The sequence below is a fragment of the Rattus norvegicus genome, chromosome 20 (genome assembly GCF_021556685.1).
Source record: "Rattus norvegicus strain SHRSP/BbbUtx chromosome 20, alternate assembly SHRSP_T2T, whole genome shotgun sequence".
In the NCBI taxonomy this organism is placed as follows: Eukaryota; Metazoa; Chordata; class Mammalia; order Rodentia; family Muridae; genus Rattus; species Rattus norvegicus.
Genome location: NC_141553.1, coordinates 57,138,475 through 57,282,653, shown reverse-complemented (window position 1 = coordinate 57,282,653; position 144,179 = coordinate 57,138,475). Strand labels below are relative to the sequence as shown.

General features: G+C 40.1%; 1 protein-coding gene and 1 pseudogene across 3 annotated transcripts; both read right to left on the bottom strand.

Moving 5' to 3' along the window:
* Positions 1 to 1,128: 1,128 nt before the first annotated feature.
* On the bottom strand, positions 1,129 to 1,726 carry LOC147998755 (acyl-protein thioesterase 1-like; annotated as a pseudogene).
* Positions 1,727 to 48,626: 46,900 nt separating this feature from the next.
* Positions 48,627 to 132,707, bottom strand: Sim1 (SIM bHLH transcription factor 1). 3 transcript variants are annotated; one of them, XM_087597573.1, is made up of 12 exons: positions 132,654 to 132,707; positions 131,269 to 131,873; positions 122,333 to 122,415; positions 119,168 to 119,257; positions 118,586 to 118,694; positions 118,366 to 118,451; positions 117,609 to 117,808; positions 117,300 to 117,406; positions 116,538 to 116,685; positions 89,911 to 90,079; positions 56,222 to 56,621; positions 48,627 to 54,304 (listed from the first exon to the last, which is right to left on the bottom strand). In XM_087597573.1, exons 2-12 carry the CDS (start codon positions 131,441 to 131,443, stop codon positions 53,574 to 53,576), a joined length of 2,298 nt encoding a protein of 765 aa, XP_087453699.1. In that variant the 5' UTR covers positions 131,444 to 131,873; positions 132,654 to 132,707; the 3' UTR covers positions 48,627 to 53,573.
* Positions 132,708 to 144,179: the final 11,472 nt, after the last annotated feature.

The window sequence follows — 144,179 nt, the reverse complement described above, 5'->3', positions numbered from 1 at the left end:
TGGACAGTATTTGGTTTTTAAGCGTAACATGTACAGAAAATATAAACTTAAACTCTGTTTGACAGTTGATGATATGCTGATGTGAAGGTGTAAAATGAAAGTTTATTTAAATTATAAAGTATCGCTGTGAAACTAAAAAAAAGATGTTTAAGAAATTATATTCTTATTATACAATATATAGTTTATATATAATATAGTATGTATATTATATATACTTTGTATATATTATATATTATATAGTTTTTACAGAAAAATAAAACCACAGAATTATTACCAGAACTGAAGATTCTGGCAACTCTTCAGCCTAACATTGGACGAAGGTGTAGTTATTTGAAATACGTAAGCTTAAGTAATGTTTGGTTTCTTTTCACATTGTCTATATTGGAAATACTGTATGTCTGTGTTTCAGAATGTCAAAATAATATATAGTGACAGATTTGCTTTTTATGACAGGGAGGCAATATTAGTTTTCTATGGAAAATCAAAAAAGAAAGAACCTACTTTTTTTTCTTGAGAGGAGAAAAATTACATCGAAGTGGGGGAAACCCTGGTCTCCCAATAGCAGGGCATTGAAGAGAGCATTATTACTTTTTGACACTTAAAAGCATTATCCCTATTATAGGGATAACGTAATACCATCTTAGGTATTACAGTCACGTATGTGTGAATACAAACATAAAAATATAGACACTGTATGGTGACTGAAAACTTGTGGAGTAAAGCTATAGTCTAACTCACAGAGTTAAGGAGTCACTTACATCCTAACAGCTTCTTTAAACCTGAACACATTTTCAGAGAACATACTAGTAATTTTTAAATGATGTAACAAAACTCTGCTTTTGTTATCTTATTTTGCTGAATTAATTTGAGACAAAGAAGCTAGTTGCTTCACTTACTTACTATAATGCTAGTTTATTCTGAACTGTATAATACAAATATATGCATAGAAACTTAAACGGATCATACATATCTCATGAGGAAGACATCATTTTGTCTGTCTCATTGGTATGTATTTGCAAAACATTTTAACGCTGCAAACATTAGAGGTTTTATGATCAGTCATGGGAAAAGGTTTATACTCTACTACTGTGATGCTGGTGAACTTCTACTCAAGGCCTCTTAGTGATATCAGTCAACCGGAGGTAGGAGCTTATCAATGACATGCTTGACACTCATCATTTCCTGCTGGCATGAGCTGTGCATCATGCCTTCATAGACCTTGAAGGTTACATTGGCTGGATTTTCCAATGCTTTTAGTCTTTCAACAGTAAGAGAACCAAACAGGAGAACTAAAGGGTCACAATCTCAACAGTACTGGAGAGCAGAAATATCTCGATTAGCACTATTGAGAGGCCCCTGTGAAAATAAAGCCCGAAGTGGAAACCAGCAACTGAGTGCCGTGACACCAGCCAGTTTCTGCTGTGTGGTGAGAGCAGTGTGTAAAGATAAGGCACCTCCCTGAGGAAATCCTCCCAGAATAATTCTGTTAGAGGAATGCCATTCTTCACTTCTTGATCTATCAAGACTTTTACAGTTGCTGCCTCCTGTTTAATTCCAAACTCATCCTCCTGGGAAGCTGGTGAAAGTCCAATAATATCAAACCAGGAAGGCATCGCCATATTCATATTTAATGTGACTGGCATAACAGGCACATGTGAACAGATGTATTTTATGTGGGAACTTTTGATACCTCCAAAGGCTTCTGCCCATCCGTGCCCAGTATCTCCCAATCTGAAAAGGAAAAAAACCTCGACCGTGGCCTTCCAGGCAGTGGGCACAATGGCAGGTATCAGGGCAGACCTGTTGACGCACATCCACCAGCTGGTGGACAATGCACCAGAAGCAAACGATATTGGTGTTTTCATCTGGCAAGGACACAAGAAAATAAAGAGAGCTATTAAAAGACTTTGTAACTTGATTGTGTGGCTGCTAAAAAAAATTGTTAAGATTTCTTGAATGGATCTCAGTGTATCTTGTTAGAGGTATACCTCGATAAAGCTAGCTTTTGAAAAGTAATATAGACCTACACGTACAAATAAACTTCTAAAACTGGCAAGATTATGTTGAAATTAAGAAATGTCTTAGTCAGGGTTTCTATTCCTGTACAAACATGACCAAGAAGCAAGTTGGGAAGGAAAGGGTTTATTCAGCTTACTTCCATGTTGCTATTCCATCACCAAAGGAAATCAGGACTGGAACTCAAGCGGGTCAGGAAGCAGGAGGATACAGAGGCCAGGGTTGCAGGGGATGTTTCTTGCTGACTTGCTTTCCCTGGCTTGCTCAGCTTGCTTTCTTATAGAATCCAAGACCACCAGCCCAGGGACACGTGGGTCCTCCCACCTTGACTACTAGTTGAGAAAATGCCTTACAGCTGGGTCTCATGAAGGCATTTCCACAACTGAGGCTCCTGTTCTGTAATATCTCCAGCTTGTGTCAAGTTGAAACACAAAACTAGCCAGTACAAGAAACATACTAGAGGGGGGGGTGAATACTGAAAAAAATGGGGGTCGGATTAGACCCATTTTATTAATAGTACCATTATCAGAAGCACATCCTGAAATCATTATGTAACTAGAAAAACATGAAATTCAATGTCAAGAATAAATGCTATTTACAGTAGCAGACAAAAATTCCTGAAATAAATCATCTCCATTATTTTCAAAAATAGAAAACTTTTATGGAAATCTTAATGTGTCAATTCACTAACAATATCATTTAATGATTGAAATATCAATAAATAATAACTAATATCATAGGAAGTTTTACTTCTGATGTGTACTATCATGCTTTTCTTAGAAAAAAATAACAAAGTCTTACATGGCCAGGAATGTCTTTGCTGTGGCAAAAATCATAAGCAACTATGCTGTCTGCTCATACTAGCAGGGGTGAAACAGATGGATGCATGGGTGGATTTAGGATACAGTTGGTGCATACTTATTAAGTGAAAATGTAAGCCAGGGTTTTCTCCTCATCAATCTAAAGTTCATGTAGAATGTCTGTTTCTTCCTCTCTCCCTTGTGTTATTTACTTAGCAATTACGTGAGTTTTCTTTGATGGAACACCAAATTTGAACCTGAGGTAAATCTCCCCATTCCCATGGGTCAGAAGTCTAAGCATGCTATTGCTGGGCTCCTGTGAGTGGTACAATGAAGAAGTGCACTATGCCATTTTCTGGAGCATGGACTCTCTTCAAAGTTTACACATTGACTTAGGGTTTTACTGTTGTGAAGAGATACCATGACCCAGGCAACTCTTATGACAACATTTAATTGGGGCTGGCTTACAGGTTCAGAAGTTCACAGAACATGGCAGTATCCAGGAATCATAGTGCAGAAGGAGCTGAGAGTTCTGCAGCTTCATCTGAAGGCTGCTAGTGGAATACTGGCTTCCAGGAAGCTAGGATGAGGGTGTTAAAGCCCACACCCACAGTGATGGCCACACCTACTCCAATAGGGCCACAGCTTCTAATAGTGCCCCTCCCTGGGCCAAGCACATACAAACCATAACACACATCTATAGGCAGAGTTTAATTCTAGGCCATGTCAGGCATCACCCAGCCTTCAGTGAGAATGTGAACCATGCTTTCCTCTTCTCAGGCCTAAAATCCACACCGAGGTCCCTGTTTTTCCAATGGCTGTCACCTGAGGTTGCTCTCAAATCCTAGAGGCTGCCTTTGGGGTGCACATCTCTTTCCCTTGCAAGTCCTCTCAAAACACAGTGCTGACTCCTTTGATTTCAGCAGTCTGCTTCTTCAGGAAAGATCCAGTTCTCTAGTTTCTCTGATGTGGACTTTCACTTTGTATTAGGTCATTTTATATCACTATGAACAAATTTATGACAGCAGCAACTTAAGGGAGAAAGGAATCATTTTTAGCTAACAGTTTGGTTTAAGCAGAACCAGTCCATCCTGCTGGGATGGTGTGGTGGCTGCATGGTTTCATTAATGGATGGGACTCTGGCAACACAGCTTGTTAGATTTTGCTAAATTGGGAAGCCGAGAGCAGGAACTAGAGGCAGAGTTGCTATTATTTTCAAGGTTCATCACTGTCAGCTCTTCCTTCTAGTGAAGCCACAGCCCCCACAGTTCTACAGTCTCCCAAAATAGTACCAACATGTGAGAACAACGGAACAACATGAACTGGGAGGGAGGGTACGGATCTCAAATCCAAACCATTAATACACTTAAATAAGATCTCCTGCCTTGTATTAACTCCACCAGTAGATTTTGACCCTTAACTGCATCGACAAAATCACTTTACTTTTGTCCACAACAGAATACCATCATAGGGATGACATCTGTATTCATTACATTTCTCTCATCACGGTGACAAAATACCTGAGCAGAGCCACTTAAGGAAAGGAAGACACATTTAGCTCATGGCTTTCAGACCATTCGGGTGGAAAAGGCATGATGGGGGAACGTGTACCAGAGGGCCACCACATTTTGGCAGATCAGAAGTCACAGAGATGTTACAAGGATGAACCAGAGATAATATCTCCACAAAGACCTTCCCTTAGTGATCTACTCCTACTGGCCAGGTCCTGCATCCTAAAGCTTGCATAAGATCCCAAAACAGCATTGCCAGCTGGGGACCAGATGTTCAGACACAAGTGTGTAAGGGATATTCCAAGTTTAAATCACATCACATACATTAGCAAATCCTTTCTGCATGCAGAGGAATGGAATTATATAAAATCTGAGTGCCAAAGGACAGGAATCTTAGGTTCTTACAAGTCTGCTTGGATGCTTATATTACTTTACTTACACATTATATTTAGAGTGAATTTTATATTTATATATTACATTTAGAGTGAATAGGGGACAATCCAAACAGAGGTTAAATCTAATCCCCCAATTTATCCACTACAAACAATTTGTTTGGAGAAAGAGTTCCCTTCACTCAGGTGACATGATCTTCAATTAAAATGAAACTCATTAGTGGATACCATCAGAAGTTTCTGCAGATCCTATAGATTTCCTCATTTTGTTCATACACTACTCCTCCTCAGCACGATTCCTTAGAAGTCCTTAACAATCAGATTTCCCACATAAAATGAAACTACTCAAAAAAAATGCCACTCAAACTCGAACAGCATATCGGATTGGCAAAATGACTTCAAGGGGCTTATGTTCTTGTTCTGCTAAAATAATATTTATAACCCACATGGGATTTTTTTTTCAACTTTTTATTGAACACTGGCAGGAAGCAAGGTCAGCTCTCTTGCTCTCTTGCTCTCAGGGCCAACTAACAGGCACCTCTGCCTCCAGAGCCAGCTCTACTGTGCTGCCCACTCCAGGGGCAGGGCTCACTCTCCCAAGTGCTGCAGCCTGCAAAGCAAGGGGCTGGGCAATTTTTCTGGGTCGGCTCACCTGAGTCCCCAGAACAACCAGGGACACCTCTCTTCTGATACTCAGACAAGATGCAGGGCCTCAAATGCTAGAGCCAGAGGGGGGCGGGGCCAGCTCTGCACATCTGTTTGGTCCCAGGCAGCTGCAGACCAAGGAGTCCTCACAGTTTCTAATGATATCAGCCATAGATTACCCACTGTTTCCTGCTGCTCTGTGGCCACAGACCTAGACAAGTGGAAACATAGGCTGGTACTTCACCATGGCCTCAGGTGGTGGTGCTGGCTTCTCACAAGTAGCTATTGCTCTCTAGCATCCCATTTCCAGTTTCATCTCCCTCCATAATGTTCAAATTATTCTGCTGCCCTTTCTCTCCCATCTGTCCACCACGTACTTCCACATTGCTGTGGCTCCAGCTGTAGAGGTTGGCCATGAGGCAGGCCTCTAGGTGACCTCCTCTGCCCGCCCTGTGTGAAGGAGCAGCAGGCAGGCCCCTGTGTGTCTACCATTTTTAATCCAAATGAACATGCATTTGTTATCTTGAAGAAATAGCAATATTTGATATTATTTAGAGCATTAATTGACTTTTAACAGACAGAATTAAATGAGAAAAATATATTTCCTCTTAGTTACTGAAACTGTTTGAAACACAGTACCAGGAAGATAAAGTCCTTATCTTCTAGCTTGTTGTCACCTCTGAATTTCCAAAGTATGGTAGGTATGAACTGAATCATCACAGTAAGGCTGCAATATAAGAATTCTTAAAGTCTTCACGTTGAGAGCGACTCAGTGTTAATCGATAGGTGGCATGTCACTTGTCCAAGATGAGTGTCCCCTGCTTAAAATGTGTTTCCCTTCCTTGTCATTAAATCCATATTTACTGTCCACCAAGGAATCAGTCGTGAGAAAACTGTTTTAACAAAATTATCCTGGCTGTAGACAGGTATCTTGTGTAACAAGCAGTTGTGTGTCGATTCTATGATGCAAGTTCTTTCTGTCCACCTGCTCTGTTGTTTTCAGTAATAATTTCCTTCTAAAATTAGTCTCTTTCATTGTCTAAGGGCCACTCTGATAGGCTGTACTTTCTTTTTCATGGGCCAGGAAACCTCTTTTCTATACATATAATATTTTTATTAGTCCTACTGAATTTCTAAGATCATCAGTAACAGTCACCAGGAAAAGTCACATGAATGGCTAATTAATCAGGCTTTACTTGCTTCTATCTGGGATAAGTTTCTTGCTGTGATTCAAATAAGAATGGTCCCATAGGTTCATATGTTTGAATGCTTAGTCCCCAGTCAGTGGAATTGCTTGGGAAGGATTGGGAGGTGTGGCCTTGTTGTGAAAATGTGTCACTGGAGGTGGGCTTTGAGGTTTCAAAATCCCATGCCAGGCCCAGTATCTCTCCAGCTTTCAGCCTGCTGCTTGCTGATCAGTAGGTAAAGTTCTCAGCTACTGTTCTAGCACCATACCTGTCTGCTTCCTGCCATGGTAATCTTAAACTAACCCTTTAAAGCCATTAGCAAGTCCCTAATTAAATGCTTTCTTTTATAAGAAAGCCTTGGTCATAGTGCCTCTCCACAGCAAGAGAACAGTAACTAAGATACTTCCCTAGCAGAACATCTCTGATCGGAAGAACTGAATAAATTAACTTCTGCATGGGTAAGAAACTGGAAAAACAGGAATCAGATTGTCAGCAAACATTAACACTTTAAATGAACACATCTAAGCCTCCAGCTACAAACCTCCTTACTTGACCTGGTCCTGTTAGCCCTCAGCTATTGTTGGGGTCTAGGGATCACCAGACAAACCACTCAGACACTGACCTTAGTCAAACAGGGATGGTTCAGTCAGACAGATTGATCAGGGCCAAAGACCAGATTCTAGATGTGGGTGGGACATTTAGTTAAGTTCCTATAGGCTTTTAATCCCAAAATGTACAAACATCTGTGCCTAGTTACTTCACCAATCAGGATTTAGGGATAGGGGATTTCCTTAGAACATGTCTTTGTAGTACACTTATTCTGTTCCCATTGGTTGGGGTATTCAACTGTGGCAGGGGACTTGCCTTGCCTAATATTCATGTCTTAACTTGCCAATCAGATGTCAGTTACCCAAGTACACGTCTCTTTCTGCAAATCAAGATGTCAGTTCCCAGGGAGGTCTTGGGAACTTAAACTTTACTCAACCCCTCTTGAGAACTTAAACTTTACTTGACCCCTATGCAAACTTGAAATCTTTCTCCAAATAGGTTCTTATATTGGTACAGGTGTCTCTCATATGCTGGGGTCCATTCCAGGGGCAGCTTACAATGAAAAGAAGCCATAAAAGTTCATACATAGGTGCGGGAAGTGCTGCTGGATGGGTTTCAGTCTAAGCTTAACTATACAAAGCAGTTCTATTGTGATTGGATTCTAAGAAGACCAAAGCATAGAACATACTAGTAACAGCAGTAACAGTATATGAGAAGGTACTATTGTGATTGGATTCTAAGAAGACCAAAGCATAGAACATACTAGTAACAGCACAAAATGGCTGACTAGACAGATAACAGTTGCTTAGGCCTTAACAGGCATAACCTCCTCTTTTCTAAGACATGGCTGAATCTGAACCCATTAACCTCAAGTACAGAGAACCAAACAACTTAAAACAATAGCACCAGGAGTTTCTGTGAAGGCTCTAACCACTCTGCTTAAAGAATCTGAGGATTCCAGTGCCACCAGGGCCCCCTCCTGAGGGAAACCCACCTCTTAATTTCCCATGGCCTCTGTAACAAATGATTGAAGATTTTTTTTTTTTGAGCTGGGGACCGAACCCAGGGACTTGCGATTCCTAGGCAAGCGCTCTACCACTGAGCTAAATCCTCAACCGATTGAAGATATTTTAACTCATAGTTTCAACAGTCATAGGTCTAAATGAGGGAGCAAGTCCATATCAGGGGAGAATCTACATCCTTCACTTTCCTAGAGACTCCCTGTAATCTTTAGTTCATAGTTTTTCATCCCTCTTGTCACCTTTGTCACTAAGTGTGCTGACTCACTTGTTTTATTATTAATATTTTAGATTAGTACACAGAGTAATGTTTTATCATGGCATTCTCATATATATCTTATTATACTTTGTTCTCCTTTAATCTCCCCCACCACTGCCCTTTCTCGTGCTTTCTCTTTTTCTCCTTCTTTCTTTTATTATTCCAAACCTTTCCTTTCTTGTTACATGTGTTTGACGATCATCAAATTTCTCATATCTCTTAAGATTTCTTCCTCTTCTTTTATGAATGCATTTCTAGCTTTATGATCCACACAAATATATGAATACATATTATATGTATAACTTTAATCTAAATTCTGCATATGAGAGAAAACACTAAATAACTATCTTTCTGATTCTACCCTAACTGCTTCTTGCCAAAACCATTGTGAGTATATTGGAGCCATTTAGATAACCCAAGATAATCTTCCAATAATTCCAAGATAATCTCACATTTAGGGAGAGGTTCTCTTTTAGCATTAAGCTTCAGGGGACTGAAACTTTGGAATAAGGGTAGTCTTATCCAACCTAATACAGAACTGCCCAGAACCATAGTGTGCCTGTGCTTAATACAAAGTATTCTGAAAAATCTCTTCTGTATTCAGGAGGCCTGTTTCCCCTTTCTTCTCCCAGTGTAAATCTCCATTTGAAAGTAAGCCACAGGCTGAATTATAAAATGTCTCCAGCAGCTGGGTGGTTCTTCTCCTTACATTATGAGCCCAGAACCCTTTTGTCATCCTCAGTGGACCAGAAGCCAAGGAAAAGGAAATAAGTATAGGAAAGTCTAAAGGAAAAGGTATAAAGCTATGACATCACCCACACCAGCAGACGAGTGATGGAGAAAAATAACAAAATGGAAATTCACTGCCAGTGCTCTGGCACCTTGCCTTCCAGAAGTGCACGATCTGTGAACATCAGCTCACTGCATCATGTCCTGTGGCGCGAAGCCTGGATTTAGCTTTCTCCAAAAATCTCAGAATGCCACATACTACTGTTTTACACGATAGAATAAAACTCATTTTATAAGTCATAGAAACTTGTTTTCTAGAAAACATTATACTTTTTCAAGAAAACGTCCATGTATTCAAAGAAGAGAACAGAATTTTACAAAAAGGAAAAATCAGCACCACAAGCAGAGAGTACCCATAAAAACAAACACATTTTATAGATCTTACCCTATTCTCAAGGCCGTCTTCTCCCTGGACTGTTTCCTCTGCTGTTTGCCTTTTACATTTCACTTGGCCCCGTTAGTCCATTGTTGTCATGACTTTCTGTGTAACTAGTATCTTACTGAGAAAGTCCTCACCCATGCCCTTGCCTTAAAGTGTTTTTTGTTCCCTTCTTTCTCTCCTAACAGTTTCACTTATTCATCCACTTTCAGTGATCTCAGACTCTGACATCAGACTCGCTGGAACTAAATCCCCTTTAGGTATAGTGTTTTAGCTTTATAACCTAAGGGAAGTTTGTTTATTAATGCTGTTAAGTTGTTTATATGACATGAATTTGATGGAGTGAATAAAGTCTAAGCATTGCACGGTCTCTCCCTACAGTGCTGCTCCATAGACAGAGTGGTTTAGTCAAATGTTATCCAAAACTGTTTGAACTGCTTCCAAAAGTGAGGAAATTTAAGCAGCAATGGTTTCAGGTAGGATTAAATAAAAAGGGATTGCATTCTAAGGAATTTCCCTTTTTCATTCTTTTCTCCCTGGAGGAGACGTTATAGAGAATAGGATAAGATAGCTAGCTATCTAAGAGGAAATTAATATCTATAATATAATGAAGAATTTTTAAAAATTTAAATAACAAGAAATCAAACTATTCAAAAGAGACTGAAAAGAATAATATCTTTCAGTCTATGAAAATCAAATAGCAAGTGAACGCATCAAAAAATATTCAGTCATAACCATCAGAAAAATGCAAGTAAAAACTACAGGGAAATTCTAACTAATTCTGATAGTTTGGCAGTCATTAAAAAATAAATGTTGGCTAAGGTACAGCAATAGAAAACCCTGACCTACTGCTGATAGGAATGTAAATTACTGCAGCCACAATGGAAATCAGTGTGAAGGTTCTTAGAAGACCAAAAATGGACAGACATACCTATTATCAGAACACCCAGGACAGTGAACATACCACAAGGAAACTTGTACATCCGTATTTACTGAAGCACTATCCGTAATAGCTGAGGTAAAGAACCAGCCCATGTGTCTATCACCAAAGAAATGGGTAAAGGAAATTATAAAGGAGCTAGAGGGTTGATTTAGCACTTAAATCCTCTTCCAGAAGATGAGGATTCAGTTGACAGCACCTACATGGAGGCTCACAATTGTCTATAACTCCAGTTCCATAGGCTCCAACACCTTCTGGCCTCCTCAGGCACCAAACATGTACATGGTACATAGACGTGCATGCAGACAAAACACACATGCACCTAATATTTTACACTTTAAGAATTGCCATTTAAAATTAAAAACAAGAAAATTGAATGGATGCATTTTTATTGCCAACTTGACATAATCTGAGGCCACCTGAGAAACAGAAGCTTCAAGTGAAGAACTGCCTTGATCATGTTGGATCATAGCTCTGTCTGTGAGGAATTATCTTAACTGATGATTGATATGAGTTGAGTCATTCACAGGAAGACATATACACATTTTTCTTATTTTTTAGTTCTTAGATCTTAAATAGACTAATAAAATTATATATATACATATATATATATGGCATGAAAGTAGAAACAAATCATGGGAATAAAAAGGATTGACAGAAAATGAGCAAAGTAAGTAGAGGAGAGTAAGAGATTTTGAAGAGGAATGTCTTCAAGTACTTTGTGTATGTGTATGAAATTGTCCTTATATAACCCATTATTGTATTCAATGAATATATATCAGTAAAATTTATTAATTTTTATCTTACTTTTGAGGTTATCATATTATTTCCCTTTCCTCCCTCCAAACCCTCCCATATACCCCTTCTTGCTCTCTCTCAATTCATGGCCTCTTTTTTTCATTAACTGTACAACCTGTTAAGTCTATATAATTATGTACACACACACACACACACACACACACACACATATATATATATATATTCAATATATATTCAGGGCTAACTATTTGACTATTTGATTCCAGATAAACAATTGTGTTGTTTCCTGGGGAAGATTTTCTTCTTCTCTCATCACTACTCAGTTGCCTGTAGTTCTTAGTTTAAAGCTGAGGCCTCCAGAGATTTCCCCTGTCAATGCTAATATGTCTTTTGTTCTTGTTTAGCTCATGCTTAAGAGGTAACACTGTTAAGATTTTATGAGTATAGTTTCTGATATTCCTAGGAGGCACAACCTTACAGCAAACTTGCTGTTCATCTAACTCTTACAGTCTTTCTATGCCCTCTTCTGCAATGATCCCTGAACCTTATGTTGTATCATGGATCATAGATGTAGCATTTGGGTCTGGGATCCACAACTCTGTGTTTTGAATGATTATAGTTTTCTGTAATAGTCTCCATCTGTTGCAAAAAAAAGGTTTTCTTGATATGGGGTAAGGACTGAATTATCTTTGGACGAGACAAACATTTAGAATGTAGTTAGGAATCAAATAAAAAGAATCCATTATGGGGGTAGAGGGAATAGCAGGCCACAAATAATCTGACTAGGGAGATGGAAAAAGAGGGAATTCTAGTTAGGGACACAGAAGGAGAGAAACACAAAAGAAAAGAAGAAGATAAATGATAGTAAGGATGTCTGGAAAATAAGTAAATCATACTATTAACTTCTACCTAGAAATACTTATAATATTAACAAGTTGATGTATAGATATACGTATGTAGTTTAAATAAAAAAATATCTGTCTGGTCTGACAATGGTCCCTCCAATATCCAAAGACTATCTAACAAAAATCCCAACATCAGGCATGAGAAACCCTCTCTTGAGTTGTTGGTAAGGGTTTTCCATGAGACTCACAAAATATTGCCAACTCTTGCAATCGTCTTTAATTGTTCCCCAAAGCTAAAGGGTAGGTCCCTGTTGCTGAAAGCACCCTGTATTTCAGACCCAGGGCCCAGAGTTCCCTGATCTGGAACTGACCTGGAAACTTCCTCCCTGAGTACTTGCTTTCATGGTACCAGAAGGAACCATGCAAGCTTCCAAAGGATAGAAGTAACTAACAGTGAACAACATGACCAGCATGACACGGTAATGCTAAGACTGTAGTAGTGGCACATATACCCTAGAAGTAACCAACAGCTTTCTGGTTGCTCTAAAGACCAACTCAACAAATCTAGACAACTACCCAAGACTCCTGAAATCATTGGAAACCAAGAACTACCATATTATTACACCAATGTAATCCTTAACTAAATGAGCCACACAAGAACACCAATGATTTTCTTTTAAATTAGCTGCTTTAGGCCTTTGAGATTGTGTGTGTGTCTGTGTGTGTGTGTATGTGAGACATATATATATGTGTGTGTGTGTGTGTATATGTATATGTGTGTGTGTATGTGAGACATATATATATGTGTGTGTGTGTATATATGTATATATGTGTGTGTGTGTGTGTGTGTGTGTGTGTGTGTGTGTGTGTGTTGAGGCTTTGAGGCTTCAGAAATGTTTAAATTCTACTCCATGGTTTGTGTGTCAGAAGGAAGGGAATACATTTTTGTGTGAGTGCACTTGTACTTGTATGTAGTGTGTGCATGCATATGTATGTAAAGGCCAGATGTCACTATCAGGTAACATTCCTCAGGAGCCATCTACCTTGTTTTTGAGACAAGGTTTCTCACTGGTCTGGAGCTTAGTGGTTAGTCTATGCCAGCTGGGCAAAGAGCCCCAGCCATAGGAAGACAAGTGTCTACCAGCACACCTGGGGTTGCCTGCTTATTTATAACTGTGAGTGTTGACCTTAACTTATCTGATCCTTGAAAACTTCAAGAACCCCTGGGATATGGGTAAAAATTCTTAACCACTTCTATTGACTCCAGTGTACCATCAAGGTTAAACGTTCCTCTTGCCACAGATTGCAGAGGCATTACAATCCAATGGAAAGAAAAATGGGTTCTGTAGCCAGGCAAACCAGTTCAAAATCTTGGCTTCTGTGCTTCAATAAAAGGAATGCCAAACCAGCAATTCTCAAAGCAAAATAGCTCAAGATCCTGAGAGAATGCTGTAAAATCTCAGGCTTCTCCTCAAACCTACTGAGTTAGAAACGTCCAGAATCTAGCCCAGCAATGTAAGCTTTGAGAAATGTTCCAGATCACTCTACAATCTGAAGTTTCTAAAGCTTACAGTGTTTCTTTCTGATCCTCACATGTATGCTGCCAGATACATTTTTCAAAGTAATATGTCAGAAGTATAATACTATAGATATTGAACTGCTGTCTTTTGGCTCAGAGAGCCATAGTTTCAAAGGTATCATAACTTGAATAATGTAGATAGTTTGGGAGCCCATCCTCCAGTGAATAAATTTTAAAAGCCCACCTTTCATTTGGTATATTCAGAAAATACATCTGGCACAGAGAGTTTGGGAAAATATTGTACAATAAAATGTCTTAAATACGTCCTGGATTAGAGATACAGATCAATTACAGAGTGCATGCCTAACATCCATGAGATCCTGGGTTAAACCCCTTCTACTAAAAGTAAAGTCCTCTTTTTCCATATCTATGGCACCCATACAGGAAGCAAAGCTGACTACCCAACCCCAGAGCCACCCGTTTCTGCCACCACGCTCCTTCCCTGAGTCCTTTCTTCTTTCTTTCCATCTTCCATCTTACCCTTACAGAATTCTGACTTCATCTTGTAGAAATATTTCTCAGTTCTTTTCTACTCCTCCTTGGACATATGACCTTAGATGGTGGAACTTACCATCCTATTCAGGTACTTACAAGAAGTAAGCTTTCCAAAATGTTTGCACGACTTTTGAAAAACAGACATTTCCTGGGCAGGGGTGGTGCACACCTTTAATCCCAGCACTTAAGAGGGAGCTAGTCGGGGGACAGCGGCTGGACAGAGGCAGGCTGTGTGAGTTAGAGACCAGCCTGGTCAACAGAGCTAGTTCCAGGACAGCCAGGGTTATGTAGAAAACTCCTGTCTAGAAAAACAAAACAAAAAGGAAAGAGGGAGAGAGGGAACAAACAAATATACAAAGAAATAAAAATATAGACATAATTACATTTAACACACCAGCTGATTAATAGCCACGAGCTATACTCTAAAAAGAGTAAAGTAGAAAGAGAAAGTAGAAAAGAACAGTGAACTGGGGGGGGGGATATAAAAGTACTACAGCTTCCCCATTGCCCTGGAGAGTGTCCAGTCCTCACTGAGGGCTGGTTCTTCAATCCTTCCCAAGCTACATATCTTTCTCTGGTGTTGTAGGAAAACTCCACCACTGAGGTTCCAGAGTATGCCCTTGCAACTTGAAAGATAAAATATATTAGTTTTTGTGAGGTGAAATTTTTTGTTGTTTCTCTAACTTCTTAGCATAATACAGTCATTTCTCCCTCTCACAGAAATGAGTGTTATAGAAATAAAATCTGCTAATATTGAGAAGAAAAGGTTTTAGATTCCAGAATAAAATTCTGATATCAACTACCAGAAAAGAAAAGAAATCTCAAACTAGAAAGAAAAAAAATGTACTTCCCATTTTTTCTTCTCTTTTTCACTCTGCTTAAATAATGTTTTCAGAACAGATTTACAGTGTTTGCCATAAAGGAACATTAACAACATCAAGTATATTAAGGTTGTTGTACTAATCTATATACTAACTATATATACATGTATGTACACAGTAAATTGCTCAGTTAAGTCACTTTAGACTTTACTTTAAACCATACCAACTACACAGCATTGAACTAGAAGACACATGTAACATGCTAGGACACAGGATCAGACGCCAGGGTCCAGAAGACCTGAAAAGTTAGGCTTGATATCTAATAGTTATGGATTGAGTATTTCTTTGCTAGAGATGCTCACCTTCTATAGTTGTTTCTGGAGGTGAGTCAGCGCCAATCTGTGAAACCATATTTAAGATCATTCTCATCAAGTCTCTGCTCCTAGATGGTGGCAAATCAATATAAGTTAAAAGATAAAGACAACAGCTTCTTGTAGCTACAACATATGTGACTCACACGTATGCTTTTCTCCTCTGTTTCAATGGATCTTACTTTATAAGAAAGAAAACACCATTTTGTACTGGAGCCAATTTCTAATATGTAATCTATACGTGCTGCCCAGTCCCAACAAAAACAACAAGCAAAAGTAATTCTCTTTCATCCTGTCTCTGTCTCCGTCTTTCTGCCTTGCTATCTCCCTGTCTGTGTCTCTGTCTGTCTCTATATCTCTGTCTCTCTCTGTCTGTCTGTCTGTCTCTCTGTCTCTGTCTCTGTCTGTCTGTCCTCTGTCTCTCTTTGTCTCACTCTCTCTCTTTCTCTCTCTCTCTCTCTCACACACACACACACACACGAACAGACAGACAGACACATGCGCGCGTGCGCGCACACACACACACACACACACACACACACACATACACACACACACTCACTCACATCTGCATGTTGTAAGCTCGTAAGTATATTAGCTGCCAACAGTTTCTATTGAAAAGATAACTGAGTTGTCCCAAGATAGGAAGCCTTCTGTTATCCTCAACACCTGCATAAATGTGTCAGGAGTCTTTATAAAGCAGTGGCCTTGTACTTGTTTCCTAACACCAACAGTATTAACTGCTGAAGCTAGATAAATAACACATGACACAAAGGGTAATCAACATTCTGCCAGGGTCTTAGATAAATCTGAGTTTACAAAGATTAAGGCAGATAACACCTCAGAACTCAGCAAGCACAGAAGCAGGGAAGGTAATACCTTCAGAAGAGTCGGAAGTGATGAAAAATAAATAAATAAAAAGACAAGTATTTACAAGTAAATACTTGTAAAACACAATGACACGATCAGAGTAAGTTGTAAATATCAAAAGAATGCATATCAGTGTTAAATTAGCCCTCTCTGAGCATGGGGTTTGTTTTAGAAAAAATGCAAATTTAAAACAAGTCCAGCCTTTAAAATGACGTAAAATTTGATAGTTGCAAGTACTGGAGAGGGAGGAATAAGATTTTAGGAGCACTAAAATCTAAACTTTGAAAATCTAAAAGCAATCTTTCCAACAAAAAATAGTTTAATACCCAAAAACACAATTGGGAATTCTCTCCTCACGGTGCAAGGGAACAACCACAGCCTAGACTTCTCTTCCTGCCCACAGCAAAGGTAGAACCGCAGATCCATGATCTCCACTTGTCAACGGGAATTCACACCGACTCACACCAACTAAGGATAGTTTTCCTTCTAGAATCCATGTGGCCTGAAAAAAATCTAAAATAGTACTTTAATTCAAAATCGTGTCATGTTTTGATGCATATCAGAGATCTACTTTTAACCTCCCAGCAAGTATTTGTCTGAGAACTTGCTGTATCCCAAAACCAGGCGTGGATAATGGAAACACAGACAAAGAGATGCCACTAGCTAAAACGTCTTTGTTAGCATGTTTTTAATATAGTCTTTCTAGTGTGAAATAATAACTCAAGTCACACAAAGAAAACAAAATTTTGGTCATTCAACCAAACTATTGACAAAATTAAGCAAATTTCAATAAATTGACATATTATTAAGGGAGTTGGTTTTGCCTGTAAATAAACATTGCTAAGATGGCTTTTGAAATCCTGCCTTTCAACTAGTTTCCATAATTTTTGTTCATGTCATCGCTGTTTGGTATCTGACAATTTAATAAGATCTAATTTTCCTCAATTCAGTTTCTCTCTAAATAATAAAAACTTTTACGTAAAGGTCAAGCTCGTGCATTTTTTTCCCATTCTGATGTTGAATGATAGTCATATCTCATCTAGAATGCTTTTCTATTTAGTCTTAATGATTAGCTTTGAAGAGGCCTGGGCACATGGAAATACTCAGTGCTCCAAATGGAAGATTTTCCTCATAGACCAGAATATAAATATTGACATTCTCAGAGAAATGGAAGAGCCCAAGAGAAGAATGCAAATGAACATAATTCCAAGGACTTTATTTCTTTAAAATGTTCAGTGCTCTGAATAGCTATATTGACAAAAAAAATCCTTAATCATACTTTTAGCAGCAATATATACCTGACTTTAATGATATTTTACTATTGAATTATTAGAAAACTTTTATTTGTTGGACCATTTTACATGAAAGCAATTGAGCCACATCAGGGCATTCATTATCTTAACAGAAATTTTTGCTGGAGGAAACTTCTGCAAGAATGTTACCCACATGCAAACTGCAATCACATGTGTAGTTACCAGAGAACGCAGAAGAGATATGATGCTAGGATTTAGCTTCCTTGAGAGCCCAAAGAAAGGGGTTTCTTTTGCCTTTATAGCTTGAAAGCAAGTGAAACAAGCTTTCACCCTCCAAAGAATTCTTGTTTAAAACACTCTGCAATTTAAATTCACTTCCCAGAATGTAAAATCAGATCATTTAAGAGGAGAAAAATGATCCAAGAAAAAAAGCCATGTGTCATTAATTCAGTTATAAATTATTAGCCAAAAGCAGCTTCTCAGCATTTGTATTTGATGAACAAAAATTGATTGCTTCAAGGGCATTTCAATCCTTTGATGTTCCCATCTTTTAGCTCACCACAAATCTGAATCCTTAACAGAATGATTATAGCATTATAGTAATCCTGAGAGCCAATACTAAAGGATTTGCAAGAGCAATGGAGATCAATAGTTTGAAAAAAGAATGTCCTTTTGAATTGACAGTGCTGTCTCGCCTGATCGTGAACCTGAACAAAATAAACGGAGTCTAAGTACACAAGCAATCGCACAAGCTGAGCTGAGCTGCTACGATGGGCCAGTTTTCTGAGCTCTTGAATAGACCTGAGCGCTGAATATTTCTAAAGGATTAAATCCAAACTAATGGCAACCCAAAGATATTTTGCAAACAATCAGTCTTCTGCTAAAATAGTTAAGATAATACATTAAGGGTCTTGATTTGGTATTCAAAACAGCGAGTTCAGCCACAGGTTCAAACATTTGCCTTTGCATAGTTTGAGATTATGGAAAATTGGATTAGAGGTAACATTGTATTAATGGTCATCTACTTTGGACCACTTTGAAACTGAGAATCTCTACAGTAGACCAGAATGGGCTGGAAAGGATGACATCCTTAACATATAACATATTAGAAGCCTAATAGTCCAGAATTGTGTAAAGACACAGTTGCCCACATCTATGGAATTTCCAAATTGTAACATTATTTGATGCCTCAAAAGACAGAAAAGGACAGTGAATTGTTAAAGACTCCTTGAACAATTGAAGGATTAGCATAAAATTATACAGGAGGGTTAGACCAGCCGTGCACTTGCTTACCACAGTGGGGGCATTGTTAGTGAACGCAAATGGACTCCAAGTGTGACGGCATCTTAACATCGCCTAAGGACCTGCATGCTTGAACATTGATGTATATATTCTCCAGTTCTTTGTTTCCTCAACAAGAGGTCAGCTCCGTCCACTGGAAAAAGAAGTCAGGAGTCTCAAATGGCACACATCTGGAGAACATCCCATGGAAAAATTGTGAATGGGTAAGTAATCTCTTTCAGAACCAAGACAAGGAGTGGTAATTTATGGTTTAACAGACTGCAAAACCTGCCATTAATTCTAACATACAGACTTTAAACCAAAGGATTGGAAAAACGGTAGAATAAGCAACAGCAACGAAGAGAAGCAAAACAATTCTGAATAATATGAGCACCACGTTGACTTTTCAAGGGAAAAAGACTTTTCTATGAAAGCTTGCGTTTCTGGCCACACTGTGGGATAGCTCTGGTGCGAGGGCACAGTACCCCACACTCCTGGCATCTGAAGGAGTGGCTCAAATTAAAAGTGTTTTAAAGTCAATCCCTGAGAGCTGAACTGGACGGACACAGGTACATGTGATCCCTAAAGTTAATCTTTTTCTCAGGCTGCTTAAAATGTTTTGTAGCTATTCTTGTCTAAATGAATCAAAAGAAGAATAAGCAGGAACTAGCACAAATAATGGCTGCCTTAAAAGGGAGCAGCAAAATTGATAGCTCTACAAATGGCAGCCACCTGTACCGGGAAAACTCAAAGAAAGAGGGTAAGGATTTAAGGATTCGAAGAGAAAGAATAATTGGAGATGTGACAGCAAAGAATAGAAATCACTCTCCAGAAGGTGTTTAAAAAGCTCTTCTCTCTCCTACTTAATCACTGTTCCCTTAAGCCCATAAATTAAAATGCAATGCATATGGTATATGCATTATGAGTACGAGTATCCACATAATCTAAAGCATCTTAACTCTGCCCAGATTGTTTTCATACCGACAGCCTCAATCCTATTAATGATGAAAGAATAACAAGCTCTTAAAATGACCTTTTCTGCTTCACATTCTATTATTATTGTCTTGAATTCTGGCAATAATGATATGGTACCATCTCATGAGCAAAAGGTAAGCGATATTTCACTAAAGGTAAGAGGAATCTGTAGCTGAATAGGGCAGTCTTCTGTGATTAATGATGAAAGAATAACAAGCTCTTAAAATGACCTTTTCTGCTTCACATTCTATTATTATTGTCTTGAATTCTGGCAATAATGATAATGGTACCATCTCATGAGCAAAAGGTAAGCGATATTTCACTAAAGGTAAGAGGAATCTGTAGCTGAATAGGGCAGTCTTCTGTGACTTCCACAGTTACTTGGAGACGATTCAGCTACGCCTTCATTACGTTCGGATAAATGTTTTAAAAGAGAATATTCTTGGCAGAAGAATAAGATATTCTAGCTAAAATTATTAAAAGAGTGAAAATATGTAACTTTTTGATCATTCAGTTTAGCCATTATAATTAATAACAAGTTGCCTCACAGCAAACACCAAAGGGAAGGAAATAAAGCACTCTGAGAAAGTTTAAAATGCAGTCAGGGCTGTCCAGGTGGCTCAATGTGGGTCTCTGCTGTGACACAAGAGCATGGCTAATTCCTCCTCAGATCTGGCATGGAGCTTCCAGAAGCCTTAATTTCCTTCATGATTCAGTGGTGTTTCTTATTCATTCTGAGCCCCTTCAGTCATGCCTAAGTTTATACTAATGAGATTTCACCTATAGACGCTAGATGGACTGAGATTGAGACTGGTTTGGTCAGCAAGAAGATCAAGCCTTTAGAGGATGGGAGCTTTCAACCCCACTCACCACGCTCCAGGCAGAAGAAAGGGAACTGAGATCAAACTAAAATTTCTTGGTTCCTGAGTAAGATTTGATGAGCAAACACACCGAGGCCCTGGGAAAGGCCAGAAAGCTTCCTACTATACCTCGACCCATCAGAAAGCGTCCTACTATACCTCGACCTATCAGAAAGCGTCCTACTGTATCTCGACCTATCAGGAAGCTTTCTACTATACCTCGACCTATCAGGAAGCTTTCTACGATACCTCGACCTATCAGAAAGCTTTCTACTATACCTCGACCTATCAGAAAGCATCCTACTGTATCTCGACCTATCAGGAAGCTTTCTACTATACCTCGACCTATCAGAAAGCGTCCTACTGTATCTCGACCTATCAGGAAGCTTTCTACTATACCTCAACCTATCAGGAAGCTTTCTATTATACCTCGACCTATCAGAAAGCGTCCTACTGTATCTCGACCTATCAGGAAGCTTTCTATTATACCTCGACCTATCAGAAAGCGTCCTACTGTATCTCGACCTATCAGGAAGCTTTCTACTATACCTCGACCTATCAGAAAGCTTTCTACCAAACCTCGACCTATGCACTTTGTCCATTTGACTGTCCGTGAGTTGTATTCTCTGTGATAAATTTTAAATATAAATAAAGTATCTATGAGTTCTGTGAGCCGCTCTAGCAAATAACAGAATTTGAAGTAGAAACTGTTAGTATAGGCAACTGGTCAGCAGCTTGAATGGCAGCCTAGGACTTATGGTTGGTGGCTGAAATAGAAGCAGTCTTTAAGATTGAGCCCTTTGAACTATGTGACCTGACACTGAGTCTAGGTAAACCATATCAGCATTGATTGTACTGTACAACACCCTGTCACAGAGAAAGGGAGAATGGCTCAGTCTGAGAAAACCATACAGATTTTTATCTCAGAAATGATGTTCACAGAAAAGTAATGCCTTTTCAACAACAGTACAGTTATTCCTCTGCCATAAACAACCACAAAAACATTTTAAAACCTGCTTATTCAGAGGGCTTTTGACACCATATGCACATGAAAGAGTCATATACAAACAACATGAGAATAAAGGAAACCTTAGACGCCAGAAAATGTCAGCCTTCCCCAGGTATCATTTAAGATAATACACTTACACCATGCTCTGTGGGACACTAGCCTAGAAAATGCTTGCTAAAGAAAAAGGATTCTCCAAACATTTCTGTTCAAAATCACTATAATCATACATCTCTACAAGACCACACTGTGTCTTTGTATAAAATCTATTCTAAAAAGTCTCGACAATAAAAGAAAGGTCTTAACTCTGCTTAAATTGAACATTTCACAGCATATCTGTGTATGGAGCCCCTACATTAACTGATTGATTTGTTACACCATTAATGTCTCTAAAAAGCAACGGTTCTAAGCAACACCCCAAGGAAACTTCTTTGTGGCTCAGTCAGCAGTGTCCAGGTGGCTCAATATGGGTCTCTGCTGTGACATAAGAACATGGTTTGTTCCTCCTCAGATCTGGCATGGAGCTTCTGGAAGCCTTTGGATTTCCTGCATGGTGGGGTGGGTTTTTCTTCTTCGGGGATGAAGTGCTAGGATTGACCAAAGTAGAGATTCTTTACCTCTGAGCTTCAATTTCAATTTCTGTCAGAAAATTATGCAAGTTCTTTCTCAAACATGTGTTGGTGCAAAGAACTTTAAATATTCTTCATGGAATGTGTAGCACTGAGACAGATAACAGTCAGATTCTGACAATAGACAGAGAGGGAAAAGGGATCTCTGCTTGGAATAGCATCATCCATTCACCCAATAGAATTGTATCCACAAAAATTGTGGCATGTAGACCAATTTAAACTGTACAACTACATCCATACGTTGTACTTCTCCATTCCTATGTATATTAGGTATTGCACACAGTGGTTTCTAAATGACTATGAGGTCACTCAGATCCTTATTCTATTGCAAAACTCCAAGACTTTTTACCTTGCTACTGTGTAGAACTAGCCCATTTCTCTACCTGTGTGTGTGTGTATGTGTTTGTGTGTTTGTGTGTGTGTGTGTGTGTGTGTGTGTATACATATATACATATATCCCTTAAAACTCCAATGTGAGATTGTAAAGTTCTCTTGGGACCTTTCTGTACCAGCTAGGATCTTCCTCTCTTTGGTCTTTCACTTATTATCTACTGCTTATTTATTCTTGTTCTTGTGACTCAGCCCTTGCCCACAAGACAAGAGCCCTAAGAACAGAGAAATCTATAACAGTACTCACATAACCTACATCAAAGATAAATGAATTTAATCGGCTATCAGTTCTTAACCTTCTAATACAATTATAAAATTAGACAAATTCTAGATTTGTACAACTAAAGTAGAAATACTCTGTATTTTTGGTGCTTATACAAATAACTTTTTTTAAAATGAAGACCAAGTTTGAGTGCATAGAAATCAAACAACACAAAGACAGATGATATTTGGGGGTGGATGAACTTGTTTCCTGATATTTTTATGATGACTAATGAGAACCAGAAATATAGAAATTTTTGTTACTTAGCATATTAAATACAAAGTGAATTAATTATACAGATGGAGAATACTTCATAAAACTGAAGGGCAAGAATGAGCTGGAAATGCCATAGCAAGAACCCTGAAGGTTACTCACTTCAAAACTCTCAAAATTATATCTTTATTTCTGTCTGCTGCCTGCTCCGTTCATTTCTTCTTTTATAGATAGAATGTCTCTACTTTTCCCCATCCAGGCTCCCAGCTTTACCTGGTTACAAATACTGTTCCAGTCTCATGCACTAGCTAGAAGTCTCAGACTCAATGCCAAATTGTTTGGGGGAAAGAATATTATTGGTTCAGCTTAAGTCAGTTGTTCAAAAAGCCAGGGGGTGGAAGGAGAGAGGGATGGAGAGAGGGAGAAGAAGCAGGAGATGGGGAGGGACAAAGACAGACAGACAGACAGACAGACAGACAGACAGAGACAGTGAGAGAGATACAGAGAAGGAGTCTCCACAAGTGTTCACTACAGGTGTTATAGCTGTAATCTAAAAAGTTTTCTTCTACAGAAAACAGGAAAGGCATAAATACCATGGATGTAGGAAGATTGACCCATGATATTGCTAACACTAATATTGAAAAGTTCCAAGTACGAAATTACTGATGGTAAAATTGCAATAGTCTCTGGGATGCTAAGGTGTCATCAAGACATGGATGAGAGTTCATCCCGCCTGACCATATAAATGAATTTCAAGTAGCAAGAAAGGGTATCTTTCAGATACTTTTTTCTTTTTATTACTTTTTCCCAACATATTAGTTTTATTAATAATTTGAGAATTTCCTATAATGAACCCTGATCACATTCACTTCCCAGCCTTCAGGTCCATGCTCCCACCCTTGAGACCCTTCCCTCAAAAAAGAAGAAAAATACTAAATCCAATTTGTGTTGTTCACACTCCCATTGATCAGCCCCTTAAAAAAACAAAACACTGAGTCCTTCTCCACCCCTGGCAGGAAACCATCAACTGTGAAGAGTTACACGTTCAGCATCCCTATCACAAATTTTAAGAGTTCTCTTCAATGACTTTCTGTCTACACTCTTTTGTTTTTGGGGGGGAGGATGAACTTGTCACAGAAGCCTACTGTCTCTCATTCTCTATTGTCAGTCTGCAATCACCAGCAGCATTGATTCTATGTTGTTACTGATGACAGCATGAACCATGGACATCTGGCCTCTGGCATGGGCCAGGGACCCCAGAATGGTCACTAGTGGCAGTACAGACCACAGATGTCAACATGGCCCATATCCACAGCACAGATTACAGACACCAGGCATTCAGCAGTAGCACAGGCCACAGACATCAACATGGCCTCCTGCAGAAGCACAGACCATGAACATCAATACTGTCTTCAATGAAAACATGAACTAACGACATCAACATGGCTTGAGATAACAGAACAGATCGTGGACATCTACATGGCCTTCAGTGGTAACACAGACCAAAGACAGCTGCATGGACCCCAAGCATAAGCACAGCCTGGGGCAGCAGCATAGACCCTGGACACCAGCAGGTCTCCTGTCTGTGGCATGGTTCATGGATACCAACATGGTCTCCATGGGCAGCATGGACCATAGAGGTCTTTCAAGGAGGCTTAGTCTGGAAAAATCTCCTTCTCTGACATCCTGCTCAGAACTGGGCAATAGCACATTCAGCAGCATGTTCTGGAATAGAGCCTGTGAGAGGCCCAGGTTGCCACACATCATCTTGCCAGCCCTATGCAACAATGACATGTCCGTCTGTCCACTGAAGCCTTCTCCCATACTGGTCACCACTGCTGGGATTACCATGGCACAACTGCCTCTCCATCCCATGGTTGTTTATCAAAGTGGCATTGGAAATCACAGTGTGTCAGAAAGACTATTTTTTCCCAACCATCTGTACACGCAAATACTCACTGCAAGGAGTCATTAGTCTGGTTCAAGTTTTTTGCTTTCTGAAGCACCATAAGTACTGTACCATCACCAAGAATCATCTCTGATATCCTGCTGTTAGGGTGATATTCCAGGGGTGGGCAGGATCTGTGCAAGCTTTAGGCTTCCACACACCTTGTGGCGGGCTCTCAGTGCCTGCTGCCCCAAAACTCACTGAGCACTGCCACTGTCCTTGCAGCTCCTCCTTCTCCTCCCAGCAGGGTGAGGCAGTAGCAGCTTCATACTGTAGACTGGCTTGAGCCAAGGGCCAAGAACTATCTCTATTCAGAAATGGCATGTTCTTTGCTGTGGCCTTCCACACCCTTTACAGCCACATCTCCAGTTTTGCCATTCTCTGCTGAGCGGGTTGTTCTGCTCCACCATCTTTGCTTCTGATTTCATGAATCCACTTTTTTTTAAAGGATCTACCCATAATGCCTGACTTTTTGTAGTTGTCCCAGAAATATTGTGTGTTCTGCAGATTCCCTCTCAAAGCAGAGCAGGGCAGCGCAACACTTCTCACACATGGCTGAGCAAGTCAAAAGAGTTGGGATATTTCTGACTTTCCTTGTGAGATAATGTAAATATATTAAACTTTAAAAGTGCGACTTGAGAGGTGGGAGAGTTGGCTCACTAAGAAAAACTGCTTACTTGCACTTTAACCAATGAAGACATAGCTTTGAATTCTCAACAGCAAGGTAAAAAGCCAGGACTGGCTACATGTACCTATAACTCCAGCCTCCACAGGGATGGAGACAGGCAGACTCCTACAACTGACTGGCCAGCTAAATCTACAGGAAATGGTGGCCTTCATTTCAGTGAGAGACACTGTCTCCAGGCAACATAGCAGAGAATGATTGAGGAAGATCCCTAACATCTTGCCCTGGCCTACACACACACACACACACACACACACACACACACACACACACACACACCGTAACTTAATGTGCCAACAAAAGTTACAAAACACAAAATTCACCAACAATTCGAGACAAAAAATTATGGCTCTTAAAGGCAGTCAGCCATATGTGCTTTACCAAGAGACACACTTAATACCCAGGTTCTAGGAGTTAAATTCTTCGTTCGTTTATGTAAGTTGAGAAAGGAGTAAAAGAGTTTTTTGTTAGAGGAAAAAGCTTTCCAACCAGGTTTTGCTCACTGAAGTTAGAGAACAGTTAATTTTAAAATATGTGCACTTAAGAGCAGCGTTTGATCTGCCAACAAGTGAACCAAGAATTCAGTAAAATGGAAAAAGTTTTAAAATCTGGAAGTGATATAAAATTGTCTTGAAAAATAAAATGCTTCAGTTGTGTGATAGTGGCACAGTTCCAGGTCTGATGTAAGTATAGAACCCAGAGATTTCCAGAACTAAGGTTATATAGTTAGAGAAGTGTTACGTATACTGATCAGCGCTGATAGGCACCAGCGTCTCAGCCCTGACCCATTACCAGCTTCTCTACACCTTAGGAGTTCCCTTAGTTCCACAGCAGTGTTAGTGAGCCACCCTGTGCCTTTCAAACTCACTGTTGTTATTCCAAGACACACTTCCCCAGGACTTGGTAAAGCCTCGAGATGCTCTCAAATACCACACACAATTTCCACAGAGGCGAGACTTCTCTTAGCTACAGAGCCCACTCTGAATGGAACTGCAAAGGTAACAACAATGTCAACAGATGTGAAACAAGTTCAGAGATTAGGGTAAACTAGAGCTGAAAACAAAGGCAAGAGGAGTCCTGTAGGAATGAACATAAGCATTTGGTGGAAGAGAAATCTGAATGTGGTTATCTCAGGGCTTTCTGTGGGAAGTGGCTGCCTGGAATTCGAAGGAGAAGAATGCACAGTGGGAAACCCTAAACTATGTTTTTTTCTCTCTCTGAAGTCAGCGAAGAAGTCTTGACATCCTCCCCAGACAGCCCAGATAACTTTGCCAAAAAGTTCTACTTAGAGATGAGGTAAGAAAGAACTCAAGTCAGAAACTCAAGAGTTCACTGAGTACAAATTCTCCATAGCCTTATTAGAAATAAAATTAACAAATTAGTCACAGCTAATAAAATACTGTTAATTATGTATGCTATATGTTACAAGTTTTAAAATGTGTGAATGCATATCTTTCTTAAACATGAGTTGGCACAAACTATTTCAAGCCTCTGCCACATGCATGTATTACGTTTATTAAAGTGACTACATTTTTCTTTTCCTTCCTGGTGTGGGAGGCCTCTGAGGATCTCACTCTGTGGCAGGCACAACATCATTTAGCACCATTTATCATTTAGTTGAAGATGTGTGAAATTGCCAGTTAACACAATTCCCTTTGACAGTCTGTCATATGAAAAAAAACAGTTTCCACTGTTTGCAATATGTGTTCTCTATATAAATTAACATATTATGACAGAAGTCTAAACCACAGCTAATATTGACATTACCATATCATTAAGCGAAGCCCATTAGGTGTTAGGAACTCCATGTTGCAGGACTACATAGATGACACCCCCATTCTGCTCCCTCTGTTCCAACAGGTTCTTAAGTTACCCTTTTAGCACACAGCCATCTTACTACTTTTTAACTTGGCTAGCACTTCTTATTATGCCTCTCTTATAATCCTATGATGATATACGGTGGCATATATTTGTTAAGTTAGCATGTGAAAATAACTCAAGAACAGAAACTGACAGAATCAGATAGAGTATTAAACATCATGGAAGAAGAGAGGATCTAATGGTTTGCAGGAGGGAAAAATGAACCTTCTGCCCCAGCAGATAACATAACCCATTAGCATTCTAAGCAGGCTGTGTGAAGCTTTCAAACAGTGAAGCTGAACTGGCCCCTCTCCCCATGCACACACATCCCAGGAGTGTCTCCATTCGGGGGGCGGGGTGCTCCACACAGGAAGCTGGTACAGCATCTGGGGTTTAATCACCACAGCAGAGAATAAATCTGGACAGACCTTCTTCTGGCTTCTCCAAATTTTTCTCATGACTGGATGGTTTGATATGCATTAACTCACATGGTTTTCTTTGTAGTTTATTTTTGCAGATATTTGGTCTTTTAACACATTTGTGTTACAAAGGAAAACATATGTCTGTGCCAACTATTTCTATAACTATAGGTTCCAGAGTTTTCACATCCTTTTGTTTCCAAGTTAGCTTTTCAAAGAAAAAAAATAACTCACCTTTTTCTATTTTAAAGATAAATTTCTATAAGGGTCCTATAAACAATCATATTACTGAAAATTCCTTAAGATCAATGGCATCGTGGCAAGTATATTTTTCCTAAGGAGATAAACAACGGTCTTCAGTAGGATTAACAAACATGACCTGTGAGGAAAACAATTCTATGGATTAAAAACATAGAGGGGTGTGTTTTGTCTATACGACGGCTATGCCTCTTCTGGCATTTCTGCTACTCACCCACGTTCACACAGCCCATTTCCTGTGACAACTGGAGCTCAGGAAGAAAGGTAAATGGTGTGAACCAGTATAATTTTTTTTTCAAAAGTAAGTCAGACAAATAAAAAATATAGAAACTCCTAAGATGCTGTCTCAGCTATGGTACCCTAGCCCTCACACTTTGATCTGATGTATATTTACCTCATCGTCAGTGATGCAATAATTACTCAATTATATAAACTATTTTCAGTTATGGAAGTTGTCGTCCCTTGTAGCCATGTATAGTGTTTTGTGGCTACTTATCTCAAGGTTCTTTAAATGACTGGGTCAAAAACTGAAGTTTGATTCATCATGTGATTTACTTCTGTAATCCACTACGAATATAACGGATTCCTTCTTGTTGTAAAATTAAAATTCCAGTTTATATTTCTGGCCATCAGTATAGATTCTGTCCATTCATTAAAAACTGTTCTCATTCTTTGGTATGCAGCTCTGACCATCCTCGAACTAGCCATGGCACACAAAACTCATTTGTGCTTTGAACATCTGCCTTCCTCTTCTGACACCAGCAAGAGAGAAACCATAACTTTAAAGGGGTGGTCTGAGTGTATCCAGACCACCAAACTCTCTATCATGTGAGCATCAATTGACTTGTAATTACACCTGCAAAATCCCTTTTACAGTAGAATGTAGATTTGTTCAAGTAACCAGCGGGTGGGAATTTTGTTGGATGTTAGGTCCACATCTTTAATTCTGCCTTGTAAAGAAAGTTTCAAAGCCACCATTTTGTAACACATTAAGTCAGCCCTTGAATCTCTGCTCAGAGGGTTTGAAAATTTGCTACCTTGTAACATTGAGTAACATTGAGGCATTCAGTGTTTTTATTAGAAATCTTAAAGTGACTGGCCACACAGTTGGTAAAAGGAAGGCTAGGCCCTCAAAGTATTAGATGAGATCAGTAGTAGACAGTTTTCTGTTGTTGCGAACTTAACCAAAAGACTGGTTCACATTCTGGGAAGAGGTCCAATTTCACAGGCCTAGCCCTTTCAAAGCAACGCAGTCTTCAGCACATCCCAACACAAACGGATCCATATAAGTCCTTCTCCCAGCCATTTTTCTTCATTTATTATGTTTCTACTACATGTCCTGAGTTCCTGAGGACATTATCAAACTTTTCCGTGGAAAGGAAAGAAGTATGAATTAATTCTCCCTCAGGGACAAATGCTTGATAACACTGTGTGTTTTGTTTGTTTGTTTGCTATAATAGCTCCTAAGAATGACCCACTAGCTGGAGTTTCAGGTCCTAGTAACAGGAACAGGTAGAATGTCTGTCTAGACCTTCCAATGCCCAATGCACAGGTCCCATGCTTTTACTCCTCAAAGACCTCTAGAATGAGCACATTGTGTGAACTGCTTTTCTCTCTCACACCCCCAGCTATGCACCACACATATAATAGTTTTAATTATGAATTTCCAAACAAATGTAGTTTTCTAGGACTAAGGTTAAAGCCGTGTGTGTGTTGGAGCGTGTGTGTGTGTGTGTGTGTGTGTGTGTGTGTGTGTGTGTGTGTGTCTTTTATTCTACACCCAGCCCTTAGACTTTGAGGACATGGTCTTACTGGCCTTATGGTATTTGCCTCTATCTCTTCTTTTGCCTCCCTAGTTCTGGATTATAGATGTACACCAGCTTGCAGAGCAAGACAAATTTTTAAAACAAGAAGCCAAGCAAGATAGAAAGCTCTGTCTTATTCATAATTCAAGCAAACAATATAATTTTTTCTTTGGTAGCATGTATCATTAACATTATTTCATGTCACTGACAAAATTTCTCGTCTCCCTCACAAAAGTACAGGAGGAAATTTAGAGTAGTAGTTTTATAGAGATTGGAATCTGAGTATAGGAAACTTGGGATTTGGTTTCTGCAAAACGGTGGTGCAGAGCATCAGTTCTGGAAATTCAACCACATTGATAACTATTGTGAGAATTCAAACAAGAATCTAGCCTCACCTCCTTGGTGTGTTTGGTCTATACAATTTCAATCTTCATAGGCCCATAGTGAGGAGCTGAGAACACTGCCTTAAAGTCTTCACCACAGAGTTTTCCACACAGTAAGCATCTGATAATTATCACTATTTATTAAAGGGTTAGATTAAAATATTGAAAGGTCTTCCTCTGCTAGTAATCTATAATGAAATTAGCACAACATGTCATTATTTCTGTCTCTTAAAATCTATTTCAAACATTTAAAATCTCTAATTTATTTCAAAATTTTTAGCCAGAGTCAGTAATGAGACTGTATATCTCCCGTTCTCCGAAGAACAGTCAAATACCTTGGAGATGGCAGACAAAACAAAGTGACAAACTCTGAATTGTAGAACAGGTTTATGGGACTACAGAGAAAGGAAGAGAAGTAACCTTAAGCTGACAGGATAGCAGTGAAACAATCACATCAGAGATTCACGCCCACATAATCGTGATTACAGCACCTCCAGTCCCAAATGCCTGGCCTTGCTCCACTTGATGGGGGCATAATGAGCATTCAGGCGCTGAGAGGACAGGATGGCTGCTCCAGGAAACACTCTGTCCCTTCCCCCAGCCCTAAGTGTCAGCAAAACTCCAGCTCACAGGCAAGCTGCAAGAAAGGATATGTTTCTCTTGCAGTATGGGATAAATGAATAACGGGTGGATGGCAAAAGAGGATATTCAAATGTTCTCCGTTCTTTTTACTTTTCTCAGTTGGTGTTTGCCATGCAAAGGGTGAGAAACTTGTCCTTTTTTTAGTCTGCTGAAGGGTATTAACGTTTTATGGAGAGAAGATGGATTGGTCTTTTTGAAGTGCTTGCTTTGCTATTATTGCTCAAAGAAAGAAATCAGTTCCGCATTAAGCTGAGGCTCTCGTGGTAGCCTGGGAGGCCAGAGGGATGTCATGTTTCCACTTTCTGAACTCCACACACACCCAGCTAAGGGAAAGTCTTGGGCTTCCTCCTGACTGCTTAGAGTCACTTGCAAATTAGTGTCTATAATTGGATCAACACTACCCAGCTGTGTTTGTTGCTAAATGGGTACAGAGAGAAGAGGCCCTTCTGCCCCCAGTGGAACTATCAGAGAGTGGTGGTAAAGCCTCAATCAGACTTCTGATTAGCAAATAGTGATGTGCTCTCTTTCAGAGACTCTGAAGCTTTTATGTAAGCTTTCTCTTGTGCTAGGTAATGAGGAAATTGTGGGCAGCGACTTTAAACATGCACACGTACATTCACATTGCTTCCACTGGGTTTCCAGGCCATCATGTCTGAAAACTGGGTGCCTTTTACTTCCTGTAGCTAAGCAGGCTACATAGCAAGAGAATATAATCTTTTCAAGTTTTCTCACCAACCCCATTCTCTCCCTGGAAACTCTCTGGCATCCCCCTAACAACTCCAGCGCTAATAGTGTCCTTGTAGTAGTACCATGCTTGACATATGCTCCTTGTACCACAATTGCTATGCTAGACTTGGTTTGCCCACTGTGTTCACACAGAAGCGTAGCACTTGATCTATGCCCAGAGCCTTACCCCAAATTATCTGACACTATTATTAGCCGATGAAAAGTCTGACTCATGACTCAGATAACTTGGGGTTTGTAGTTGAAAAACACTAAAGTTTAAGTGTCTCTATCAGGTCAAAGGGGGATAAGAAGACACAGGGAAGAGCAAATATTAAAAGTGTCCTAACCCCTGTCCCTTTGTCCGTTGCCAGGGTTGCTAATTCCATGTTCTGAACATTGGTGTTCATATATGCTGGGAAATGTATCCATCCAAAATGCCCAGCCCCATTAAAGACACTAACCAAATTCTGCCTACTTATTTGGACCTAAATGATCATTGATTTCTCTCATTTTTTATAAAATTAATTTATTTACATTCCAAACGCTGCCCCCTTCCTGGTCCCCCCTCCCCTTTGCCTTTGAGAGGGCGCTCCTCTACCCACCCACTCACTTCCCTCTCCCACCCACTGCTGCCTCATATACCCCTCCCCAGCATACCCATGCCCTGGGGCATCAAGACTCTACAGGATGAGGTGTATCTTCTCCCACTGAGGCCAGACAAGACAGTCCTCTGTTATGTATGTGCCATGGGCCATGGACTAGCCAGCCCATGTATGCTCTTTGCTTGGTAGCTTAGTCTCTGGGAGCTCTGAGGGGTCCAGGTTAGTTGATACTGTTGGTCTTCCTATGGGGTTGCCATCCCCTTCAGCTCCTTCAATCCTTCCCCTAACTCTTTCATGGGGCCCCCAACCCCAGTCCATGCCAGGCTCCTGTCTGCAAGCACAACATGGCATCAGTAATAGTGTCAGGGTTTGGTGCCTGCCCATGGGATGGATTGGGCCGGTCACTGGATGGCCTTTCCTTCAGTCTCTGCTCCATTTTTGTCCCTGTAATTCTTTCAGAGAGGAACAATTCTGGGTTCAAAAATTTTGCAGGTAGGTTGGTAACCATATCCCTCCACTGGGGGCCCCATCCATCTACTGGAGGTGGTCTCTCCCAGTTCCATCTCCCCACTGTTGGACATTTTGGCTAAGTTCATCCCAAGTCCTGAGAGGCTCCCACATCCCAAGTCTCTGGGACTTTCTAGCCGTTACCCCTACCCCACCTCCACAGCTGCATAGTTCCTTCCACACTCCTGGCCCTCTGGGCTTCTTTCCTGTTTCCCCACATACCTGATCGTGCCCCCTTCTCGTCCCCTCTTCCACCCAGGTCCTTCCCTCCATCTGCCTCCTGTGATTATTTTCTTCCCCCTACTAAGTGGGATCGAAGCATCCTCACTTGGGTCTTTGTTCTTGTTAAGCTTCATGCAGTCTGTGAGTTGTATCCTGGGCATTCTGTACTTTTCAGTTAGTGTCTACCTATGAGTGAGTACATACCATGCATGTCCTTTTGTGTCTGGATTACCTTGCTCAGGGTGATATTTTCTAGTTTCATCTATTTGCCTGCAAAATTCATGATGTCTTTGTCCTAAAGGTCACGATTTCAGCAAAAGAGATTAAATCACATGAAATTGGAAGACAGGCTAATGACATCATTCCTTCAAACTTTACTCCCTATAAAGGGTTTTATCCACTGATGACATCTTAACTAAAACAACAGTGTGTCCTTTAGAGGACTCTTGCACTGAAGCCTGGAAGGACCAATCTTGTACCCCACTGCTATTTCCCCGTTTCCCTTCAGAGAGTTTGGGTTTGCAGTTTCCTCTGGGATTCCAAGTCAAATGTATCAGTAGGAAATGGTATATTTCTGCTTTCTCTCTGGGCTCCAGAGCAGCATATTTTATAGTGAGCCACAGATGCTAAATTGTTTGAATCCTTCTTCAGATGTTGCTAATTTACATTGTCTGTGGCAAATAAAAAGATAAGTACAATCATATTGCAAATACATCATGCTATGATAAATCTGTAGGCTTCTTTCCCTGAGTCTTCTCCACCTCGTGGAATTTATATTGCAGTCATAATAATGTCAGACCTACACTATGAATATCTTCCTGCTAATTATGCCTAGTTTGTAAAACAGTCCCCATTTATGAAGACAGCATTATGGTATCCTTGATTATCCCCTAAATAATTCTGTAAGCATAAAACATGCCGAATAATGCTGGGATTCCACTAAAGAACTGCAATAAAAATAAAGCTATCACATACATTTCAATGCTGTTTTCCTTTCTACAAAGAATGCTTTCAATAAAACGCAGTGTCCTCTACACCATCCTTAACAAGCCTACAGATTTCAATTCTTTCGGGGCAGCACTAGAAACAGACATCACAGAATTCAGACCAAAAAAAAAAAAAAGTCAAAACGATAATTCTAATGATTAAAACAGTTATTGCAATGAATGTTGTTTACTGCGTGAGAACTTATAATCTCTCAGGTAATGTGCTCTTGAGATCTTATGCATTTATGGTATGCAAACTAATTTCGCAGATCCCAAAGGTCCCAAAAACAGAAACAGTAGACAGTTTCCATAGTTAGGCTCCCAGCCTACTACCCACCAACCCCGCTTAATTTTCATAAAAACAAGAACGACCTAGTAAGAAGAGTTCCACTAGAGGATTTTATAGGCAGAATCCTTATGTCAACTCCATAAAGTAAATGTCTATGCATTGTTCTCCAGTCCAGCTTAGCAGCTTTGCTCTAAACCACCTGCAAGACCCTCGCAATAGACCTAACACCCAGCTCTTCCTTACGTGCGCCTCAACCACAACTTCACTGCTTAAGGGTTTCTTAGAAAGGTAACCATAGCAACAAAGTTCACCCTCTAAACATGGTCTTTCATGACTAGAGCGACCCAAGAGCCACTTTGCCGTCCAAACATTTTAAAGCCTTAATTCAGCTTCCAAAGCTTAATTGACATGCAGTTGTGCAGAATGTACAGTTCTAAAGAACATGTGTGAACCTTTAGCCTATGGCAGCACCTGGAATGGAGAATAGTGTTGTCAGTTCTCTATAGGAACAGTCACGTGTAATGAGACCTGAATATGAGTCCGGAAAGTCCTGTGAGTTGGTGGGAATGTCAGTGCTGGGATCAGACACTCAGAGTAGGAGATTCGATTTTATTCAAGTGAACCTAAACACATTAATAAATATGACATACTGAAGATGCTAGAGTGCAATTGTTATTTATTATATACCAAAAATGACAGATCATATTTCCCTATAATTTAAAATTTAAAATCTGATGCTATAAAAAAAATGAAAAGCTAATAGCATCATTTAAACTACAGTTATCCCCACAAAAATTGTCTTAAATCTTACTTGATATAATTAAGTTATCTAGTATCTTCTGTATAAAGCAACCTGAAATTACATGAATAGCACTTATGTTATCCCACACCCCAGGACATCACCACAAACAAAATCTCACACTTAACAAAAAGAAAATTACTCCATGTGCCTTGAAGAAAATGGGAAACATTAGCACAGATCTGTACAAATGAATGATTTTCTGATCAATTATAATTTATTAAATGAAATTTGGTTTGAAATTAATATGTCAAGGTTTATGGTATTCTAATTCTTTAATACTTAAAAGATTTATATTTATCACACCCTTCTCAGTTTTTTTTGAGAGAAAAATGAAACAGAAAACCCAGTTCAATTCATTTCTTCCAATATAGCCTTCTTGGACTGACTGATTTAAACCACAGATAAAGTCCCCTCTAGTCTCTTCCTCCCTGGAGCCTGAATCCAGAGAGACTCTCTCAATGTATGCTCAGCCACCAGCTACCGAAAGTCACTTAAGTAAACACATGGGCACCTTGGTGAAAGCAATTGCATGGTCTGAATACCATCAACTGACACTTCTAGTCAGTGACCCTCTCAGGTCTCAGAAATGGTCTTTTCAAATTCCGGGTCTTGAGGTATTGATTTCAATCAGCAGCTTTTCCTAAGAGCATCATTTCAAAAATAGCCCTGTCACAATTCTACTATCTCATCTTCACTTCATCTGGGCTTTGTATTCCTGTTTGAAACCATTTCATGAGATGACACCAGAGGCTTTTACTGAGGCATTGATTGAGCGTGAATCATACATGAGTAATAGAATTTATTCTCCTATATATGAGAAAATGTCCATATTTAAGTTTAGTGGAAGGAGGTTTGAGATTTAACAAATGAATTTTTTTTCTCTTAGGAAAATATAATGTCAACATTAAACTACAGTCATAAAACTTGCAAGCTTGCTGCTGACCTGGTGGCAAGTCAGTATCAGTTTTACCTTTATGTGACATATATGACATTCAAGAAGAAATGCTGAAAAGGGGTGTGTGTGTGTGTGTGTGTGTCTGTCTGTCTGTCTGTCTGTCTGTCTGTGTTTCTGTCCCTGCCTGTATATGTGCAACTGACTTAAACAAGGAACATACTGATTTCAATATAATTTTTTCTCACTGGTCACTGCATCTATACTTTTTTTTGGAAGTTGTAATTATAAGCTACCCAACAAAGCTTTTTTTGATGGCAGTGATGAAAGGGATATTCACAGACTTTTATTATGGGATAGCAGAGGTTCTAAAAATTCTTGACTTGCTTTGCTAACAAATTTTCTGGTAAAAGAAAATTCAAACTGTTTTTTCTATTTAAAGCAAACGAGCCAACAGTAAATGCTCTCTATGTCCTATGAATGCCTTTGAAATTGTAACACAATTCACACATGAAGAAACAGGTATAGTAAATGACTTGTCAGTAAGAAACTGAAATCCAGTCTTTAGCATCTACTGTTTCCTAGCATTATTTGTGGTGTGACACATTGGTGACTGAATGCTAAATATAACAGCCTGTCTGTGTGAAAATAAAGTCAATAACAAGGAACTGAGTTACAACTAGCAATGTAGTGGGAAATATACAGTTAAGCTTTACACACTGAAATGTAGAAGTATACATTGTATATATGTATGTATTTATCTGAAGATCTTCGTATTCATATACATGTTTATGTCACAAAGCAAGAATGTTTCAGCCTAGGAAAAATATGTTCCAAGTTAAGAAAAAATAACTATTCTGTATGCCAAAAGGCATTTCAGAAAATTTAAGCATCTAGCAACAATCTAAAAGAATCTGTAATTTAAAAATATTAAAGAAGTACTTTTTAAAGTTGTGAAATGAGCACTGCTGTTTACAGAAGAAAAAAATCAACAAATGAAACTGTTAGGAATCATAATTTTTAACAGATATGATTAATGTAAGTTAGTCATGCAAAGAAAAGAACTTTCTGTGTTAAGCCCAAATTAAACAAACAAAAAACCCAAGATACAAAAAAATCTATGTGATCTTAGTAAATACCTTAGAAGAAAATTTAATAATACAGAAGCTAGGGAGATGACTCAGTATCCTCTGGCTTGATGACCCTTGCTGCTCTCGTGAAGGGCCTGGGTTCAGTTCTCAAGACCACATGGCAGCCCAAAACCTTCCATAACTTCAGTTCCAGGGGATCTAACACGATATTCTGGCTCTGCAAGCATGCAGCAAATATGTTGTGGTGCATACATGTACATGTAGGTGAACTCATACACACAACATAAAAATTTTAAAATACACACATATGTATGCATATAAGTATGAACCAAACAAGAAGCCAATCACTTATCACAAGAGTTTTCTGGAGACTTCCCTTTAAAATTCCAACTGTAAACCAGTGCAGCTTTCAATCTCCACCAGAGAAGTTTGTGCAATGGATGACAGCATAGAAACTAACAACTGGTCAAAGTGCAGAAAAATGAGTGCTCAGCCACAAACAAGACATCTATATCGTATCCCTTCCCCAAATCGTATCCCTTCCCCAAATCTGAAAAATATCTTAAAGTACTAAAATGTACTAAAACCTTCGGTAGAAATATTATAAAAAGCCAGAGCTTAGAGATGACCAGACCCAAATTGTGTCGTTTGGACATAACAGGACTCTGCACTCATGAACTCACAGCAGCTCTGATTGCTTTTCACAAAATCTGTACAAGATCAATCCGGTCAACATTCTACATGAACTGAGAAGGAGCTTGTGAGCATCACCCTAACTAAGGAGCTATAGACAGTTGATAGATTCCAGGGGAAGAAGAGTAATCTTTCTTTTAGGAAGGGTGTGGCTCCTGGTATGCTGATCACTATCCAGGGAATGGCCTCACTCCCAAGAGATAGAACACAATGACATACATAAAACAGTGAAAGGGACTAATGAAACAGTAAGAGTTAAATGGGTTGGGCTACGGAAATGCAGAGTAGAGGAGGGGTACAGGGAGGAATAGATACTATTGAAGGCAGTTTTTAAAAAGACTTATGGAAGCCTACTATTTTAAAGGCTTCCTATAATATATATTTATAAAAATACATGAAACGGTTAAACTGAGTTATCCTATAACAGGGGGTAGTTCCCCAACATGACAACACATGTTAGCAAACAAAACCAAACAGTACTACAAATTGGTTATGTCTTCTTGAGTTGCTGACCAGTGGAGACCCATAACCCCCAAACATTATAGGCTATTGCCACCCTGCTTTTGTTTGCCCTCTGAAACTTGACAATAAAACTCTATTACTGAAGATAAGTTATATTTGGATCACAGAGCATGGAGAAATCGAGCTGCTGCTGTCCTCAAAGCTTCATCTCCATTTGTTAGATCTCATGGTGCTGGAAGGTGTTATTGAGAAGAGAAAATGTACCGTCAGTCTTACCCAGTTGAGAGCTCCAAAACTGTGAGCTCCAAAAAACGATCAGTTTGGCAAAATACACCCGGTGGAACAATGATGGCATTAATGGCATTGGAAGACCAACCACTTTCTGATTGGATTTACCTCTTTCTCTATAAGATGGATCCCATGCTTAACATTGTTATCAAAGAACTTATTGTTACCTAGGTAGTAATAGACCCTACAGGGGAACCTACTGCAATTATCCTGCAAAATGAATATTGTATTGAACTAACTCCTAATGCACTTACCCTTAAACCCATGGGCATATCTTAATCCTCATCTGAGAAGCTTCTTTTTGCAGTATATAGCAATTAACACAGAGAGCAAAACTGGTCAACATGCAGAGTAAGAGCCTGCAGAGTGCTCAGCTGTAAAAAGAAACCCAGACACTATTGCTGAGACAAAGTGTGGAGCAGAGTCTGGAGGAAAGGCCACCCAGAGTCTGCCCCACCTGAGGATCCATCCCATTTACAGTCACCAAACCCAGACACTATTGCTGATACCAAGAAGTGGATACTGACCTGAGACTGATATAGCTGTCTCCTGAGAGGCTCTTCCAGAGCCTGACAAATACAGAGGTGAATGCTCACAGCCAACCATTAAACTGAGAATCAGGTCCAGAAAGGAGGAGTTAGAGAAAGGATTGAAGGAGCTGAAGAGGTTTGCAACCCCATAGGAAGAACAATACCAACCAACCAGACACCCCAGAACTCCCAGGGACTAAACCTCTAACCAAAGAGTACACATAGAGGGACCCATGGCTCCAGCTGCATATGTAGCAGAGGATGGCCTTATCTGGCATCAATGGGAGGGGAGGTCCTTGATCCTGTGGAGGCTCAATGCCCCAGTGTAGGGAAATGCTAGGTTGGTGAGGCAGGAGTGGGTGGGTGGGGAACACCCTCATAGAAGCAGGGAGGAAGGGGGATGGGATAGGGGTTCTGCAGAAGGGAAACCGGGAAGGGGGACAACATTTGAAATGTAAATAAATAAAATAGCCAATTTAAAAAGAAAGAACATCTATATAATTTCTCCTTCAAAGCCTTGGGAAATCCTCTGGGAATATCAAGCAGAGATAATATCAAGCAAGATTGTAAAATACAGAGGGTGGCAAGTAGTAGGGGTGGGGGAGTTGACACACAGAGGGGAGCTACCCCCTATCAATAGAGAAGGAGAAGGTAGAATTGGGGTAGGACTTATGTGAGGGGGTACTGGAGAGCGGAGGGGCTGATATTGGGTTATAAAGTGAATAAATCAATAATTTTTAAAAAAGAGAAAATTGAGTCCAATTATTCTGTTTTTCTATATTGGTCTTCCTATTATCAGCAAAGTTGATGACTTTTATACAAGGGGCTATCCAGATAAAATAATATTTTAGGAAAACTTGTAGCTTAGAAAATTGAATGTATAAAAACTGAAGTAGATGATAGAATGTGTCCTACAGAAACAAACTCTGTTGATAATAGAAAGAGAGATATCCTATTTGGGTGGCTATTTGGATATTTTTAAATACTGAGATACTAAATTATTTCAGGAAGATAAGAGCCATAAAGACTGGAGAATCCTAAGAACAGAATTCATGTTGCTCTTTGGACTTAAAACAGCTGTGTATGAGGTCAAATTGAAACATTTACCAACAGGTTTCAGTGGCTGGAGACGGGGCTCCACGTGTGTGCCTATGCATGCTGTCATGAGTGTAAATATGTATAAAAAGACACTGGCAGGCTTTAAATCTGGGGAGAAATTAAGATGGCCAAAGGAGGAAAAAAGCACCAAGAAGGACCTGGGAAATCACTCATATGAGGGAAGTTTTGTCATTTGAGCATACAGACCTGAACTGGTCCCACTAGACCCATTGTATACTTGCCTGCAATCCCAGCGGTGGGAAAGACCAATGGGTGGATCCCTGGGATTTCTGACCACGTCAGTCTAGGCAAACTGATAAATTCAGGCTCAGTGAAACATTGTCTCAAAAACCAAAGTGGGAGCTCCTAAGGAGGTGCAACACTCCTGGTTAACTTGTGTCTCACACATACACACACACTAGCACAGGCAAGCACTCGTGTGTGCGCCTCATGCGCGCGCGCGCGCGCACACACACACACACACACACACACACACACATACACACACACACACACACAGTCAGAAGCTGAGAAAGTACAATAAAGACATCAGGATTTCATGCCACAAAGTTTCATGCTTGACCTGAATCCTCTCTTTATAGTTGTTCATTAACATATAACATATAAATGGGTAAAGAATGAAATGTGATGTTGTGTGGCAGGTTTCTGCAAGGTTAAAACCCTGCATATTAGAGAGAACTCTTTAGGATATAAGATAGAAAAAGGAAAGTGAATCATATTTAACGCATAGTGTTTACCCAGAAGGTGAAACAATGGTGTGTTCTAAGGGGAGGTGAAACAAAATAGCTTCAAGAATTCACTGAAACTGACCAGATTCACTCCGCCCCCTTCCTCCCCAAGTGTATATATAAGTAATAAAGAGACCCTTTTTAAATAAATCAAGCTGCAACAAAGACTCTCAGTAAAGGCCAGGTGCCTGGAAGAGGCTCAGACCAACTGAACCACCAGGAAAAGATACTCCCCAAACTGCTGGGCTGCCTACAGGCTTACTCGGTCTGATCTTGGTTTCCAAGTTTTGTGAGTTGTCACCTGTGCTTCAGGTGGGCTTTGGTGATACATTTGTCTTTGAGGCATTTCTGCTCCTGTAAGTAACCCCTCTTGCATATTTCTATAACATTATTCTATATAACATTATATAATATTATTCTCTAATAATATTCTTAGGTTTACCAAGTTGGACTTTGGTGATGTCCATATTTTCTCTGTTGCCAATTAGGTGTCTGTAAACAGTTGTTTAGGTCTCACCAGGAATAGTGTCACACAACGGGTATTGACACACAATGAAGTTTTGTTCAACATAAAGAAGAATGAATTACTTACAGGAAAATAGATCAGTTGTTTTCTTCCATATGTAAAATTTAGGGGAAAAATAAATGACATGGAAGTAAATAAACCGTTTCAGATATAAAAGGGAACAAGGGTGACAGGGAATAAAATAACAAGGTAATAATGCAAGCAAATGTTATCAAAGTACACTGTACACATGCATGAAGATATCCCGATGAAATCCATTACTTTGCATAAGGAAAATATACTAAATGAAACAGGACATCAGAGGAGGCTGAATTCATATTGCTGGAGATACACTGACACATGGAATGAGTTGGATCACAAGTTATTTTTAATGTGGTCAGTGTGAGGATAGCATGATATATGTATGTGTGTATATACTTGGGCAAAGAATTTAAAAAATTGCAATAATGCAATAGGATACAAAATTTCTAAAGAAGGAGATCTAGCCAAAATTGATCCAAAAGCATAGGAAAGAGGTGGCAAGATTGCCCAATAGATAAAGGCGCTTACTGCCAACCCTGATGCCCTAATTTCAATTTCCAGAAACTACATGGTAAAAAGAGAACTAACTTATAAGTTGTCCTCTGACCTCCATATGTGTGCTATGGTGGGTATAAATGGGTATAAATACACACACACTCACACACACATTCACACACACACACACACACACACACACACACACACACACACGTTCTTATTACATTTTTCTTTTCTCTTTTTTTAATGCCACCCTATGTTTTGATAACATTTAGTAATATACTAACATTGTCTGTGAAAGAAAAACAAATTCTAAAAGTAAAGTCTATGCTTTATGCTAAAAGACATCTTCAGGGTTGATGTTATAACCAAATCAATAGAGGGGCTGCTGCAAAAGCAAAAAGACTGGACTTCCTATTCCCAGACTCCATTTTTAAAAGCAAGATGTGAAATGGGCTCCTTTGATTCCAGCAGTTAGCAGGGCAGGGCCTGGAGATCCCTGGGGTCACTGCCAGACAGTCTAGGCAATGGCTGAGCTCCAGGTTTAATGAGAGACCTAGACTCAAAAAATACAATAGATAACAATTCATGAAGACAATCAATGTCAATTTGTGACCTCCACACACATATACACTCATGCACCTACCCACACAACCAGTAGTATACACACACAAATAATGCAAAATAAAGTAAGAATTTTTAGCTTCAATTAGGAAAAACATCAAAGATAATTATACAGCAAATATAGGTATCTAATCAGGGAATAGGTATGGCCAGCCGATGTCTGCAATCAATATATATGTCTGCTCAAATAAACTTCTTTTCCTGCCCACCATGAAAAAAATCCTTAGCAGTGAACAACTTTTAATTATATGACAAAATTGCAAATGTGTGTAAAAAAATTGTGCCCCTGATTTTAAGTGTGTGTGTGTATACATTTTAGCATGGTATCATAAACAAGCTCTGACTAGCCTAACTAATGAAGCCTATGATTAACATAGGGCAAAGGGTGGAAATTAAGAGATATAAAAACACACAGAATACTGAACCTGATTACTGTCTGGATTATTTCTTCCCACATTAGATTCTGTACTAGTTAGGGTTTTACTGCTGTGAACAGACACCATGACCAAGGCAACTCTTGTAAGAACAACATTTAATTGGGGCCGCCTTACAGGTTCAGTCCATAATCATCAAAATGGGAGCATGGCAGTACCCAGGTAGGTATGGCACAGGAGGAGCTCAGAGTTCACCATCTTGTTCGGAATGTAAACAGGAGAAGACTGCTTCTCACGTGGTTAAGAGGAGGGTCTCATTGCCCATCCCCACAGTGACCCATTCCTCCAACAAGGCCTCACCTACTTCAACAAGGCCATATCTCCTAATAGTGCCACTTCCCAGGGCCAAGCATATTCAAACCACCATAGATTTTAATTACCCACTTGTACATGAACTCTGGAGACCTTACCCATAAGTCTCTTGAGGGTTTTTGTTGTTTGTTTGTTTGTTCTTAAGGATATATGCCGAACAAAACTATCAGGATAATCCTCTCCAAAAACTGTGAACAGTCCCTTAAGGCTCTGTAGTTACTACCAAGATTCCTTTTAAATTGCTTAGATGGAATATTACTCAGCTATCAAAAACAATGACTTTATGAAATTCGTAGGCAAATGAAGGGAACTGGAAAATATCCTGAGTGAGGTAACCCAATCACAGAAAAACACACATGGTATGCACTCATCGATAAGTGGCTATTAGCCCAAATGCTTGAATTACCCTAGATGCACAGAACACATGAAACTCAAGACAGATGATCAAAATGTGAATGCTTCACTCCTTTAAAAGGGGAACAAAAATACCCTTGGGAGGGAATAGGGAGGCAAAGTTTAGAACAGAGGCAGAAGGAACACCCATTCAGAGCCTGCCCCACATGTGGCCCATACATATACAGCTACCAAACTAGATAAGATGGATGAAGCAAAGAAGTGCAGGCTGACAGGAACCGGATGTAGGTCTCTCCTGAGAGACACAGCCAGAATACAGCAAATACATAGGCTAATGCCAGCAGCAAACCACTGAACTGAGAACGGGACCCCCAGTTGAAGGAATCAGAGAAAGGACTGGAAGAGCTTGAAGGGGCTCGAGACCCCATATGAACAACAATGCCAACCAACCAGAGCTTCCACGGACTAAGCCACTACCCAAAGACTATACATGGACTGACCCTGGGCTCCACCTCATAGGTAGCAATTAATAGCCTAGTAAGAGCACCAGTGGAAGGGGAAGCCCTTGGTCCTGCCAAGACTGAACCCCCAGTGAACGTAATTGTTGGGGGGAGGGTGGTAAGGGGAGGAGGATGGGGAGGGGAACAGCAATATAGAAGGGGAGAGGGAGAGGCTAGGGGGATGTTGGCCCGGAAACTGGGAAAGGGAATAACAATCGAAATGTAAATAAGAAATACTCAAGTTAATAAGGATAAAAATAAATAAATAAATAAATAAATAAATAAATAAATAAATAAATTGCTTAGATGGCACTCAAGTGAGAAACCCAGGAACTACTCCCTACACAGGAATCTGATCTGAAGGAAACTAAAAAAGAAAACAAAAAACAAACAAACAAACAAAAAAAGAGATCATTTACAAACTCCCAAATCAGAACTGTTTTACACACCTCCCACCCTGACTCACATTTCATTTATAAATACAGCGCATAGTGAATTATAAGGCACAATTATGAAAAAGGTCAAAAACACAGGAAGTTGACCATAGCACCATAGGCTTGGAAGAATGCCTGGGTTCTTAGTACCATTGGCTGCCATGATCACTACAGAGGCCACAGACTGATCTCAGCAGATGCTCATCACTGCTTTAAGACGCCTTATAGGAAGTGTCTGTGCTCATAGGTCAGCCTTCCTCCAGGGAACATGAAGGTCACTGCTGTTCGTACTGAGAGTGCATATAATGTGGTAGCTGCAGCAGCCTCTTAAGATCTGTCTACAGATATAGCCTCAAAACCAAGTATTGGTGCTGAGGGGTTGGTTCAGTTGGTAAAACGCTTGTCATATAAACATGAAGGCCTGAGTTTGATCCTTAACATCCCCGTAAGAGCACTAGGCATGCTAGTGTTCACTCGCACCCTCTTCATTTAAAGAGGTGGATACAGGAGGATTTCCAGAGCTCTCTAATTAGCCTAATGACCAAGCCAAAGGCCAAGACGCCCTGATAAAGATCAGGTGGGTGGCATCCAAGGATGCACTCTAGGCAAAGATGTGCTCACAAACACATGCAGGTGTACACACACACACACACACACACACACACACACACACACACACAGAGAGAGAGAGAGAGAGAGGAGAGAGACAGAGACAGAGACAGAGACAGAGAGAGACAGAGACGACAGAGAGGTATGATCTATACATTTGATGCTGATTTATCTAGTTCTTGAATGAATGAGCTTTGGTTTGATTTCTAGAGATTTTTTAAATCCCTTTCAATTATGCCTATGTGTGTATGTGTATCTTTGCAACTGTATTTGAGTGCAGGTGCCTGCAGAGGCCAGAACAGGACATTAGATGTCCTGAAAATGGAGTTACAAGCACTTGTGAGCTGTACTACATAGGCACTGGGACCTATGAACTTAAGTCCTCTGGAATAGAAGAAATTTAACCACACTGATCCATGTCACTTTGGTTGGATTCCTTCCTTCCTTCCTTCCTTCCTTCCTTCCTTCCTTCCTTCCTTCCTTCCTCTGTCCTTCCTTCCTTCCTTCCTACTTTTTCAATACATGGTTTCTCAGTGGAACTCATTCTGTACACCAGGCTGGCCTTGAACTCAGAGATTTGTCTGTCTCTGCCTCCCAAGTGCTGAGATAAAGTCACATGCCATCACCTCCCAGCTTTGACTGGATTTTTATCCCAAGCAAAATGAAAGTTTTCCATGAAAAAAAAATTTAAAAAAAAAACACCCTTTAGTGACACTCATAAAAGGTAATACTTACATTTGAGCTCATAACATGAAAATGTATCATTCAGAATTACTAGTTATGGTAACTATATGTTGTTAATTGAAAATGCACCCTCCAATACAAGCAAATATCAAAGGCTAGGAACATGGTTCAGAGGCATAGTGCTTGCTTAGCACACACAAAGCTCTACCTAGCATCACAGTTTTTTAAATCAAGTATCATAGGGAATCTGTGACTACAGGCATATAAAACTCCAGACATCGAAGAAGAAAGGCAGAATGTGTTCAAGGGGACCACAGAGTTGGCCAGGCTCTCTTTCTTTTCTCTGTTTTTTTTATTGGATGTTTTCTTTATTTACATTTCAGATGTTATCCCCTTTCCTAATTTCCCCTCCAGAAACCTCCTATCCCATCCCACTCCCCCTGCTTCTATGAGGGCACTCCTCCACCCACCCACCCACCCACTCCCTCTCACCTGCCATTCGCCTACACTGGGACATCAAGCCTTCACATGACCAAGGACCTTTCTTCCCACTGCCTTGTTGGGCAACAAGGCCATCCTCAGCTATATATGCAATGGAGCTATAGGTCCATCACTGTGTTCTCTTTGGTTGGTGGTTTAGTCCCTGGGAGCTCTGGGGCATCTGGTTGGTTGATATTGTTGTTCTTCCTATGGAGTAAAGCATCTGTCCCTACATTTGTCAGTCTCTAGCACAGCCTCTCAGGAGACAGCTTTATCATGTACTTCTTAGCATCCTCTATAGTGTCTGGGTTTGATGACTATATATGAGATGGATCCCCAGGTGGGGCAGTCTCTGGATGGCCTTTCCTTCAGTCTCTGCTCTACACTTGTCTCTATATTTCCTCCTGTGAGTTTTTTGTTCCCCCTTCTAAGAAGGATGGAAGCATCCACACTTTGGTCGTCCTTCTTGTGTTTCATGTGGTCTGTGAATTTTGAGTACTCCAAGCTTTTGGGCTAGTATCCACTTATCAATGAGTGCATACCATGTGCATTCTTTTGTGATTGAGTTACCTCATGCAGGATGGTATTTTCTAGTTCCATCCATTTGCCTAAGAATTTCATGAAGTCATTTTTTAAGACTTATTTATTTAATGTATATGGATACACTGTAGCTGTCTTCAGACACACCAGAAGATGGTATCAGACTTTATTTCAGATGGTTGTGAGCCACCATGTGGTTGCTGGGAATTGAACTCAGGACCTCTGGAAGAGCAGTCAGTGCTCTTAACCACTGAGCCATCTCTCCAGTCCGAAGTCATTGTTTTTAATAGCTGAGTAGTACTCCATTGTGTAGATGTACCACATTTTCTGTATCCATTCCTCCGTTGAAAGACATCTGGGTTTTTTGCAGCTTCTGGCTATTATAAATAAGACTGCTATGAACATAGTGGAGCATGTGTCCTTGTTATATGTTAGAGCATGTTTTGGGTATATGTCCAGGAGTGGTATAGCTGGACACTCAGATAGTGCTATGTCCAGTTTTCTGAGGAACCACCAGACTGATTTCCAGAGTGGTTGTTGTACCAGCTTGCAATCCCACCAACAATGGAGGAATGTTCTTCTTTCTCCACATCCTCACCAGCATCTACTGTCACCTGAGTTTTTGATCCTAGCCATTCTGACTGGTGTGAGGTGGAATCTTGGGATTATTTTGACTTAAATTTCCCTGAAGTAACCTATGCCTTTGAGTTTTCTACTTAAGTAAAACAGAGTAAGAAGCATTGCTGATGAAAAGGGTCTGCAACAGATGGGATCCTAGAGCTACAGGAGAAGTGGACACATGGCTCCATTCCTAACCCAGAAGCAGTCTACAATTGATTACCACTTGCAAATGAAAATGTAGTTTTCTCCAAGAAAGCTTCACTGGGAAGAGAAAAAAAAAATACTCTTAACCGCCCAGCAGTAGATTGACAACACAAAATGAACTCCACAGCATTGCTGCAGGTTTGTTTTATTTTTTTCATATTAAGTCACTGTGTTTTGTTGTTCCTGTCGTTTCGACTTTTGGTTTTTATTTTTGGGAGCTTTTCCCTCTATAGCATAGGTCCTATATTATGGCTACTGGCTTTATGAGATTCCTATCCTGAGTATGTGAATGTGTGTGTCTCTGTATCTATGTGCAATTCTTGTGCTTGTTTATCTTATTTTATTTTATTATTGTTCTGTAGATGTCAGTTTGTTTTCTAATGAGAGACAGAAAATGTGTGGATCTGGATGGAGGTAAGATGGAGAGGAATTGAGAGGAGTTGGGGAAGGCACAATCAGAATATATTGTATTTAAAAAAAACTATTTTCAAAACAGAAAAGTAAGTTCTGATGAAAATATGATACACTAAAAAACAAACTCTGGGGTCTAACAAAATAGACCCTTTGTGGAATAGTTACTATGTGTGTGTAAGCTTGTGTTCTTGCACCTCTGTACAGAGTGTGTTTACAAAGAGTTGCCCAACCCCACCAAACCAGAGCTAAAATAGCTGTCATTTCTGTTGAGCACCACCAGTCTGGCTGACAAATCTCTTTTGTCCTGTAATGAATCTTCTTTCAATGAGTAACTCAGACTCAAAATGCATATTGGTAACTATATTTTAAACCAAAAATTCCTCACATAATAAATACATTTTATGCACATTAACTTCAATTTTACTTCAGAAAGCTATTTACAATATAAATAATTATAAATGGTGACACTTTGCAAGATATCATTGACATAGCTATTATTTCCTACTTACATTCCAAAGTAAAAGTTCAGATTACAAGTTTATACTATAATATCCCTAAAAACTATACATTGCAAGAGGGTATTTCGAACCAGTATCTTCTCTCACAAATATAATCCTTTTTATATCATGTCAATCAAAAAACAAGCATAAAATATTTTATCTTTCTTGAAGTGCCTCTGGTTTCTTTCTTTCTGAAATCTGTTCCTTTGAAAAGAAGTTACAATTACTGTAAAAAAAATTTGTCCATGCCAATTTCATTTCTTTTGAAATGTAAACACATCACAATTATTGGGTAGAAATTGACTAGATATGTCTAAGATTAGCAGATTAGGACAAAGTCCTCTTACCTAGGTTATGAAGGCAAGTTCACACAGCAAATCTCAGTACATAAAACTACAATGCTTAGATTAAAATTATCAATTAGAGTTTCTTGTGTGAAACATCATACATTCACATTGCATACAGCACATTTTTAAATCCTCAAAGTAAGAAAGAAGTCATAGCGTGTGCGTGTGTGCGTGTGTGCCTGTGTGTGTGTGTGTGTGTGTGTGTGTGTGTGTGTGTGTGTGTGCACTTTCTGCACAGTTTTAGAGAAGGAGTTTGGAACAAATGTCTATATGGACTTGAGTGTCATCTTACCTTTTGAATTTAAGCACTACCCGTACAACCTTTGTGCACAAGATATAAGTACCACATAAAACTTTCCCCCAAGAATTATTTTCTATTTGTGATACACTTGCATGTACCCACAGCTGTCCTGACACCCACCTAAAATTTAGAATGTCTTACCCACCATGTATTTTCACAGTAAGAGCTAGCCAACAGATTTTTACCTACAGTGAAATCCTTATTCACATACACACACACACACACAAAAAAAACCAAAACAAAAACAAAAAAACCAACAACGACAAAAAAAAAAAAAAACAACCTGGCATTTATAGCATTTATATGAATTCTCAACTATGTCTTTGGAGGATTTCCTTTCTTTTTTAAATCATTCAGAAAATTGGGTGTCTGTCTATCATTTGAATGAACTAATAATCCAAAATCCAGACATTCAAAATTTTTAACAAGGGTTACTATATCACAGTAGTAAGGTGAGTGATTCCCAGTCAAGTGCTCAGTTCTCACTCTGTCTCTCCCAATACTGTGAGTACTAATAGGTCATGCAAGCAGCTTGGTCATTGGCAGGTTTGGAGAGAGAGAAACAGACAGAGAATCACAGAGCAAGAGATAGAGCTGTAACACAGCAAGTCTGTATTCAGAGTGTTGCTAGCTCTGCCACCACGTACATTATCTAGACGTTGGGTGGAGGGAAATTATCTCATTTTACCTTAAGATGCATATTCATATTTTCCAAATACTCTTGTACTAAAATTAAACTTCATTTAAAATAAGAGAAAGGGAAATGGAAATATTGTCCTTTTTAGGAGATCTCATTAAAGCTTACTTCAAGTTGGATTCTCTGCCCAAAGGCAGTAAGTGGCAGCAGGGTACAGACAGCATTAAGAACAGTTCTTGCTGGGAATACTCTAGCCCTATAAACTATAACCAGGAAATAATAAGTGGTTTACTGTATAAACACTGAAGGAATCGTCAAGTACATCCTGTCTGGTTTTGCATGTCTATCAGTTCTGTCATAGTGTCATGTACAGGCAAGTACAGTTTTTAAAAAGCTACCACATTAGATTTTGCATGTAATGTCAAAAGATTTGTGGGGCTGAAGCACACATAAATGTCTGGCCTATAGTATTTCTAACCTTAAAATTACATAAAAAAAGAATACATCATCTGTATGTTCTCAGAAATAACTTTAACAGAATTTTCCCAAGGAAAATTTGGGGAATACGTATTTCATTGGTCATCCACAGTTTTAAATTTTATCTTGGTAAAACAAGCAAATGGGCATCAGAGATATTCTTATTATTTCCAGATAGAATGGGCTTTGTAGAGAGTAAGGAACTGTGTGTGCATTATTCTTGTATAATTGGATGTCACGTATTTTTATGAATCCCCAAAGTGGTAGAAGGAAACATGCTTCTCAGACTTTCCACCTTTAAGTAAAGATAGGAAAATCAAGGATTAAAGAGGAAGCAAATTTAAGCTTAACATTAATTGATCGAGTTACTGGGAATGTATTTATTTTATACCCCATATTTTTTAAAACAGATGGCACATTCTTTATGAGCAAATACGTTCCTGTACAGAACAAAATAATGTCGGTTACAAATTCATTTTATACACCTACATGAACAGTAAGAAGTCACCTAGTTGTAAAGATCAATTAATTTTGGGTCATTTATAATAATCATGCCATTCTGTAAAACAATGTAAGCTATATATATAGTAAGCCTATGAGGCATTATATGCAACATTATAAAATTGCCACTGCAAAATTGGCATTTGTTTAATGGTTAATGTCTTTTAAATGGGCCAGTCTACTAAGATTATTAATCAAAATGTGATGTAAATGAATCCTGTCTTCCTTTAAAAGTATTAATTATGGCATTCTGGGAAGCATTGTTCCTCCTTGTTAGACTTTCTCTGTGGAGGTCACAATTTATTCTTGTATGAATTATTCTCTACATAAAAACTCTGCTAAAATTACTTTAGTGACAAGCATCTCTCAGAAGTTACCTCTGACGCACTAAGGCATACCTACCTGTCAATGGAACCTACTTGTAGAGATTTTCTGCCCAAAATACGTATTCATCAGATATTTGTCTGATCTATAGAATTCTGTAAAACCTTCACCATCCTGAAAACCTCCCTCATGTTGAAGTTTTATTCAAACCACCTGTCCTGTGAGTTTCTTTGACCCAATTTTCTCAAAATTACCGAATATTTTTCTTATGGAGTTAGAATTTAATTTTCATTTTCCTTTGAATATTTTTGAAAGAATATTTAAGTACATAAACTAATTACTTTTCACTAATTTGCATGTTTCCTGATTTTTATTGACAATATTGTTCTGTATTACCCAAGAAGTAGTGTTTAGTTTTATGTAGCCTCTTCTCCCATATACAAACAACCCATTATTCAACTCTCAACTTACTGTCATGAAGACTGTCACCAAATGATCATGTCGTGTGATGAAAATACAGGACTAATCCCTGAGTGTCCAATGCCATGTAATGTTTCAATAATTATCAAAGTCCATGCTCCTCCTTAAACATGGCAAGAATAACAGGCATGGCAATTCTAAAAAATATTGTCTATGAAACTTTCCTAACCACACATGACATTTTTCTTTGAATACTAGAGAATAGTGCATTAAATAAATTTTGCTATTTTTCTTCCCTCTCATAAATTTCTAGCACCTATATTTGGCTGCATCTAAGAGAAAGTTGCCTGTAACTCTTCCTGACTGAAAGAGCCCACACTTTGCTTAAATATCAAAGTATCTAGACTTCTGCTTGTGAATGGAAAATCCAGAACCATCAGTCTTGAAAATTTACAGCAGAGTTTTAACGGCTTACAAGTTTACTTTCAGCATACCAATGAATCGCAGAACCATGGACAAGAGCTGCCTTTCAGACCAGATAACCAAGAAGCACAGACTGTAAACGATGCATCTATGAGCCCCAAATTAAGTGAAAGCAAGGTCAGCATGGAGACCTAGGCATACAGTTCACTTCACTTTCTACTGTGCCACATGGACATACGGACAAGTGTGTTGCTTTCTTAGTTTACAAGCAGCAAAGAAAGTCAGCATTTTCCCTGTGGCTTCCCCAAGCACCCTTTGAACCACTTGTCCTTCTGCCTAAGCTTTTACCTCTCCTGACTCTAAGGCTTTCCACATACTGACGCATTGTGCTCTGAAATGTTCTTAAATGCTTATCCTGGTGCCACCTAGTGCTTTACAGATCTCTGGTTCCGTTTGTACTTGCCAACACTTTGTCTGGGTGAACTGATTTAAATTTCTTATTTAGTGCCTTTTGTACATTAGCCTCCAAAATGTTGTTTACCTCCCCCTTAAACATTGCTTGGAGATTCAGTATCTCTCTCTACTCTGCTCTGCCCTTTTCTTCACTGAGCCACTTAAAATTAAGTAGACCATATCTTTTTATGTATCTCCCAACAGATCAGTGGTGTGACTTAGAAAATTCCTTACTGTTGTGCCAATGCAATCCTGCTCTACGTCTAACTCAAAAGCAAGTGGAAAACAACCTCTTTCCTGACCGTTTGTAATGGATACCAGGTAAAAACACATTCATGTACCAGAGCCAGAACCATTTCTCTAATCTATGCCTGAACCAAATGAGTGGACTAGTTTGAAATGAAAAAGAAGAAATTGTGTTACAAGATACATCCAATTCTTCCTTAGTTATTTTGGGAACTGACATTTCTTTGTGGTAGATAAGGAAGAGTAGTCATTTATAATACTTATGCATGAGACGCATACATAGAAGATTGTGAATAGTGTATGATCTGTATGTATAAGTTCTACTAGATTGTCACAACAAAATGATTCTAGTCTTCAGCCCTTCCATGTGGTAGATATGCTCAATTTGCATTAGTATTTCTCAATTCAATCATGTCGGTTATAGCTCCTCTATAATATGTGGGCAATTTCTGTATTCATTTTTGGCTCATTTACCTGTGTATAACCTTGAATGTTGGTGCTATGTTTTCTTTGATTTTACAGGGACTCATATCAAGTAACCCTAAAATTTAACTTAGACTTTCTAACAATCTGTGGCATAGTAAATGTTGCTAATGGGGTATTAGACTATAAATATGTTTCAGAGACCCTTGAAGAACAAAATATTTTAGAAAAACATCAACTTCCATTGGTTATTATAACAGATGTTCCCTTGTGTCCTTGCGCTGGGTCCGGCTGCATCCTTAGATGGGAGGTTACATCAAAGTGTGAGCCATTGCAGCCCAAGGAATAGTTCCTAATAGTCTCACTGTCATATAAATGTTCCAGGGCATAACCAGTTAACGTATAGGCATGCTTATCAAAATACTGCCGGTGGGAGCCAAAACAGTTTGGAGAGATGGCAGGATGGTCTCCTGCTGTCTGATGAGGAGACATATCTGAATGTAGATAGTCTTTAGCCAGGATTAAACTGGACTTTGTTATGCGATCAGAACTGGGACTACTTATCCGAGACAGTGCAGTGGGACTGTTGTCATAGTCGTTTTCGTGAGGGCTAAGCATCTTTCCCTCTCTCTGCTGGATGTGGTCACATGGTGAAGTGCTGGTAAGAGCAGAGCTGTGGCAGACTTCACCTGCCGGTGGGGGCTGTTGATAGTTTGCAAAACAGAGGGAGTGTTTCTTCCCAGCCCCGTTAATGGAAGCCAGTTGGTCGGGAGGGGCTTTCCTTAGCTGTAATCTGTTCTCTTCCTCTTTAATCATCTGCTGGGTGGCTCTTATGAGAGTTTCAATTTTGCTAGGTTCATGTGGGCTATTTTGATACTGTTCGGAGCGGTATCGGTCACCGGATTCACTGGCTGACCCAGGGTCTGGAGAGCTGACCACACTATCTTCATCCCAGTGACCTCGACCTACATCACAAAAAGTAAAAAGTAGGTGGTGTCAAAATTCACACACACAAGCACATTTCTTTCCTAGGGAAAAAAACCCTTACATCTTTCATTTTAATGCAATATTGGAAACAGAAACAGGTCTATATGGCAGCACATTGGCATTTGCACTAGGATTCAGATGTATGTAGTAGGATTCACATGTTATCAGTGGTTTCTAATTGCAGATAACATTTATAAAATTTTCTTAGAAGATAAGCCTCACTTATGAGTCAAGAATATCAATTAGTGACAGTTAAATGCATTCATATTTCTCCTTATGCTATTAGACCTACATATCTACAAATAGTATAAGAAAGATGAATATAATTTGGTTTGTGCTATATTCTAAAGCACTCTTACATTACATGGATGCATAGAAACTTTCTTTTCAGTTTACTTTAAAGGAGACAAGTGTATTAGGTGAACTATTATATTTTAAATAAGCCATAATTCTTCAGTTTATTTTAAATAAAGCTCTGCTAGTCTTTAGAAAATTAGGAATTCACAAAAATGTTTGTATATGGATGTATGGATGGATAGATGATTTATCTATAGAGATATGTTGTCATAATCAAAAGTATAGATACTTTGTTATCAATAGTAGAGTAAGCACATTAGCTTCAGAGGTAACAAGGGAAACTCTGGTTATTTCTGAAACGGAAACATATCTCATTTCTGAAACAGGCTCTTGAATATTAGCATTTTCCTGTAACGACCTATTCTGAACCAAAGAGGCAACCCTGGCGAGCAGTGCATGCAAAACGCATCTCATGAACTGAATCACCCTCAGTCTGAAATAAAATTTTAAACAAAAATAAAAGCAGGTAGGGATGTCCGAGCAGTGTAAACTACTTATGGCGACAGAGGAGCCTTGTATCACATACACCGTTACTTCCTTTCTTCTTCCCTTGTTTTATTTCTAACATTTTCTTCCAAACCATATGCGTTAGGCCAGAGCTTTTCTTCTCGCTTTCATCTACCAAGCAATTGCCCTTTGCCCCGGAACTCCATTACCGAAATGTTCCTCGGTGCTTAATAGACTGTTTACTCTAAGGAAGAGCAGAAAAATAGAAGGCAACGGAGGCAAGAAGTTAAACTTGTCCACAGAAGTATCTGCAATGGGCACCTCTGCAAAGGGACATGATCTCGTACAGTTCTCTCGCTGAGAGCAGAGAAGAGCACGGAAAGGGGGCCTTCATAACGGACTGACTTTTAATAAATGGGGAGATTATCAAAGAGCCACCTAGATCCATATTTAGAATGACCAGGATAGACTCTTCTTAACACATTTTCTTTGAATAAAGTAATTATTGAAGTCGTTTACTTTGTAATTTACAGAATAATTTAGCTTGAAGAAAGCAGTGCCAATTATCAATGCTTTCCCCCTGATGTCCGTTTCTTTAGGCTTGTGGAGCTGGGCATCTATTCCAAGATGAGAATCAGGGTGCTTTCTCTACCTTTTTCAACTTGGTGTTTTGGTTGTCATAGTGATGGGAGGCGGCCTCTGGTAATTGATTCCTAGAAAAGCTAAACATCTATGGGCAAAGCCATACTCCACTAAGCAAAAACTGTCTTTTTTCAACATATCCACAGTGCCCAAAGAGCTGCTGTGTGAGGGTACTGAGGAAAATGCCACGGGGAAAAAAAACTAAATATGACTACAAATTCAATAGATTTATAAATCACCGAAGCTTAAACTGTATTCTTTATGGTTCTTAAAATGAGAAATGTGGGTTTTTAAAATGATAAATGTAGGTTTTTAAAATGAGAAATGCAATTTGATCTCGTCTGTCATAAATACGTTGAAACTACCAAAATAAGCACACTTAAGCTGAACGGACTTAGTGTACACTTTACAGCCTCCTGCTGGGAATCTGGCGACCTCTGAGCTCTTACCGTGGAGTCTGTGGACAGAGGTGATGTGCGGCATGCTGTTCTCATAGGTTTCTCTGCTCTCCGGGGAGGCCTTGGTGAGCGGCAGAGCTGCTCGAGAACCCCACCAGGGATCTCTCCCAGCAGGTGGTGCTCCGAGAAAGTACCTGCCAGCCTCACACCGCCCTCCCTCGCAGGCTTGGGTGTGGAAGTGCCTGTCCTCCACCAGCCTGGAATGGTCCAGCGCAAAGCCATAGCAGAGAGAACCGCGATCTGGAAACTGTCTGTATGCACAGGACAACTCATGCTGAGAGCCAGGCCTCTCTGGGTCCAGGAGCTGTGGGGAGGCAGTATCAGTCAGGGGACTTCCACCCCACTGGCTGTCATGGTCAGATTCTGATCTTTCAGTGTGGAATCCCGAATACTGAAACCAAAGGGACAAGGGACAACATCAATAATAAATGGTACTGGAAGGTACTCTACATGCTACAAAAGGAGAAAGATAATCATTTACACAGTCCCAAACCATGGGCCACATGACAGTGACCTGCCTACAAGATATTCTGGTATAACAGTGGCACAAGGAGTAACCAACCCTCTTTGATTGGATTTCAGGCCTTTTACATGAGGTGGAGCCCATGCCTGACACTGCTAGGGGGTTAAGAACCTGAGACTACATAGACCGTGGACCTAGTGGAAAGCCAAGTACTATGATTTGCAGCCATGGCAAGAGAACGATTCTTGATAGCATTCTGTTATACTAATAGATCTATGACTCACTCCACCATCATCAAAGAGGCTTCTTGCAGTAGAGAAGAACTAACATGAAGATACAGAACTGAACAATGGGAGGAGAATAAAAAGATTTTGGAGCACTCTGTCCTAAATGGGATGTCTTCATCAAGCTGCTCCCCTCAGGGGATCAGGTATCTATTCAGACGTGGAAAGATTCTCCGAGCCAGATGTTACAGATGACTCAAAGAAAACAGCGTCTTCCAGACACAAGAGGACTGGTGCACATATAAGTTCACTGACACTATGGCTGCACACACAGCAGGGCCTGCATAGGTTCAAGCTAGACAGAGTCCCAGCACTGAGAGGGGAAAGTGGACATAGGATCCCATTCCTAATCAAGAAACTATGTACAACTGATATTAGCTTACAAAGGAAAAAAATATTTTTTCCAATGCAGTCTTACTGGCTATATTAACCACACTTAAGGGTAGGCCCCATGCCCAGGAATAGTTGGCCAACACAAAACAAACTCAATGGTATTTTTTGTAGACGTTTTGTCGCATATTGCTTTATTTGGGCTTTCCTTTAATCTTGTTGGTCTTTTGCTTTGCTTGTATATTTTGGTTTGCAGTGTGTGTGTGTGTGTGTGTGTGTGTGTGTGTGTGTGTGTTGTTGTTGTTGTTGTTGTTTCGTTTGTTTTTGTTCATTTGTTTCTTAAAGAGAAAGAAAGAGCATGGAGATGGGTGAGTGGGCAGGGTGGAAAGGGTCTGGGAGGAGTTGGGAGAAGGCGAAAATCAGAACATAGTGTGTAAAAAATGTATTTCCAATTAAAAGAAATAAATACAGAAAATGGCAAAAAGAAACTCATAAAAAATGACAGAGATTCCTTAATACGAACCATGATTTAGATAGGAGAGATGCTATGATAATTTATTGAGAACTTGATATTTGTTTGCTGTATGGTAATGTCTACGTACATTTATCATGTATTCTCCATAACCACTCTCATGTAAATATTAAACGTCTCTGTTTAATATGTGAATAAACTGCTCCAAGTTTTATACTTGAAATCAAACACTATCACTAAAGAAAGGAGATGGGCAGGTAAATGGTTCAGTCATTAAAATGTTTGTCATACAAGAATGAGGACCAGAGCTACAACTCCCAGAATTTATGTAAAGTTAGACATGCAGCACTGCATATCTGTTATCCCAGCACACACAAAAGCAAACAAGACTTTTTCTCAAACAAGGTAGGAGAAAGGTGTGAACCAACAGCCAAGATTGCCCTCTTATTACACATTTATACTGTGGGACACATTTACCTACACATACAACTGAACACACACACACACACACACACACACACACACACACACACACACACACAATCATTCACAAACAAAAGAAAAAAGAGTAGAAAGAGGTGAGAGAAAGCAGAACTAATGTTGAATATAATGTTATATATTCAGACAGGAAGCACTGCGTTATGATGCTGAAAGTCCATGGCACACTTTCTCTCCTAGCCCACCAGCGGACTAGTGATATACTGAGAAGTGGGCTCCACTACCTTTGTCACTAGTTGGTTGAACACATAACCTGTGCTGAGCCTTTCACAGGACAAAGCAGATGTCCCACCTTCTACAGGTCCACCCTGAGCATGACTCGTCCCACCTGAAAGCAAGGAAGCGACTCTACTCGGGCCACTTGGGGAGAGAGATGAGGCACCCAGGTTCTTGCCTGGCAACCAAAAACTATGTTAATAGGGGTCATACTCAGAACAAATCTGAATGCAAATCCCAAGTTCACGAATTCCAAGAACTAGAAATGGCCATCCTAATTATTATTTTGATTATTTCCCAAATGGACAATAAGAGCAGTCAGCATTTTCCATTAAGAAAAAGAAGTCCAATTTGTCTCCTAGCAGGACTATTCATGGAAGACACTAAGGCAGCCTGAGTTCTGGTCCCTATATCACAACTCCCTGCGACAAGCCTATTCTCCCAGACACACCAGTCTCTTCTCGGAAGATAGCAAGTACAACTCTTCCTGAGTTGGGAACTGAATGTGGCGACATTTGTGTCTTCTTCAGCAATGCTTAACTCAGAGAGGCTCAGACATCTCTACTGTTCCAAGCCAGGAGTCACCCAGACATCACTCGTTTTTATAAAAGTATAAACTAGACCTTTTTTTTTAAAGTACTCCAGTCAAGATTTCTGAGCCCTGTTGAGTGGGAAAAGCTTTCCTTGAGTGTATATGGGAAAGTAATATCACAGCAGAGAATAGTCTATGTATTGCTTATGAAGAAAATCCAACAGGAGGCAACCCAGGCATACATGAAGTACGTATTTCAATAGCACCTGAAAAGACTCTGAGAGGAAACCTCTTGTCAATAGCCCGGAAACTATAACAGTAAAGACACTGCCCTGAGCCGTGCAAGCAGGCAGAGCAGGGTGGCACTCACAGACCATGAGTTTAAACTGCGTTGATACTATACATGAAGTCTAGATATAAATGTTTGCATCTTAATGAAAATGAATGAACTTTCACCAGCACACAGAAATAAAACTCTGATCCATAGTTACTCCTCTTTTGTTTTAAGTGGGCTTTTGTCAGTGTGTGTGTGTGTCTGTGTGTGTGTGTATATGCATGTGTGTCTGTGTGTGTATGTGTGCATGCATGTGTGTGTGCATGTGTGTATGTGTCTGTGTTTGTGTGTATGCATGTGTATGTGTGTATATGTGTGTATATGTATGTGTGTATGTGTGTATGTGTGTATGCATGTGTATATGTGTGTATGTATATGTATGCATGTGTATGCATGTGTATGTGTGTGCATGTATGTGTGTTATGCATGTGTATATGTGTTCATGTGTATGTGTGTATGTGTGTATGTGTGTGTACATGTGTGTGCACATGTGTGTATGTGTGTGCTTGTGTGTGTATGTGTGTGTATATATGTGCATATGCACATTCATGTGCTTATCGTAACCATTGTAGTGAATGCATGACTGTACTCTTCATCTTGGAAAACTGAATTCCATAAGCACTGATAACTTCATCTTCCTTTCTATCCCCCAGCCTTAGACAACTACTTTCTATCTCTATGACTTTGACAATTATAATTATCTCAAATATGTCTCTGTGACTGACTTGTTTCACTTAGCAAAACATTCTCAGGTTTATCCATATTGTAGAGTGCATCAAAATTTCCCTACACTTTAAGGTTGTAGAATAGTTGATTGATTGTTTACATGACATTTTTACCTGTCCTTTCATTTACTGATGACTTGACCAGTTTCCACTTTTATAATAAACATGTATATACAGAGATCTCTAATTAAGGCTCAAAAACTCCTATATAAAGCTCATTTCATTGGAGGGTTCTGAAAGTGGGGCAGCTAAATTATAGGAAAATTTTGCTTTTCATTTTTGGAAAATATTGTCATGCTATTTTCCAAAGAAGCTATATACATTATGCATTCCTGCTAATGCCACACACAAAAAAGTTCTAACTTTTCTGCACACTCATCAGCACTTTCTACTTCCTCTCTATGTATCTGTGTGCACGTATGCATGTCTTGTGTGCATTCATAAATGTATATGTGTACATGTATACAATCAAACTCATGTGTTTATCATAGCCATTGTAGCGAAAGTGTAAGGCTATATTTCATTGAGATCTTTATTAAAATTTCTGTAAGATTGGTGATATTGAACCTTATCATGGCTGTATCTATCACTGTATCTCTTCTTTGAAGAAATATTTATTCAAATATTTTGCCTATTTAAATGATTGCACGGTTTTGGTTTAAGTTCTTATTGCAGATTTTTTCTCTTTATTTAATTTTTTTGTTTTCAGAATTCTAGACAATCATTTTATGACCGGGCTGTATCTAAAATATAGCTCTAATTTTAATAGCCCAAGCCTAGTAACAAACCAGTAATCCTTCAGACTGTGAATGGCTAAGTAAAACAGTATATATCTACCTTGAAACATTATTCAACAATATAAGGGAATGAAGTATTAATAATAGAGCAACATGGATGAATCTCTGCTTGGGGCAGAGAGATCCAACCTTAGAGGGTTGTAGAATTCTAATTATATACCATTTTTGGTTATTATTTTATTTTCTCAGAACTTGAAATTAAATCCAGGGTTTTATGCATGCCAGGAGCCATATCTCTAGCTCTCTTTTTTACTCTTTCTTAAAAAGACAAGTTCTTTTCATATTGCCTGGTTTGGTCTTGAGCTCACTTTCTAGTCCAGGCATGTTCTGGTAATGCAATCCTTCTGTTTCAGCCTTCTGAATGGCGGAGTTTACAGGGCTGTACCAGTTACAGCTATGTAACATTCTTGATGGCAAGATCAAAAATAGATACAAAATTCTATAGTACTTGTTAGGGTTTAGAAACAAAACAGAAGAAAATCACTGTGACTATTAACAGGAAACTTTTAAGATCCCTATGGAGTTAAATGTTCTGTGCCTTGGCAGTAATAATGTCCTATCATAGTTACAATAACATACTGCAGTTTAGTGAGATGTTACCACTTTTAGTATTGTGACAATTCTGCTAAAATAACACATATATCTACAATTTTATCAATCACATGCTTCAATTTCATACAAATGTATATTTGTATCAAAGTTAAATTTTAATTAAAATAGCTATAAAATAAATCAGAAAAATATAAGTAAATACACCACCTAGCATCTGTAATGTAAAATATGACAGTGTTGAAAAATATATCAATGGTGACAATAAGTTTAAATCAGCTTACATCACAAATAAGAAATGAGATTTTTAAATTGAATTCCCAGAACGAAACATCAATCTATGATGATGATAGACAATATTTCATGTACTGGAAACAAAGCATGTTGTGCAAATGTGAAAATTGGAATTCAAATCCCATAACTGATATAAAAGTTGGGCCTGATCCTGTGTGCCTGTAAGTCACTGGGAGTTCTTGGCCATCAGCCTTGCTCCAGGTTCAGAGAGAGACTCAAGAGAATAAGAAAGAGTAACAGAATAGGAAACCAAAACCACTACTGTGACCTTTTTTGTGTGCATGAGTATACATTCATGTACATATATGCATTTGCCATATGCCACACACCACATATACCACACTACCACACACACACACACACACACACACACACACACACACACACACACATTTATAGGGCTGAAGAGATGACTCAGAGGTTGAGAGCACTGACTGTTCTTTCAGAGGTCCTGAATTCAATTCCCAGAAACCACATAGTGACTCACAACCATCTGTAATGGGATCTGATGCCCTCTTCTGGTGTGTCTGAAGACAGCAACAGTGGTACTCAGATATATAAAATAAATAAATCTTTTAAAAAGCGAATCTAAGGAGTTGGGGATTTAGCTCAGTGGTAGAGCGCTTGCCTAGCAAGCACAAGGCCCTGGGTTCAGTCCTCAGCTCCGGGTTAAAAAAAAAAAAAGACAAAATAACAAAGAATTAAAAAAAAGAAATACATGCAAAAAGTGAATCTAATATATGTATATATATACATACATACATATATCAATTACATGCTTCAATTTTATAAAATGTATATTTGTATCAAAATTAAATTTTAATTAAAATAGTTATAAAATAAATCAGAAAAAGATAAGAAAATATGCCACCCAGCATCTGTAATGCAAATATATATTACATTAATATATATATTAGATTCTTATTAGATTCTTGTATATATATTAGATTATATGTATATGTATATAATATATAATGCTACCTTTCATGTAAACATAGAAGTAAAACATGTATATCTTCTAATTTTTGCATAAAGAAACACAAGATGTATAAACCAAACAACAAGAAAAGTGGTTCCTACCAGGAAGGAGAAGAAGGACTGACAGAAGGGAAATAAGAAGCTGAGTCCCAGCACTATCTGCTGAAATGTCCTAGCAGCACTCATACGCTCCCAGGGAACAATCACACTAAGTATGTGTGTTTTTGTTTCTAAATATTATTCTTCTCTAAAGAAACAGAGACCGTTGGAGAAATTGTTCCTTCCAGAATTAGGGCAGGTAGGAGGAGAGTCTGAAATACCTTGGAAAGGCGTAAAGTAAGAATGTGCTCAAAAAATAAAATTCTGGCGATGTGTCAAAAAGATATAGAAGCCAATTTTAAAGAATTTCCACTGTCAAAATAGAGAAGATTTAAGCAAAGGCACATAAATGCAGTAACAAAAGATTTCAGTACGCCAAACAGTAATGAACTTATGATGAGCAAATAAATGGCTAACCAGTGGTGAGCAGGGCCTTCCCCCAGGATAGGGACAATCAGCTATTGGGGAAGGAGTATTTAGGTTAGAAAATATATTTGTAACCAACCTAACAAGGATTTCTTTAACCTTAAATGATTACAGATGAGGTATCAAGAGAGTTTTATGAGGAATAAACAACTTTTAGGGTCTTTATGAGTCCATCCAAAAAGTTCCCTTTCATTTGAAAAAGATAAAAAGTGGTTATGTAGTAGAGAAAGCAGATTACACTTTGGCCAGGTGATAAGCATTGGCATCTTCAAACAACTCAGATGGCTGTTGGAGGCCTCTAAGTGAACATACTCCGGTGAGAGTACTCATGGGACTACTTCAGAGGTAACAGGTAATCCAAGTGAACAATGGAGCTGCAGCACAAACTCAAAAAAAAAAATACATAAAATAATTCTGCTTTATTTTCTAAAACTGACAACACAGAAGAAAAGTAGCAAAAACAAGGATCTACTTAAATTTAAAAAAAAACTGTAATGTGCAACATCTACACGCTCCTGGATGGGATTATGCACTGCCAGGAAACTGCAGACATTGTGACAAACAACGGTGCCAAGGCTAAGTATTTTACTACTGTGAGTGTCCTCAGACTGATGTTTATACTGAAGTTAGCTGGAAGAATGTCTGTGTCCAGATGAAATACACAAATACCAAGATGCCATCATGTATATATCTACTCTCAAAGATCCAGAAAAAATATAAAATGAGAGAAAGGAATGAATCGTGACAGAGAAAATTGAAGAGACAATTGGGTATTGGGAATGTAAACTGTGTGTGTGGATAAACTATAATAGCACTGTCGGTTTTCTTTACATATGCAGTAATTTCAAAATAAATATTTGAAAATGCAAAAAAAATCTTATGTCTTATCTTTATAAAATGACTTGAAACAAAGTCCTTTGTAAAAATACATTTTTTTCTTGACTAGAAACTTGTTCTAACAAATCTTAAACTTAATTGCTTAAATACCTTCTTTCTCAATAATGGCTATGATCTTTGATCATAAAAAGACAATTTAAGGAGCTGTAGAGATGGCTCAGCAGTTAAGAGCACTGACAGCTCTTCCAGAGGTCCTGAGTTCAACCATCTGTAATGGGATTTAATGCTCTCTTCTGGTGTGTCTGAGAGCTACAGTGTACTCACATAAATAAAATAAATAAATCTAAAAGAAAAACAACGAAGGATTATGCCTTTAACCACAGCAATCTGGAAGCAGAGGTAAAATAAAAAATCTCTGTAAGTGTCTGGTCTGTAAGTTCCAGGTCAGCTAGGTCTAAAACAAACAACCAATATTGTCCTGAAAAAGTGCAGTATCCAGTGTATTTTCATTGCACTAAGAACATTACAGACATATAAAAGATTAAAACATGCATTTCCAACTGCGAAAAGAAATCAGACTACTACCCAATCCCCTACACAGTCTTCTTTCACATACACCTACTTTTCTTGCCACAGTGTACTTTGCTCCCAATGTTTCTCAGCTTACACACTGATAAAAGCCTAGAGACACATTGCAAACATAGAGAAGAGACATAGCATATGTAGTGGTTTGAATCATATTGGCCTGCTTATTCCATTTGCATGCTTAGCCCCCAGTTGATGAGCAGTCAAGGAAGGATTAGGAGGTGTGGCCTTGTTAAAGTGGGTGTGGCCTTATTGGAGAAGGTATGTCACTAAGACTTTGAGATTTCAAAAGCCCACTCAGAGTCAGTCTCTCTCTCTCTCTGTCTCTCTATCTCTCTCTGTTTCTCTCTCTCTCTCTCTCTCTCTCTCTCTCTCTCTCTCTCTCTCTCTCTCTCTCTCTCTCTCTGCTTGATTCCTGTGGATAAGGATGTAAAGCTGCAACAGGACTGCCTATATATTGTCATATTTCCTGTGATGAAGGACTAAATCTCTGAAATTGTAAGTTGGCCCCCAATTAAATGTTTTCCTTTGTAAGAGTTGCCTTGGTCATGGTGTCTCTTCAGAGCAATAGAACAGTGACTAAGAGAGTAAGGATTGAGAAGCATACATTCATGGGGTCGCATGCCAGCTTGTGGATGGTTCCTCTAGCCATTCTTGGTATCTATACATTGTCAAGTAGAAGTATGATTTATGAGCTATTGGGCATCTATCTACTCTTGTTTGAAGAGCAGCACTATGTCCTCTTTTAACACAAATCTGAGAATCTAAATGACTGAATTTCCTATTTTAATTAGTTTACATCAATCAGAAAAAGTTCACTGAGAATTGATTTTGGGTTAATTCTGCTGGAATGTCTATTTTCATTTCTTACAAAACATATTGTCATTCTGGGTACATTACATCTTAATTAACCCCAGACTTTTTAATTTTCAAAACAAGCATTCATATTTTCCCATGTAAACTAATCAGATGAAAAAAACCCTTGTTCTCTTAAAACAGGAAACCATATGCCACCACCAGCTCCCCTTTGGGATTCAGCTCAAGAAAGAATTATTTCTTCCAGGAGAGACTGTATCTCAGAAGGTTAAAGGTCCAAGTTATCAGTCTAGTCTTGGGTGCATCCAGTGAAAACTGTTTACAATAAAGTCTGCTAGTTCATATGGAAAAGAGTCACCCTTCCCTCTTCAAAGTGCTTACATTAGTATAAACACAATGATGCAGACAATAACCTTAATACGTGATAATGATAAGCACCCAAATAGAGAGAAAATGAGTTTAAACAAAAAGGGAACCATAGCTTCTCCTTTGATACTTTGAGTTGCTGCAGTAGGTAAATGAACTTTGATTTAGAGACCACATACTCTGATTTGCATGTGTTTACTGATGCCCATTACAATAGCTACTAATAATTACAGTATTATTAATCAATGCATTGTCATAGAAATATGGCTTGAACAATTAATATATGCCCAAGTGACATGATTATGAAGTTTAAAAGGGAAGGAGAAATCCCAAAATCCTCTATCTGTCCACTACCCGCTTTGATACACGGAGATTAAAAAAGAAAAAAGTAACAACGCCCTTCCTTTAATGTTTATACAAAAGGGTCTATTTCCAACTGGTACACCCTACTAAGTGATCCTCACGCTCCTTGGGTGGTGTCCCACCATCACTAACACTCTCAAAAAGTTACACCCATAGATGTTTCTTTCTGTACAGTCAGTACTAAACTGCAGTCAGCTTCCACAGCATCTTCCAAACAAGTGCTCTGCAACCCAGCCCGGGAAAAAAATGCCAGGTGGTCCAACAACAGACGTTACCGTGATCTATTCTTATTCTGGCAACTCGTTGAGGTTTTATCATTCTTAGCTGTAAAACGTATTAAGAGACCCTCTGATGGTGAAGTTCTGTTTTCCATGAAAAACTTTCACGCTATCAAGCATAAGCAGCTTTCTTCTTGATTTGTGTCTGAATCATGAGAGAGAGGGGGGGAAAATCACAGATGCAGACTGCATTGTATTGGGAACATATGCATGCTTTTAAATCACTTTTATCTTACTTTTACTAATGTAACCCTGAAACATAAAATATGTAATTTTTTTCACTCACTGTTATGGGAAGAACAGATGGTGAAAGAGTTAGATTAAAGTGGTACAGCATGTACATTAGAATAAGCCCGCTGCTTGGGATGCTTCTTAGTCAAGAGTCCTGTTTACTCTCAGGAAAGGCTGTGGCTTTCACAGATAGGGAATGCTACAGGCTTTCTCTGGGATGAAGAACAAACAATTTTTAAAATGAAAATAATGCAAGTTATTCATTTGAGGCTGACTGAATTCATGTGCCCAGATCACATAACTCTACAACAGGCAAACCATGGAGTACTTTTCTAACTTGAAAGAACATAGGGCTCCAAAACATAACTGTAATTGTGAGAATACTAAGTGTACATCACTTTCTACATTCCTGATATCCTAGACAAATCTTGATACCACTGCTTCAACAACAAATCATTGTCATAAGAATAAACCAGAAGAATTCTGCAAAAGTATATACATAGAAAGGTTAGGTGTAATGTCATTGCTATATAAATGTTACGAATATTTAGCTTTGGAAATATTCCTCTGAGAAATTATGTAACTTATCATATGGTTACAAAAATATTTTTTAATATTTAAATACTGGGGAAGGTAATCAGTGTGTCTACCCCACTGATGTTCCTACAGTCTGAAAGGCCTCCGAGGATATATGCTGCACCCAGGGCAATAGATAAGGGACCCTTCAAAAATGACTACAGCAGTTGGAACCCCTGAAGAACTCAGCAGACTACTGACCAATCCACTCCACTCGAACTCCATCTCCCTTCTGGCCTGAGCCTTCTACCAGGGCAGATTATCAGCGTGTCTGCCCCTCTGAAGAGCCCACAGTCTGAAGGCATCCCAGGAGATCTGCTTCAGGCAGGGAAAAGAACCCCAAAGGTTGAGGGCCTCCCAGGAGATTTGCTGCAGCCAGGGCAATAGGTATCCCAGGAGACTTGAAGCAACCCAGGGACACAGGAGGCAGACTTCAGACAGAGATACACAGGCCATTTAACACCAGAAATAACCACATGGTGAGAGTCAAACACAAGACCATAAGCAACAGAAGCATCATCAGAATCTAGTTCTCCCATCACAGCAAGCCCTAGATACCCCAATACACCTGAAAACCATGATGCTGATCTAAAATCCTATCTCATGAAGATAATAGACTCCTTTAAGGAAGATATAGATAACTGGCTGAAAAAATACAGGAAAACACAGGTAAACATGTAGAATCCCTTAAAGAGAAGACAAATCCCTTAAAGAAATACAATAAAGCACAATCAAACAGGTAAAGGAATTGACCAGAGGTTGAAGACCTAAAACTGGAAGTAGAAACAATAAAAAAAATCATAAATGGAGGCCACCCTAAAAATGGAAAACCTTGGAAAGAGGTCAGGAGCTACAGATGCAAGCATCAACAACAGAATACAAGAGAGAGAAGAAAATCTCAGGCATAAAAGATACCTAAGAAGATAATGGCACAACAGTCAAAGAAAATTGAAAAGATTAAAAACTCCTAACCCAAAACATCCAGGAAAGCAAAGACACAATGAAACAACCAAACCTAAGAAGAATATGAATAGAGGAAAGCAAAGATTCCCAGCTCAAAGGACCAGATACAGTTTTGAACAAAATCATAGAATAAAACTTCCCCAACCTAAAGAAAGAAATGGCCGTAAATGTACAAGAAGCCTACAGAATGCTGAACATATTGAACCAGAAATGAAATTCTTCTTATCACATAATAATTAAAACACTAAATGCACAGAACAAAGAAAGAATATTAAAAGCTGTAAGGGGAAAATGCCAGGTAACATATAAAGAAAGACCTATAAGAATTATACCATACTTCTCAACAGAGACCCTAAAAGTCAGAAGAGCCTAGACAGAGGACATGCAGACCCTAAGAGAACACAAATGCCAGGCTACTATACCCTGCAAAATTCTCAGTCATCATAGATGGAAAACCCAAAATAGTCCTTGACAAAACAAAATTTAAACAATATCCATCTACCAAACCATCCCTAAAGAGGATTCTAATAGAAAAAATTCAAAACAAAGAGGGTATATACACCAAAGAGAAAAACAAGAAATGAATCATCTCACAACAAAACCAAAAGGAGATAATCACAAACACATAATACTATCTATAACAACAATCATAAGAGGAACTAACAATTATCTGTCTTTAGTATCTCTCAGTATCAACAGTCTCAATTCCCCAATAAACAGACATAAGCTAACAGACTGGATATGCAAGCAGGATCCAACATTTTGCTGCACACAAGAAACACATCTCAATAACAAAGACAGACACTACCTCAGAGTTAAAGGTTGGAAAAAGGTCTTCCAAACAAATGGTCCCAAGAAACTAGCCACAGTTACTCTCATATCTAAACCACACAAACACACAACAAAGTAAGAAAGCTTCAGACCAATCTCGCTTATGAATATTGATGCAAAAATTCTCAATAAACTTCTAGCAAACCAAATCCAAGAACACATCAAAGCCACCATTCTCCACCATCAAGTAGGCTTCGTTCCAGGGATGCAAGGTTAGTTCAACATACTAAAATCCATTAACATAATATACTATATAAACAAACTCAAAGAAAAAATTCACATGATCATCTCATTAGATACTGAAGAAGCATTTGACAAAATACAACACCCCTTCATGTTAAAAGTATTAGAGAGATCAGGAATTCAAGGCCCTTACCTAAGCATAATAAAAGCAATATACATCAAACTGACAGCCAATACCAAATAAATGGAGAGATACTTGAAGCAATCCCACTAACAACAAGGCTGCCCACTCTCCCCATATCTATTCAAAATAGTTCTTGATGTTCTAGCTAGAGCAATAAGACAACAAAAGGAAATCAAGGGGATACAAATTGGCAAAGAAGAAGTCAATATATTACGATGTGCAGATGATATGATTGTATACATAAGAGACCCAATAATTCTACTAGAGAAGTTCTACAGCTGATAAACAACTTCACCAAAGTGGCTGGGTATAAAACTAACTCAAACAAATCAATAGCCTTTCTTTATATAAATTATAAATGGGCAGCAAAAGAAAATAGGGAAGTAACACACTTCCCAATAGTCATGAATAATATAAAATATCTTGGTGTAACTCTAATCAAACAAGTAAAAGATCTGTATGAAAAGAACTTCAAGTCTCTCAAAAAAGAAAGTGAAGAAGATCTCAGGAAATGAAGAGATCTTCCATGCTCATGGATTGGTAGAATTGACATAGTAAAAATGGCCATTCTATCAAGAGATCTACACATTTACAGCAATCCCCAGCACAATTCCAACACAATTCTTCACAGACATAGAAAGAGCAATTCTCAATCTCATATGGAAAAACAAAAACCCAGGATAGTGAAACGATTCTCAATAATAAAAGAACTTCTGGGGGAATCACCATCCCTGATTTGAAGCTGTACTACAGAGCAACAGTGATAAAAACTGTATGGTATTGATACAGAGACAGACAGGTTGATCAATGGAATAGAATTGAAACCAGAAATAAAACCACATATTTATAGTCACTTGATCTTTGACAAAGATGCCAAAGATATACAATGGAAAAAAGAAAGCATCTTCAAATTATGGTGCGGGCCAACTGGCAGCCTTTATATAGAAAAATGAAAATAGATTCATATTTGTCACCTTGCACAAAGCTCAAGTCCAAGTGGATCAAGGACCTTCACATAAAACCAGATACACTGAATCTAATAGAAGAGAAAGTGACAAAGAATCTCAAACTCATTGGCATGGGGGAAAATTTCCTAAATAAAACTCTAATGGCTAAGGCTTTAAAATCAAAAATTGACAAATGGGACCTCATGAAACTGAAAAGCTTCTGTAAGGCAAAGGGCGCTGTCAATAGGATAAATCAGCAACCTACAGATTGGGAAAAAAAATCTTCATTAACACCACATCTGATAGAGGGGTTATATCCAAAATACATAAAGAACTCAAGAAGCTAACCTCCAAAAATACAAACAGACCAATCAAAGAATTGTGTATAGAGCTAAACAGAGAATTCACAGCACAGGAATCTCAAATGGCTGAGAAGTGCCTAAAGAAATATTCAAAGTCCTTAGTCATCAGGTAAATGTAAATGTAAATCAAAACGACCCTGAGATTCCACCTCACACCAAGCAGAATGACTAAGGTCAAAAACTCAGTTCACAGCACATGCTGGTGAGGATGTGGGGAAACAGGAACACTCCTGCAATGCCAGTGGGGTTGCAAACTGGTACAAACATTCTGGATATCAATCTGGAGGTTCCCCTGAAAACTGGAAATAGATCTACCTATGTATGGGGGGAGGGGTGTGGGGATGTTGGAGACATCTTCTTGGAGAGAGTGGGTAGGAGGAATGTGATGAGGAACTGTTGGGCGGGGTCCAGGAGGGGGGGCAACAACTGGATTATAAAAAAGTCAAAAGTAATAAAAAAAATAAGAAGAAGCATTCTCCCTCCCTCCACCCCTCCTATGTTCCTCCCCTCCCTCCTTCCCCAAGGTTTTAATGTGATGCTAGGTATGGAATTCAGATCATTGCTCATGCTAGACAAACATTCTACCATTGAGATGTGTATCACCAGTCCAGAGAAAATATTTTAAAGGAAAAGAGTTTTGAATTTGAAGTAAATAAACCCATTTGTGATACAAGTAATTGGAAACCTAATACTAAATTAAAATTAAATTATTAGAAACTAATTGTTTGGGTTATTTCTTTCTTCATTTTAGAAAGAGATATTATCAACTTCCCCAAATCAGTGTTTAGGAATGGCCTAACAAAAATTTCACTCATTATTTAATTATATGATCCACTTCTAATATAATCTATTATTATTATTGTTGTTGTTGTTGTTGTTTGATTTTTTTAAAAAAAAACTTTAAACCATATTTTATTTATATTCATCTCAAAAACAATGCCAGCAGGAACCTGTAAGTTCTCGGATACAGCCCATGTAATACAAACAGAGCAATTTTTTATAATATGCCTTAACTCTGTGAAATGTCATAGACATAGAATTTTTTATACGATATATTCCCATAGCAGTTTTCCCTCGCCCAACTCCTCTCACATCCTTCCCACTTCCTCACCACCAAATCCACATCTTTTCTGGCCCTCTCTCATTAGGAAACAAGCAGACATCTAGAAAAAACAAAATACAATAAAGTAAAAATAAAGAAACCAGAATAGGACAAAATAAACAGAAAAAGAACTGGGGGAAAAAAGCACTAGAAACACACACTCAAGCACGGCCCTTCCCATAATCCACCCCCAGAGACAGAAACTGTTCCTGGGATTTCATTTACTCCTTTGTCCCAGAAAAGTGACCATAACAGCCATAACAGCTGACCCGTCAGCTGTCCCGGATATATACCTGGAAAGGAATCAGCATGCCAGGCTGTTTCCCCAATGTCTTTGTATAAAGCATCTCCCATCAGGTACAGAGCTATTCCCAAACATGAGATCTGTAATCCATCCCTTTTGTAAATTCAAAGACAAATTCCTATGGACTTATGGGCATTTTCACTGCGCAGATAATTTTAAACAGGTAGGAATAAACATGAAATCAACATCTAACTAAAGCCTTTAAATCAAATAAACTCCAGCTGTAAAGATCAAGGCTGTACCAATTTGCTCTGGTAATGTGAAGTAGTTCTAGCCCAATGAGTAAATCCTGGCTTGCCAGAACCACTAGCATTAATTTGAATTTGAATGGTAATTATGAAAGTAAAGGATATGACAGCCGGAATAACAACGTGTGCTGACTCACTCTCAGGTCTTCCACATGTAGGTGGCAGATTAGTTGGATTTGAATTAGATGCATACAGATTGTACCACCTGCTCCAGCTCCTTAAGGAAGCTTTGCTTGGTATTTTCTGCTTTATTCTGGATCTAGCGAAAGGAAGCATTGTCCAACCTACTCTCGGCTGTGCCCTACAGCTATGCTGATAGGTTGGTAAGGCATCAAAAGCTTGTGCACTCTCTACTTATTCTGTAGCTTTGTGAAGAGAAATTAAAGTTTGAAAGCCCTCTGCCGAGTTAACTCATTCCACACTGTAGACTTAAGCAGAACGGCAGGCTTACGATTTCTTCTTCTAAATGTAGAAAAGTAAAGAAAACTCAAGTGGTAAAGATGAGATATCAAACAATATGTATTGGTCTTTTCAATACCTTAGTTGAGCATCATATATTTAAGGCACATAACAAGGTAAGTGCACATTGTAAAATTATTGCCACAAGAAAAGTCTGTTAATACAACCGTCAATTCTCTTGGTTATTGGTGTCTGTTATGACAACTTAAATTTTCTTTCAACAAATATCAAGCACACACTCTAATCTATAATCATCGTATTTAGATTATAATCCCAGACATATTCATCTTCGAACTGAAACTTTACACTCTTTAACCAACAGTGCCCACCCTTCAGCATCTGGCAGCCACCATTCTACTCCAATAAATATGACTATTTTATATTCCACATGCAAGTGAAAACACACAGTATTTTTCATAATCTGCTATATTTCATAAATGGCAAGACTTCCTTCTTTTTACACTGTGATATTAGGTTATATATACATTTCTTTAGCCATTCATACATCAGTAGACACTTGGGTCAATTCCATTTCTTCACTATTGTAAATAATGTTTCATTACAGTTTGCGACACTGATTTACTTTTCCATACATAGAACCAGGAAATGGGATTACTAGAGGATGTGGTTGCTCCAATTTTGTTTTTTAAAGAACTCCTAGACTGTCTTCCAAATTAACTGTCCTAATTTGCATTCTGCTAGGGGCACACACAGTAGGTACTTTGTTTTGAGTCATGTCTTCAACGTTTTCTATCACTTCTCCTACACACTTTGTGGTCTATGATTTTTCATTTAAGTCAAGCTATTTCTGTATTTGATAGAACCGAAGTCCAATGCATTGTTTTGATATCAATTAAAAAAATTTGATATCCAAAATCCAGTTTTTCAAACATTTCTTACTGAAGACACTGGCCTTTCCTGAGTGTGTACTTTTGGCATACTAGTCAAATATTAGCTAATTAGGTAGACATAATTTTATTTCTTGGCTCTGTTTCATGCTGACATAAAGTTTTGGTTACTGTAACTTTGTAATATAGTTTGAAATCAGGAAGCATGATGCCTCTAGCTGGGCTATTCTTTCTCCGTGTGATGCTTGCCCTTGCTTTAGTGACCCCAGCTCAGCACTAAGTTTCTCATCTTATATCTTGTCTTGATACTTATCTTTTTACATTTTATTCCTATGCATTAATTGTACAAAATAATGGGTTTCATTATGACACTTTCATACATGTACTTTGATTATATATATATATATATATGTGTATATATATATATATATATATATATATAAACTTTTTGGTTTTTCACGTTAGGTGTGGCCTTATCAAGTTTGTTTGTTGTCTTTGTTATACTGAAGTACATTTGTTCTGTAACCATTTTTTTTTTAGAATTTTTTTATAAAAAAAAATGCTAAATCTTACTAAATTGCTTCGTTGCCCTTATTTTGATAATCATATAAATTCTAAGCTCCACCATGTATCACATTCACTAATTTGTCCCACCTGGTCATGTATGACCCTTTTATCATTGCTCATCAACGTAGTATGTTAGCAGAGCTGACAATTCCATCTTCTCGAGGTGTCTTTTTCTGGCTGTGACATAGGTAAAGAAAGAATCTGGCCTGCCAAAGTACTTTGAAAATTTGTCTTCAATTTTTTAGACAACATTAAAATGATTCGCATCTAATTCTTCTGTAAGAAAATCATACACTTGTCTTCCTTGGGAGATGGGGGGCGGGGGCGTTGTATTTGGTTTGTGTATGTACTCTTTGTGAGAATGTATGCCCACAGAAACCAGTAGAGGGCACTGGATCCCCCGGATTGTAGGTAGTTGTGAATCACTACATGTGGGTGGTAGGAACCAAACTCTTGTCCTTTAGAAGTGGAATAAGTACTCCTAACTGCTAAGCCATCTCTTTAGCCCTTCAGGATTGTTTTTAAAAATGCTGATTCAATCTCCTTACTTCCATAGATTATCTACTTCTTAATGACTCATTCTGGGTAGGTTTTGTCTTCTAGAAGTGTATCCATTTATTCTAAGTTAGGCAACTTTTCACGTATTCGACATTTCCATAAATTTATGAATATCTGATTGAAATATCTCATTTCATTTAAATCTTATTTGTCTTATTTCCTGTATTCATCCAGCTAATGATTTGTCAGTTTGGGAAGGCTCTGCTGACAAAGACACCACTTATATAATTGCACATGGAGAAGTAGAGCTGGTGCTGAAGACTGGCAACCATGGTGCTTGGAGGTACTCTGCGTACTACCAGAGAAGAAAAATAATCATCAATATCACCCAGCTACAACTCCTACAATAATAACCTGCATATGAAATATACTAGTGCAACAGCAGCAAAAATATTATGGGAGTTACCAACCAACATTTTAAAATTGGCCCAGTTCATGAAGATGACAACTGTACCTAACACTGCTATAAAGTGACCAAGAACCTAAGACTACACAGGTCATGGGCCCTAAGGAAAAACCTACTATGATTATTTTCCTAAAAGACCACAGCAACAAAATGACTCTTAATGACATGCTGCTATGCCCATAGACCAGAGCATCACTCAGTCCTCATCAGAGAAGCTTACAGTAGATGGCAATTAACATAGAAAACCAAAGCTAAACAATATGCAAAGAGTGAGACTTTGGAATATTCAACCCTTAATGAGATATCTATATTTAGCTTCTCTTAACAAAGTTCAGGGAAGAAGAAGTAGTAAGATTCTGAGAACCAGAGGTGATAGAAGATTCTAAGGCAACAGTGCTTTGTAGATCCAACAGGACTGAAACTCACAATGACTACTACAGCATATACAAGACCTACAAGAATTCAAGCCTTAGAATCCTCATGCAAAGAAGGGGAAAATGAGCAAAACCCATGAAACTATGTGCAAGTAATACCTTATGGTAAAGGGAAATTCAGTTTTCTCCAGACTTCATGGTAGGCCCCGTGCTCATATATAGTCGGCCAACACAAAACAGACTTCATGGGTTTTGGGTTTTATGTCTTGTTTTGTTTGAGTATTTCTGTGTCATTGTTTTTTGGTTTTTTGTTTGTTTTTTTTTTAGAAAGTGAAAAAATGGACACGAACTCGGGTGAGGTTGGAAAAATCTGGGAGAGTTTGGGGTAAAGAATATGATCCAAATATATTGTATAGAATCAAATTTAAAAATAAAAAGATTTCTCAGTTTGGCTAGTTTAACTATGGTTTTCCCTGTTTTATTTAATTGTAATCTTCACTTCTTTCTGTGAACTTCATCTTTAGGTATAAAAATAAACTGAAATCATCCCTTTTGTTTCTGTTGGTTTGGGGCTTTGTGGGGCTGCGTAATAGGCCCATTGGCCAACACTCTGCCTTGAGCTACACTCCAGAGTCTCATTCTTTTATACCAAACTCTTCATACTTATTTTTTCTTGCTCGATCTGGTAAAGCTTACTGGGACTCTTTTCCACTTTCATCTGTTTCAAGATTTCTCTTAGCCTTTGTCTTCCTGCTCAGGAATGTTATTTAATTTTCACATATTTGTGAATTTTTCAATTTTCTTCCAGCTATTGATTTTTTTGTTTGATATCATTGTGGTCAGAAAAGATACTTGATATGATTCCAAGCTTCTTGAATGAATTAAGGGAAGAATGGGCAGAGGCCAATATTCCTGAATACAACTCTCTTCCTCTCTGCCAGACAGTTAGTTACCAAGGGAATGAGAAGGCAGAAGCTTCAACGTTGAGAACCCACGAATGACCACATCTTTTAATTGCTAACAGCTAGTTTTCTCTACCCACCTGTACCATAGACGTAGTTTCTGACGCACTCACCTTTAGCACTTTATTGCCTACTTAAGTAAACAAAGAACTTGACAGAAAACAAAGTAGAAACTCAAAGTGCATAGGGCTCAGCATACTGAAAAAGTATTTTCTAAAATAATACTGGTCCTTATATGTTACCTAGCTTGTCATATTTTGTTATATTAATAGAGACAGCATGTATAAGGCAGGAGAAATGGAGTACTCTATATTATAGTGAAAGAGAGGAAAAGAGGGCCACAGAGGCAAAGGGGGGACCTCATGCCCACTAGGCCCAGTGTAAGCATAAGTAGTCTCCCTGTAATCCCAACTGGCCTCACACATATTAGGCTATTGCTTTTTTGTTGCACATGAAGACATTCTATTCTTTAATCAGCATTTAAGATGATCCAAACAATATTCATGTAAGTCTCTCCTTAGTCTATGTTAGATCAAATATTCAGCCCAGTGAAAACAGGAAATGTGCCAGTTGCTTCTCTCTAGCAGATGTGCAACAGAGATGTGCAGGAGGTGAAAGGGAGATCTGAACCACTGTGAGAACTCAATGTGGACTTCAGACATCTCAGATTGAAATTTAAAAACACTTTAAAATACTGTATTAGTTTAAGGGTATAGGCTTTTTCCTGCACATATATCTGTGTGCCGTGTATACATGTCTGGTACTCATGGAGGCCAGATGAAGTCTTTGGATCTCCTAGAATAGTTACAGACAGTTATTAGCTGCTAGGTGGGTACTCAAAGTGGAACCTGGGTCCTCTGGAAGGGCAACCAGTGAGTGCTCTTAACAGCTAAGTCATTCCTCTAGTAGCCAAACCTCCTTGAATTCTGACGATTCAGTAAATAGCACATGGGGACAAATAATTTAGAAACCTCTATTTTGCTGTGTCCTATTTTTTTAACAAGATGGTGTGTTTCAGTATGTTGTAGGAGGAACTTACCCAAGCAGGCCCAATGACTGATACTTCCTCCCTGAACCAACCTAGAATCTGCTGGCATGGCTAGAGACCAGCTGAAGCTGGACCAGGCTAAGGAATGAGCAAATGTGAAAGAGAGAAAGAGAATCCTGGCTACCTGAGAGCCAATGAGATGCTGTGAGGGGAGTATAACAGTTTGCCCAGTTCCTGAAGTAAAGGAAACTGCTTTTGCTACTTACCTGACTCCTGGAGTCTCTGTCATTGACTCTGTGCCTTCTTACCCAGCCCCAAGGGTCTTGGTTGAGGTTGCAAGCAACAGTATGTCATTTTCTTTTTTTTTTTTTTTTTTTTTTTTTTTTTTTTTTTTTTTTTTTTTTTTATTAACTTGAGTATTTCTTATATACATTTCGAGTGTTATTCCCTTTCCCGGTTTCCGGGCAAACATCCCCCTCCCCCCTCCCCTTCCTTATGGGTGTTCCCCTCCCAACCCTCCCACCATTGCCGCCCTCCCCCCATAGACTAGTTCACTGGGGGTTCAGTCTTAGCAGGACCCAGGGCTTCCCCTTCCACTGGTGCTCTTACTAGGATATTCATTGCTACCTATGGGGTCAGAGTCCAGGGTCAGTCCATGTATAGTCTTTAGGTAGTGGCTTAGTCCCTGGAAGCTCTGGTTGCTTGGCATTGTTGTACTTTTGGGGTCTCGAGCCCCTTCAAGCTCTTCCAGTTCTTTCTCTGATTCCTTCAATAGGGGACCTATTCTCAGTTCAGTGGTTTGCTGCTGGCATTCGCCTCTGTATTTGCTGTATTCTGGCTGTGTCTCTCAGGAGCGATCTACATCCGGCTCCTGTCGGTCTGCACTTCTTTGCTTCATCCATCTAGTCCAATTGGGTGGCTGTATATGTATGGGCCAAATGTGGGACAGGCTCTGAATGGGTGTTCCTTCAGTCTCTGTTTTAATCTTTGCCTCTCCCTTCCCTGCCAAGGGTATTCTTTTTCCTCATTTAAAGAAGGAGTGAAGCATTCACATTTTGATCATCCGTCTTGAGTTTCGTTTGTTCTAGGGATCTAGGGTAATTCAAGCATTTGGTCTAATAGCCACTTATCAATGAGTGCATACCATGTATGTCTTTCTGTGATTGGGTTAGTTCACTCAGGATGATATTTTCCAGTTCCAACCATTTGCCTACGAATTTCATAAACTCGTTGTTTTTGATAGCTGAGTAGTATTCCATTGTGTAGATGTACCACATTTTCTGTATCCATTCCTCTGTTGAAGGGCATCTGGGTTCTTTCCATTTTCTGGCTATTATAAATAAGGCTGCGATGAACATAGTGGAGCACGTGTCTCTTTTATATGTTGAGGCATCTTTTGGGTATATGCCCAAGAGAGGTATAGCTGGATCCTCAGGCAGTTCAATGTCCAATTTTCTGAGGAACCTCCAGACTGATTTCCAGAATGGTTTTACCAGTCTGCAATCCCACCAACAATGGAGGAGTGTTCCTCTTTCTCCACATCTTCGCCAGCATCTGCTGTCACCTGAGTTTTTGATCTTAGCCATTCTCACTGGTGTGAGGTGAAATCTCAGGGTTGTTTTGATTTGCATTTCCCTTATGACTAAAGATGTTGAACATTTCTTTAGGTGTTTCTCAGCCATTCGGCATTCCTCAGCTGTGAATTCTTTGTTTAGCTCTGAACCCCATTTTTTAATAGGGTTATTTGTTTCCCTGCGGTCTAACTTCTTGAGTTCTTTGTATATTTTGGATATAAGGCCTCTATCTGTTGTAGGGTTGGTAAAGATCTTTTCCCAATCTGTTGGTTGCCGTTTTGTCCTAACCACAGTGTCCTTTGCCTTACAGAAGCTTTGCAGTTTTATGAGATCCCATTTGTCAATTCTTGATCTTAGAGCATAAGCCATTGGTGTTTTGTTCAGGAAATTTTTTCCAGTGCCCATGTGTTCCAAATGCTTCCCTAGTTTTTCTTCTATTAGTTTGAGTGTGTCTGGTTTGATGTGGAGGTCCTTGATCCACTTCGACTTAAGCTTTGTACAGGGTGATAAGCATGGATCGATCTGCATTCTTCTACATGTTGCCCTCCAGTTGAACCAGCACCATTTGCTGAAAATGCTATCTTTTTTCCATTGGATGGTTTTGGCTCCTTTGTCAAAAATCAAGTGACCATAGGTGTGTGGGTTCATTTCTGGGTCTTCAATTCTATTCCATTCGTCTATCTGTCTGTCTCTGTACCAATACCATGCAGTTTTTATCACTATTGCTCTGTAATACTGCTTGAGTTCAGGGATAGTGATTCCCCCTGAAGTCCTTTTATTGTTGAGGATAGCTTTAGCTATCCTGGGTTTTTTGTTATTCCAGATGAATTTGCAAATTGTTCTGTCTAACTCTTTGAAGAATTGGATTGGTATTTTGATGGGGATTGCATTGAATCTGTAGATTGCTTTTGGTAAAATGGCCATTTTTACTATATTAATCCTGCCAATCCATGAGCATGGGAGATCTTTCCATCTTCTGAGGTCTTCTTCAATTTCTTTCTTCAGTGTCTTGAAGTTCTTATTGTACAGATCTTTTACTTGCTTGGTTAAAGTCACACCGAGGTACTTTATATTATTTGGGTCTATTATGAAGGGTGTCGTTTCCCTAATTTCTTTCTCGGCTTGTTTCTCTTTTGTATAGAGGAAGGCAACTGATTTATTTGAGTTAATTTTATACCCAGCCACTTTGCTGAAGTTGTTTATCAGCTTTAGTAGTTCTCTGGTGGAACTTTTGGGATCACTTAAATATACTATCATATCATCTGCAAATAGTGATATTTTGACCTCTTCTTTTCCGATCTGTATCCCTTTGATCTCCTTTTGTTGTCTGATTGCTCTGGCTAGAACTTCAAGAACTATATTGAATAAGTAGGGAGAGAGTGGGCAGCCTTGTCTAGTCCCTGATTTTAGTGGGATTGCTTCAAGTTTCTCTCCATTTAGTTTAATGTTAGCAACTGGTTTGCTGTATATGGCTTTTACTATGTTTAGGTATGGGCCTTGAATTCCTATTCTTTCCAGGACTTTTATCATGAAGGGGTGTTGAATTTTGTCAAATGCTTTCTCAGCATCTAATGAAATGATCATGTGGTTCTGTTCTTTCAGTTTGTTTATATAATGGATCACGTTGATGGTTTTCCGTATATTAAACCATCCCTGCATGCCTGGGATGAAGCCTACTTGATCATGGTGGATGATTGTTTTGATGTGCTCTTGAATTCGGTTTGCCAGAATTTTATTGAGTATTTTTGCGTCGATATTCATAAGGGAAATTGGTCTGAAGTTCTCTTTCTTTGTTGTGTCTTTGTGTGGTTTAGGTATAAGAGTAATTGTAGATTCGTAGAAGGAATTCGGTAGGGCTCCATCTGTTTCAATTTTGTGGAATAGTTTGGATAATATTGGTATGAGGTCTTCTATGAAGGTTTGATAGAATTCTGCACTAAACCCATCTGGACCTGGGCTCTTTTTGGTTGGGAGACCTTTAATGACTGCTTCTATTTCCTTAGGAGTTATGGGGTTGTTTAACTGGTTTATCTGTTCCTGATTTAACTTTGATACCTGGTATCTGTCTAGGAAATTGTCCATTTCCTGAAGATTTTCAAATTTTGTTGAATATAGGTTTTTATAGTAAGATCTGATGATTTTTTGAATTTCCTCTGAATCTGTAGTTATGTCTCCCTTTTCATTTCTGATTTTGTTAATTTGGACGCACTCTCTGTGTCCTCTCGTTAGTCTGGCTAAGGGTTTATCTATCTTGTTGATTTTCTCAAAGAACCAACTTTTGGTCCTGTTGATTCTTTCTATGGTCCTTTTTGTTTCTACTTGGTTGATTTCAGCTCTGAGTTTGATTATTTCCTGCCTTCTACTCCTCCTGGGTGTATTTGCTTCTTTTTGTTCTAGAGCTTTTAGGTGTGCTGTCAAGCTGCTGACATATGCTCTTTCCTGTTTCTTTCTGCAGGCACTCAGCGCTATGAGTTTTCCTCTTAGCACAGCTTTCATTGTGTCCCATAAGTTTGAGTATGTTGTATCTTCATTTTCATTAAATTCTAAAAAGTTTTTAATTTCTTTCTTTATTTCTTCCTTGACCAGGTTATCATTGAGTAGAGCATTGTTCAATTTCCACGTATATGTGGGCATTCTTCCCTTATTGTTATTGAAGACCAGTTTTAGGCCGTGGTGGTCCGATAGCACGCATGGGATTATTTCTATCTTTCTGTACCTGTTGAGGCCCGTTTTTTGACCAATTATATGGTCAATTTTGGAGAAAGTACCATGAGGAGCTGAGAAGAAGGTATATCCTTTTGCTTTAGGATAGAATGTTCTATAAATATCCGTTAAGTCCATTTGGCTCATGACTTCTCTTAGTCTGTCGACATCACTGTTTAATTTCTGTTTCCATGATCTGTCCATTGATGAGAGTGGGGTGTTGAAATCTCCCACTATTATTGTGTGAGGTGCAATGTGTGTTTTGAGCTTTAGTAAGGTTTCTTTTACGTATGTAGGTGCCCTTGTATTTGGGGCATAGATATTTAGGATTGAGAGTTCATCTTGGTGGATTTTTCCTTTGATGAATATGAAGTGTCCTTCCTTATCTTTTTTGATGACTTTTAGTTGGAAATTGATTTTATTTGATATTAGAATGGCTACTCCAGCTTGCTTCTTCTGACCATTTGCTTGGAAAGTTGTTTTCCAGCCTTTCACTCTGAGGTAGTGTCTGTCTTTGTCTCTGAGGTGTGTTTCCTGTAGGTATGTCATTTTCATAATGTACTCATAAGGTACTTCCATTTTACCCCTTCTCCTTTCTCTTACTTGTGCTTCCCTTCTCCTGCTGTCCCACTCCTATTCCCTCACACCCCTTTCTAGTGGCCTCCGTGACTTTTTTTCTTCTAGATCCTACTGAGAGAAGACCCAAGAAACCTGTCTTTCTGAGTATGGCTTATTTTGTTTAAAACAGTGATCTTTAGCTCTAGTCCTTTTCCTGGGAACAAAAGGTTTGCTGATGTAGTCTTAAGGTAGTTCTGATTTGAATTTCTCTGATACCAAAGAGGTAGCAGTCTTATTTCTTTCTGGAGAAACTAGATAGATTAACAAATAGTTGAGCTCAATGTTGAGAGCAAATTCAGTATTATTGAGTGATGGGTTGTTCTCTAGAAATTGCCTTGAGAATAAAGAACATATCTAAAATTCGTAGGCAAATGGTTGGAACTGGAAAATATCATCCTGAGTGAGCTAACCCAATCACAGAAAGACATACATGGTATGCACTCACTGATAAGTGGCTATTAGCCCAAATGCTTGAATTACCCTAGATCCCTAGAACAAACGAAACTCAAGACGGATGATCAAAATGTGAATGCTTCACTCCTTCTTTAAATGAGGAAAAAGAATACCCTTGGCAGGGAAGGGAGAGGCAAAGATTAAAACAGAGACTGAAGGAACACCCATTCAGAGCCTGCCCCACATGTGGCCCATACATATACAGCCACCCAATTAGACAAGATGGATGAAGCAAAGAAGTGCAGACCGACAGGAGCCGGATGTAGATCGCTCCTGAGAGACACAGCCAGAATACAGCAATTACAGAGGTGAATGCCAGCAGCAAACCACTGAACTGAGAATAGGTCCCCTATTGAAGGAATCAGAGAAAGAACTGGAAGAGCTTGAAGGGGCTCGAGACCCCAAAAGTACAACAATGCCAAGCAACCAGAGCTTCCAGGGACTAAGCCACTACCTAAAGACTATACATGGACTGACCCTGGACTCTGACCTCATAGGTAGCAATGAATATCCTAGTAAGAGCACCAGTGGAAGGGGAAGCCCTGGGTCCTGCTAAGACTGAACCCCCAGTGAACTAGTCTATGGGGGGAGGGCGGCAATGGGGGGAGGGTTGGGAGGGGAACACCCATAAGGAACGGGAGGGGGGAGGGGGATGTTTGCCCGGAAACCGGGAAAGGGAATAACACTCGAAATGTATATAAGAAATACTCAAGTTAATAAAAAAAAAAAAAGAACATATCTAAATTTGTTATTTCCTTGTTTCTATGCTTATCTCTTGCTTATATAGAGTACATAGTAAATACTGTGTATCAAGAAGCAATATTCTCCATTGTGGAATGTCTTTTATAGTGTATATGGACTTATAGGTTTCTGATTCAGCCATATAAACATCTTTAGGTTCATAAAATGATCTTCATTTTAGTCTGGGGTTTTTTTCTTGTTTTGCTAGGTGTTCTAAGTAACACACAGATTTTAAATTTAAACTCTACCATATTTAGTGTTTGTGACAAAGGAATCCTTCACAGCCTGACACAAGCTGGATCTGATGGCATGTGAGTCTTATAGTTTCTCTTAGAATAGGACAGTGTGCACACATGCATTGCAACAGAAGGGGCAAATTTTTGCCTTTGGCCACACACAGTAGATGCCTTCTGTTTGTATGTGGGTACATGTCTTAGTTAGGGTTTTACTCCTGTGAACAGATACCATGACCAAGGCAACTCTTATAAGGACAATATTTAATTGGGGCTAGCTTACAGGTTCAGAGGTTCTGTCCATTATCATCAAGGCAAGAAACATGGCAGCATCTAGGCAGGCATGGCACAGGAGGAGCTGAGAGTTCAACATGAGAGTTCCGAGGGAAACAGGAGAAGACTGACTTCCAGACAGGTAGGAGGAAGGTCTCAAAGCCCACACTCACAGTGACATCCTTACTTCAACAAAGCCACACCTACTCCAACAAGACCACACCTCCTAATAGTGCCACTCCCTGGGACAAGCATATTCAAACCATCATAGTGCATTTGTAACTGTGATTTCCACATCACCTCACTGCTGTGTACATAGGTATATCTGTGTGTACATTCAGCAATATATATAAGATTGTACAGGTTGTCATTGTGGCTTAACTACATCCTTTAATTCTGTTATTGTCACTGGCATTACACTATCCTTATCAATTCCTAACCTTGTTTTCAGAGTCCATCATAGAAATTCTGAGCATACATTTGGCTCCAGTGAATGGCAAATAATAATAAAATGCAAAAAAACATTAGGCCAGTTTTCCTTGTTGCGTCTTGAGTTAAAATAGCATCTGTAACATAAACAGCCAGATTTGGTAGTTGTTGGGACACTCGGGACTTATAGAGGAGGTCACTTGGGACTGGACTTGGTGTCATGAAAAGCCAATGAGATCACCTGTGATTTATTTTTGTTCCAGTGAGGTGGTGATATCAGCCTTAGAAATTTTCATGCCAACCCCAGAGGAGGGTTCTGGTTGTGATTTAGTTGGGCCTGAATGCTTTAAATGTGTGTCTGAGAACATGGGCTTTAGGGAGTAAGTCCCTCCCTGCCCCTTGTTAGATTTAATTATCAACTTGAAAAGTTAATTAAGCTTTCTTCATAGGTACATTTATTCTCTCTCTGCTTTTGGATATGAAGTGACCAGCTTCACAGCTGAGTTCCTGCCTTGACTTTTCTGTAATGGCGGACTGTAAGCTGAATAAATTTTTTCTCCCCTAAAACAATGATGATGATGATAATCTCATATATGAAAAAATATAAAAGAATCAAAATTGGTATAATAATCTCCTGGTATTTCTACAGAAGACAAGTCCTAAATTTGTCGGACAAGACATTCTGTAAAGATAGTTTCATTTTATACAAATAAATTAGTATTTTTCAGAAATAGTAAAGATTTCCATGTTTTCATGTGATACATAAAACATCAAACGAAGAATCTCTAAATAGTAATGATGAAAGTGCTATATGTAATGGAATTACTTTCTTACAAAATCATTGGTACTTTTTTTTCCTGTGATGTAAAATGTCAGATTTCCAGTGCAGTAGTCACCAGAGTATTGTTGGGGCCAGAAACTCTGTTTCCAAGAGAGTTTCTACCTTCACCAAAAGGAATCCAGACTGCTGGCCATGAAAATTAAGAGGGTTCTGTGAAATTGTTTAAAGGAACAGATGTCAAATAAAACTTGCAAGTGTTACAGTGTGTCCATAGCAAATGATTAAACGCTTTCAGATTTCAGAAGCATCCATGGTGTAATACATACATTCTTATTAGGGATGACACTTGCATTGGTTACTACTGATTAGAGAAAAGGTGAGAAGAGAACAGCTGGCACGCACTGACTGTATTAATCACAGCCATCAGCCTCCCCGTATAAAAAGTTTGAAAGGAAGCTCTGAAGTCGGGAGGCAATTTACTGATGGCTGAAATGGTAAACCACGGCCAGATAACGTTCAACTAGTATTAGAGTAGACAGGATTAGTTACCAAAAGAATGTGAAAAGTGTAATAGCAATGCATAACACATAAAGTCTGAAAATAAATTCTGTAAACTCCATAGCTCTGATTCAAAAGAGCTATAAACACTGCATTGTTATTTTTACATATATAAAACCAGTAATGTTCGGTTACTACAGTGCCACGACGGGAGTTCGGCCACACGGCAGTCCTGAGTCTATGTAGAGAATCTCAGGAAATTCACCATAATACTTCCTATCACAGTTTTTCTAAAAACCATTTAAAAACAATTCTATTTTGACCTTTCCCAACTCAAGTAATACACAGAGGTGCAAGGGTGATTGAGTCATTCATTAAGCAGTCATAGTGTAATCAAGTCTGAAATCATTCCCAAGGGTTTCTAATTCCAAAGAGGGACCTGAGGGTTCATCTACTCCTGCACCCAATCTAGGGGCTGGGAGTGAATTATAATTTGTGCATATACTGACTGTCCATAGAAGAGTATGCAAATACTTCAAGAAAGCTTTGCTGCTTTCCATTAGACGTCTGCTAGAATGTTTTAATATGCATAATATACATCAATAAAAGGGGGCAACAAATGATATAGAATCATTAAATCCTCGTTAACCTAATATGACGCCTAAGCTATTACAGTGTAGGTCCCATTTTGCTCTGCAATCAGACTTCTGAAGCATCAAATGAGAATTTGCAGATGGAAGTAACAAAGGAAAAAGGATACTTTGAAAAACGAGCATGTGGTATTTTCATTTGCAAGTTCTTTGCATTAAGGTTTTAATAAAACACTAAAGTAAAAAGTAACAAAAGTGGGCAGACGTTTCTAAAATGTAATTCAAGCCATGGCCCCATTACCATTATTCATTTATAAGTGCACATATGGAGGAGTTCAGTAAATTTGACTGAAAAATGTAAAACAAGCTGTAAAAGTAAATTCTCAAACAATAATATAAATATGGCAAATATATATCTATAACAAGAAGGGATACAGAAGCAAGAATAAAGAAATTTAACCATTCTTATAACTTTAAAAGGTCTTTATCAACTCTCATCAGAACTGTGTGAATTAGTCCCCTGAACAATTTGACTGGCTTTAACATATCAATCTCACATCCTACCTAAAACCTTTACTTCTTCTCCAAAAAATACTTAAACTTTGTGGCTTACCATATATTGGCACCAATCTATTATTTCAACCATATTCACTCGCTCATTCAGAAACACCAATCTCCCTCTCTTAATCTTGGTCTGATTTGTCATCCTGCTTTTTCACTTCCATAAGCCTGATTCTACCCCCAAAGTTAGATCATCCATACTTTTCAGACATGATTCACAAACCCCTCTATACACCTCTCATTACACTTCTGACTCTGTTGTATAATTTACTACTTCAACTTTACTGAAAACTTTAAGAATATGTTATACCACTTGTTTATATTTCACCCAGTCCATCCCCCCCCCCAGATCTCACAATGATCATCACAGCATCTTTCTGAAACAGATCCTCAGCTCTCACACACTGTAAGAACTGGGAAACCCTATAAGAACAGTGCTGCATAAAACTTGCAGACTAGCTAGTCCTAAAAAATAATTTTGAAGGGCTGGAAAGATGGCTTGGCAGTTAAGAGCACTGACTGCTCTTCTGGGGTCCTGAGTTCAATTCCCAGCAACTACATGGTCTCTTCCAACTATCTGTAATGGGATCTGATGCTCTCTTCTGGTGGGTCTGAAAACAGGGTGTTCATATATATATATATGTATATATATATGTAATTTTAAAAAAATTGGGGGTTAAATATTTTTTCTTTAAGATTTCTGAGGATTTAGACGTATCTAAGATAGGCTGGTTTTGAAGTTGCTTTCTTCCAGCACAAACAATAATGAGTTGCCTCTGATTGTCACACTTTCCCAATGTGTTCCTGAAACATACTCTTATATCAAAACATTAATGGCAAATGCCTGTTATTGTCACCCTGCACCAATGGCTCCTTGAAAGTAGAAATAGTGGAGGGTTAGAGGGATGGTTAAGAACACTGGCTGCTTTTCCTGAGGAGTCAGGTTAAATTTCCTGCTCCCACATGACAGCTCACAACTACCTGTAACCCCAGTTCCAGGAGTCTGAGACTCTCACATAGGCATTCATGCAGGCAAAACACCAATGCACATAAAATAAAAATACATTAATTAAAGTACTTTTTAAAAAAGAAAGTAGAAATACTGTGTTCCTAGGCACATACATAGTAGGTAAACTTAGTTTATAGTCGAAGGCATGCAGCCAAAATTCTAAGTACTGGATTTATCCAAGTATTAATACGCAAAGAAAGCCTGTCTTTAAAAAAAGGTGCGTGATTTTCTGCTTTGTCTTTGTGTGTGACTTCACACATTACAAAACATCATTTAAGAATATACAATTCTAAAGAAAATAATAAAGAGGAAATTTACGTTTTTAACTACATAATATGTTTAACTTTCAAATTAATTCCTCATCAGCTAATCATACACAAGAAGTCATCTAATGGAAGAGCATCTACCATGAGAGTGAACTGATAGAAATTTTAAAGATTAAGAGATGAGCATGAAGGAAATCAAACCATGCAATGAAGTTTAGAACATGCAACAAGCGGACTGTGTGTGTGTGTGTGTGTGTGTGTGTGTGTGTGTGTGTGTGTCCACATGTGTGTTAATTCCTATGTAAAAAAGAACAAACTCCTTAATTTAGTATTTCTTAACTTAAATTCTTCTTTCATCTGTGTGTCCAACATTCACGTATATTTGAGAAAAGGACTACCCAGAGGAAAATCCATTTCTAAAGGGAAGCAATAAAACTCACTTTCCAAAGCACCAGATGGCAATATAAAAAACTCCTCACAGAATCTCTAGAGAAAGCAGCAGGTCTCATTGGCGGTGTCTTTGGTTATCTTATTTTATGACTCACAAGTAAAGTACTCAGCTATCCTGAAAGAAGTTGTGCACTGAAAAACATGTAGACCACACCCATTTGTCTGAGTAAAGAAACCTCATCTTCTGTGAAAGATTTCAAGCCATGTGACCTAAATCTTTTGGTCAGAAGTCACGGTCATCTCATCTTCATTATCCAGACATTAAAATAATCTAGCAAATAGTATCTTTTTAATGACTGAGTCAATGAGAAACATTCCTTCAAATAGTCCACAATTATACATATTGACAAAAATAAAAGCTCTAAAAAGAACAAAAATAACCATTTCAGTAGCCTCCAGATTGGCATTTTTAATAATAATAATTTTGTATAGTGCCTCAGAAAGTCCTTTAATTTCCTACTAGCCCAAGAATAATTTTCTGATTTACCCCCAGTACAAGAAGTCTAACAGTCCACCTCCAGAAAGGAATGGAGGTCAAGTGGCTGCAGAATACAGGGAGTAGGGAAGCATCAATCCTGTGCTATTTCCAAAGGCAGGAAGCTGTATGCTGCACACCTAACCAAAACCTAGTTTCTATTTACCACACAGTAGTCAAAAAAATATTCCTTTCCCTCCAAAAGACATTTCTCTTAATTATTACCTCCTTTGTGTGTCACCATTTCTCACTACCTTGTAGAGAGACTTGTTTCCACCCGGTCATCTGGAAGATTCTATCTGTCCCATTTCTCCCATATGCAATCTGTTGGCAAATCTCATGCTGAAGTCATTTTTTATTCTTAGCTTTAACCTCTTTACTGTTTTTCTTTTTTAAGTTTTTTTGTTGAGCCCTTATTTCCTATATTTTATTATGTTGGCTAAATCTTCCAAGTTAATCATTGTTGGAAGTCAGGGAAAGGAGGAAGTGCAATCAATTGAAATAGCAAAGAAATTTTGATGATGAAAACCAAACTCTCGTGAACACAGCAAACAGCAAAATCAACTCACAATTCCTCTTAACAGTTTTAATCTATCAACAACGCATGAATAGTTTGGTTTTATACCTCTTTCATGTCAAGATCAAACCAAGTCACAAGGGAAAAAGAATTGTAAAACATCCAAGTACTTACCTGGGGATATGGGGAGGTCCTGGATTTTGACTTGCTACTAGAGAGCCTTGACTTGGCCCCCTTCCTGTTGTCAGTGATGGTGGGTGTGGAACTGCTGGTATAGGAGAAAGTGGGCTTAGAGGGTGATATCTGGTCCAGAGAGAGCTGCAGCCCTTTGTATTCTGTGTCTCTGCAAGGTGAAGAACAAAGTCTTTAGTCAGCCACCACAAGGAATATATGCATGTGTTCTCTCGTCAGGAGAGACAGTACTTTCTCTATACATAAAAAAGAAAGCAAGTTAGTCACCAAACAGCTATATTATTCTAGAAAAAAATTCACATTTAACAAATGGGTGTGAATGTGGTTGTCATCCATTAATTTTATTAAATAGAGGAAAAAACTTCTCATTTAATGACTCAGTTAAGTATTTTTAGTTAAAAACCTAAACAGTAAGTATAGTGACTCAGAAAGCCCTTTGGCTTTCTAGCAGCCCAAGAGAAATCTGCTAAGTTACCCCAGTAAGCCTCGAGTCTGGCAGCCCTACTCCTGAAAAAGGTAGGTGTTAGTGGTAAAGTGAGTTTTTGTGCCCTGGATTGTGAGGTATGAATTATTTAACTTGTGCTAAAGGTTTCCATGTGAGTGAACTCAATAAGCAACTGGTGATACAAGATCATCAGCAACAATATCATTGTGATAAAAAGCCTAAATGTTCTTATAGCTAGCTAGCTTGGAAGTAGCTAAAAGTCCCTTTCAACAAGCTAAATTAGCCTTCTCAGAGTACATTTTACTACCAGGTTTTTTTTCCATTCCTCCGTTCATCTAATAAACACTTATTGTGTTCCAGGTAAACCAGATTTTGCACTAGGTAGAACCATGAGAACGAAGATGATAACTATAACGTGTAGTTCCTTAAATTCCAGGAGAAAACCATACATACTGACTGCAGACCGATATGAAGGGATCAAGGAGCCGTGTTATGAAGTCTGCTTGGTCAGTCTTCCAAATACCATCAGATGTCACATGAAACTTCTAATTTTGTTCAGAGAATATCTATGTCCCACTAGTCCTTCAAAATAACTTTTTCAAATAGTCTTCTTTATCACTACTTGTGGAAGAAATTTCTTATGAATTCAAGAACTAACTGGAATGAACCAAGGTAACTAATTGTTTTTACTCTCTAGAACACTGTAACCTTTTTTATTTGTTTGTTTGTTTGTTTATTCATATATATTCATATATATTCATAAGATATATATATATCTTAGTACATTCAATAATGGGTCAGGCATGTTCCATGAGTAAGCAAATAGTTATTATCCTATGATTATTTTCTCTTTTTAAGAGACTGGCAAAATCAGGTAAACAGAAAAGTATACTTACTGTGGGATATGATTCTTAAGAGTCCTTACTATGAAAAACATACAGTGTAAGTATGTGAGCTAGTAGATATGCAAAGTATGCTTGATCTAGCCACTGCACAATGTATATATACATCAAGAACCCTGCCATGTGCTATAAATATATGAAATTTACTTATCAATTCAAAAAAGGCAAAATTCATTATTCGGGTCAAGAGTTTTCCGAGTAAGAACAGAAACCAACTAAACCATTCTCAGTATTATCCTGGGAAGTGCAGTAACATATATCAGCAAACTACAATAGCATGCCATCAGTCACGGTCAGCAACTTTGTCTGCAAGTTACACATCTGTGGAGCCAAATAACATTGCATTGAGATTAGTTTTAATTGCATCTGTCCTGATAGACAGCCCCCCCCATTTTTCCATAGACAATAAGGTACAATAACTGTTTATACAGCATTTATATTATTTTAGGAATTTTAAGTACCTAGAAAAGATTAAGGCATACAAGAAATTGTATGTAGAGTATATAAAAATACTCCATTTGATATAAAGGACTTCATAGACTTGGGTATCTATAGGAAAATCCTAGAACCCTTTGAAATCTGACAATGTTCAAATCATTCAATAAGAATAAAAATATTATTCTACAAGAACAACAAAAATTCAGAAAGAAGTCAAACACCTTGACTTCCCCATTACTGTCAGTATTTCTCTAATCATCTCCTTGTAAAGACAGTGTAGACCATGGGTACGCCTCAGTCAGAAATGCAAAATGGTCCACAATACAACTCCTGATTTGTTTTTCTTCTAATATATTGAAGTTCTCCATCTTCAGCCCCTCACTTTATCTAAACAATGGTTCCTAAACTAAGTTTTTGACTTCTGGGCTTTCTCTTTTCCGCAACATCATACATTTGTTCCTACAGAGCTGTTCCCGCCTTCTGATCATACATTTTATATTTACTGAGTGGGGGCTCTGCTCTAGAGGGTTTGTAGAAATCAATGAACAGAAGACTCTATCTCAGCACCAGGGCTGATTCTGAGGGAAGTACAGAGGAGGCCAGGAAAAAAATGTCCTACGCTAACATTAATAATAACATAATCATTTTCAAATGATTATGATTTCCCCCAGTAAACTCTAAAGTTCAGGAAGACATAAGCAAAGAGATACTTTGCTGCAATATGAAAGCAAATGTGCAGTATATCACATAACTGGAAGAGAAAGACAAAGACACAACTTTAGGAAGACTTTTCTCAATGGGAGGAAGACACTGATGGGTTATGAACTGAGTGGCCTGCCTTTCTTTAGAAAACAGTCACACTGGATTCTGACAGAAAGTGGAGCTCCCACTCTTGACCACTGTGTCCAGTGCACTTCTGTTCACCAGATACAGAAATTCCATTCAGTCCCTGTCTTGTATCACATACATAAACAGAAAAAATACCCACCATTGCAAATATGGCCTATTTCAATACAGGATGTGTGTGTGTGTGTGTGTGTGTGTGTGTGTGTGTGTGTGTGTGTGTGTAAGGAATAAAGAAATTTGATATTTTCACTATCAAATTATACAAGGTCTCTCTGAATAAAGGAACTCTCCCAAACTCATTCTGTGTTCCCAGCATTAACCTGATATTCAAATCAAAGACACAGCAATAACACACACACACACACACCCTACACACCACTGCCCCTGATCCCTGATGAATATAAACCTAAAATTCTTCAATGAAATACCAGCAACCCCAAGCTAACAACATAACAGAGAGATCAAACCTGGGAGTGGGCAAGATGGTGTGGCAGGTGAAGATACCAGCTATGAAAACCTAAGCTCAAACCCAGAACCCACATAACGATGGAAGTGGGGAACTAACCCCAAAATGTTGTCTGGCCTCTGTACATATGCTTTGGCACATGTTCTCTTGCACAATGATAATAAATATAAGAAAAAAATTAAATCAGGCCTGGTGGCATACATCTTTAATCCCAGCCCTCAAGAAGCAGAAGCGGGTGGATCTCTGTGAATTCAAAGCCAGTGTCATCTACACAGGGAAATCCAGGAGAGCCAAGGCTACATAAAAATGAGACTTCATCTCAAAAACACAAAAAGTAAAAAGTAGTACACACCATGAACTAGTCTAAGAGTGCAGAGTTAGTTTGGCATACATAAATCAATAACTGTAGTGCGTTCCACCAAAATAATGAAAGACAAAAGCTATATGATCACCTGAATAGAAGCAGAAAATGAATTTAAATAAATTAAACACCATTTCATTTATATACTTTCAACTAATTAAGTATAGAAGGAGTGTTTCTCAACATAATCATATAACAAACACATAGTCAGACTTACTTCTGGGAGAAAGCTGAACACATTTCCCCTAAGATCTAAAAAAGAAAAACAGGGTCTCTATTGCTATAGTAGAACACCAAAAGCAACTTGTGGAGTAAAGCATTTATCTCACTAACAATTCTACTTCACAGTCCACTGTCAAAGGAACTCAAGGCAAGAACTGACACAGAAGCCATGAAATAACACCACTTACTGGCTTTCTCCTCAAGACTTTCTCAGCCAGCTTTCTTACTCAACCTACAGGCCAGTCCTACAGAGGCCTCATCACCTCAGTTTAGGTCCCCTCTTCTCAATTGCCCTAGCTCATGTGTAGATGACAGGAAACAAAAAAAGATTATCCACCTCCATTACTCTTATTTAACATAGTATTGGAAATTTCAGCCAAAACAAGAGAACAAGGGAAGGAAAGAAAGAAAAGGCGTATGAGTAAGGAGAACAAAAATCAAATTATCCCAGTTCGCAGACCACATCAAACATGAAGACCCCATGTGAAGACTGATAGGACTAATAAATAGATTCAGTAAAGTTATAGGATTCATAATCAGATTTATAGTTTAAATGTGAAAATTACAGCCTTGGCTCATGTGTTTGAATTACTGGTCCCCCAACCATGTTATTGTTTTGGAGATTGTTGAACCTTTTGGACAGGAGAATATTAATACTAGGTCCCTTGAAATTGGCTTTGAAAGTGATTCCTAAATTCTGACTCTGGCCTGAGTATTCTATTGCCATAATATAGAAGGAAATCCTGTAATTTGAAGCAACACGGGTGGAACTGAGAGACATTACGTCAAGTGAACACTCAGAATGGCAGGGCCAGGGATGTAGCTTAGTGGGTAGAGTTCTTGTCTACCAGGTGCCAGGTCCTGGTTGGATCCCTAATACCACATAAACTAACCACAGTGGCACATTCCTGTAATCCATCACTTGGAAGATGAGAGGAAGGAGAAGCAGAAGTTTAACATCATCCTTGGGTACATGTCAAGTTTAAGGCCAACCTAGGCTATACAATAGACTTTTTAAAAAATCCAGATAGAGAAAGACAAAAACCACATGTTCTCCCCACACATGTAAGTTCTCAGAGTAGAACAGAATACAACTACTACTTGAGTCTAGAAGGGTGTGGGAGGGGGGACGAGAAGTTGGAAATTTGGTATTAAATAACTTCTAGTGGGAAGAAACTAACTATTGTTTATACCCCATTATATGTTTATGATGAACTAAAAAGAGAGATGAAAAGCTCCAAATATATAAAAAAGAAAAGAAAGAGAAATTTTAATTACATTGCACATTGCATACATGTGTTGAAATATCAGGATATAACCCATAAATGTCTATAATCATCATATATTTATGGAAGAATTAAAATGTTTTTTGTCTTTCTAAAACTTTTTGTTTGTTTATTTGTTTTGGAACAGAGTCTCGCTATGTAGTTCTGGTTGTCCTAGAACTCCCTCCATAGATGAAGTGAGTCTCAAACTCACAGAAATCACCTAAAGTCATGCAGCGCCACATTCAGCTTGCATAGCTTTCAAAAACAGAAATACTGCAAATTAAATAAATCTAAGTAACATTTTAAATCCAATATATAGTTTAATTGTGCACAATCATATAATTGTCAAATGTAAGAATTACATACGGTTGACGATTTAACTGAAAAATGGTCTGATACTCAATATAAACAAACAAACAAACAAACAAACAAATCTCCAGGGGATGAAGGGGTAACTCAGCAGTTTAAATCCACAAGTTTGGTTCCCAGCACTGACAGTTTAGCTCATGACCATCTCCTAATGCCCTCTCTGGCTTCTGTAGATACAAGGCATGCATATGGTATGCAGATGTACAAGAAGCAAACACTCTCACACGTAAAATTTAAAATTATTTTTAAATTTTAAAGACAGTAATAATAATAATTGCTCAGACTTAGCCGGAGAGCACAGAACTAAGCAGACCATCCTCTGTCTCCTACTAACATCCTGCCGTCAAGGCTTCCATTTCTAGTCTGTGATTCATAGAGACATCATGAGATTTATGGAAAATCATGAGTGAAAACCCTGCCTGGAACAGCAAAAACTCCATCAGTGTTATCTCTTAACTTCTCACCACACCACTCTACCTCGCTTTAGATTGTAAACATGGGGGAGTAACAACAAAGGTGAGTGTGTAGGAAGATGGGGAGGATCTGGGAGGAGTTTTAAAAACATAATCAAGATATATGGCCCAAAGAATAAGTAAAAAAATGTTTTAATTTTAAAAAAGAACGAATGCTTCTTACATTGCATCTCTTTGCTTTTCATCCCAAACGCATTTTAGTTTGGTCTGCTATGTTTCTGTCTTTAAGTTCTACTGCATGCAGCCAAAACACTAAGGTAAGCTCTTTATTGCTAAGTAAGCACATGGAATCGTTAGAGCAACACAGTCATCAAGTGTAACTCAACCTTCCTGTTTCTCTATTCAAAACCCCAACAGCTCCATAGATATGTTAGGATGAAAAGCATAATAAAAAAATACCCACTTAAAGACGTTTCCAGTGTGGTTGATGTGCTGCCAAGAGTAGCTCTGAATTGCAGATTTCGGAAGAACAAAGCATTTGTTTTACTTTTAGACTTCTATTAAATTGAGAATTTCACTTGTACCGCTTAAAGGGATAGCTGTTCACCGGAATTGCAAGTCCCAGTTCCCTCCTCCAAACTCGGGCTCCGAAAGAAGTCTGGCTCTACTTTTCTCCTTGCCCTCTAGTGAGGCAAATTTGGTAACACACATGTACTCAAGATTACATGTGTGCTTAGTGCAACCATTTATTTAACACTTCCTTCCTGATGTAGGACAATAAATAAATAGATAAATAAATAAGGAAATAAATAAATAAGAAAATAAATACCTCAGCTTCACGGACATTAAATTCCAAAGAGCAAGGAGTTTGGTGACAAATATGAGTTAGGTGATTTTTTTTTACAACAACAAAAAGACATGTTCCTGTTCTTCAAACTTTCTTGAGGACTACTACATAATTGGGGCACCACAATTTATCTTTTTAAGGTAAACGTTACTCATACTGACCTCCAACACAAATGGTATACTGGAAAAAAAGAACTACTGGGGAGAATGATTCATATTTGATTTACTCTTCTCTTAATGATTTGTGCACCAGCTATAGACATCCTTGGGTACCACACTCCAAAAGCATTGCCAGATTAGTAACACACAGTCATTTGGACTTGTAGCTGTCAATCTCACCCATGTTTGCAGACCAAAATAATCCTCTTATTCCATTATAGACAGTCAAAAAAATCATTCAATGTTCAGAACTAGTCATCCAATCTACTTTAAACTTTATAATAACCACGAACATGTTTGGATTAATTTAAATTTCAGTAGAAAAAAATGGGACCTGACCTTCCTCAGCCATCCCTCCACAATGCACCCCAACCATTCATGAAATCAATGCCAACTTGTCATGTGAAAAGCTCACTCTGAAACCCTTGTAAAGCTAATGAAAGAAACTTTCCACTGATAAGTGGATATTAGCCCAAAAGCTCAGATTACCCAATACAATCCAATGACCAAATGAAGCTCAAGAAGAAGCACGATTAAAGTGCTGATGCTTCAGTCCTTCTTAGAAGTGGGAACAAAAATATTCACAGGAGGAGATACGGAGACAAAGTTTGGAACAGAGACTGAAGGAAAGGCCATCCAGAACCTGCCCCACATGGGTATCCAGCCCATATACAATGACCAAACCCAGACAATGCTGATGCCAAGAAGTACACGCTGGCAGGAGCCTGATATAACTATCTCCTGAGAGGCTCTGCCACAGCATGACAAATACAGAGGCGAATGCTAACAGCCAACCATTGAACTGAGAACAGGGTTCCCATTGGAGGAGTTAGAGAAAGGATTGAAGAGCTGAAGGGGTTTGCAGCCCCATAAGAACAACAATACCAACCAACCAGAGCTCCCAGGGACTAAACCACTGCCCAAAGAGTACACATGGACACACCCATGGCTCCAGCTGCATATGTAGCAGAGGATGGCCTTGTTGGGCACCAATGGGAGGAGAAGCCCTTGGTCCTGCCAAGGCTGGACCTCCCAGTGTAGGGGAATGTCAGGGTGGGGTGGGTGGATGGATGGGGGAACACCTGCATAGAAGAAGGGGGAGGGGAAATGGGATAGGGGGTTTATGGACAGGAAACCAGAAAAGGGGATAACATTTGAAATGTAAATTTAAAAAATCCAATAAAAAATGTTAAAGAAAGAAAGGAAGGAAGGAAGGAAGGAAGGAAGGAAGGAAGGAAGGAAGGAACTTTCCACCTCAGAGAAATACATTAGAAACATTTCTATCATTGCAGCCAAGACGCTGTACCTAAAAGTCACAACCTTGCAATCTGTGTACAAAGAAGGTCAACATCATCACTGAGGTTGTTTCTAGATTCTTTACAAAACATTTTTCTCCCTAACACCTCACTGTCCCCAATCTTCTTTTTAGAAAACTGAACTTTTGCCTCTGAGACAACAAGTTTGGATCATCCTGCAGGTCATCCTGGAGATTCTTTGGGGACATTATGCTTCAAGGCAATTCTAAAAAGACGTTGCCAGATTTCCTGACTGAGCTATTTTTTTTTAAACAGCTGAAATTGATCAAATTACCCAGGCAAAACGTGGAAACAGAGACACACAACTGATTTGGTTCCAAAGGCACCGGTTGAAGTAAGCAGGGGACGCATTAAATTGTGATCAGGTTAAGTGGGGATGGCTGTGCCTATACTAAACTTTTTAATTGAATCCTAGAGTCACTCTTACCCATAGTGCATGACCTTCTTTGTATTCCGGTAGAGTTGCTGCCTGGCCACCAGTAGGTCCTGGCAGCAGAGAGATGTGCTTTAAATTTCATATTCGGGCTCCTACAGAGTCCAACAGAAAGAGATGATAAGGAGGATACCGTACTGAGAAGCTCAAATACAAAGGCAAGCTGCTTGAAAATTAGGCTGAGGCACCATTGGAAATGAAATAGTCTCATACAAATAAGTGCATTCATGTTTATTCCATTGTCACTCCCCCAAACTCTGCTTTTACAAACAGTGCTTTTTCCTAAAACCCCTTTCTCCACCACTCTGAAGGTTCCACCTAACACTCTGCAGAGTAGATGTTAACACAAGGGGAGGACAATGCTTGGGAACGAAGTATGCTGTTGTTGTTGTTGTTTTTTTATTTCAATAAAGCTATGAATATGACCAGTAGGCAAACAATACCAAGCAAAAGGGACAGGAAAAGCTGTAACACACAGAGAAGTGATCACCTTCGGATCATACATTTGGTATTTTGAATTAATCCGTGGAGCATGCTGAAACAGTGTTAAGAGGAGGACTGCCGTCACACTGGATTTGTCTTCTTACCCCTGCAGGCCACAGAGCTTTCTCCTTTTCCTTCTTAGTTCACAGACCCATCACTGTCTCAATCACCCTTGGCACTTCCTTCAGTTTGTGTCTCTGTGTGGTGAATATCATATCTTGGCAACGAACTACTAACTCCCTTCTCACACAACAACCTTTTCCAAACCAACAGACCCTAGTAACATATCTCATTGTAATCAACTCGCCTCAAATCAAATTGATCAAAAATTCAAAAATACTATTTTACCTTTTTAAATAAATGCAAGCTATCTATTAAGTAAATTAGTTTATGTGAGACCTTTTAAAATTCCCAGGTTAGAATTAATAATGATGACTCAGCAATCCCCTGAGATACTAAGTCAAAGAGACAACTCCTATTTTATTCTTGTAATAAATTATCTTATCAAATTGTAATTCAACTATATATAATATTTAGGAAAACTAGAATACTAAAGTCATTTCATCCTAAACTATTTTTTCTAACACAGTTATATGAAAGGAAATAAGAAAAATAAACATTTAAGTCCCCAAAGGAATAAATTCTGCAACCCAATAATGAATGCACTATCTTCACAATAGGAAAGTAAGAAAAGAATGCACAAATTGTTTAAAAATATTTCAAAGGGTTAGTCTTAAGAATCTATATACTACATTAAATCCAGCAACATAATAATTTTGTTTTTAATTTGGCAGAGGTATTTCTAATGACAAATCCCAGTGACATTCACATTATTACTGGTAAGAGAGTAAACCAGCCACATCTGTCACGAGTCTTGAGAATTCTCATATCTTAAGTCCAGCAATTTCACCTGTAGCCATATAAATATGTTATAAGAAAATAGAAAATAATCAAAAATAAGCATCATGTATCTATACAAGATGTTTATTGACATAATTTCTTTTATTTACTTAGGAGTATGAAGTAACCAAACCTAGAGGAATTACTAAATTATGGTATAACCTTGTGATAAAATTTTATATAACCTTTAAATGATGTGACTTCAATTGTGAAACATACAATAAACTGAATATTTTTCTTAAGTTAGCAAGTACTATGTATTTATAACGAGAGAAAATAAACTAAAATGTTGAGTGCAGATACCTAGAAAACATATCAAAATATCTTTAATCATTTTATAGTTCTCTACTATCATAATTTTTCTATAATGAGCATGTTTGGCTTTTGTAATCAGAACAAATACTTTATAAAACACTAATTGAGGCAAGTTTCAATTATTCTTACCATACAATTAGTAGTTCTCCAATTTTTGTATTTCCAAGATTTTGTATTTGCACATTTTACATACAAAAGATGAAACACTATTGAATTTTATTTTTTATAGGTTCAACGTCTTAGAAATGCCACTTATGATTTTTAAATGTCCAAATACACACATTTTCTTAGTGTCTCAACACTTCTGTTCTCTTCTGATACATTTTCCATTCTTGCCACTTTATAGAATTATCTATAATTTGGGGGGCACATTTCTCGCTACAAGAAATTTTTATTTTGTGTTCAGAAAAGCATTCCCTATTTCAAAGCTCAAGTATAGCTATTCATCCGTTAGGTTTAATATCTACATTCTATTGACCCTTTTCTGTTTCTTACTTTCTTAGAAGACAAGGAGGGCTTTGATTTTTATAAGAAAGATCAAAGCAAATTAAACACAATATCTACAGCCTGTTTCAAAAATAAAGTAAATTAAAACTTGAGAATCTCCCCTTTCACTGCCGTAACTGCTAATTTATTTGTTGTTTTTGTTTTTGTTTGTTTGTTTTGTTTTGTTTTGTTTTTAGAGCAAAATGTGGTGTAACACAGTTTGTCTTCAACTCAATATGTAGCTGAGGATGAGGATGACCTTGAACTTCTCGTCCTCCTCTCTCTGCCTCCTCTGTGATGGGATGATAGGCGTGTACCACCATGACTGGCATATGTGGCACTGGGATCAAACTCAACACTTCAGGCATGGTAGGCAAGTCATCTCCCAACAGACCTATATCCTCAGTCCTTAACTCCTAATTTAATCGACTTCTAGGAAGAAGTCAAACATAAATAAAGATAGCCAAGTATGGAGACATATGCCTTGAGTTCCAACACTGGGAAGGCTAAGGCAGGGGGATAATGAATTTGAGGCCAAAATGAAAAAGATTATTAACATAACCAAGTTAGAGAGGGCCAATAGAAATCTGTGAATGAAAGTTATTGGGGAAAGTGTACCTTACACTGAGCCTTCTACAAGACTGATGAACTAATTTGTACAGAGATATTTGAATGTTGCAAATCCAAAGCCAAATTATCTTGAGTCAAATGGCCAATCTACCCTTAAGTAGTAGCTTGTTATCCACCTCTGAATGTGACCTACATATTAGTAATTGTTAGGTAAACAAACCCTGTAGAATGCACAAACAGACCCTAGTTTCCACCAACCAGAAGGCTATGAAGGTAGCATTTATGACCTATAGCTGAGATTCCCCTGGTTTGCTGCAATCTGCATACCACATGTATTTAAAAAGTATCTCTTTGTTCTGCTACTTTAAGACTTCATGGAATTGTTACTATACTGGAATGCAGAATTTTGAGCAATCTAAATCTGTATTTCTGAGTCATGGCCGCTCAAATTTAGCTCCAAAATAAACTATATCTTATTCCCCTTGAAGTGAGAGTTACTTTGTTTTAGTTAACGATCCCCATCACCTAACCTCTTAAATTTCGCTTAGTCTCTATTCTAATAGGTACCTTTTCTTATCTAGTTCTAAACCCTAAAAGTACCCTCCAGTAGAGCACATAAAAGTAGCACAGCTATTTTTGACTCCAGAAAAGGAAAGAAAAAAAAAATACCTCTAGTCAAAAGACCATAATCTTCCCAACACCCTGAGAAGCTTGATCCCATATTCAAGGCTGCAGGGTCTCCAAATTCTAGCCCCACAACATCATGTGAGGAGACCCAAGAGGCCTAGTGCATGGGACTGTTGGAGGGTTCTCCCTGCTCTGTATAGTACAAAACTGGAGTTTGCATATTACAAAGCCTCAAACTTCGTACTCTGCAGGAAGGACAGCAGAAATGATGGCATGATGTGCTGTGCTATGATACACAAGTTGTTGTTTGTTTTACTTAAATATTTTAAAGAATGTCATTCTTTTATGACATTTACTCTTGATTAACCCTCTTCTAGATAGTTAATCATTAATGATTTCTTTACAGTAGCTGTGCAAACAGTTCACTCCTGTCGATGACATATCAAATCTCAGGGACATGTTCTTTAATTGGATTCATTTATTTCTAATCTCCTTAAGCCCTTACTACTGTAATGCTTGACTAAATATACATTAAGCTCCATTATTTAAACAGCTAAAATAAATTTGAGATGTATTTTATGAATAAAATTCATAATTCATCAAATGCGTGCCTCAGGCATCATTTTAAATTGTCTGGCCAGGATCTTGTGTTAAATAAAGGTTTCACTCATTGGTGGAAAACTTGAGCTGCCCACTGAAATGACTTACTTTCATTTTGTCTAGTTGAAGACAGTCATTACAATGCTACACAAAATATGTAGCAATCAATAGATAAATAGGTAGCTGATTATTGTTATAATTTACAAGATTTGAGAGACTTTCCTGACAGTGTTTCAGAAGTGGTTAAAGTTAAAATACAGTTATTTCCTTAGCCTTAGATATTTGTCCCAGAAAGAGATGGTAGAGTATTTCCCATCTGCTATTTTGTTTGATTCAGCTTTTGATTCCTCCCCTGAACACAGTAGCCTCCAAACTTTGAGCATTCCTCAGAAAGCACCTAACCTGCTGGACTCGACCTTTTTCATTTATTTACAGGTTAAGATGCAATCCAGAAATGTGCATTTTCACTCATTCCCCAGTGGTGCTGATGCTGGGAGGGGGAGAATACTCTGAAAACCATACCAGTTGTTATTGGAGAGAGAGAGAGAGAGAGAGAGAGAGAGAGAGAGAGAGAGAGAGAGAGAAAGAGAGAGAGAGAAGGGAGAGGGAGAGGGAGAGGAGAGGAGAGGAGAGGAGAGGAGAGGAGAGGAGAGGAGAGGAGAGGAGAGGAGAGGAAAGCAGAGGAGAGGAGAGGAGAGGAGAGGAGAGGAGAGGAGAGGAGAGGAGAGGAGAGGAGAGGAGAGGAGAGGAAGAAAAAAAGAAGAAAGGTAAAGAAAGCAATCAGGTGAAAGGGGACTGCAGAAAGATGGAAAGCCAGTACCCAAGAAGGGAGCTCTGAGATACTTTCTGAGAACCTGGACCTTTGTTCCTCTCTGCAAAGCTCCTGCTCTGTCCCCAAGGATCTTCTCTCCTTTGCTGTCATCTAGTCACGGGTGATCTTGTTCCACACTGACCTTACGTTCCATACCTGGATGATCTCCAATCACTATCTAAGAGCTTTCCAGCCTACCATACTAAGTGACTTCTTGAGGCACCTCCAAGTTAGAAACCCCCAACGCACAACTGGGCTTGCTGCCACTGCTTGAGAAACTGCTTTATCCCACATGGTCCACAGAGCACAGACTGAAGCCTTAGGTGTTCTTGATTTCTCTCCTTTTATCACACTGTATCTAATATTTCTGAGAGCTCCTTCTGGTCTACCTATAACAGACACTGAGACTTGAACCATCCATAGAGCTTGGCGTGCAGCAGGCACTGGGAAAATATTTGCTGAGTGTTTATACCATCCCCGGCTTGCCTTAGACAGCACTTCAGTCTAAAACACCCCTATCATCCCCTTAATTATCACAACAGAAATTAAGCAGATTCTTAGGACAGAAATTTAAAATTCCTATTGAGTCAACTGAGAAAACACACTAACAGAAAAGAAATTAAATTGTAAGATACCCTGTGTTGTCTCTAATATTTCCTCCACTCTGCAATTAGCTTTGACAATAGAACACTTCTCTACCCTCTGCTAGTGCAACGAGTGCTCTAATTGAAGGGGTAGAATCAACTTGCCTCATTCATCCAGCATTCCTGAGCCCCATTGAGGCCAGAATCCAAAGACAACACAATCAATGCTTCATTTTGGCAGGACTGCGGTGTGATTTCTACAGTGAGCTAAACACTCAGACTTCCAACATTGTGAGTTTCCTCATAGCTTGGAAATTTTAAAATGAAGGTTGAATCATTATATTTTAGAGAGGGAAAAAGGAAGTCCTTTACCTGCCACATATTTGGACAGCGATAGTAACTACATGGTTAGCTGGAGGAAGTAAATAGCCTGGACTTTTACCCTTTGATCACCAGAACACCTTATAGTCAGTCACCACAAACCCAGAAAGTAAAGTAACTGAATGGTAGCAAGCCACAGATTCCGGTTGGCAGTGCTCAGAAGGAGACCTATGAGAGTCACGCTGTCTGAGGATACATTACCAGAGAACGATAATATTGCTGATGGAATGTAAAAAGTGGCAGGGGACTTGGGTTTAAAAGTACAAACACTGAGAGATTCCTACCTTAATGGATACCTTTATTATATCCAGTTCAGTATAATGAAGCTATTCCCAAGACCTGGCCAGAAGTCTGTGTTAGCACAGCTTTACTGATGTGGATACAACTTCTGTTTGAACAAGAAATCCCTAAGAAAGAACGATCCTTCTGAGGGCTCTATCCATTTTACAACCAATCAAAGGGAAAACATCCTTCTGGCAAAGACAGCAGCTACCATGGAATCCTGATAAATTTTAGATGTTCTAAATAAAGGGATATTAAATGGGAGACATTTATCAACTGATATTTTTAAAAGATCATTACTTCTGATGCTAAAGTCGATTAACTGGTGATTGGACTGGGTCTGGGGTTTTATTGTATTGAATGGGAGCTGATTAGTTCCCAGGTCATACAAATTATGTCCAAATAACTCACTTTGTAGAGACCCTAAACTAAAAAGAAGGAGAAATTCTATAGACCTTGGTAAGACATCTGCAAGATATCATCAGTTACTTCATAAAAGGTCAGTTGTTAGACTTTTAAATGTAGAAATAGCAATTGCATTTTGCTCACCTTAATACATCACTGTTCTTTTTAAGCCTACCAAAAGTGCCATCTAGTGCAGTCCAGGGTCTAAGGCAGTATACAGTGTCCATGGTTAGTTAGAAAGCACTGACTGGGTCAGCTGGTCTCACTGAGCCCCTTGCACCAGCCATGGACTCCCGTAAGAGTTTCATTTTCCCTTTCAATCTTCCTGAGCTTGGCAGAGGCAGGCAGATCTAAGTTTGGAGGGCAGCGTGTTCCACTGAGCAAGTTCTAGCACAAGCAAGGCTATTTAGAAAGATCCTGTCCAGTAAAGGGGGAGGGTGAAAAACAATTACAGGAACCTAAAATAATTGACAGTATTCTGAAAATGCAACAAATCTACAAAGATAATCTAGAGTGGTTTTTTTCAACGTAAAAATTTGCATTGATTTTTATAATCCCAACGTATCAAACACAAAATAGTGAGAAATTCCACTTAAAAGAAAAAAATCAGCTTAACAGTCCAGAAGGACAAAAATCAACTCAGGTACAGTGACTTTCTTTTCCCAAAGTAATGAGATACAAATGGGCCACAATACCCCTGTGAGAATTAGGCTTGAACTCCCTAGCTTGTTGCCAGGGTGTCTGTAGCAATCTGTAATTTTTAATTTTATCGATTCCTCTCCTCCTCCTCCTCCTCCTCCTCTTCCTCCTCCTCCTCCTCCTCCTCCTCTCTCATATTGGGGGGAGAGGGAGGGAAGGAGGGAAGGGGAAAAGGGAGAGGAGTGGAGAGGGGAGAGGAGGGGATGAGGAGGGGAGGCAGAGGCAGAGGCAGAGGCAGAGGCAGAGGCAGAGGCAGAGGCAGAGGCAGAGGCAGAGGCAGAGGCAAAGGCAGAGAAATCATCGGGGGTCTAAGGAATAAGAAAGACCTCCAAATAGTACCAACTCCTAGCACTACCTCTAGCACTACCTGTTCTTCCTCCCCTCACCTGGTCAGGAAGGACTTTAACCACCCCAGGTGCTCACCAGGGATGAACCAACCTGTGCACTTTGGTTCTCTCCTTTCATAGCAGAAAACCACCTCATCCGCAGCAGGCCTACAGGGAGGTTAGACAAGAACAAGTGCTTGTACCTAAACTTTTCCTTTCCAACCCAGCCCCCTCAGACATTTGCCACTCATTTTTGTGTCCCTCAGACTTGGCATTAGCACCTGTCATATATGGGTGCTCAGTAAATCTTTCATAACATTTTATAATTTGTCATTTATGAAGACTTCTAAGCAGCTGAAGGACCTAACAATGAATCAAAATGACTACTGATTTATTATTCTTAAGAAAACTCCTGCCTTCCTAAAACTCATGCTTTCCTCTTTCAAAGACCAGAGCCTCACAGGTGTTTGTTTGTGGTTTATTAGTGTGCTAAAAAAAAAAATACTTTTCATTTCACTAAAATAAACACCCTACTAATAGACACTTTCTCGATGTTACTTTGGATTGAGCACAGTGCCAAAATGTGCACACATTATTTCGTTTAATAGTCAGAATGACTCTAGAAGGTAAACTGTCCACATTTTACATATTAAAAATGCAAACAGTAGAGTTGAGCAGTTTGCCAGTTCACACTAGTGAGTGACAGCACTGAAAATAACCGCTAGGCTCTTGGCTACTGTGTTATCTCGTATGATAATAAGTAATGATAGCTCATTTTGTAACACATTTTTCAAATGCCTTGTCAGGAATTTCCAGGGTTTGAAACATCCTAATAGGAAGCCTAGTGGTTAGACTGCACCACAGTCTCATAAGAACAGAATTAGAGAAGCAAATGCAGCCCTGCAAATCCAGATCAAGTCATACAGCGACCTTTCACTTCCCTGTCCTAACATACACCTCACATTTTCTTTCTGACAAGTAACTTCAATGTAAAACTACTATACATGGCAGTGCTATACATTCTTTCCAACAGCACTTACATTTGACTTAGAATACTGATATCTCAGACTTCCAAGCCTATGTTCTGTGCATAGATCCAAAAGTTACTACTAAGACCATGTTGAAGGTATATCGCTGCTAATAATTTGGAAAAAGCAAGATCCTTGAGAACAGCTTTCAATTCTGATAGCGAAGGCCCAGCTTCAGTGAAACAGTTCAGAGCAAAGAATGGCAGAAAAACCTCACTTCCAGCAATCGCAGTAAAGTAATCAGTTTCCAAATACTTACTGTGGAGAAAAAAGCCATGCTGCAAATGAAAGGAGTCGCTGGCCCAGGTCAAAAGAGCCTAATCCTGTTTCCAACCCTTTAAATCCCATCCCTTTCCCTGGAGCTTCCCTCTCACCTTGTGTTCCCTTGCAATCTATGTTCCTAGCTCCATCTCAAACTGGTTGGTGTCTTCTGCTTGGTTAAGTCAACTATAGACTGTTTGCGCTTGAGTGATGCCCAGAATGTTCTATCACATATGGCTATACAGGCCATACAGATCAGCGAGGACAAGAAGACCCACCAAATACCATCAAAGAGGCAAAAATTAATGTTCTACACACTTGACATTATAGTAGGTAACATCAGTGAGTTATAGCTACTCACAAGACACTACTGGTTCGAATTCAATGAGAGACCCAGTAGAAGCTGGGTTCCTCTAAATGTTCTTTCTCTCTGGGAAAATAACGTCTACCAGCTACTCTCAGACATCTTGGCACAAAGGAGGTACTGAGTAAATTCTGGCTTCCCTCTCTCCAAGCAGGTATCTCTCCTGCCTGTAGAATACCTGAGGAGAACAGTACCTGAGCCTAAAGGAATGGTGGAAGTCACGTACATGGAGCACAACCTTTATAGTGTGGAGATGTTTGTAAATACCCAAATTTGTGGCTTTAGGGACTTGAAAATTGAAAAGCCAGACAGACCCTAAACAATGTCAGTGTCCTACAAAAATAATTCCCCGTCATTGCTCTCAGCTTCGCCGTCACCATAGACAATCCCTTTCCTTTCCAGATTCTTGGTCCTTGGGATGCACAAATGACAGGAAAGGGAGAAAGGTGGCTACTCCTTCAACCAAAACGGAATGGGCAGGTTCTTCATTATACGTATTCATCAGGCATTTCCACATTTCATTTAAACCCCAGCCAAGTCATCCTCGCATAATAACATAAACACAGACAGCACTTTAACCCAGTGAATTTTCTATCACCACCTGCTTATCTGGAAAGACATCAAATATCCTAAGCCAATGGGAGAAAAGTACAGGGAGAAACACTAAGAACAGCAGGGGTGCCTTTCAGTAAATTATTAAGGTATGTGTGCATAGCCACACACTGAGGGTTGAACCCGGGCCTCAGGCATATAAGGCAAGCACTTTACTACTGGGATGTACTTTATTTAGGGGTATGATTATCTCAAAAGTTATCTCTAAATTATCAGGGATGAACTTGAATTCATCCTGTAGCCAAGACAGGCCTTGAACTTGTTCCTGCCTGAGCTTCTAGGCTAGCTATGGCTGCAGGCTTGGATCGCCAGCTCCAGCTACACACTCAGGGTCAGGCTTCCCTACAGTTGAAATAAAGATCCTTTTGATTTCTGAACCACTTTTGCCTGTCTCAGCCTCCAAATAAGGCAATGCTACGTGATTTCCTATTATATGACTCAAAGATTAGAACCCCTTCCTGTCAAAAGACAAGAAAGCCAGAGGAGAGATGAGGCTAGACATCACCCAATAGATAACAGAGTAGTCGTTGTCCAGAAAAGAAGAGGAAGATCCTATATGTCTATATCCTTCACATCACAGCAGCAATAATGGGAGGAGTGAACTCAGAAGGGAAGGAGGAAACAGGCGGTTCCAAGAGGTCAGAGGATAGCACAGACACTGAAGGAATTCGTGGAAGTTCCAGCTCTCAGAGGGGAGGAAAGGGTTTATTCAGCTTACACTTCCACATTGCTGTCACTACATATCTCCATTCCTCTCAAAGGAAGAAATGGGAACACACACACACACACCACACACACACACACACACACACCACAACATACACACACACAACATACACAACACACCACACACACACACCACACACACATACATACAACACACACACCACAACACACACAACACACACATACACACAACACACACACAACACACCACACACATACCACACACACACACAATACATCCGACACAGAGCGACACACACAGAGCGACACACACAGACACACAACACACAACACACAGACACACACCACAACACACACACAAACACACACACACAGACACACACACACAATCTAGAAATATCCCAACACAAAAGGTAATTTGTATAAAATCGGATAAACAGGACGACTTGTTTTCTACCAATTCTCTAACATACAGTTTAACACTTTTGTTTTATAAAAACATAAATGTAAAACCTGTTAGTAGAAATGAAATGAGGAGCAGCAATAACATCTCTGTAATCAAGAAAGATTCAAGAAATCAGAAAAAATATTGGACTTACATTATTACGATAATATTGTAAATGCCTTTTAAAAGGCTTAAAGGGAAGATTATATGTTGTTAATTAAATATCTCTGATAAAATGCCATCACTGTGCTTTAGAAGCAAAATACTAATATCTGAACAGACAGTTCTGAAAAAGTGAAGTCAAGACAGCTTTCTAATTTTCCATTATGAATTCACATTAAACCCCATTTTGAACTTGGATGGGCTGACCACCACAGGCCTTCCTCACCAAAACTCAACTCTCCCCTTCTGACTTTTTCTCCCCTAAATCAACTCAACCTTCATACTCATATAGAGGAAGGCAGGATGCTGTCTTAGTCAGAGTTTGCATTCCTGCACAAAACATCATGACCAAGAAGCAAGTTGGGGAGGAAAGGGTTTATTCAGCTTACATTTCCACACTGGTTCATCACCAAAGGAAGTCAGAACCGGAACTCACACAGGGCAGGAACTAGGAGGCAGGAGCTGACACAGAAGCCATGGAGGGGTGCTGCTTACTGGATCGCTTCTCCAGGCTTACTCAGCTTGTTGTGTTATAGAACCCAGGACTACCCACCCAGGGATGGCACCACCCACATCGGCCCCTCCCACCCTTGACCACTAATTGAGAAAATGCCTTACAGCTGGACCTCATGGAGGCATTTCCTCAAGGGGGGGGGGTTCCTTTCTCTGTGATAACTCCAGCTTGTGTCAAGTTGACACACAAAACCAGCCAGTACAGATGCTGTCACCAGCAAAGACCCTTTAATTCTAGCTTCAGGTGGAAAAGAGGAATGAGGACAGATTGCTCTATGGGCATAAAGTTATAATTAGATAGGAATAATAAATTCTGATGTTCAATTACATGATAGGATAGTCACAGTTAACAACAATATGTTTGATATTTCAAAATCTCTTTAAGATAGGATTTTTAATGTTGCCATGGCAAAGAAAAAGAATGAATATTTTAGGTAATAGATGGCTCATCTAGCTAAGAGCTCTGAGGGCTACAATAATGGCTGGTCTGATAAGATATTCTAACTAGTGGAGTTGTGGCACAAATGTTACAGGAATAACCAACTACTTTCTAATTGAATCTATGGCTTACTCCAAGAGATGGAACCCATATCTGTCCTTGTTATAAAAGCTAAGAACTTTTGGCAAGGTGAGTCATAAGCCCTAGGGAAAAAAACTAATGGCCTTATTCTGCTAAACAGGCTTACTATTAAAATGACTCCTGATTACTTATTGTTCTACCCACAGATCAGAGCATTTCTCAACCCTTATCTGAGAAGTTTCCTCTTGTAGTAGGTGACAGTTAACACAGAAACCCTAAGATTGTAGGATAGATTTGGGGAGTTGGGGAAATGGGGGTGAATATGATCAAAGAAATTGTCAAAGAATGCAAATTCTTTTTTATTTCTTGGATTTTGAGGGCTGGAGCAAAGTCATAGTTCTTCCAGAGGATCCGAGTATGATTCCCAACCCTCCCATAGCAGTTTACAAGCTCCAGTCCCAGGGAAAGCAGTGCCCTCTTCTGGCCCACAAGAGCACTGCATGCACATGGTGCATGATAATACAATAATACTAGTATAATTTTAAAGATTAAAAGATCTCTAGCTCCATCACTTACCATATGTGAACCTTAATTTCCTCACTTAGCAAATGAGAAGTGAGATCTCTGGTTCAACCACTACATAGAACTCTCAAGAAACAAGTCAATCAGCTAAGATCAAGCAAGTTTAAAAAAAAAAAAAAAAGGTGAATTCAAAGCAAAGGTGGCTAGGATCACGTTGATAGTCCAGCATTCCGGAGGTTGAAATACTCAGATTGGGTGTTTGAGGGCTACCTTTCAAAGGTTAAAAAACAAATAGCAGAGTGTGGTTCTGCACCCATTAATCCCAGCACTCTGGAAGCAGAGGTAGGAAGATCTCCCAGTTCAAGGACAGCTTGGTTTACAGAGCAAATTTCCAGGACAGGCAGGGGTGCGAAAAGAAACAAACAAAACAATAAGGAAAAAACTCAACCACAACAACAACAAAAAAGAGAGATAATTTTAATTAGATTAAAGTAATAGTAGCACCATGTACATTAAAAAAAACCTAAATCTCACAGCTCTGGTGCTTTTTCAGGTCTTCTTTTTAATAGAATGTTTTGTTAGTTATAAACTACTATTAATACCAATGGGACTTCAATCTGTTTCTCTATCAAAGTTCAAAAAGATCATCTGCGAACAATTTCGATATTATTATTATTAAAATGTTCCATAGTATTGTGATAGATATTAAATACAATTAACCATGGAATCTATCTCACAGGTATGCATGAGTGCACGGTGACTGTTTTGAGCCATCAAAAAGGTTAAATCTGTAAGTACTCCACAAATCCGACACGTAAGAGAAAACTCTCTGATATTCACTGTAGGTCAGTAGGTCAGCAAGGTCTTCCTTCATCAGGCAGTGGAAAAGAGGAGAAACTTTTGATGGTTGTATTGCTCACCAGGTTTGAAATGTTATTTCCTGAACTGTATCAGTGATAGGAATATCGCTGGTCCTCAAATAAATTTAAACAAATCTGAATCTTAACACTGAAATTAATTCAGCCCCATTGAACTGTCTGAACGAACAAATGAATTTGGGGGCTTTTTTTTTTTAACGTTCACTGGTTAAAGTAAGGATGTCTAGTTTTCTACCCGCTGATAAGTTAACATTTTTAAAATCCTTTTTAATTATGAAAATTGTGAGGCGTCTCACAGTATTTAACTGAGAACAAGAACAAGAGGCTTGGGATGGACACTAAGAACAATGTGGAGCACGTTTTTCTCTGATGCGAAGTGTCTCTTCCTTCAGCATTAGCCAACTTCTCTATGAACTCAAAGGGATGTTTAGCCACTAATCCGGATTGTCTCCATTTGCTGTTTCAGTTACAGAGATTGAAGGGTTTTTTTTGTTTGTTTGTTTGGTTGGTTGGTTGGGTTTTTTGTTTTGTTTTGTTTTGGTTTGGTTTTTTTTGTTTTGTTTTTTTGTTTTGTTTTTGTTTTGTTTGTTTGTTTGTTTTTTTCGGAGCTGGGGACCGAACCCAGGGCCTTGTGCTCGCTAGGCAAGCGCTCTACCGCTGAGCTAAATCCCCAACCCCGAGATTGAAGTTTTTAAAGTTGAAAACTACTTACTTCTATACGATTTATAAATTACTTGGCAACACTACTTGTCCACTAAAAATGGTGCTGTGAAGTTTAAATGTAGTAAAGAAGAAGTGAGAACCTCTCTACCAGCAATAAAAAAGGAGGCTGCTGAAAATATTAAGTCTGTCGGATCATTCAAAATCGAATTTTCTTTTATTTTCCAAGCATGATATCAGAATAGCAGTAATCTATAATTCTTATTAGAAATTGAGTTTAAGGGCTGGAGAGATGGCTCAGTGGAAGAGCACTGACTGCTCTTCCAGAGGTCCTGAGTTCAAATCCCAGCAAGCACATGGTGGCTCACAACCATCTCTAATGGGATCTGATACCCTCTTCTGGTGCGTCTGAAGACAGCGACAGTGTACTCACATACATGAAATAAATAAATAAATCTTTTTTAAAAAATTGAGTTTAAAATATTTTACTCTTTGGGGCTACAGAAGCCATCACAAAACACTGAAAATACTGCCTCTCTATCAGCCTTGCTAAGGTCATCTATCAGTGAACACTAGGAATATATTAGCAGTAGGCTGATTTTAATGACATGCATGAACTAATGCTAATCTATACTTTTGCTAGCTTCCACAAGCAGTAATTCCAATACTAAAAATGTGGCCTCATAGGTGGTACAGTGGCTATGCAGGACATGTAAGGCTGTAATAACCACAATGTCCATGACCTTATTTGAAATTATTCAGTAGGAAATGTATACATTTAAAAAAAATCAACCATGTATGAAACACAAGAGAAGAGTGGCAGGTATCAGTAGTGTACTATTCTTTCAACATCTAAGTCTGGAGAAAACATTGTACTATTTTAAGATTTATCTTAAAGGTAGAGGAGTACTTTTTGAATTTTAAAATATACGAAGTCTGTAATTATAAAGAGAACCAGAATTTTCCATTTTCCTTTAGATTACTTTTCATAGTTTATTGGGTGTTTCACATTTTCGATTTTCTTCGCATTAAATACTAATGTTTTCCATCTGAAGTAGTTATGAGGAGTTACTACCACCAATTAAACTGAATTACGTATGAATCCCAAACTCGAGTCTTCATATAATGTACATCCCTTTTGTACTTTACTCTCTCAGGCCTCTCCCCAGCAGGCACTGTAACTAGTTACTTTCTCAATTTATCTACTCTCCTAATACTAAGAACAGGGTTTCTCTAGAACTTAGCATACATTTTAAAGCTGTGAGCACTCATTGCATAAGGTTTTGCAGAGAACTCTCTCAGATTATGCATGTCTTATAAAAATCACGAACCCGGTTGTGGTTTTGTCTTATCATGGGGCAATGTTACAAAAACACTATTGTTGTTCCATTGAACCTCGGGCACTGGAAAAACCCAAGAATAATTGTAGCTATGGTGTCTTTGCATCTTTGTCTCCAGATCTTCAAAATACAGTGTTCATATAGAGGCCAGTAAGGCAGATAATAAACAATAACTTTTCTAAAATCATTTGCCCTTTTCTACAAGCACTTATTGCAGGTGATTATTAAAGAGAGGATAGGGAGATTTCTGTTCATTGGCGATTTTATTCAATAATGACGACTGATTTTCCTAAGTATATTTTAACGATACATTTGCCATCAGGAAATTAGAAAAAGAAACTTCTCACAAACATAGCTTCCACCCAAAATATCACACTCTCATTTGATCATTGGTTACTTAAACTTTCCCTCTACTTTCATATCCTGAAAATCACTTCAAAGTGTACACTATATAAATGTTTACATTTGGAAAACATCTGGAGTGTCAAGTTATTTCAGAGCTTGCTTAGTGTTTAAGGGCACTTTGAGGTAGTGTGTTTGGAAAGGATTCACTTTACCAGTCTCTGGCTTCATGGAGAAGGAGCCCTAAGAGCAAATGTGGTGATTCACTATCATAAAGAATCAATAGCCATCTATTTAATTTGCCAAGACAATGTAAATTGGTAACTTCCAGCCAGATGTGTGATATATACATCAAACAATATAGCAACCTGTTCGTTATGGAAATTCTGTCAACACACACAGAGCCACCTGATGACATTTCACTTGAGGTATTTTCTCCGTTTGCAGCTATAAAAATCGTTCTGAGGATTTTTATACAAGAATTTGGAGCCAGACTCGTTTTTTTAAAAGGGGGATAACTGACTTCCGCTTTCTCTCTTGGGTGCCTGTGCATATACACTTCTGTGTGCTCCCTTCTATTTTCAGTTGAGGTAAAAAAAAATGTTCAGCAAATGTGTGCCTCACTAGTTTCCCTTCCATAAATCATGTATTTGTGCTTATTACATCCTTTTGATCAGATGTAAAGTTTAGAGTCTAATTCTACAGCTCTCAGGAATTATGTGAAGAATGACATGGACAATAGAAGAGAAAAGGAACACTTATCCGCTGGAAAACAGAACAGAACATTTCAAAATGGCTCCTAACAAATCAGGTTTACCCATTAGGAGGTAGAACTTGCATTTGGGTCTTTTATAGGGGTCTGTGTGACTACACACCCTGCTGTTTGATAAAGAATGAGTATGAGCCACAGGCATCACCGAGAACAGAGGTTATATAAAATTCTTGTGATGTCTCAGACGTACAAAGCACTTTCTTTAAAGTGCTCTTTCTTTCTCTTCCATGGTAAGCCAACCTAATTTTTCACCCTTTGCTACTTCTGTTTCACAAGTTCATCCTATTAATTATGCCTTGACAATTTCTTATGTTTATTTTAATAATATTAGAAACTGTGGCCATTAGATAGATGGTTTATTTCATGATACCCAAAATAATTGTATGTATTCTGTATTAAAATATACTACCTTTTTGCTATTGCAAACATCAAATATTGCTTTTAACATGGTTTACTAAAAAAGTGAACAATTAAAACATAAGTAGCCATTTATTCTTTTTTCATCTATTATTCTTAAATAGCAATACTTACTTAAACTAAATTCATTTGTTGAGTCTACTGGATTAGATTTTCTTCTCAAACAAAGCACTGAGTGTCATTGTTAAGTATATTTCCAGCAACTATTTTTATGTGACGATTTAAAGCAATATGGAATGAATCCAAGCCTATCCTATCCTATCCCAAAGATCATCCTTTACCCAGCTTCCTAAGGTCAAGATAGCATTTCTGCTAAGTGTCTGATGTGTCAGTGCTTCCAAAGTAAAGAATTTCTGAGGTCCCATAAAATCAAAAGGTTTCAATCCCTTTCAAAAATAAACTGTACACACAAAAGAGTTCCTTATAAAGAGTTCAACCCTATGCAACTTGACTTTCACAAACATTATACAGAATATGCTTTCTTCAGCAGGCGCATATTAGACCACGTGATCAGCTTCGAGGCGTGGTTCTGTAAAGAACAAGAATCCAATGCAACTGCAGCAGCTGCCCTGAATGTCACGCCCCGCAGATCCAGTGAGGATGCACTCACAAATTCTTGTAGCTTAACCTGTAGCCTTTGCTTTCTAGAAGTTAAAGTTATACTGTCTTGGTCAGTCAGGCCCCCTTTGTGGTTCAAGGGGAAAAATACTCTCTCGGAATTCTAACTTTGATTGGAGACTCTGTTTAAAATTAAGCACTTCAAACCCCAGATCTGAAAAAGTGAAACAGATGTCCAGTTTGTTAACAGTAAATGGCTCCGTACGTCGGATCCTTTCCTCTCTCCCTCTCTTTTCTTTCTGTCGCATTAAATTTTGTTTAATACAGGGTTCGCTTGAAAAGGTTAAGAGAGAAAAAAAGAAAAGAAAGCAAATACGGACAGTATTGGGGGTGGGGGGGGGGCGCTCCTAAATCTTTTCTTAGAAAACAACGAAGGGGGGACTTCAAAGTCTTTGACCTGCGGCTGTGCAGAACAACCAGCAACAAACCATAGCCTGCACGTGCACACAAAAATACACGCTGTCTGTGAGAGAGGGTAGTCCCAGCCAGGGACTTAGGACGCTTAGGGCACTCACGTGAGGACGTAGTTAACGCTGACGATGCAGTGCGGCCTGGAGGAGCGGCTGTTGTGTACGATGGTGGCGTAACTCTGCACCCAGACCCAGCCGCCGTGTTTTGCCAAGAACCTGTAGTACTTGGTGGTCACCTGACCCTTCACCAACACTGGAAGACAGAGGCAGAGGATGATGAACTTGACCTGTCCGGACACATCTCAGGGTGGTTTGAGTGCAAACCGGGTCTGTGCTGCAGTAACTGCGCCAGTGCAGGCGGGAGAGATTAGGGGACAAAATCCCAGTCGATTGACTGGTTAAACCGCGTTGAGTCCGGAGCAGCACAGATACCTATTATATGCTAATTGCTGGTATGGTCCCTCCCTGGAGCTCCTATCTTCCACACCAGCAACAGGGAAAACACTAAAAGTTAAGGGTTTTCACAGACTGGCTTTTCCTGACTTTCCCAGCCCTCAACCCTCGTCCAGGGAGATAAAAGCCAGGTGAGTTAATGCGCATGAGAAACTTAGCCTGGGTTGTTTAAACAGTTCTCATCTTTAGTGATGTTTGCAGGTGAAGAATAAAATCCCACTAGGGGACCACACCCCTCGCCCCATCTGCGTTCGTATTAGCAGTTCCATTAAGTCAGAATCACCAGACAGGGACATAGTAGTCCTTTTCGGAGTCTCTTTACTGCTACCACTCTACCCCTCTAGGGAGAACTGTCAGCAATCTGCTTGGACTTCAGCCCCATGCCGCTCTTTGGAGAGTAGTGTGGGTACTTACGTAAATGGTGTGCACAGCGTAGGTGGAAGGTGTCACAGCCGTGCACGTGATGGTACAGGGTCTTCTCAATCAAGTCCTGAGGTTCATACCCAGTCAGCTCTGCTACCCTGGAGGGGAGAAAACACCCTAGGGATGAATGCAGGACTTCCCACCACCCTTTACATGGGTTCTTGCTCCAATTTCTCCAAACCTTGTTAGATGCCCCACCCGCAAAATCGGCTACCAAGATCCAGGACGGCTCTCCCTCTGTGAATGCTACAGTTGTTTAGTGCTGCCGTTGTTCAGTCTCCTCCTCGGCTGCCTACTCACCTGGAGTCCAGGAAAATGAGTTTCATGTCCAGACTGGCTCGGAACATGAACATGTTGCTGTGTAGTTTGATCTCTGTCACAGCGCTCGGAGGCAGGGAGTGACCCACAGCCACCAAACCCACATTTTGGTAGCACCCATCAAAGGGAGACATATCCAGGCTGTACTGGCGGATCTTCAGGTAGCCGCTACAGTGAATGACCTGTGTTGGAGGGGGAGGGGCAAGAGATCGGGAAGAGCTCCCTAACTGAAGCTGGGAGTCAAAATGCAAGCGGTAAGATTCCACTTGGCCACAAAAGCTTAGGTGCTCCCTCCCCGCCCCCGGCCCCCACCCCCCCCAAAAAGTGGCTGCACAGCCATGATGAAGTCTTGTAAAGAAAGAAAATAAAGACAGAGATGCATGGTTCCCACCAAACTACCACAGGTGAACCACAGTGGGATCCTGCTCTCCAACGATGCTGGCATTCAACTAGAGAACCCCCCCACCCTACAGCTAAGGCTTTGGTCCTTAACTTCCTTCCATGGAAGCCCAATAGCTGAGGGGTTCAAAAACTTTCCTGGCCCTGTAGAGACTTAGTCTTAAGTGTCCCCCAGGTTCCCACAAAGCTTAAAGACTATAGTGAAGTTTTAAGGGCCTCCTCGGTAGGAAGTCTTGGACACACAATTTTGGTCCCTGGGCCAGAAACCAACCCTTCCTGCCCCAGAAACCTCGCCCTGCCTGGCCACCCTCGGACTGCACCTCCAATCTGTGCCACACACCTTGTAGCCACCGCAGGTGAGGCCAGCATTCCGCTTGGCCAAAACACACTTCATCCTTAGAAAGAAGGAGCGTTCGATCTCGTACTCTGTGAGAAAGAAGAGGAAGGCTCAGGAGGAGAGAGGGGCAGCCCTCAAGCACCAGTCCCAGTGAGAAAGCTAAATCAGGGAAAAGCCCCAAGTTGACTGGCATGAGCGGAAGCTTAAGGCCTGTCCGCCTTACCCTGTACAAAGTGAGAGTGGTAGGGTTGATGGGCTGTGAGCACTGCTGTCATCTCATCATGATCAGCCGGGTGGATATATTCATAGATGCTGTTCCCAGTCAGTTCTACCTGTAAAGAGGAGAATGTCACTATCTCTGTAGTGGTGCAAACACCCCTAAAAGAAGCTGGAAAGTTGGAGCAAGGGGTCAGTGGGACCATGAAGGAGGAATGGGCTCTTGTTATTTGCTACCTGGTGCACCTTATCTGTCACTTAGCTTCCTTATCTGGAAAATAATCATAAGTATCAGCATTGATGAGAACAAAGGTCATTACAGTCCCATCCCTTGTAAGGTGTGGTAAAACAATGTAAGTATGCAAATTCCTGCCATGTCTGGCTTATGGTAAGAATACCAAAACGTTGTGATTGTTTGAGCCTGTGATAGATGCTAACTGATGAGGTAGTCTGGGAGTGGAGCTATTGAGTCATCCTGTCTGTCTGTTTTCAGTGCCCAAATGCAGATATAAAATGGTTGGGGAAGCCCCCCTCCCCCACAATTCCAGCTGTGAGCAGTGCTGGCCAGACTGGGGAACCACTCACCTACCTGAGAAAGGCCCAGGTGAACTGAAGCTGTCTCTGAGATGTACATGATCTTCCCATCTGGGGCCACCACAAAGATGAAGCCATCCAGAGTCTGGGGAGGCAGAAACAGAGTGAGAGATCTGAAGAAATGAAGGGAGGAGAACAGTCAGTACAGAGAGGTGAGGTCCAGAAACAGGGAGGAGAACAATCTCCTCTTTTGAACCTCCCAGGTCTTTGAGCATCCAGCACACTGACAGTTCAGAGTGAGCCTATGGACAAGGCTAACACCCCGAAATGGAAAAAGAAATCTGTGGCAGATGCACACGAAAGCTCTGGGGAGGGGACTAGGAAGCTCAGCCTTCAACAGCAAACAGGTTCAGCCCTGAGGACAGCAGTTTCTATAAGAACCTGTGTCAGTGTTGAAGCGTTCCATAGTGGCAGAGGTCAGCACAGAAGAGATCCAGGGCCACAAACACCGGTTGACAAGGGAGGACTGGCAATTTGAAGTTATAGACAGAAGCAAGCTGGTGAAGACTCTGGACAAAGTCAGAAGAGGGGGGATTTAGGAGATGAGAGGCTTTTCTGAGCAGCCAGTCTGTAAAGGAGTGTTACAGTGTGTGCGTTTGTATATGTTTACACAGATGCATCAAGCCGGCAGGCTCTTTATAAAGAAACTTCCTAGACTGTCCCTGCCCCCTCATCTCCGTGAAGAAGGCAACAGAGACCTAGGAGAACTCAGACTGCTCTCAGGGAACATAAATTAATGTGTTGACCACACAATTAATTAGTAGATGGTGCTAAACAGGCAAGACAGCCAGAAACTAAGCATGACAGAGGTCTCAGAAAACTTTGGAGTTCCAGCAGACCCTTGAAGAGGGTCTGAAGAGAAGGGCACCTCAAGCAGAAGACATGATGCCATGATACAATGACGGAGGGGTGGGTTGATGTGACATGTTAAGAAGGGGTGAAACTGGTCTGAGATAGGGCTACATAAGTCCATACTCAGTTGAGTTTTAGAGTTTGAAATGTCAGTGGGACCCTGCAATTGTTCCTGAAGACATTGTGATTGCAACAGACGTTCTAACCAAGAGAATAATAGATATTTTTATGTTTCCCCTTCCTAGCAGAATGGCTGACAGGAGTCAGGGTGAGGAGTCCATGTAGCACACACTAAAATCAGATCTAAGAAAGGGAAGAGTCTAATTTAATGATGATGTTGAGTGGAAATTTTATGCTAATTTTGTGGCAGACAGAGAAAGTAAGGTTGACTTCCTGGTTTCAGTAAAGATACTAAGCAGAAGAGAGCGCCATTTACCAAGGCTAAAAGCTTTGAGAAATTGAGATTTTGATGTGAATCCCTCTCATCTCTCCAATTGAAAATCCAGATGTTGTGCAACTAGAAGTCAGGAAAGGGAGAGAAGACATTCTTGTCATAAATGTGTCTAGTTGGCAGTAGGAAACAAAAGTTGGTCAAGATGTGGTCTAGAGACCAGCTAGGATCATAGGGGCTAAACAGTACAGGTGATGTGCTAATTTAGATCCTTCCAGACGCTGAGAGAAGAAACAGAGTTGGGACTTTATTCAAATCACATCACAGCCAGTGGCATAAAGTGTTTCGAAAAGAGACAAGGAAGGAGAAAAGATAAATTGAGGAAGTTATGTTATTGTAGAAACATGGGGCCATCTAGACAGTTGACATCAGTGTCACCTCCTTCTGGTCTTTACCCAAAAGACACTTGTGCTGCTGAGCATTCTCTACTTTGGTCCATTCCAATTTTGAAAGGAGCCCCCCTCTTTCCCTAACTTGTCTTTCTCTGTAACGTCTACACCACCAGAAACTCCACAGCACCACTAAAAAGGACACATCTAAGAATGTAATTATCAGGAGGGCAGGGCTTTTTGTGTGGCACACAAGTTGATCTTCCAGTGTCTGTTGGGTGAACAAAACCAGGTGAAACCTTGATGTGTGGAACCTGTGAGAAGCCCAGTAGGGAAAAGCAGACTGTAGGGAAGTGATGCCAAGGAGGAGGGGAGTGAAGAACCCCTGAACTTCAGAGCTGTAAGGAAGAACTACTGGAAGCTCAGTGAGGAAAGGCAAAGAAAATATAACATAGGAATTGTCCCACCCAGGACAAACATCAAAAGCTGTTTCCCTGCGTATGGCTAGGGGGAAAATAGGAACAAGGAGAGATGGCATTGGAGACCCAGGTACCTATTCTGAGGTAAGACGTTTCTGTGAAGAGAGCCAGGGGCTTTTCTAGATAAATTCAAAATGGAGGCCATATCAGTGGGGAAATATCCACCCAAGTTCTCTCTTTGTTCATTAAAACTGAAATCTATTTGGTGTCTAGGAGACAGAGGGAAAGTAGCAATGGGAAGTGAAAGACCCAGCCACTGGCTTACTGCTGGCTGGTTCCCCTAGACTTCATAGTTCCAGGCTACCACTCTAGAAGACCCCAGTGGACCTGAAAATAATAGAGGATGTAGGGTGGAAGACAAGTGTCACACCTGAAACTGCCACTGGGAGTTATTATTTAAAATACTTTTTCTGGGACTTAAGCGGCCAATGGACAGTTAAAACCCCTGTGTACTACAAATAACAAAGTAATGGTCATCTCATATTGTATAAACTCATTGCACGCACGTGTGTGCGTGCGTGCGTGTGTGTGTGTGTGTGTGTGTGTGTGTGTGTGTGTTGAATTTGCACAGAGCTTGGACCAGCCTAAAGTGAGGAGCGCTGGCAAAGGGAGGAAGCCTGGGAACTACTGGGAAGAGACAAAATGAGTTGCAGACGCAGCTGGATCTGGAATGTGCCGGCTTAAAGCACTGAGGGCATTTACTGCAGATTCCGGTTATTTCCTTTGCAAATTCTTCATTTCAGATGCTTCCAGAGCCCTGCCTCCCAGGCCTGGAGCAGGGCATTTCAGTTTTCTTAGCCGAAAAGCGACAAACGGAACCCCCTTCTCTGGACAGAGCCCCGCTGGGACCTTACCAGACTGATTTGCAAACTCAAAAAAGTCTTGGTTATCTCCTTGCCTTGCTTTCAACCTCGTTAAGCAGGCACCAGTGCCTCATCCAGCTAGATTTAAGGAGAGCTATTGGGATACCCCCTCTGCTGCTTTTTCTTTTACTCTGAAAAACAAAAGCCCGGATAGTGCCGGGTCGGCCAGGAGTCTTGCGTCTGTACCTGGAGTAGATGAGAGCCGAGTTCGCGACCAACGTTATCCAGAGGGCTGGTTCGACTGGTGTGACCCCACGCCTCGCCAAGCCCTGTGGAGACACACAAATGTTAGCCAGAGAACCTGGGCCTTGTAGGCAGTCGGGGTGCTACAGAGCGGATTGTCTCGCCCTGGGAGCCGGAGCAGCATGGGTTACCACCACCACCACCCACTTCTGGATCCGATCTGCGGGGATGGGGAACTGGGTCAGCTGGCAGCACTTGCCCAGCAGAAGTTCTAGTGGCTCCGGCCCTGGACAGTCCCAGCGCTGTCTTAGAGTGGGTTCTTGTTCCGTTTAGCTCTGGAGGGGGTTATCTTTGGTCCCAAGACTTCAACCACGTCCTTTTAAGCAGACGGAGAGATTGCTCACCCTTTGTCCACGCAAAGTGTGTTGTCACCACCACCCCCCCCCCAAAAAAAAAAAGAGGCCACTGGTCGCATTAGGTTCAGCCTCTGGCAGTCTTTCTGATTGGCTGTGGGGCTTTCTAGACGTCGGTTCCCCTCAGCTTGACCTGAATATGCTTGGAGAAACCTGTTCGTGGTTAACTTCCTGCTTCTCTTGCAACAGAATCCCTAGGCAATCCTCTCCGTTTCCCTAGGAGTTCAGGCCTTACCCCATACCCTTATCTCCCTCCCAAAAGAACACCAAGGACTTTCCTGGCTATTTTCGCTCTATTCTGAATCTGTAGAATTGGTTTTTCTACCGCTCTAGTACCGTCTGTCAACAAAGCCAAGCCATCCTTCCCCTTTGTCTTAGCACGTTAACCTTTCAAGCCTTTTGCACAAACCTTTCCTAATATGCTTTAAGAAATAGTTATATAGGGGGCTGGGGATTTAGCTCAGTGGTAGAGCGCTTACCTAGGAAGCGCAAGGCCCTGGGTTCGGTCCCCAGCTCCGAAAAAATGAACCAAAAAAAAAAAAAAAAAAAAAAGAAATAGTTATATAAGGCTTCTTATATAGTCATATATAATATGGTCTACCCGTATTAAGAAAGAAGTAAAAATGACCCAAAAGAAATGTAAAGGCAGGTTAAAGTATTTGTTGCTATCTTTTAACTGTTGCTGATAAAATTACTTCACTAGTTAAATCTTACGTTTTTACATCACAAACAAGACTTAGATGTTTTTAAAAGTGATCTATTCCGTTAGGAACCAATACTCTAAAACATACACCATGACAATCATGCCGGATTTGTAATGTGGAAAAGGGGGTTTTCACAATAAAACATTATTCGGTTAGTTTTTTTTTTTTTTAAGGTGTTAGCTAGGACCTGTTTCCTAAGCAAGTAATTAAAAACCCTGACAACGAGTAACAGTTATCGCCCCTTAGGCTCAAATGGGGTCTTTCTGGGTGTTTGCACACCTAAATAAATCTAACGATTTCCGCACTGCTCTGCAAATACTGCGGCTCCACTCCTACGACTGCCCCTCCCTCCATAGCGCCGCGTGATCCTTCTGGACGCCCCAGCAGCCCAGCTCCCCTCCCCGAGTGACTCCTTGATTCTGGCCCCAGTTATCCCGGTGAGCTAGTAAGTACTGACGGGTCGGGTCTCGCCCACCTATACGCGCAACCCCTTCATGTTGCCACCTCCCTTTCTCTCCTCCCAACTCATCCTCCTGAATTTCGTCTCCAATCCAGAAGAAGTAGCTGGAATTGACCACACTAAGAAAAAGAAAAAGGACCTTGCTGAGAGTGCGGAGTACTAGGTTGACGTCGACCTTGGGCCCCGCAGAGCCCAGAAAACCAGAAGCTTCTTGGGATCAGAGGGCAGGACGCTCCCGCTGGTCCTCTAGAGATCTGAGACCACGATTGTCTGGGACTAGTCCTTGTAGTCCCTCAAACAAGCGAAACCTGCGTTTTAGGCAAACAAACGTCTTTAATAGAAAAATTTGAGGGTCCTCTGAAGCCGCCTCCAAATCACCGGGTGGGGTCGCAGGGTTGGAGGTTGGCTGGGGCGTGTAAAAAGATCCTGCCTAAGAACTCTAGACGCCTGTTTTGCTTTGTGGGGTTGTGCCCTCATTAGCATGAGCCTACAAGGGAAAACAAGACTTGCCCACAGGTTAATAAGCAGCCCGAGCGGGTGCGGGAGCGGGTGCGAGCTAACAGGGGAGTCTCTCTCCCCGCTCTGCGCCCCCCTCACACCTGGGAGGAAACTTGTTTTCACAGAGGCTGCGTTCCCTTTTGTAGGCAGAGGAAACTTGTCACAAGGTTGAGTCTGGGTTAATGTTTTATGAAGAACTGACTGCCCCGCTCTACCGATGGATTTCACCAAGGGAAGAGCTCACTGTCCAAAGTGTAGAGGACACCTCCCCAAACCAGATTAAGGTTCCCATTTCCCAAAGTCTTAAAGTGCTGCCGCGGACCCTCTCCCCTCTTTCCTTCCGTGAAGCTCCCCAGCACCCAGCTTCAGTTGGCAAGGGGGTAGCCGAGATTTCGTTTCTGCACTTGACCTACCGCAGAAAATTCGCAAATCCTTTGATTGTCTGTTTAAAATGAGGAGGAACCAGCTCCTTTTGCGGCGGGATTACAGTGAGAACAGGATCTAAAGATTCCCTTGTAACTCGGTGAGGCAGAGGGAACAGGGTTTTGCAGAGGAGAAAAGGCTCTCTGTGAGGGAGGCGAGAACTAAATCAGGTTTCAGACAAAAGGATTTTCCCCAGCTAAAGTGGCTGAAGACAAAGGAAAACATAATCTATTTTGGAAGATTTCCAAGATATGCCACATTAACCTCGGCAGATAAATTTTGCTTCTCTCAGGCCCCTCACTTTCCTTAAAATCTGGTTTATCGTATTTACATAAGTAGTATTAGAAGGGGTGTATTTATTATGAATCGAAAGGGCTAGCTCACATTTCATGTGAGAACCCAAGCAAGTTTCACTGTTGCTTTACCCTTGGTGCACGGTTGAGCCATTTCCATTTAAATACCCCCTGACCCAAGGATTACCTCAATGGACTGACTGCGCGGGTTTTGTAATTTCCTGAAAATGAGATTTCGATTTATAAAACAAGAAACCAATTAGTAACCAAATGAGGCGAAGTAGATCCACTAAAATTGACCTAATCCCACAGGCACCATTTAGGCCCGTTCTTGGTGAATGAATGATGAGCCCCAGTCTAGCGCGCGCTCAAAGCATCATCCAGCTGTGTTATTGCAGGCAGCAAAAATAAATTGATCGCGCTTTTTCTTCGAATGAATTTCATGCCCTTGACAAAATACAGATTACAGGCCAGGCATCACCGCCTCCTTTGCTGTCCGGAAAGAGAAGAGCTTGTTTAGTGGCTCCCTTTTTTTTCCTTTCTCCCTTATTAGCATTTTCTCCATAAAAATGTGTCCTCCCCACAATGCCTAGCATGTCTCTGAGGCAATAGGAAGGTCTTCTGTGACCCGTCTACAACCGGGGACAGAGGTGATACAAGTCCTCCACATCCTTCTAACTTCAGGTCCCCAGAGGCTAGTGGTTGCTACTTAGGCAGAGTGAGTGAAGAAGAAAACCCCAAACCCCAAATACCACGTGTGTGTGCAAAGGGCTGAAAGTCCTGCCCTGGCATTCCTGGGGCTGTGACATCAAGCACCCTCTGGGTACTGGTTTGTCGCGGGTCAACAGGAGCTCTCTGGGGAAGAGAGGGACAGGGAATGGGTGCTTTGCCTCGGACCAACTCTCGGTGTAGTTCCTGGGCAGAGCACTTTGTCCAACAACGAGGCGCATCAGTGTCTCCGCTAGCGCGCTAGTAACTGTCCCAGGTCACTGCTTGAGACAGGGCTCTCAAAGGCTCAGGCGATCCACCTCCGCAACGTCCGCATGGACCTCTGCACCGCTGCATGGACGGAGTGTGTGCCCTTGCCTGCGCTCCTCTCCTGGGCCAGAGCAGCGATGGCTGTACCAGGAATCTTCTAGTGTTTGTGTGTGTCATTCGCAGCTGAAGGCCGCGGGTCACTAGTTTCTCCAGCTTTATCCCACCCCAGTGCCCGCGCTTCTGGTTGGGGAACGTAGCTGCCAACCGGGCTTTATAACACACCCTACACCCGCTGCGCATTACCCAACAGAACAAGAAATTGGGATTTCCTCAGGTTTAACCTAAAACCGGGGACAGCTGTCCTGCATGGAAGCTGAAGGTGTCGTCGCAATGGAGTTTAGTCTTCAGAAATTCCCTGGCTTGCCACCTCCGTAGAAGACCCTAGCCTCCAAAGCGAGGCAGCCCCTCACCTGGCCATCTACGGATCCCGCCCTCCCAGGAGTAAGGGAAAGACTGGTCTGCTTTTACGCGCATAACTTCTCTAAAGGATGGTAGTGCTTTGTGCAGCACAAAGAATATGTCACACTCTGGTATCTAGCAAGTCTGACCTTTAGGTAGGGGTTGAGACGTCGCCAATTCTCTGAGAACTTAAGACCCGGTCAGTTTGGAAACTGTCCAGACTTCAAGAAGAGATGATACAAAAGGAGCGCCCGACATATCACTTGTACCTACTGGGTTGAGAGGAGCTTTCTCCGGTGGAAAAAAGTGTGGCAAGGTCGCAGATAAAAAGCGAGCCGGAGTCTGAACAGAATCATCAGGGTGTCAAACCTGCCAGCGTGTCAAACCTGTGAAAAAACTTTACCCCATTCTACCCATTCTGTTGGCACCTTCGGAGTAACCGGGCTGATCCTAAACAACTGACGGTCCAAGATACTGGCAAAGTGTCCCACCTAAATACTCTATACTAAATACTGTTGTTACTGTCCGTCTCTTTCTCTTGAGAAATACCTAAGCTGACAAGGGAATACCGCAAGAATCCAGGAGTTTGCGTTCGGGACTTACATCTGATTGCAAAAATTCAAAGATACCAAGATTCGCCCATTAGCCCCGCCCCCTGAAATGAAAAAAAAAAAAAAACAACCTCCCTAAAAATAAGATCTACCCTTATATGTTTAGGTTTTAATCTTAGATGGATGATTGTGCCCCATTTGAAAGCATACCACCAGAGCTTACGATGTTCCGTTTGTTATTTATTTTTAATTTGTGATACATCCATTTTCTTTTAAAAAAAATCATTGATGGAATCTACACGTTCTAGTCATAAATCTGCCTTGCACACAGTTTAATTCTGCACCCACTTAAAACGGACATCAAAAGTGGAAGGAAGCAGAGAAAACCAGATTTGAGCATAAACTGTGTTTAAAGGAGGCTTTAAATGAGAAAAACTTATGTTAGAAAATAAACATGGAAACCCAATGCTCAATCATTTCCCTTGAGCAGCAAGAAAAACAGCCTTAAATCACACACCCACGTGGGAATCTGGGCTCTTTTTATTTTTTGGGTTTTTTTTTTTCTTTTTCTTTTTTGAGTTAAAACTAATGATTAAGGATTTCAGGTTTTAAATGAATGTTGTAGGTCTTGGGAATTTTGTTTATAAATGTTTACCGATTTCAACTCTTGTGGTTGTTTTTATTTTTCTTAGACATTTTGACAGTGAAGAGTAATGATACTACTAAGATTAAAAACAGTTGAAGATTTGAAGCCATATCTGATCTTCCAGCTTATTCTGCATGACAAAATGCCATTGGCCAAAACTACAGCAGAAGTGGGTAAAAATATGTACTTCTTTGAAAGTTGAATTGTCCTGATTTGCATATAAATAAAGTTATGTTGTTGGTTTTTTTTAATACCTTAATATCATCTTTCTGGTTTTGGTAACAACCAAGATTTGTACACTTTTACATTCTGCATTTTTTCCGTTCCAAGGTTCTAAGACTACTTTTAGATTGAATATGATTAAACAGAAGATATGCATTTTCAATGATCCCACAGTGCTCTTCTTTGATTTTCCTTTTTCTAAAAAAAAAAAAAAATTAATCTCTAATGCTGATCCAGTGCTTGTTCCTTCTCCTTCCCCATCTTCCTCCACCAACACCGCCACATCTACTTCTGCTTTGAGCCTCCATTTCTAAGAGCAAGGATTGCAGGTGTGCAGTACCACACCCAGTTTTATACTAAATGCTTGATTATTCCAAATGCCTGTATCATCATCTTCATGTCCTCCCCCTCCCTTCCCCCCTCCCCCCATTTCTCTCAGTATTACCTATTCTGAAAAAACATACTAATGCTAAAACATGGGCCCAGACAACAGCTACTACAATGATAAGGTGGAAAAATGTACAGGAAACAACTTACTTTCTATACTCACACACACACACACACACACACACACACATACACACACACACACACCTTTAGATGAGTGTGGAATAATTTTTTGGTTCACTTATCATATAACTATTGGGCATTACACAGTAGTATAATTGAAGTGTGATATGTACAAAAACCAAGTTTTACAACATTGTTACACTTATAACTATGCCATCAAATATGTAACCATTTGAAATCAGATACTTTATAAATTCCACGTTAAATGTGAAAATGATATTTACCATGATAAAACAGCTAAGCTTATTCTTAAAACAAAACTTTATTGATGGTATGTGCTGGGAGAGCTTCAAGACACGTAAAATAATTTCAAATTCTATTTAGCATCACTAAAAAGACTACAGAGATGCAAAGTGTTCAGTTCACCCCCATGTTTAGATTGAACCCTAAGTAAAGGCTAAACCCAAATTTGGCACCACCTGCAGGTAGTGCCTGGTTTTGCGGCTTGCCACTATTTTGCTCCTTTGAAGACCGCAGAGTTTTGTAATTGTTTGCCGTTGTTGTTTTCGTTAATGTAGTAAAGAGCTACACTTCGAGTTAGTGTTTCTGAAGCTCAAACAATCTCGAAATTAAAACCTCATTCTTACGAGCCAGCTGTTCTGACGATCCTGTCTAACTCATCGAGTGGAGGCTGCGGGTGAGTTATGAACTCCACAGAAGCTGGCGAAATAAATGATGTGCCCAGAGTTCACACATCGTCCATCCCCGCCCCTCATAAACTCACACTCATCCGTAGAAGAGAGGAGGGGTGGGAGGGGCCAGAGATCGGTGAGAGAGGACTGTAGAAAGCACAGTTGTCTGTTAAAGGAGCCAAAGGAGATGGCCTAGCTAGCCGTCAAGAGGACCTCATAATGAGAATTTACTTTGAGTCCTTCTATTTCTTTATAACGCGATTTTTAATTTTTCAGGGTTAGTGCCTTCAGAGGAAAGCTTCTCCTCTTAAAATGCAGAAATAAAACAAACAGAAATATTCAGCCGGATCCTTTCAGAGCCTACCCCGGGTCTGCACTGAGCAGACTAGGGCCTCTGGCCTGTTGGTTCTCTGTTGAGTGACTGCTGGGGAAACCAGCCCTCTATTCTTCTCCAGCGGCTATTCGCTGCCCCACTAGCAGCACCATATGCTGCTTCTGATCAAACAGCGAGGGACTTCGGCACCGATAATTGACGAGACCCACTAGAAATCACGCAGAAAGGGAGCCCACTGAGACCGCAGTAGCTGACAAATCACTGCTAATAATCCTGTTAGGAACAGCGCAGCAGCGGAGTTCGAAATAGCTTTATTTTTATAAAGTAGGCGCTGACAGTATAAAAGACAGGGAGATCTCTTTTTTAACCAGAAGGCAGTGCAGTATAATGGTGTAGCTCAGTACAGTTTGGATCTGAAGTATGATTTTTTTTTTTTTTTTAGTTTTTACAGCCTTTCTCCTTTCTTCTTAAAAAAAAACAAAACAAAAAACAAACAAACAAAAAAAAACCCCAACAAACCCAAAAACTTTTAGATATTCCAAACTGTAATTTCTCTCCTCCCTGGATTTCAGAGTGAAAAGAGATGTTCAAGGACCTAACTACTGATGGGTTTGAGGATAGAAACAAACTGTTTAGAAGGTTTGTGTGGTGGCCGACAAGTGTGCAGCCCTTTCGCAAGCTTGTAAACAAACACCAAGTGAAGAGAAACTTCATTTCCAGTAATAACTAACCCCCCTCGTTAAAAATAACACCCCCAAACACCCAAAACCAACAACGGGCCAAAAAGAAGCTGTCATTTGTCTAGTGTGAAAATAAACAAACTTCTTTCTCCAGAAGTTTTGTTTGTCTAGTAATCATTCTTTTACATTCTTAAAACTTCCTCCCCTAACAAAATATTTTTCTATTCTGTTTGTTATTTGGGAGAGTAGGGGTGAGCAAATGGAGGATCAAAGCGTTCCTTCCCGGGCGAGTATTAACTTTTCCTACTATGTAGAAATGATTTCAGGCTGCTCTGCTCTCACAATGAGTCTTGGTAACTGAAATTCCCATTTATAATCATATCCGCTGCTGTCGTTCTGACTTCTAGGCCCTATGAGACTTTGTCATCCACCACTGAGGATTCATTTCTGTCTGCTCTGCTTTCCTCAAACCTTGACTATTTTGAGACAAGCTTATGATCTTACAGATAACGCCAAGGCCAGAAATACAACTCACCAAGCTTCAGTTTAGGAATCTCTGACATCTTTAAAATCGAGAACCCATTTACTATAAACAGCCACGAATCTAGTGAAGCCAAGGCATACTGTTTGCACACATGCCCGCCCTCGCAGAATTGTGGCCCTTTTGATAAATTATTGTTGAGCTTACCTAGCACCATGCTTATCCGTCTAATCTATACCTAGCAAAAATCAGTAATCAGGCAGCACTCCTGCTTTCTACTGGATACATCTCTGACGAGAGGAATAAAAAGAAAAGTCATGTTGGGATTAGCACTACTGTCAACTGAGCCAAATGTTGATAAAAAGCACCACTGGGTTGTTTCCCAACAAAACATATCGAATGGGCTGGAGGGGAAATATGGGGAAGAAGAGAAAGACTAGGAAAGGCAGGGAAGCCCTTTGGCGCTGACTGGTCAAATAGGTTCGTAAATTTCCATTTTCAGAGAACGTAGCCCACGAAGGCAAACACGCGTACATTTCTGTGCTGCTGGGATAGGCTTACTCTTTTGAAATTCAATCCAGGCAGAGCTGCTTACCTTCCGGAAAGACCACTCTCATTTTGAGATAGCTGGTCGTGAGTCTGATGATCGAGGCTTTGTCCAGTTGCGAGGTGATGGCTGAGGGTAACGGCAGTAATTTAGCCAGTTCGTAAAATTCACTGTTTTCTTTCTCCCTCCTCGTCCGGGCAGCATTTTTAGACTTCTCTTTCATCGTGTCTCAGGCTCCCTTTCTTCTTACAACGTAAACTCCACAGACTCATCCAAAACCAAAAAGTTAACTTTCAATTAGAGATCACACTCGGTAGAAACATAACTTTAAACGAGGAGGCTGTGATTTGCTCGGAGGAGACCCGAATGATGCTAGGAACAGGACAACACGGCAAACAAAATGCTTTCTTGAAAATGTGAGGTGTAAGCATAAAAGAGAGCTCTGGTTCACAGCAAATCCGGGCAATCCTTTGGGACTCTACGCATAAAATGCTGGAAGGACTCCGGAGGAGCCAACCTTTTCATCTGATCCGCGGCGGGAACCCCGGTCCTTGGGAAATCGACATAATAACACCCGACGTTTGCTTTTCAGCCCCTCTGGTTCTGAGCCGGTTTGTAGAGAACAGGAATCGCCGGTAACTTCTTTCGGATCACTACGAAGACAAGAACACCAGGGAATAAGAGATCTGGGGCTAGACTCACACCCACTGCAATTCGGCAAACCGGCCCCAAAGGGCCTTCGCACCCATCCTCTGCAAGTCGCAACCCGGGGCATTTAAAACTTGGAGAAGTCGGCCCCGGGACAGGCTGGGGTTGCGCTCGCCGCCTCCGGGAGGTAGCACCGACGGCTAAACGCGAGTCTGCAGAGAGGTCGGCGGGCCGCGCGCGCCAAGCCAGGCTCTCCGGCCGTGGAAGCGGGATTCCGCCGTGCAGAATTCCTCCACTGCCCCTGACTCCGACTGCCTCACCCCCGCGGGGCTCACGTCTAAGGGGTTCCTCGAGAAGAGCGGCTTACGCATCAAACCCCCGGGGAGTCCCGCAGTCGCACGCAGGGCAGCGCAGCGCAGGGTTAACAGGTGGCACGCGCGACAGCCCCTCGTGGGTATCACCTGGTGCTCTTGGCTCCTCACCTACCTTAAGTCCTCGAGAGCCGCGGAGGCTGCTGCGGCTCCCGCCCCCTAACTGCTCTCAAGCCTGCGCGCTGGCGGAGCCTCGGCGGCAGCCTCCTGCCTATCACCCGCAGCCCGCAGACTGTGCCTGGGCCGCCTTCCCATGGACACGAGTGGGGGAGGGGGAGGTAGAAGCGGGAGGAGGACACAGGTTGGGGACAGGCGAGGTGTTTTCGGAGTCCGAATCCTCCGTAGTAGTTGGGAGCCCGTACTGTTCCTAATTGGGAGCCCAAAGCGCCCCCCTGTAACTTCTTTATAGCTTACCCGGTTTAGCTTCAACTTCGCTCCCAGGTTCCCTTTCTCCCTCCCTTCTCAAATGCCACTCACAAATTTTCCCTCTTCCTATTGGCCAGAGGCACCCAAGGCGCGGCGCTCACTGGCCACTCCAGCTGAGTGACGCGAATGCTTCCTGCACCTCCCGCCTCCCCCCCAGGCGACTGGGCTCGAGGCTCGGGTCCTACAGTGCGCCTGGCAGCTCCGCTCCTAATGAGCCCCGGGCACGGGGTCGCCGCTGCCCTGCTGCCGCCGCCGCTCCAAACCCTGAGGTCTTCCGCGTGCCGCGTGACACTCGCGCTCCCTAGACTCGGGTGTCTGCGCACAGCGTGCGGCCTTGCCGGGGCTGGCTCGCCGGGGCTCCAGGAATGGATGCAATAGCGTCCAAGACAGTGGCCAGGATTTCCCTAGGGTTGCGCGCCTCATGCCTGCAGGACCGGGTGAGGGAGACCGACGCTGGACTTTTATTTTACTCTGACACCACTGTGACAAAATCCATTGCCAGATGAAATAAATATCTGCCTTTAATTCCAAAAAGGGCAACTTTTTCGAAGTGATTCGGGTTTGTGACTGATTCAAGGTCTGCTGGGCAGTTTCCTATGGGAACCAGAGAGTGGGTAGTCAGAAGAAGAATGTGATAGAAGAAACCCAGAGTGTTGGAACAACTGATGTATATATAGACGTCTCACAGAGTTATTTTCTAAACTGTTGGGCAACTCTGCGGGTTTTATTTCGAGAAACAAAAGACCAGCACGAATATTCCTTCTAGAGAGGACACCGAATAACTGAGTGAACTTGAAAGGTGTACAGCTCCCCATCAGTTCTCAAACGAACTGTTCTCAAAGTACTGTTTCTACTGTAGTTTAGAGACCCTCCTGTTTTAAGTGCCTTCTTTTTCAGTCATCTCATCAGAGGAAACAGATCGCAATGAAAAAAAGGCTAAGTTTCCCTTAAGACAATGAAAGCTCACAGATTTCATACCGGGCTTCACCCGCCTTAGAAATCAGCAGTGCACCAGAAACCGTGCGCTCTGCTCCTCCTTTTTCCTCTGCGAAAATAAATTCTTTGAAGAGTCGTGTGCCATCCTGATGCTTGGCTCGCCTTTAAGAGTGTTCATTGAAAAATAAAGACATCTGTCGCCTCCTTGTCCCCCGCCTCCCAATGGCAGTAAGGACACTGGGTGCTCCTAGGACAATGGGAAACCTTCTGGGGGTATGGGGAGTAATTACACATCTGAGCGACACCTGGAAAGAGGAAAGGAAAAGAACTGAACTAAGACTGTGTAGGTGTTTCAAAACTGGAACCACCTACCAGGGTTATAATCCGGAAAGGCTGTGGCCACTTAGAGGCCTAACTCTAGGTGGGTTCTGAATCCATCTAATGATACACTGTCAATGGGAGGTACAGATACCCTGTGGCTTTCACCAAGATTCCAGAAAGACCGGATAATGGTCAAGTTTCTTACTGGGGTAGTAGTGGTGGCGGCGGTGGCAGCGGCGGCAGCAGCAGCGATGTATGAAAAACCTTTCGCGACTCCCTTTTCCAGTAACCTGCACAGAACTCTGGACGGGAGCAATCACCAAACTAAACAGTGGTAGGTACCTTAAGGTTAAGTAGTGGTTTTCTGTTCCGACTGTACCCTGGACAGGATTTGTGCAGCTTGCCTTTGCTTCACACCCCATCTCTACTTCAAACGAAGCGCAGGCTGTGGAAGTGCCTCTCTGGGATCTGAAACCTGACCCTACCCTCTGTGGGGGTTGGTGGAGGAGTCTGTCTTGCAAACCAGGCTTTTCCAACCGACGCCTTTGAAGAGGCACTGGGTATTTTGCCTCAGTGCAGGAGGGACAAAATGAGGGTGGGAGTCTTGACGGCAAAACGTCTGTACTGAGGATCCCGACTAGTTCCTCCCCCAGAAGCTCAGCTGTTCACCCAGCCAGGAGACCTTCTTTAATATAGTTAATGCCCGGCCCAGAGGTGACAGCCCCTCGCTAAATCTTCACAGATAACTAGCAGAGCCTTGTTTACTGAAAGACCGAATTAGCCAGGCAACGAAACACCACAGCCTGGGACACCAGCTGAGAACTGGAACCTCCCATGTTACCCACCGGCTCACGCTTGCCTCCGGCTTGGGAAATCTTAAACAAGTTTCCTGAGTCTGAGGGCTAATCCTAACTACTTTTCCAAGAGGAAAGAATCCGGCAAACAGGAGCCACCAATGCCAAGCCGTCTAGTGGCCTCCCAGAGCACAGAGACTTCAGGAGCATCCATCTCAAAGTCAAAAGGCACTAATCCCCTCTTTCCCTGACCCAAGATGACTAGCAGTCTTCTTCTGGGAGTCCCTCTCTCCAGGGTCGTCGGGATGCTGGCTGGCCCGTGGCAAGGGGGGCTTGGCGGGCTCTCTGGCTGTGTTAGCAGACACCTAGGGCTGTGACTGTGTGGGCACAGTAGGATCCCCCGGTGGATTCAGAAATTGAGTCTGTGCTGCCAACCAAGTGCAGAAAGCCGGGGAGGAGCCTGGACATGGAGGGCGGGCTAACCTTTCTCGATCTCAGGAAAAGTCCATAGTAGAGATGCCAAATCTGAGAGTGCACAAGAAGTGAACGCAGGAGGGAATCCCAGAACAAGTGACCGAGATGGATTTCAGTGCAGCAGTCCAGACCTGCACTGAAGTGCTAACCCTTGCTCTTTCATGCCTCCCCCTAAGCCTTAGCGCCACAGTCATTTGGGCACCCTAGAACTAAATCCTAGGATTCCTGTCAAACCGCCAGAGATACACATGCACTGTTACACACTCACAGGTCCCATCTTCCCAAATGTACAAAGAACATAGATATGGATTTTAATTAACGGCAAGATTATGACGAAAGGCATACTTATGATCGATATAACACCTGGAGATGGCCACAGGAAGCAGATTGTGTTATAGGCAGGGCTCAACCATCCACCACGGAACAATTTAGGAAAATACTAAGGTCTTTAGAAAGGGTAACATTTTCCTTTCACAGACTCATGGTGATTTTAATTCTATCTCATACCGGTAGGTTTTAACAGCACTGGTGAAGTTGCTGTGTTGTTGAAGGCTTTGTCCCTCCCATGAGACAAGCCTATCAGAGAGAGAGAGAGAGAGAGAGAGAGAGAGAGAGAGAGAGAGAGAGAGAGAGAGAGAGAGAGAGAGAGAGAGAATATATGAAGAAAGAAACCTCCAAAAGGAGTAATCATTAATATTTTAGAAATTACAGTAAATGTTGCTTCTCTACCAGGAATCATTGAAGGTGGACTGGGAAGTTAGAAGGGGAAAACAGCAGAGAGCTAGAAATGGAGATATAGTTTCCTGAGTTGTTACCCAGGTATCTGCCTTAATTGACCTTTAAAACATCAGAAAACTGTTTAGTACACTGACTAAAACCTGGAAAATAACACCAACTTGAAAAACCAGAATGATGGACGCAAGTAAGGATTTTTTTTTTTTTTGTGCTGTTTCTCTTAATATGCTGGGTACTTTTCCATTCACAGTTTGAAACGTTGAATCGACTACTGAACAATGAGTGCTGCTTCTATTGTTTATCATTGTCTAGGCAGGCACCACTTTTATGCTTTAAAAGGAAATGTGTTTAAAAAGCTATAGCGGCACAGTGAATGGATTCTGTGTGCTCTGAAGCTGTAAGCTGTTGGGAGCCCACTGCTTAGGGAGCAGATACATCTCACCTTGCTTTCTTTACAGAAATGGAACTAGGACTGATACATACACCAGGAAGCTAGAGAAGTGACTCCTAACCCTCTTCTTAATTGTAAGACCTCTAAATAAGCTGGCTGAGACAGGCTAGTACTTTCAGAGGTAGGACAGACTGAGCCTGGTCAGTAACCTGAGAAAGGGTGAGAGGTCCTGAGGTTAGGCAGCTCTAAAACTTCAATGTCAGCGTCTCAGGGCTTTGAGTGTCTTTGGACTAGCTTTCTAGGTTTTCTCCTACTCTAAGCCCCAGTTTTTTCTTTTATCTGCTAGCGCCAGTGCACACCTCAAACTATGTTGCCAGCCTAGCCCTGAGCTCTTTAGAAAGTGTGGGTAAGGAATTTTGGTATGGTAAGTAAAGTAATGGCTTACTTCCAGACCTAATCAATCTTCTGGGTAACCTGTGGTAGAGCTGGGAACAGATTGAAGAATATAAAATTTTATGGCAAGCAATGTAATACAGACCCCCTGTAAGTCTCATGAAATAGTGATGACTTTAACTAGGGGCACCAGTTCCATCCCCACATTTAGGGCCACTGGGACCAGTGTGGATACTAAGAGACTGTCATTACTTAACCTAACTAGTGTGCTGCTTTAGGACAGGAACCTCAGATAGACCTCCAGGGATAAGCACCTCACTGCTGACATAGGGCTGAGAGTGGGTGCCTCCTAGATAGGGACCCCCTTTCTGCCTCTACCATGAGAGTGCCATCTCTGAAAGTCTCTAGACAGTTTAACTAAAATACTAAATGCCAAGACCACTTCCAAAGTTACTGTCACTTACCAAGTACTGCTGCTATGACTAGCAAAGGAACCACCATTGGGAACTCCTTGTCCTAGTCTCCTGAGAAGCTATAAGGGATCAGGGTTTGGAATGATGGTGCTTTTTTTTTGAGGGATAATGACATGGCTGTCTTGGTGAGGCCCTTGAGCAAGGAGAGATTCTCTGCAGATGGCTCTGCAGATGGTGGCCACTGTGTCCTCAGAAAGGAGGCAAGCCCCAAAACAAGGGCAAAAAAGTACCAAACCATCATCCATGCAGATCATGCCCCCCCCAGTTCCTCCCTTCCTTCCTTTCTGACAGGGTCTTACTATAGAATTCACCATGTAGATGTCAAACTCACAGAGATCACCTGCCTGTGCCTCCAAAGTTCAGGGATTCGAAGCCTGCACCACAACTCCAGGCCAGATCACTCCTCTGTGGGGACTTTGGTGTTAGGAAAACAGGGGTATGCTCAAGGTTTCATCAGAATGTCCCAGAGTTCAGGATTCTCAGCCATGCCACAAGGAAGACAGAGAATGTGAGGCAGGCCCATCCGAAGTACACTGGAGAGATAGCAGTTGGCCATTGTTCCTCTGGACGACCTCATTTCTTTCCTTTTTTTTTCTTCATGGTTTTATTTCTTGTACATGGGTGGGTGGGTGCACAGGTAAATGTTAGAGGGCAACTTATGGGAGTAACTTCTATCTTTTTCCATCCCCTAGGGTCTTGCTATTGAACTCAGATCTGCAGGCTGAGCAGCTGGCTCCTATGTCCTCTGTCCAGCAGTTTTTGTTTTTGTTTGTTTGCCCAGGTTTTGCAGTACAGGAAATTAAACCCAGGACTTCATGCATTCAAGAAAAGCACTCTACCAACCCCAGCCCCTTCCCTACATTTTAAGGGAAAATAAACCGTGAAGTTTACTCAGGTATGGTATTATAAGCAGGGAATTGTTACTAGAGGAAGCAGTGCTGCCTTGGTGCACGGGCTTCACATCTCCTCTGGAGTGGCTGTAATCGTCTCATCTCAGATCACATTAAGACAACTGTCACATCATGACGTTAAGAAATATGTTACAAAATATATTTTACAGGCTGGTGAGATGGCTCAGTGGTTAAGTTCCATTCCCAGCAGCCACAGGGTGGCTCGCAAACATCTGTAATGGGATCCGATAACCTCTTCTGGTGTGTCTGAAGTATATATTACATATATATAGAATATATTAACATATATAGAATATATTACACACATTATATATAGATATAGATATATAGATATATGTAGAGAGAGTATAGCCCTGGAATTTTTTCATTTTCCTCTCTGGCAAATGAAAAACATCAGTCAGCATTTGCTAGAGAGATTCAGTCTAAGAGCTTTTTGAGTTTGTCTCCTGTGAACTGTCACCTCAGAAACAGGGAAGGATGTTGGCTTCTTGGTTCTCAGGTGGACCATAGTCCCCTAGGTGAGGGAGAGAGAGAGAGAGAGAGAGAGAGAGAGAGAGAGAGAGAGAGAGAAAGACAGGACCTAGCATACACACACACACACACACACACACACACACACACACACACACACACACAGTACACCAGGTAGTGGTGGCACGCACTTTTAATCCCAGCACTCGGGAGGCCAAGACAGATAGATCTTTGAGTTTGAGGCCAGCCTAAGTTACAGGACAGCCAGGGTTACACAGAGTAACCTAATCTTAAAAAACCAATTAAATAAAATAAAAAAGTAAAATAAAATAAAAGTTATATTTTATAATTGTATTGATGCAAAGATTGGTACAATTTAGGGTAGATGCATTATGATATAATTACTATTCTTCTGTTTATTTTTTCCTCAGATTTTAAAAGAAGTAACAGTTCACATTGTGCCTTCTGATCCTTTTTAGGGCTCCTTTAGAGAGATCTAGGGTAAGGTTATTTGTTCAGAAGCCAGAGCTCCCCTCCTGGGATAGAACCTGTCTGCCCCTCAGTGCTCCTATAATGTCCACTCACTCTAAAGCTGAGTGGAAAATCCAGACAACTAGGTTACCAGAATCATTGCTTTACACCTAGCCTACCTGGAAATTCAGATTATTAGATGACATTTAAAGCAAAATGCATACCAGCAAATGCAGCTTTAGACTGCCAGTTTGTGTCAGATGTTAAGCAACCACTTAACCTCTTAATGTTGGAGTTTCCTTATGTATATTCAAGAAAACATTAGGATTGATTGTGATACATCATTCTAGACCTTAAATTTTCACCTTCCAGGACAGTGTTCAGACAGTTTCCTCATTCTTTCCTTTATAAACATCCACATAGGGGTTGGGGGTTTAGCTCAGTGGTAGAGCACTTGCCTAGGAAGCGCAAGGCCCTGGGTTCGGTCCCCAGCTCCGAAAACAAAAAACAAACAAACAAACAAACAAACAAAAAAACAAAAAACATCCACATAGATTCATGTTAAGGATATGTATAAGTAAAAATCATTTAATGTGTAGCCCACCAAGGCATTCAGATTTGTCTTCTCAGGTTATCACAATATTGCCATGAGCAGTACTGGGCCATACCATTCACCTAGCTACAGTTTTTTCAAAGTACAGGGGCAGGGTCAAAGGGCACACAGATTTGTGCCTGTGATCAACATTGCTAACTTGCTCTCCAGGAATGTTGTCCTAATTGACACTCCCACTGGGCAATGAAGTGGCACAACCCTGGAATGAGCCACTTTTTAACTCTTTCCTGTCTGGCAAATGAAAAACATCAGTCAGCATTTGCTAGAGAGATTCAGTCTAAGAGCTCTTTGAGTTTGTCTCCTGTGAACTGTCACCTCAGAAACAGGGAAGTATGCTGGCTTCTTGGTTCTTAGGTGGACCATAGTCGAGAGAGAGAGAGAGAGAGAGAGAGAGAGAGAGAGAGAGAGAGAGGACCTAGCTTTAAATTGAGACAAAGGTGTTTGAATACATGGCAGGAATGCTTGCCAGTGACAATGACAAGTAGACACAGGAAGGCAGGTTCAAAGTTCAGGAGTCATCAACCCACTTCTCTCTTTCTTTCTTTCTTTCTTTCTTTCTTTCTTTCTTTCTTTCTTCCTTCCTTCCTTCCTTTCTTTCTTTCTTTCTTTCTTTCTTTCTTTCTTTCTTTTTTTCTAAGTGCAATGCACTCAACATCCTTTAAGGCAAAACACAGAGTGAGCTAAATATGCAAACATAATTTCAGCGTTTCTTCATCCAGCAGATCTTCTGACTAATTGTAGTCAATTGTATCGTACATATGCTAACATACTTCCTAATTTCTAGATAGATTCTGTGTGTTTTGAAATTCAGCTGTCCCAAGTGGACATTTGATCAACCTATTTCTGTATTTTACTTGCAAAACACATGGGGACCTCATCATAAAAATAACTCAAGGATCAGCATATGGTACGCTGTCGATTCTCATGATTGGAACGGAGGACACGGAGGAAACAAGGGGATAGCCTCATCCTATCAAGCAGTTTTACCCGAAGAAAAGCCATCATGGCTTGGTTAAGGATCTAAATAAAAATGATACATAGGAGAGAAGAGAAGAAGACACGTGCACGGCAAATGTGCAGCCTATCAAGGCTTAGATCTGCTTTTATATTTATTTTCTCTCCTGGAGACCCAGTGGCTTGCTTGTGATGATAAATATCATGCCATAAGCTCTCATGTGTTCCCTCTAAATAATTCAAAGCCACAGGGAAAACAAAACCTCTGTAGCAAATCAGATGGTGATAAAATGGATGTTAGAATTTTCTACTAACTCTTCTTTAAAATTTTAATTGTCTCTTCTGTTTGGGGCTGTGCGTACATTAAAGCACAGCCCCATCCCTTATTAGATACTGGAGAATGCTCACTCTCTTTCACACCCCCACCCCTCCCCTCGGAACGACATGGTAATGAGAGAGTATTCCAGCAGGAGGGGCTGGTTTAGACACAAATGGACGCCATGGCAACTCCTGACTCCACATGACTCCTAATAACTGGCATCTCAGTAGAAAATTGTCTGTCTGATATTCTGTCCAACGCCGGTGCATTACATGGGGTTTTCCCTGGTTTGCATCTCGGGGACAGTCTTAACCTTCAGTTTCATGGATAAGCAGCTGCAGCAGGGACACGTCACCACCTGTAACCGTGAAGCGGCTGGTGATTTGTCAAGTATTTCTGGCCCAATTTTCAGACCTAGCTGACAGAGGCGAACACTGAATGACAAATGCCCAAAGCTGGCACCGTATCATATAAAAAATCTGGGGGCATGTTCCACTGCAAAATGACAGAGTCAAATGTTCTCATTCGACTGCAGTCTGGACCTTGAACAGGCTCCCGATTGCAGGTGTTGGGAGTGGGGTGCTAGTGTCAGACCAGTGCATTGGAGAAAACTATGTAAGGCATGAGTAGCCAGCATCTCTTTCACAAAAGAGGGAAACAGTGTGCTGTGCTAAAATGGTGGGGTATGCTAGATACTAATCCTCCCATGAGCATGAGTATAATACTCCCCGGCATGACTGTGAAGAAATTTGCCTGAGGACAGGTTTGTAAAACCTTATGTCTGTTTTATTGTTCTGGTGGGTGACTTGTATCTTCAACAATTCAAGCAACCTCTTTTGGGTATATTGCAAGGCAATGATGATATTGTATGCAGGGATAAAGACTAGACAAGCTTGTGTTCCTGTTCATTTTTGGAGCTCCTGGGTCCTACTGGGAAGGTTATGCCTCTTCTGTGGGCAAAAGATGACATTTGGTTCTGCCTTAGTTCTGTATTCCACTCAGAGTGAGCATTTCTCCTTAATTTGTATGAAAGCACTGTCTGTCTGGCTTAATGTTAGTCATGCTAGTGTCTCCTGCCTTGTTCCAAGACTGTACGTTGCTTTGGAAGTAAACGTGCAGGAGTTTCAGTTGTGAATGGATAAACAAGAGACTTTATAGTCCAGGTGAGTGAAAGAGTAGAAGTGACATAGCAAGTTGTGAGGACATATTCTGAAGAAAGCGGGAAAATGAAAAGCAAATGCTATAGTGAAGAAAAAGAGACAAGTGTGTGGGTGCGGGGGTGAAGCCAAAAGTGTCTTATCTGGAACCGTACATCATCATATGGAAAACGGTTTGAAAACAGATTGGCTAAATTCAAAGGAAAATACTTTCAAAATAACTGAGTACGTCTATTTTGAAAATGCTATTAAATAGTTTATGTACTTCTAAAATGTAACTTTAAAATGTCTCTCTGGCTTTGAATAATTGGAAATTTGAGCTCAAGCAGGGTTGACTTGTAATTGACAATGTTTCTGTCAGCCATCAGCTCCTCAATGATCACCAACACTGTAGCTTGTAAGGGACTTTCAGATCCTTTTATAATGAGCTGAGGCATGACCTGAGAAACTGTGTACTGAGGACACCCAGGACGACTAAAAAGGATGGGGTGTTCAAGAAAGAAGGGAACTGAGATTTCCACATAGGAGTTGAAGCTTCTATGAATTTGCAATCCTGAGCAAAAAGGGGACAGATGACATTTCCCCATGAGTCCAAATGGGAAGACTGGAGGGCAAAGAGCTAGGGAGCTTCTTAGAAGAAACATAAAATCTAATAGCCACAATAGTTCTGAGCAGAATTTTTGCAATAATTAGTCAAACACGTCTAGACAGACCCTGAAAAGTAGTGGAAGACCAAGTGGAAAGAAAGTCGATGAACTGAAAACTAGAGTAACTGAGGGCAAACACCCCAATTAAAACCCAGGAGGCAGAAACTCTGTGACCTGAAGAAAGAGGCATGGTTTCTTCCTAAAGCTTTTTTTTTTCCTTAACTTTCATTTTGGAAATAATGACAGGTTGATAGGAAATTGTGGAGAAATGTGCGGAATTCAGTATACCTTTCATCTAGCCCAGTCCAGTGTTAACCTCTTTCATAGCTGTAGTGCTATTCGCAGCCTTTATTCAGCTTCCTCTAGTTATACCACCATATGCGTGTGTTTGTGTGCGCGCATGTGTACATGTGTGCCTTTCTGTGTGCATTTGTGTGTGTGTGTGTGTGTGTGTGTGTGTGTGTGTGTGTGTGTGTGTTCCATGCAGCTTCATCACGTGTGGTTTACTCATATTACTTCCTTTTTGGTTATATCTGTACCTAACCCTGTTTATAACCCCAGCAGCCTTACTTTGAAAGTTATGTTTTCAAAGTCATGGGACACCATCTCCCATAACGGTCAACACTGCAGATCTGTTTTCATAATTGCGATACTGAAGGCAATAGAATTTCAATTCGATAAACATTTATCTAGTATCTCCCACATACTAGGTCCTATTCTGGGCACTTGGAAATATTCAGCAAACAAAACAATAAAGCCTACCTATGTGACAATTAAATCCCAATGCAGTAAGCAAACATCAAACAACAGTTAAGTGCTGTAGGCAAAGAGAAGAGCAAGATGGGGTTGAGGGATTTGACTAGATTTAGGGAAAGGTTACAATTTGAACCAACTTGAAGAAGGTAAAGGACTCAGTCAAAAGGATTATCAGGATCAAGGGATTATCTGGACCCAAGGTTCTCAGGTGTGCACATGAGGGCATCTGGGGTCTCAGTGAATGGCCAAGAAGGTGGATGCCTAGACCAGAAAGGTGAACATAGTTCAAAAAATACAAGAGTTCAAAAGAATACAGAAGAGGCAGGGCAAAGGGTGTGTGTGTGTGTGTGTGTGTGTGTGTGTGTGTGTGTGTGTGTGTGTGTATGTGTGTGAATCACCAAATAGCACCATAGAAGCCATCATAATTTTCCACTCAGATGCAAAGAAGGCAGTTTGTAGGATCTTGAACAGAAGGCTTGAAAGATCTAACTTGACTTCAACAGGATCCTTATGGTTCTTATTGGGAACAGTTTGAAAGGAAGTGAGACTGGACCTGGCCACTCCAGGAAAGAACAGAGCTCCAGGTACCACGAGTGACTGTAGTGAGGAAAACTGGGGAGAATCTGGACACACTTGACAAGACATCCAACAGGGATTCCTAATGAACTATGTAGATTGGTGTTAGGAGAAGGAAGGGA

What these genes read in the sequence shown, in the direction of transcription:
- Sim1 (XM_087597573.1), bottom strand. Translation starts at nt 131,443, where the DNA reads ATGAAAGAGAAGTCTAAAAATGCTGCCCGGACGAGGAGGGAGAAAGAA. An exon ending in CTCATTTTCCTGGACTCCAG is followed by an intron (nt 117,407 to 117,608) that starts GTGAGTAGGCAG and finishes TCTCCCCTCCAG; the next exon opens with GGTAGCAGAGCTGACTGGGT. An exon ending in GGACCTCCCCATATCCCCAG is followed by an intron (nt 56,622 to 89,910) that starts GTAAGTACTTGG and finishes CTTTGGTTTCAG; the next exon opens with TATTCGGGATTCCACACTGA.